Source organism: Melanotaenia boesemani, chromosome 17, assembly GCF_017639745.1.
Source record: "Melanotaenia boesemani isolate fMelBoe1 chromosome 17, fMelBoe1.pri, whole genome shotgun sequence".
NCBI classification, from domain to species: domain Eukaryota; kingdom Metazoa; phylum Chordata; class Actinopteri; order Atheriniformes; family Melanotaeniidae; genus Melanotaenia; species Melanotaenia boesemani.
The window spans coordinates 32,803,104-32,947,282 of record NC_055698.1 but is presented as its reverse complement, the minus strand read 5'-3'; the positions used below and the strand labels follow the sequence as shown (position 1 = coordinate 32,947,282).

Sequence of the window (144,179 nt, the reverse complement as noted above, 5' to 3'; positions counted from 1 at the left end):
ATATTCAGTGATGCTCCAGGACAGACTGACTCTCTGTGGGCCAAAGACTCGATTTAAACTGGCTTTTATAAATAAAAAAGAAACTGGATGAAAACCATATTCAGGTTTTGTCCCTCACTCAGAATCAGTTTTATTTCCTGTTGGAGACTCGACAGAAACATGGAGACAGCTCGTTGTCTTAGTGAAACGCTGCCTGATGAAAAGTTTATGATGTGAACAGATCCTCCGCACACAGAACATCTTCAGATATTTTTCCTCATTTAATCTCGGACTGTCTCAGAAACACCGGAGATCCACACAAGCTTCTAAAAATGTTTTACAAACCGAGTTTAAACTGATTTTTCTTGCTTCCAGTTATTTGTAGCTTTTACTGCTGGTGATGGTAAAATCTCCAGCTGGTTGTAGGTTTGTGTTTCTCTGCACGCGACACGTCCAAAAGTTGTTGTTTCACCATCAAAATGAGATCTTTTTGTAATGGATGGCCCGGAAATTCAGCCACACACACACACCCCTACACACACGAGTCAAGGTTTAAACAGAGGCTGGTTTACTATGAGGAATGAGAGGATGGTGGTTGGTAATCAGATCCTGGGAAGGCAGTCTGGTCATGTGGGATGGAAGCAGACTCCAGGACAGCCTTGTTCTGGGAACTGAAAACCGACTGTCTGAACATAAGTCCGATATCCAGATGCGAGGTTAAGAGACGCGCAGTGGTCATACGCAGAGAGGCAAAAGTCAGGATACTTATCCAAGGGGGCAGGCGGGAATCAGTGGTCATAGATCAGAGCAGGGCTCAGTGAAGAGCACCAGGACAGGGAGGTCCGTCATGGGCAAGGCAGGGGTAACCCTGGGACGTGGCTTGGTTGGTAAGAGTTTGGTTTGGTTTGTTTCTTGTTAATTATTTTCTGTTTAGTTTCATTTCCTCGTTTTGGTCTTTGTGTTCTTAGATAACTTGTTCTGGTTTAAGTATCTTTATTTGAAGACTTTAACCCTTTATGTCTTCATGTTTCTCTTCCTGCTTTGGTGTTAACCTGCTTTCTGTTTCCTGATTCCCACACTTATTAGCTGCGTCTGTTTTAAACCTGCTTGGTTTGTTTGGTCTTTGTCCATCCAGTCGTCACGGAGTCGATTCTTCTGTTGTTTGGAATTTTGGGGGTTAAGCTTTGGTTCTTGTTCTCAGCTGTCCAGCCTTTTAGTTTCATTAAAGCATCTTCCTTCAGCCTGGTCATCCCGCGTTTGGGTCCTTCCTCCTCGTGAGAGCAACTGCAGGCTTCGTGCTGTGGACCAAATGACGTGCAACACATTCTGTCGTTGGGCCGAATAAACTGATGGTGATGATTAATCACACACTGATATCACATGTTTGACTTTTTCCTCTCATAGAACAGTCAGTCTGCAGAAACCGAAATGCTTTCAGAGCCAATCCTCGCGCTGGGAGCTTTGTTTAGCAGAAGGCTGTGCAGCTGTTTATCCTGCAGCAGTTTTAAGGTTGAACTGGAGCGACGGCGCAGGTGTGCACGCCGTCACACTTGGCTTTGTCTGATGGAGGATTAAGAGCACATAAAGTTATGAAAGAGGGAACATCATGCAAAGGCGGTGGGAGCCATGCCACTGCCTGTCAGAGACCCCTCGTCTTCATTATTACACAACCAAACCGTCGTCCTCCTGTCGCTCCTGCACAGCACGTCCTGACGTACGTTAATACATCACACCAACGAAAATAGAGTCAGAAAACACGATTTCTGTCCTTCTACTTTTATGATTTTTATGTTGCATGCACCGGAAATCAGTCCCTTCACTCTGATCCACGTCTTTTATTCTTCCTGTGTAGTCTAGACTTTGATGCTCTGCTCCTTCAGCTGCAGAATGAGCCTGAAATCTTTGTTTAATGGACGTTTTCTGTGTAAGTGCAGGCTGCAGAGCCTCAGTGGACAGACTGCTATGTCTCCCCGTCCTCCCTGCAGCTCATGATCCTTCTTATATAACAGTCCCAGCACAGTAATTGAATCATCTGTGTTCTGTATGATATCATGAGCCAACAGCTCGGACATGATGTCTAATGCTAAGAGCTTATCAAAAGGCCCATGCCTTTAGAGAATCATCTTTTGTGTTGCATCTTTTTAAGCATCTTTCACGTTGTCATGGTTAAGTCAGTTCCTCCACTAGTGGGCAGTGCTGAGTTCAGGGTTCACTTTCGTTTAGCGGCGGTAATGCGTCGTTGTTTTCAACCGCCGAATCGTTATTTATAAGCTTGTGCATTTTCTACAGTTGTTGTCCTCGTCTTCATTCTTCTTCTGCTTTTTTGTTCCCTTCCTGATCCTCTTCTTCTCTGCTTTGTTTCTTTCTCTGGTCACATGTCAGTGATTCTGCTCAGCACTGCCCCCGTGGTTTCCGGTGGTGTTGCGCCGTCTTCTGCGTCAAGAAACGGATGAAAATGAACCAAATTAAGCGTGTGATCAACACAGAAAACTGTCTGTCCGTCTGCGTATCCGTTGTCTGCATCCAGCATAAATGGGCCTTAAGTCTTCCCGTAGGAACTGTTCCTTCCTAACACGGACCTGATAATCCCACACATGCTCATCCATACTGACAATGTGGTGGAGTGTTAGTACCTGGAGACTCAGAGGGTCATATGAAAACTAACTTGTCCGTTTAGGAGGGTTTAACTGATTTATCACATTCTGACCCACTAAAAAAACTCCATTAACCCTTAAAACTCCAGCAGATGAGAAAAGGTTTGGTCACTGTTGGTCTGTGTGTTATTTCTACAAAGTTCTGTTAGTAATAAATTCTGTTTTCTTCTTCTGGTCGGCCTTTATGCTGCTACATCTATTCATACATTCATTTTACATCATGAATGTAGAATGAACCAAACAGTGAACTGGTTTGGAGTTTTAAGGGTTAAACTGGATTTTACCTGCAACCAAACTCCACCTCCAGCATCCACAATGCAGCTTTTGTTCCAGAGTTTAGAGTCTGGTGTCAGATTTCTTCTGCTGATAAAAGCTTAACACTGGTCTCAAGTATCACATGATCAGCATCACATGACCTGAACATGTTGAGCTTAATCATGTTAATTCCCAAACTGACTCTTTACATCATTTTATTTCTTTGCTCTGATGGTTTTGTCACCAGACATGATGTTTACAATGAGTTGATTAATCAGCTGATAGAGCACAGATGTTCAGTTATTACCAGGAAATAAAAAGGTCAAACTCTGGAATTAGTTTTTTAGACAGATGACGGGAATTAAAGAATGAGATTTGATTTTAAACCTGAGTCCTGATGAGGTCAGGAAGGATGCGGAGCAGATGGACTGTCATCAGATAGGACCTGTACGCAGGCTGCGGATGCTGGAGCCGATCAGCTGATTCCGGAGCAGAGAAAACATGGAAATCTGACTCTGAACTTGTGTTGTTGTTGGCCAACAGAGGAGCAGGCTTCATGTGAAATGAGTGTGAAGTTGGAACAAGAACTGACTGATTCACTCTGGAGGGGCGATGCCCTGAGACATGACACGTCCTGCTGGGTGATGAAGAGGAGGACGGTTGGTAAGGATGCTTCTCAACCGTTCTACTTATGAAGACCCTAACCCTAACCCATGTTCCCTCAGCCGCAAGAATATCACTCCATAAATGTTGAAGTCACCTGAGACTCCCACGTCCACCTGCTGAATGCGGTCTCTGATAGTTCAAATTTACTACAGCAGTGGATTTTTATTTTAATAATTAGTTTTATTAGGATATCGAGGTTATGCCCTGGTTGACCCGCCGGGTTAATAACACCACTAACCAACCTCGCTCCCTCATCATTGCATCTTGAAGGATGAAGGATGGTTTGGATGCAGCAGGTCTTTCTCTTCAGTAGGTCATGTAATTAAAATGTGTGCAGACGTGTTCATAGAACCAGACTTCTGTCCAAGCTGCTTTAAATCTCCATTTAAATCTCCATCCATCCATTTTCTTCCACTTATCAGGGGTCAGGTTGCGGGGGCAGCTGCCTAAGCAGGGAAGCACAGACTTCCCTCTTCCCGGCCACATTCACCAGCTCATCCGGGGAATCCCGGGGTGTTCCCAAGCCAGTGGAGTTACGTAGTCCCTCCAGCGTGTTCTGGGTCTTCCCCGGGGTCTCCTCCTGATGGGACATGCCTGGAACACCTCACCAGGGAAGCACCCAGGAGGGGTGCTGAGCCACCTCATCTGGTTCTTCTGGATGTGGAGGAGCAGCAAAATCTAGAGCTGTGTGTCAAAAAAGTTTTATTTACCGGACGGAGGGTCCGGTAAAACTGGTTGAATGGTAGGAACGAGCAGGCAGACAAAAGATCTTTCGGCTCCTCTGGTTGATTTCCAGAGTGCTGTGGATGCAGGCGGGGCTCAGGACCTGGAGGTCAGGTAAGTCCAGCAGTGTTAAGGGATCCAGAGTATATCCCTAGGCTTCAACAGGGATTTCTGTAGGGACAACTCACATTAGGCCTGGCAACACGAAAAGACAAAATGCCCAAAATATCCTGGACCAGAGATATTGCACACTATGAGTAAAATAGACCAGGACTGTGGTAGATATACTGCATGTGTGATGAGTTGATGAGCAGCAGCTGATCCTTAGGAACCTGTCAGAGCAGAGGGAACTGCCACGCCCACACAACCAAGCACATGGGGGGAAAAGGGAAGAAACAGAAGGGCAGACAATGGAGTCTAGACACTCATGACTGTTCTACTCCTCCTGGATCACCGAGCCTCTCACCCTGTCTCTACACAGTGAGTACAGACACCCTCATTTTGTCCACTTGTATCCATGATCTGGTCTGTGCAGTCAGTACCCACAGCTGGTGACCATAGGTGAGGGTAGGAACGTAGATCCACCGGTAAATCCAGAGCTTCTCCTTTCAGCTCAGCTCCGTCTTCACCAGGACAGACCGATGCAGAGTCCACGTCACTGCAGATCCTGCACCGATCCTCCTGTAGGTCTCCTGCTCCATCCTTCCCTCACTCATGAACAAGACCCTAGGATACCTGAATTAAAGCTGAAGAAGGAGTCCTGTTGGGCTTTTTTGGTCTGTGGGACTCTGGAGGCAACTGATGGGTTATCTGTTTGATGGTTGTTGAGGCAAAAACTCAGGCATGGGAGGAGTTCAGAGAGGCCATGGCCAGCTTCGAGGAGATTCTGGTCCACCATCCAGCGGCTCAGGAGGGGGAAGCAATGCTCCACCAACACTGTGAAGATGGGGGGCGCATTGAGGGTCGGTGGAAGGAATACTTCAAAGACCTCCTCAATCCCATCAACATGTCTTCTGATTAAGAAGTAGAGTCTGGGGACCCAGGGTTGGGCTTTCTTATTTGTGAGGCTGAAGTCGCTGAGGTGGTTAAAAGCTTCATGGTGGCAGGGCTCTGGAGGTACACTGGATCCTCTGGATGCTGTAGGGCTGTCTTGGGCCACCTCTTCAAGAAGGGGGACTGGAGGGTGTGTTTCAACTACAGGGGGATCCCACTCCTCAGCGTCCCTGGTAAGGTCTGTTCAGGGGTGCTGGAGAGGGGGGTCCGTCAGGTAGTCGAACCTCAGATTAAGGAGGAGCAGTGTGGTTTTCGTCCAGGTTGTAGAACAGAGGGCCAGCTCTACGCCCTCTGCAGGGTCTCAGGTTGGACATGAAAATCTCATTGTGGGATTTTTTTAATAACCAAGTTATCACTTTAAAAATGTGGACAAACATGTTTCAGTTCACATCTTTGTTATTACTTTCTGTTTTTATTCATTCATTCTATTTATCTTCATTGCTGTCTGTCTGCACACCGTCCTTTAGGCTCTTGACTTTTTAAAGGCACTTACCTGCAAGGTAAGGCCAGCCTGCATGACAAGTTTAACTTAAAGATAGTGGTGACTGAGGTTGCAGGAGCCGGACCTTCTTCACGGAGAAGCTTGTACCCTCGAAGGGTGGTGAAGCAACATGAGAGCACTGATCCACAGAGTGGAGGTGTTCTCAGCCAGCTGATGTTCTCTCTGCTGGGAGATTATTACCAGCAAGCTGAATACTCACCGTTACTTCATCTGCATGCAGCCTGAATATCTGTAACCAGACAGACTGCATCCAGGATCAGTCTCTACTCAGGAAAATTATCCAGAGTAAGAAAACAAGCAGAAGCACCACATGGATCCTAGAATAAACACAGAAATTCTCCACACCTCCGCAGAGAGCTGTAGACTGATTACAGACCCAATGATGGGACAAGCAGCTCCATTTTGGACAAGCTGAAGGCGAGAGAGCGAAGCATGGTTCACCCTGAAGTATGGCGCGCTTCAGTAATCAGTAATGAAGTCGTTGATCTGTGGATCAAATTTAAGGTTGTTGTCTATTTTCACCTCTGAATTAGTGGCAATGGGTTTTAAATATGGAGTCAAAGTCCACATGGTGGGTGTCACAAAAGACCATTTGGGTGGAAAAATATGATTTCAGACTTTTTTTGATGAAAAAAAAAAAAAAACTCTACAGGTTCAGGACATCCATGTTCCAACCAAGACTGAACAGAGATGCTTTTTAGAGTGGAAAGCAGATTAGACAATCATCACCAAGCAGAAAAGGAGGGTCCAATCACAGACCCCTGAGGCACCCCACAGCCAAGAGTACTGCATGGTAGACAACGCAAAATTTCTCACAAAGATTTCTGTCTGCAGGGTAAGACCGAAAGCTCTCCAAGGCTGCACCTTTAACACCGACACAATGCCACGATCCACCGTGTCAAAGAAAGGACTGAAACACCACAATCAGTAGCTGAAGATATGTCATTAAAAAGCCTTAAAAGAGCAAATTCTGTGTTATGAAGATTTGTCCTCATAGATTCAGAATGCTTTGATTCCTCGGTGCCTGGATTTGTTTACAATTATATAAAAACAAAATAAGCAGTGAAAATAAAAGATGGGGAAAAATGTCCAGAGCACTCCCAAAGAAAACCTGAAGAGGAACCATTAGCATAGCTGTAAAATAAAACAGTGCACAAAATTACATGAATGACAAAAATTACAAAGTCGCTGTGGACGCTTGAAAATTCAGCTCCTTGGAAGCGTGAAAACCACGTTCCGCCTCCTCAGACTGTCCGGTCAGAGCAGAGGAGGTACGCAGCGATTTCCGCCTGATGTCTACAGGGCCGTTTGTCTCGTTCCATCAGGACCTTACTGAATGAACACGAACGAGCATGAGCAGGTGATCCAGAACAACAGCTGATCACTGACTAGCCTGCTGCGACTGTTTGATATATATCCAGACGTTTTGTTCTTACAACCATTCTATCATCCGTAGGAGGGAATTTAGGACCTTTTCTATAAATGATTGATGAACGAGAGGCAAGGAAACCTCCGGGAGTATCGGGTTGTAGTGATCAGACAGCATGCTGCTCTCTCTGTGCTTCAGGTTGCAGAAGTGAAACGGTTTGATGCTCCAGACGAACCGGTTAGCGTTAGACAGGAGGCTGCACATGGGCCTTCACCTGTTTACAGAACCGGGTGAAATGCTTCCCACGGGCCATCAACCGATTCAGTTACAAGGTCAAGGATGGAAGTGAAGTAAAAATAGCAGCAGCTTTATGTGAAGACAAGAAGTTGTGGGGTTAATCATAACACAGACGACATTATGCAACAGCTTTGCTGTGAAACATTTGCACAGGATTCTGGGTAGTTTGAAGCCGTGGGAAGTTGTGGGATGCATCCTGGTGAACCTGTTCTCAGACCAGTGTTTTTACTCTGAGATTCCTCAGATAAGGCGGCTGTTGCTCAGAACGAAGCCGAGTCTTCTGCCTGGCGATGTTTGTTGGGCCGCTGAAGGAGGAATTTTCCACTCCCCGTAGAGAACAGCTTTCCTCTGATCTTGTTTTATAGACTCAGGTGGAAGGGGGTCACTTCGGTGCGTGTGACAGGGTTCTGTCCAGACCATGTCCACAGATCTGCAAGAGGACATTAATCTGCAGTTTGAGGGTTTGTGTGCTTGACTGAGTGAACAGAGCTGGTTTTATTTAGGCCAAGATGGTGGACAGATTTAGATCAGCACAGCTGATTTGTGTCATTGTGTCCTGGTTCTGACACCAAGTTTTACATAATAATGCTGCTGAACAGAACCCAAGTTTTTTCTTCTCCGACGTCACCGCTTCGAGGGATTTCTGAAAGAAGTCAGGCCTAATTTAACTTTGCTCCACCCTCTCATTTAGGATGATCATTGTCTGTCGATGCCTGGTAAAAATAGCTGCGTGTCATCCGTTTGACGCAACGCCGCAGTCAATCATCTGCCGCGCCCAGCTGGCGTCCATGCCGCTGCACAGAGGAAGGCATGCAGGAGGAAGAAGATGCGTGTCATCGCTGCACAGCAGAGTCTCAGCTCACGTCTAATCCTCGACAAGGCCTGAAGAACAAATATCAGATGTCATGTTTGTGGGAAAAACGCTCCCACACAAACCTGACAGCTTGCTCTGGGGATGAGAATGACGAGTTCACATAAAACAGGTGGATTAGAGATGAAAAGAAACCAAACAGGAGGAGAAACTTTAACCATGAATCACAGAGAGCAAAAAAAGACGAGATGTTGTGATTTCCCCAGATCAGCTGGTTAAAGCAGAGATATTCAGCTACGTTTTCCATGGGCCTGTGGTGGATATTCGTGGGTCACCTCGAAGTGCTTCTGCACATTATCATCATTCTTCACGGAGCAGATGCAGACTGTCCCCAGCACACAGGGAACGTCCACAATTACAGTTATCCAGTTAAACCATCAAAACAAATTAGTTAACCATGTTATTCTTCATCTTATCTAGTTAATATTTTCCCTTTTTTATTTAAAAGCTCACACTGGTTGTTTTATTCCCAGTACTGAAAACACCTGGTCTACATAACTACTCTGCAGGTAATCTAACCTGACTGGATCTCGGCTTGTGGACTTCAGGTGATCTCAGGGACGTATTATTCTAAGCTGAATGCAGTTATTTACTGTGAGATTTATGGATTTCATAACCATATTTATTACTGAACATCTGAACCAAACAGGAAGCCTTCGTTTTAGGACGGCAGGAACTCCTGTTGTTTAAACATCAGCATGAAAACTCAAAGCAGCAGCAGACAGGAAATCACTTCCCCCAAAACCAGGGACAGAACTCCACATTTACTCCCTCTCATAGTACCTGATAGTACCTGATAGTACCCTATAGTACTTGATAGCAACCGATAGTACCCTATTGTACCTGGATAGTACCTGATAGTACCCTTTAGTACCTGATAGCACCAGATAGTACCCTATAGTACCTGGATAGTACCTGATAGTACCCTATAATACCTGGATAGCACCTGATAGTACCCTATAGTACCTGGATAGTATCTGATAATACCCTATAGTACCTGGATAGCAGCCGATAGTACCCTATAGTACCTGGATAGTACCAGATAGTACCCTATAGTACCTGGATAGTACCTGATAGTACCCTATAGTACCTGGATAGCACCTGATAGTACCGTATAGTACCTGATAGTACCCTATAGTACCTGGATAGTACCTGATAATACCCTATAGTACCTGGATAGCACCCGATAGTACCCTATAGTACCTGGATAGTACCGGATAATACCCTAAAGTACATGGATAGTACCTGATTGTACCCTATAGTACCTGGATAGTACCTGATAGTACCCTTTAGTACCTGGATAGTACCTGAAAGTACCCTATAGTACCTGAATAGTACCTGATAGTACCCTTTAGTACCTGGATAGTACCTGAAAGTACCCTATAGTACCTGAATAGCACCTGATAGTACCCTATTGTACCTGGATAGCACCCAATAGTACCCTATTGTACCTGGATAGTACCTGATAGTACCCTTTAGTACCTGATAGCACCAGATAGTACCCTATAGTACCTGGATAGTACCTGATAGTACCCTATAGTACCTGGATAGCACCTGATAGTACCCTATAGTACCTGGATAGTACCTGATAGTACCCTTTAGTACCTGGATAGTACCCGATAGTACCCTGTAGTACCTGGATAGTACCTGATAGTACCCTTTAGTACCTGGATAGTACCTGATAGTACCCTATAGTACCTGGATAGTACCTGATAGTACCTGGATAGTACCTGATAGTACCCTATAGTACCTGGATGGTACCAGATAGTGCCCTATAGTACCTGGATAGTACCTGGATAGTACCTGATAGTACCCTATAGTACCTGATAGCACCTGATAGTACCCTATAGTACCTGGATAGTACCTGATAATACCCTATAGTACCTGGATAGCAGCCGATAGTACCCTATAGTACCTGGATAGTACCGGAAAATACCCTATAGTACATGGATAGTACCTGATTGTACCCTATAGTACCTGGATAGTACCTGATAGTACCCTTTAGTACCTGGATAGTACCTGAAAGTACCCTATAGTACCTGAATAGCACCTGATAGTACCCTATAGTACCCTATAGTACCTGGATAGCACCCGATAGTACCCTATAGTACCCTATAGTACCTGGATAGTACCTGATAGTACCCTATAGTACCCGGATAGTACCTGATAGTACCTGGATAGTACCTGATAGTACCTGGATAGTACCTGAAAGTACCTGGATAGTACCTGATAGTACCTGGTAGTACCTGGTAGTACCTGAAAGTACCTGGATAGTACCTGAAAGTACCTGATAGTACTTGATAGTACCTGGATAGTACCTAGATACTACCTGAAAGTACCTGATAGTACCTGGATAGTACCCGGATAGAACCTGTCTGCATTGCCAGGGACTCGGAGCAACGTCTGTCCTCCTTTCCTGTTTATGTCGCCTCCTCTGCTTCTGTGTTGGTTGATTCTTGGATGTTTAAGGAGGTTTGTGGTCGCCACACACATCATTGTGTTGCTGTTTGTGGAGCTGAAATATCTCCGCTCATCACTGTTTATCGGACTGATCACGAGCAGCGTGAAATGCGCTGCTGTAACGCGAAAGAAGTAGTTCCTACCTATCCTTAAGTTTAGATATACAGATGTTGGTGTAGGAGTATTAGATATTTCAGTATTATACATCACTACTAACTATTCCTTCAGAAAAATACTTAGATCAAAGCCTGTTCTTACCCACTTACTACTTGTGTATTTTGACCGGCACAGCGGCCCAAGAGAAATGTGGCCCACCAGGAATCCTCCCAACCCTCCTGATTAGCCACTCCAGCATTGTGTGCATCCTGATCAAACCAGTTGTTAAATTTTCTGCTTTTCGCTGTCAACTTCTTCTTTTGTTCATGTTGGGTTTTCATAAGAAGCCGAAGTCTTTGACCTGCTGTCAACAGTGTAAACGGCAGTGTTACATAATGTGTCTCTAAATGTTGCCGAGTGGTGCGCGTACCGTTTACTTGCTGCTATTAAATTCTTAATTTACTACATACAAGTAGATGGATAGTCGCCAGCCCAAGTAGACTGATGGGCAGGTTTTGGTCTGTGGGCCACCAGTTGAACAGCCTTGTGTTAAAGCAACATTACATAACTTTCCAAACTTAAAACTCTGCGTTTCTGACTCATTTGGAAATACTTGGTTACTTGGAAATTCAAATGTTCAACCATAGAAAATAATGTAACCCAGTAAAGGGTAAAAAGTACATCCCTGGAGCTGTTGTTGCCCCGCAGCATGAGTGCTGAGAAACCACACTACACTACTTTTCACACCACATTACAGCAGCATTTCACTTTAAGGCAGAGCGTCACACGCTAGCAACTGGATATCAACACAGTGGCTGTTTCTGAACTTTTTTTATATATAGTATTATTGGAATTTTAATTTTGGGGGCTCCAGGAAGATTAAATAGGTAACTAATGGGACGAGTCGATGCCGTCGTCAGGCCTTGCAGCCACTTACTTAAAAATGTTGAACTATCTAGAGTCAGAAATCGTGTTGGTATCTGGTCTTTTTTCTTTTTATCTAATTAATTTAGTGATATAATCGAGGCTGTAATCGGACCCAGTCACTGGTCATGATGAACAGAAAACATCTTCTCTGAACAGAGACACAATATGTTTATTTACATCTGAAATCTTCCATCTTTTCCTACAGTCCAGTTAACCAAGCTGCTTCTGGTCTGGCTCCGTCTCTGGATGTGAAACCCTGCTCTCTGGTGTAAGCTGAGCACTTCATTTACCACATTCTGTCCCTCTGGAAGGAACCTGCCTCAGAGTATGTTGCTCCCAGCTGAACATAACTCTGTGAATCTGCAGAAAGTTGTTATTCCCTTCCGATAGCAGCTCTTCTTCCTCCACCTTGACCACAAGTAGAGATGCATGCTTCTTTTTCTTGTGGCTCCAAAAAAGATGCAGGTTCATTTAACCAGATCACTGATCAAAGACAGCAGCTGCTTTCTCTGTCTGATGCTCTGCAGCCTTTTAAGTTAAAGACTTAAAGAACAGCTCAGCTTGTACAGGTTCCTCTCTGCAGACCTTATATGGACTTCTGCACAGTGGAGCATCAGCGTGGTACCACAGCACGCAGCTCCATCCCGGTACCACAGCACGCAGCTCCATCCTGGTACCACAGCACGCAGCTCCATCCTGGTACCACAGCATGCAGCTCCATCCCGGTACCACAGCACGCAGCTCCATCCTGGTACCACAGCATGCAGCGCCATCCCGGTACCACAGCACGCAGCTCCATCCTGGTACCACAGCTCCATCCCGGTACCACAGCACGCAGCGCCATCCTGGTACCACAGCTCCATCCCGGTACCACAGCACGCAGCTCCATCCTGGTACCACAGCTCCATCCCGGTACCACAGCACGCAGCTCCATCCTGGTACCACAGCTCCATCCCGGTACCACAGCACGCAGCTCTATCCTGGTACCACAGCACGCAGCTCCATCCTGGTACCACAGCATGCAGCTCTATCCTGGTACCACAGCTCCATCCTGGTACCACAGCATGCAGCTCCATCCTGGTACCACAGCACGCAGCGCCATCCCGGTACCACAGCATGCAGCTCCATCCCGGTACCACAGCATGCAGCTCCATCCTGGTACCACAGCTCCATCCCGGTACCACAGCACGCAGCTCCATCCTGGTACCACAGCTCCATCCCGGTACCACAGCACGCAGCTCCATCCCGGTACCACAGCACGCAGCTCCATCCCGGTACCACAGCATGCGGCTCCATCCTGGTACCACAGCATGCAGCTCCATCCCGGTACCACAGCACGCGGCGCCATCCCGGTACCACAGCTCCATCCTGGTACCACAGCACGCAGCTCCATCCTGGTACCACAGCTCCATCCCGGTACCACAGCACGCAGCTCCATCCCGGTACCACAGCATGCGGCTCCATCCCGGTACCACAGCACGCAGCTCCATCCCGGTACCACAGCAAGCGGCGCCATCCCGGTACCACAGCTCCATCCTGGTACCACAGCACGCAGCTCCATCCTGGTACCACAGCACGCAGCTCCATCCCGGTACCACAGCACGCGGCGCCATCCCGGTACCACAGCTCCATCCTGGTACCACAGCACGCAGCTCCATCCTGGTACCACAGCACGCAGCTCCATCCTGGTACCACAGCACCATCCCGGTACCACAGCATGCAGCGCCATCCCGGTACCACAGCACGCAGCTCCATCCTGGTACCACAGCACGCAGCTCCATCCCGGTACCACAGCACGCAGCTCCATCCCGGTACCACAGCACGCAGCTCCATCCCGGTACCACAGCACGCAGCTCCATCCCGGTACCACAGCACGCAGCTCCATCCTGGTACCACAGCATGCAGCTCCATCCCGGTACCACAGCACGCAGCTCTATCCCAGTACCACAGCTCCATCCCGGTACCACAGCACGCGGCGCCATCCCGGTACCACAGCTCCATCCTGGTACCACAGCACGCAGCACACTGAAGTGTTGATGTGAGGAGAGAGAAAGAGAGATGATATTAGGTTCTCATGTAACTGGCCTACATCCAGCTCAGCTACTTCTGGGCACGCATCATGCAGCGGTTTAAACAGTGTGAGATAACAGTGTGTGCACGATGCCGTGCAGGCGCCTGAGGTGCACATGCAGCTTCAGAGTGTAAACATGATAAATTATTGCTGAGTCTGGGAGCGACAGGTTTACTGGGACACTGGATCAGATGGAAGAATCAGGGTAGCTTCATGACTGAGACCTCCGCAGACGTTCGACACAAGCATGATGAAGGCTTTGTAGTGGCTACACCTCCAAAAGCCTGAACATTTTTATTGTGCTGGTCAGGCTGGTTTCCTGCTCTGGCCAAACTGACTCTGCAGCTCAGTAGCAACCATTTCCTAAAGGTGCAGTACAGCTGAAGGCGATGGTCCAACAGGCTGCCGTGTTGGGCCGAATCTTTGCCAAGAGAAGCTTCATGGATGTAAAAGAAATGTGGTCTTACAGATATAATAATTCCCTTGATTCTTAAATATTATTCTTTATTTTTTTATTTGTTTATGCTGGATTACATATTAAAGACGCACTTTAGCAGATTTTCTCAGTTATGTTATTTTATATTTCTTGGGGGGTCTGTTGCTTTTTTAATTGTTTTTTAGGGGTATCTTTTTTTAAGTTTAATTTTTTAATTGTTTTGCTCTGAGAAATAAAAAAAAAATTTTACACCAAGGAAAACTGGCTCAGCTGCTTTACCTTGTAATTAGATGTAATTTCCTCTGCAGCGATGGCAGCTGTGCAGGCTGACTCACCACATCACTGACACTGTGGTGTTTCTGTTGCCGTGCATCTTGATTCAACTCTTCGCCTTGTTTTGGCCTGGTTTTAAGGCCATATGAAGACATGAGGACAGGCTGCAGCTCATCTTTTCCAGGCCATCCTGAGAAGATCATCTCCAGTGAAGCTTCTCAGGCATGAACTGAACTTCATGGCAACCTTTCACCTACTATCTGGAGAACAGAGCTGAATCATGGGAACCAGAGTCTGGTTGCTGGGGGCAGATCTGGACCGTCTCCCCTGCTTGTATTACAGAGTCATGTGATGGAGGTTGAGACACAGGGAAGGTATGCAGCTCATTCCTGACCTCACCCCTCCTTCTTTTCTCTACATCCCTCTATCTCATGGGAGTGTTGCTGTGTCGGCCACATGACTGGAATCAGGCTAATACATGACGAAGGAGTCTCTGTACATAATGGTGTCTTTATTTTACGCTCACCAAGTCTACAAGCTTTAATTTACTCCACTATTTTCCATGGAGATGCCAACAAACAAAACATGTGAAGCAAATAAGAGACTGTGCAGACGAGTTCAGATAAAACGTGGAATGGTTGTAGTTTCACGTGTTTCCATGGAGGTTTCTCACGCTAACCTTTAAATGCAGGGTGGCGTGCTGCTCAGCAAGAAGCGGGTTCAAGTTTTGACCTTTGAAAGAAGACTCCTGGAACTTCACATTATTCTGTTTTAAATAGATCAGGACAGACTGTACGTCTTACAGTTACAGAGGAATTTAAACGGCCCCCTGGGTGGGGTGGGTGGCTGTTCTCCAGCTTGGGTCCTCTACCTGAGGGTAGGAACATAGATCCACTGGTAAATCGAGAGCTTTGCCTTTTGGCTCAGCTTCTTCTTCACCACGACAGACCGATGCAGAGTCCACATTAATGTGGACATGCTGCACCGATCCACCTGTCGATCTCCCGCTCCATCCTTCCCTCACTCGTGAACAAGATCCCGAGATACGTGAACTCCTCCACTTGGGGCAGGACCCCATTGCAGACCCGGAGAGAGCACTCCACCCTTTTCCGGCTGAGGACCATGGTCTCGGACTTGGAGGTGCTGATTCTCATCCCAACCGCTTCACACTCGGCTGCGAATCGCTCCAGTGAGAGCTGAAGATCACGACTCAATGAAGCCAACAGAACCACATCATCCGCAAAGAGCAGAGACCCAATCCTGAGGCCACCAAACCGGATCCCCTCAAAACCTCGGCTGCGCCTAGAAATTCTGTCCATAAAGGTTATGAACAGAATCGGTGACAACGGGCAGCCTTGGTGGAGTCCAACCTGCACTGGAAACTAATCTGAATTACTGCCGACGATGTGGACCAAGCTCTGACACCAGTCGTACAGGGACCGGACAGCTTGTATTAAGGGGTCCGAAGGAAAATCCTGGTGGGAACACCTACAAATCAAGAGAAGTGGTGTTGGGCTGGGCTAAGTAGGTACTAGTGGAAAATGACCATACATAAAAAATAAACCCTTTGGTTTCTTTTGTTCCAGATCCTTGATGTCATTCCGCATCTTCACGGTCCTGGTTTCCAGTGGGCCTCACCTTTGTCTCTTTCTGAGTCTTTGTTTATTTTTCTTTCTAGTAATGTGAATGTTGTCATATGCAGGGTCTAGGTTTTCTTTTTTTAAAAAATCATCATTTCCAACAATCACCTGCCTTCTGCCTGATCATCCTGCATTTCGATCCTCTTCACCTTCATGCACCATGACACCAGACATGAGAAGCCGGGTACACCTTAGACAGGCTTTTCTCAGAAATCTGATTTTTTCTTCACGTTATCATTTCAATACGACCTCCATCACACATCAGCGTGAACTGTACACCAGTGGTGGGCAGATCAATCTAAACATTGATAATATTGATACCAACTCTGGTAAGATATTGATTGATACTAGTGTGATAACATCAGTACTTTAATATAAGTCTTAAAAGTTGTCAGAATCTTCATAAATAAGGAGGATAAGGTGGTTTTGGGGGGTTCAAAATCAGCTTTTCTCACTGAGATAAAACCATGTACTGATTTTTATGGTGTGAGTGATAACTTTGTTGTTCATGCATTTAAAATCAATGCATTAATTCCACAATAATCTCTTCACATTGACGGTATTGACGATACTATCCCTGTATTTACTTGGTATCAGATACCAAAGTATCACACACCCCTAAGCTGCATGTGCAGAGAAAGACATGACGCTCCACACAGCACGCTGTTTTTACGGAGGAAAATATGGATGCTACACATGTTAGCGTAATTTGAATAAAAACGATGATCTAACATTTCATTATTATTTTCAAAACGCTGGACTTAAAACATTTAAAAACACAAGACGTTTCGGCTTTCATCCACAAAGCTTCATCAGTTTTTTGATGCACCGCAAGTAGCACTGGCAATTTCAGACACAAAGCAGTCACATGACCTAGGACACATGACAGGTGTTAGCTTATTCTTAAAGTCAGATGAAATGCAACATGACTGTTCAGATTGAGGTCACATCGGATATCTATCTGATCCAGCACCACATGTGAAAGCGGCTGGGTCAGATTTGAAAAACTGGGATTTGTGTTGTTCAGACTGTAATGAAAAGATCCAATATGGGTCACATATGGACAAAAAAGCCAGATTTAAGCCCTTTTTTTCTTTTTTCTTTTTTTGCCTGCAGTGTGACCTGTAAGTAATGTTGAATAATTTCCATCCAACTCTTTTGGTGACTGGTAAAGCTAACTGCCCTGCTCTGACTTGATGAGCACCACTTTCTGGCTCCTACCTCTGTGAAAATATAGCACTGAAACAGCCCAAAAACAAACCTGAAGTGACCCATAATTAGTTTTCATAAACCTCACATTGCCTGTACTTTGGTTCATAAGCAGTTAGACTGTCTGTTCAGAGCTTTTCAAGAACATTAGCATCATAAGAAGCTAAAGCAGGAGTGCAAACATCAGAGCTGCTAAACATTAGCATGCTAAAATTAGCGTTAGGTCTCAGCTAGCGCAGCTGAAGGTTCGATTCTGTGATGCAGTTATAGATGTTTAGAGTTTATCTGTCATTTTTATTGCTGCAGACTTCATGTTAGTTTGGAGACAAATTATTATTTGATTAGTGGAAATGTCAGACAATTCTTTGCTACACTAATTCACACAACAGTTTAAAACAGAACTGGGTGAGAAACAACCCGACAGGTCCAGCATTGTTACTGCAGGGAGCAGATAAATTATGTTTTGTTTTATTAAAGCTCTCAAACTTCCATGAAAAGCATAAATGATCCAGCAGTTTAGTAATAGATGTAATCCTGTGTAAGAAAACATTCAAATGTAATTTGGATCATTTTGTGACTCAGAAACAATCAGAAAACTGGCATTAAGCAGCTGTAAGAAAGCGACCAATCAGACAGGTGCATAAAAATCTCTGTGAACACATTTATGGCTAATTTTATGCTTCATTTGTCAGGAAGAAAAATCATTGGCTGATATTCTGTCTGAACAGCCGGAGGCGGCTCAGATTAAACATCCTCTCTGGATTAACGCAGTCTCATTGCAGCCTTCTCTGAAATAATCCAAAAACAAAGAAATTCATTCATAAAAGCTGAAAGCACCGGCAACATCCTGTCCATCCCCAGCTGTGAGCAGGACGCTCAGATTCCCAGGCAGAGTGGATAAACAGTGCAGTGTGACTCCTGCATGAAGGGATTTAATCTGACTTGATGAATGAATGAACAGATGAATTGATGAAGAGGGGGTGGACTTGCCTGTGTGTGTGTGAGACCATGAGGCCGTCTCTGAATGATGCACAGCTTTATTATAGACAGACTTTTAGACTGGGTGGGCCTGGGGATGGTGTGCCGTGGGTCTGGGCTCTCCCGCTGTCTTCCTCCTCTCCTTACCCCCTAATACGGGTACAGCGCAGGGGAGGGGGTGAGTGTGGGGATATATGGGTGGAGGTTGGAGTAGGTGGGGGAGGGGGAGTATATGGTGCCCTGGTTCCTGGGGTGTGCGGCTGGAACATCGGGGTGGGTGCTGGCCCATGCCAGGTGGTTGTCTGGGGGATCCTCTAACTTTTGGGGGGCCCTCCTGGGGCCCTGGACCCTTCGCTCGGACCACCCTGGATGGCCGGTCCCTGGCAAAGCCAGAGGCTGCTGATCTTGGACCACTGGGGCCTGTGCCCTAAGACCACGAGGGCTCTCTTCTGCCACCCTCCGGGTGGGGCTGGAGTCGTCTTTGTGGTGGGGTGGCTTGGGTTGGTGCTCCAGGTCTGCTGCTGAGGGCCCGGGTCTCTGGCCCTGGTCTGCCTCTGACCTCCGTGGAGGCGTGGTCACATTTGCACGATCTCACTCACCACTCTTCATCACTGATCACTCCTCTTCCTCATGCTCTGCATGCTGACACAGTCACTGAGTTGTCCAGTGGGTTTTTATGTTCAGAGATCTTTTTTCTTTTTTTTTCTGTGAGTTAGTATCTGGTCACTGTTATGTCTTTTTGATTTGGTTATTATTTAAGAACTTTTAATTACTAGCAGCTCTGTTTTTCAGTAAAAGTTGTAGGAAATGTTCTGGTGTGTTCATGTACAGGTGTAACAGTTTGTTGTCTGGTGATGGTGTGGATTGAAGGGTCGTTGCTTCTGTCTGTGGTTTCTTTGTCTCTTCTTTCGTCTTTCTCCTTTCTTCTTTCCCTTTTTGTGTCTTTTTGCTATTTTACATCTTTTTCTGTCCCCTCCGGTCAGGTCCAGCAAGATTACATAGATTCCGTGATTTAAAGTAAATAAATAAATAAATAAATGAATCAGATTATCAAGAGGAGCCTTACCGATAGGCCTCCCCTTGGCAGAGCAAATTTGTTCAGCACGATACAGAAACCAGATTACCATTTTGCTGCTATGATGCTGGACAGGACAAGTTTTAAACAAAAAAAACTGAAATAAATTAGACAGAGAATGAATTGTGTTTGGTTGAAACTTTTATTTTACAGATTTCAAGTCCAAATAAATGATTTTTTCTGTCTTTACTGACCAACACACTCAAACCCTTAAAACTTCAAGTCATTTTCTGCTACTTTTAGTCCACCTGTTGGTGATAGAATTAAATGGATCAATAGATATAGCAGCATAAAGGCTATTGCACAATGTCTACTAAATAGTTTTTTGGACTCACAGTTTCAGGAGACAGACCTGCTCTAGCTAGGCTACATTAGCATTGTGTGGACTAGTAAGCGTCTTACCCCTCCTTTCCACCGGATGCGTGTGCACCACGTTACGGCTGCCCGCGGCCTTCGCTGCTCTTTGCAGCCGTTTTAGTCAACAGTTTGGTTTCCACCAGGTGCGGCGCGTCCCAGAAACACCACAGAAGCACCTTATCGCGGCTCTTCACTAAATTTATGTGCAGAGTATGTTTTTGACGGAGCACACACCCAGAACGCATCAAACTCAGCAGTTTATCCTGGAAGTGGATCCTGATCACAAGATTCTCCACTTCTCCCGTGATTTCGTGATCTCGCGGATCCAGCTGGGAGGACTGACTCGCAGGCGCTCCACACCTGGCACGCTCTCGGTGCGGATTGACGTGTTATGGAGGTCGGAGCAAAACCGTGGCGCAGCTGTAACATGGCGCACATGCACCTGGTGGAAATGAGGGGTTAGACAACGACTATCCACAGAGCAGAATGTTGGGAAAAGGTTCAGGAAGTCTGGAGAACTCCCAGAATGGACAGGACGAGGACAGAAACCACTGTTGGACGATCGGGATCTTCCAGTCTTCAGGCAGCTCTGCAGGAGAAACCACCATGAGACCTCGATCAATAAGACACATGGACTTAGGAGGACCAGGAGAACACAGTCCACCACCAGATCCAAAACCAGACCCTGGAACAAATCCTCACATATGGCTGCTTAGCAGTAAGGGTTGCCATGGTTACCTTGAGAATGGAGGAGCAGTCTGTTTTCAAATCAAAGCATATTTTAAGCCACCAACATGAAATTTTCCTAAACCTAACCAGACTGCGAATGAAAGCAGGAGGGTGTGGGATGTTGGACTGAATTCACCGCCCATGGTGGTGTCTGTGCCGCCTCTCTGGGTGGCGTTTTCCTCTGAGCTTTGTGTGAAAGTCTGACTGAACTCCGAATCTGTCCAACAGCTGGAGGAGCAGCAACACAAAGAAGCTGAAATCTGGGACTAAAGAACCAGATGTGGCGAAGTTTAGGAGATTAAATCATGAAGTGATGCTGCAGACAAGCAAAGCTCTGCTGTATGTAGGTTATCATTCACGCTGTCTGAGGGGTGTTTGCTGGGCCCCGACCTCCAGCCAGTGTTTTTATCTTGTGGTGTTCCCTGCAGAGACATAAGAAATGTTCCCACCAGCACTCGGGGCGGGTTGGACTTCGCCTCCTGCAGATCTGTCTTTGTCTTTGGCTCTGAGTCAAGTGTGTACGGCTAATTATAGCAGTTCAGCGTGGAGGGCGGCTGCAGACATCTGCTGTATGTGCTTTGGTTACTGTGGTTCTGGCAGCTCCTGCTGAACCAAGTTCACTCAGAGACAACAGCTTGTTTTTGTTCGAAGCTGTCAGCTGTTTTCTGCCTGTAACATGAGGTCACACAGAAAACTCATCCTCGCTGTCAGATGCCAAACATTTACATGTCTCTGTTTTCCACCATCAGTTTGTTTAGAATCACAAAAACGTTACAGATTTACTCCAGACTTATTTTACAATATCTTTCCTGTGTTTCTGGTCAGGAATGCTCCTCACTGTTTCCATGATCTTCTAGATTACATTAAAACACAAAAACATGAGCATGACACTGCAGACGCCCCTCGGCTGCTTAACCAGCACTGAAAACAATATTATAAATAATAAATCCACTTAATGAAGGAAAATTTGATTAATTTAGTTCTGGTGTCACAATATTTGCAAAGGAATAAAAGTTCTGTTTCCAATTTGCAGAATAAATATGTTTCCAGATTAAAATTAGTCTGAGAGAAAGAGGATCATCAACAACCTGGAGTTAAAATGTGTGAAACTGGAATAATTTGGGGGCTGAAGGGTTCAGTGCAGCCAGGAGAGGATCCTGTGGGATTGGTGCTGCAGATAACGGGCAGATCCCTGCAGCCTTGTCCTCTTTTTCTCAACGAGTGCTGTAATCAGTGAGCCACTGATGTGGAAACTTGCCAGAGGATCAGTGTCTCTGAGCGCAGGACTGTAATGGTCTCATTGATTAACTGCAGTCAGCTGATGAGACGGAGGTGGAAAATTCCACCTGCGTTTCCACTCAGGGGTTGGACATAAGACCTGGACTTCCACCACCCAGTCACACCAGCGATGACTGGAAATTTACCAGTCACAGCTCCATTATTACTTCAGTTAAATCTTTTATTTGCAGACGGACTCATTATTCAGAAGTTTACGACACATGTGCTCATTAACCATTAAAACGTCCAGATTTTTTAATATTGTTGATCCATCTGTTTTTCTTTAACTCAGCCTGTAGAAGCTGAAGCTTTTAATCCCAGTCACCATGCAGACATGATGTTTACCAGAGAGCCTCTGAATAAAACTACATTTAGTGGCTGGATTGTAAACCTCCTGGACGGGATAGAAATGCCTGGAAAACTTCCGTATATCATCTAAAGCAGGGCTTCCCAACCTGTTTTCCTTTGGGACCCCCTTCATGCAAACACTATAAAGCCATGGACCCCCTGCCCCACCCCGTGCTGAAACCATGCTGGTTTTAAAAGTAAGATTCTCACCATAAATAATGAATTCCGGCTGAATTAACAACATATAGCCTTACTTCTTTTCTTAAAATAGGAACAATGTGTGCACATTAATCACAATGGTGATTATTAGTCAAGGCTGGGGATCCCCTGTTCTCTTTGGGAGACCCCCTTGGGGGGGTCCCGGACCTTAGGTTGGGAACCACTGACCTAAAGGGGAACTATCCAAAACAGTTTACCCCACAGAGCTACACACCACTGCTTCTGGTGGTAGAAGATGACCTAGGGGAGATCTGCTGGAGTTTTAAGGGTTAATGACTCAATCAGTTCATTCTGTTAGTGTAGGTTCGAGTGGGAGGAAGGCCACAAGCTGTCAGGTCCAGAGATCCTGCGGCCATGGTTACGGCCTTCTAACCCCGGCTGCAGTCTCACATGGCAGGTCAGAGGTCAAGAACAGTGTAAACGTCAGTTAACAGGCTATCAGGACAGACTGAGATTAATCCTGACGCAGACACAGCAGCTCAGTCCACAGAGACCCTGACGCCCCCGCCGTCACGCCATCACCATGTTTGCTTTCCCGGTTCAGCAGCAAACATGAGCTAAATGAGCTGGTAAAGACGACACTCACGTGTGTGACTTCAGGCATGACTCGTGTCTCTGCAGCCGTCCATGAACCTTCACGGCGTCTCATGTTCGACCACAGAAGCCCCGGAGGCACATTTCTCTGAACATTTGGGTTTTTCTGGGATCTGGGGCAGATTTAGAGGAATTCCAGTCTGCTGTCAGAAAAGCAGGTTTCCAGACAGTCGGGGTGGTTCATTAGCTGCCCACCCCCCGAACCACCATCACATTAATGCTGCTGAGGCACCAGTTCTTCCACGAACAAAGATTCTGATGTTTGCTGCAAACACAACTTTCCATTTTCTTCATCTGACTCAGAGCACACTTCCAGGTGTGTTTCAGCTCGGAAACATCTAAAAGATGACGGACAGTGACCCAAGAGGCCTGGAAGCAGTGTGTGTTATTTCTACAAAGTTCTGTTAGTAATAAATTCTGTTTTCTTCTTCTGGTCGACCTTTATGCTGCTAAATCTATTCATACATTCATTTTACATCATTTTACCTCCCAGTCTGACAGCTGCTACACACTGGTTTATACTGGGATTAAAAGCTGTTACACACTGGTTTATACTGGGATTAAAAGCTGTTACAGACTGGTTTATACTGGGATTAAAAGCTGCTACACACTGGTTTATACTGGGATTAAAAGCTGTTACAGACTGGTTTATACTGGGATTAAAAGCTGTTACACACTGGTTTATACTGGGATTAAAAGCTGTTACAGACTGGTTTATACTGGGATTAAAAGCTGCTACACACTGGTTTATACTGGGATTAAAAGCTGTTACAGACTGGTTTATACTGGGATTAAAATCTGTTACACACTGGTTTATACTGGGATTAAAAGCTGCTACAGACTGGTTTATACTGGGATTAAAAGCTGCTACAGACTGGTTTATACTGGGATTAAAAGCTGCTACACACTGGTTTATACTGGGATTAAAAGCTGTTACAGACTGGTTTATACTGGGATTAAAAGCTGCTACACACTGGTTTATACTGGGATTAAAAGCTGCTACAGACTGGTTTATACTGGGATTAGAAGCTGTTACAGATTGGTTTATACTGGGATTAAAAGCTGCTACACACTGGTTTATACTGGTATTAAAAGCTGTTACAGACTGGTTTATACTGGGATTAAAAGCTGCTACAGACTGGTTTATACTGGGATTAAAAGCTGCTACAGACTGGTTTATACTGGGATTAAAAGCTGCTACAGACTGGTTTATACTGGGATTAAAAGCTGTTACAGACTGGTTTATACTGGGATTAAAAGCTGCTACAGACTGGTTTATACTGGGATTAAAAACTGTTACAGACTGGTTTATACTGGGATTAAAAGCTGTTACAGACTGGTTTATACTGGGATTAAAAGCTGCTACACACTGGTTTATACTGGTATTAAAAGCTGTTACAGACTGGTTTATACTGGGATTAAAAGCTGCTACACACTGGTTTATACTGGGATTAAAAGCTGCTACAGACTGGTTTATACTGGGATTAAAAGCTGTTACACACTGGTTTATACTGGGATTAAAAGCTGTTACACACTGGTTTATACTGGGATTAAAAGCTGTTACAGACTGGTTTATACTGGGATTAAAAGCTGCTACACACTGGTTTATACTGGGATTAAAAGCTGTTACAGACTGGTTTATACTGGGATTAAAAGCTGCTACAGACTGGTTTATACTGGGATTAAAAGCTGTTACACACTGGTTTATACTGGGATTAAAACCTGTTACAGACTGGTTTATACTGGGATTAAAAGCTGCTACACACTGGTTTATACTGGGATTAAAAGCTGCTACACACTGGTTTATATTGGGATTAAAAGCTGCTACAGACTGGTTTATACTGGGATTAAAAGCTGCTACAGACTGGTTTATACTGGGATTAAAAGCTGTTACACACTGGTTTATACTGGGATTAAAAGCTGTTACAGACTGGTTTATACTGGGATTAAAAGCTGCTACACACTGGTTTATACTGGGATTAAAAGCTGTTACAGACTGGTTTATACTGGGATTAAAAGCTGCGACACACTGGTTTATACTGGGATTAAAAGCTGCTACAGACTGGTTTATACTGGGATTAAAAGCTGCTACACACTGGTTTATACTGGGATTAAAAGCTGTTACAGACTGGTTTATACTGGGATTAAAAGCTGCTACACACTGGTTTATACTGGGATTAAAAGCTGCTACAGACTGGTTTATACTGGGATTAAAAGCTGCTACAGACTGGTTTATACTGGGATTGAAAGCAGCTACAGACTGGTTTATACTGGGATTAAAAGCTGCTACAGACTGGTTTATACTGGGATTAAAAGCAGCTACAGACTGGTTTATAATGGGATTAAAAGCTGCTACAGACTGGTTTATGATGGGATTAAAAGCTGCTACAGACTGGTTTATACTGGGATTAAAAGCTCCTACAGACTGGTCTGTACTGGGATTAAGTGCTGCTACAGACTGGTTTATACTGGGATCAAAAGCTGCTACAGACTGGTTTATACTGGGATGAAAAGCTGCTACAGACTGGTTTATACTGGGATCAAAAGCTGCTACAGACTGGTTTATACTGGGATTAAAAGCTGCTACAGACTGGTTTATACTGGGATTGAAAGCAGCTACAGACTGGTTTATACTGGGATTGAAAGCAGCTACAGACTGGTTTATACTGGGATTAAAAGCTGCTACAGACTGGTTTATACTGGGATTAAAAGCAGCTACAGACTGGTTTATAATGGGATTAAAAGCTGCTACAGACTGGTTTATGATGGGATTAAAAGCTGCTACAGACTGGTTTATACTGGGATTAAAAGCTCCTACAGACTGGTCTGTACTGGGATTAAGTGCTGCTACAGACTGGTTTATACTGGGATCAAAAGCTGCTACAGACTGGTTTATACTGGGATGAAAAGCTGCTACAGACTGGTTTATACTGGGATCAAAAGCTGCTACAGACTGGTTTATACTGGGATTAAAAGCTGCTACAGACTGGTTTATACTGGGATTAAAAGCAGCTACAGACTGGTTTATAATGGGATTAAAAGCTGCTACAGACTGGTTTATACTGGGATTAAAAGCTGCTACAGACTGGTTTATACTGGGATTAAAAGCTGTTACACACTGGTTTATACTGGGATTAAAAGCTGTTACAGACTGGTTTATACTGGGATTAAAAGCAGCTACAGACTGGTTTATACTGGGATTAAAAGCTGCTACAGACTGGTTTATACTGGGATTAAAAGCTGCTACACACTGGTTTATACTGGGATTAAAAGCTGTTACACACTGGTTTATACTGGGATTAAAAGCAGCTACAGACTGGTTTATACTGGCATTAAAAGCTGCTACAGACTGGTTTATACTGGGATTAAAAGCTGCTACAGACTGGTTTATACTGGGATTAAAAGCTGTTACAGACTGGTTTATACTGGGATTAAAAGCTGCTACAGACTGGTTTATACTGGGATTAAAAGCTGTTACACACTGGTTTATACTGGGATTAAAAGCAGCTACAGACTGGTTTATACTGGCATTAAAAGCTGCTACAGACTGGTTTATACTGGGATTAAAAGCTGCTACAGACTGGTTTATACTGGGATTAAAAGCTGTTACAGACTGGTTTATACTGGGATTAAAAGCTGCTACATACTGGTTTATACTGGGATTAAAAGCTGCTACAGACTGGTTGATACTGGGATTGAAAGCTGCTACAGACTGGTTTATACTGGGATTAAAAGCTCCTACAGACTGGTCTATACTGGGATTAAAAGCTGTTACAGACTGGTTTATACTGGGATTAAAAGCTGCTACAGACTGGTTTATAATGGGATTAAAAGCTGCTACAGACTGGTTTATACTGGGATTAAAAGCTGCTACAGACTGGTTTATACTGGGATTAAAAGCTGTTACAGACTGGTTTATACTGGGATTAAAAGCTGTTACAGACTGGTTTATACTGGGATTAAAAGCTGCTAAAGACTGGTTTATACTGGGATTAAAAGCTGCTACAGACTGGTTTATACTGGGATTAAAAGCTGTTACAGACTGGTTTATACTGGGATTGAAAGCTGCTACAGACTGGTTTATACTGGGATTAAAAGCTGCTACAGACTGGTTTATACTGGGATTGAAAGCAGCTACAGACTGGTTTATACTGGGATTAAAAGCTGCTACAGACTGGTTTATACTGGGATTAAAAGCAGCTACAGACTGGTTTATAATGGGATTAAAAGCTGCTACAGACTGGTTTATGATGGGATTAAAAGCTGCTACAGACTGGTTTATACTGGGATTAAAAGCTGTTACAGACTGGTTTATACTGGGATTAAAAGCAGCTACAGACTGGTTTATACTGGGATTAAAAGCTGTTACAGACTGGTTTATACTGGGATTAAAAGCTGCTACAGACTGGTTTATACTGGGATTAAAAGCTGCTACAGACTGGTTTATACTGGGATTAAAAGCTGCTACAGACTGGTTTATACTGGGATTAAAAGCTGCTACAGACTGGTTTATATTGGGATTAAAAGCTGTTACAGACTGGTTTATACTGGGATTAAAAGCTGTTACAGACTGGTTTATACTGGGATTAAAAGCTGCTACAGACTGGTTTATACTGGGATTAAAAGCTGTTACACACTGGTTTATACTGGGATTAAAAGCAGCTACAGACTGGTTTATACTGGCATTAAAAGCTGCTACAGACTGGTTTATACTGGGATTAAAAGCTGCTACAGACTGGTTTATACTGGGATTAAAAGCTGCTACAGACTGGTTTATACTGGGATTAAAAGCTGCTACAGACTGGTTTATACTGGGATTAAAAGCTGCTACACACTGGTTTATACTGGCATTAAAAGCTGTTACAGACTGGTTTATACTGGGATTAAAAGCTGCTACAGACTGGTTTATACTGGGATTAAAAGCTGCTACAGACTGGTTTATACTGGGATTAAAAGCTGCTACAGACTGGTTTATACTGGGATTAAAAGCTGCTACAGACTGGTTTATACTGGGATTAAAAGCTGTTACACACTGGTTTATACTGGGATTAAAAGCAGCTACAGACTGGTTTATACTGGCATTAAAAGCTGCTACAGACTGGTTTATACTGGGATTAAAAGCTGCTACAGACTGGTTTATACTGGGATTAAAAGCTGTTACAGACTGGTTTATACTGGGATTAAAAGCTGCTACAGACTGGTTTATACTGGCATTAAAAGCTGCTACAGACTGGTTTATACTGGGATTAAAAGCTGCTACAGACTGGTTTATACTGGGATTAAAAGCTGTTACAGACTGGTTTATACTGGGATTAAAAGCTGCTACAGACTGGTTTATACTGGGATTAAAAGCTGCTACAGACTGGTTTATACTGGGATTAAAAGCTGTTACACACTGGTTTATACTGGGATTAAAAGCAGCTACAGACTGGTTTATACTGGCATTAAAAGCTGCTACAGACTGGTTTATACTGGGATTAAAAGCTGCTACAGACTGGTTTATACTGGGATTAAAAGCTGTTACAGACTGGTTTATACTGGGATTAAAAGCTGCTACAGACTGGTTTATACTGGCATTAAAAGCTGCTACAGACTGGTTTATACTGGGATTAAAAGCTGCTACAGACTGGTTTATACTGGCATTAAAAGCTGCTACAGACTGGTTTATACTGGGATTAAAAGCTGCTACAGACTGGTTTATACTGGGATTAAAAGCTGCTACAGACTGGTTTATACTGGGATTGAAAGCTGCTACAGACTGGTTTATACTGGGATTAAAAGCTCCTACAGACTGGTCTATACTGGGATTAAAAGCTGTTACAGACTGGTTTATACTGGGATTAAAAGCTGCTACAGACTGGTTTATACTGGGATTAAAAGCTGCTACACACTGGTTTATACTGGGATTAAAAGCTGCTACAGGCTGGTTTATACTGGGATTAAAAGCTGCTACAGGCTGGTTTATACTGGGATTAAAAGCTGCTACAGACTGGTTTATACTGGGATTAAAAGCTGTTACAGACTGGTTTATACTGGGATTGAAAGCTGCTACAGACTGGTTTATACTGGGATTAAAAGCTGCTACAGACTGGTTTATACTGGGATTGAAAGCAGCTACAGACTGGTTTATACTGGGATTAAAAGCTGCTACACACTGGTTTATCCTGGGATTAAAAGCAGCTACAGACTGGTTTATAATGGGATTAAAAGCTGCTACAGACTGGTTTATACTGGGATTAAAAGCTGCTACAGACTGGTTTATACTGGGATTAAAAGCTGTTACAGACTGGTTTATACTGGGATTAAAAGCAGCTACAGACTGGTTTATACTGGGATTAAAAGCTGCTACAGACTGGTTTATACTGGGATTAAAAGCTGCTACAGACTGGTTTATACTGGGATTAAAAGCTGCTACACACTGGTTTATACTGGCATTAAAAGCTGTTACAGACTGGTTTATACTGGGATTAAAAGCTGCTACAGACTGGTTTATACTGGGATTAAAAGCTGTTACACACTGGTTTATACTGGGATTAAAAGCAGCTACAGACTGGTTTATACTGGCATTAAAAGCTGCTACAGACTGGTTTATACTGGGATTAAAAGCTGCTACAGACTGGTTTATACTGGGATTAAAAGCTGTTACAGACTGGTTTATACTGGGATTAAAAGCTGCTACAGACTGGTTTATACTGGGATTAAAAGCTGCTACAGACTGGTTTATACTGGGATTAAAAGCTGCTACAGACTGGTTTATACTGGGATTAAAAGCTGCTACAGACTGGTTTATATTGGGATTAAAAGCTGTTACAGACTGGTTTATACTGGGATTAAAAGCTGTTACAGACTGGTTTATACTGGGATTAAAAGCTGCTACAGACTGGTTTATACTGGGATTAAAAGCTGCTACAGACTGGTTTATACTGGGATTAAAAGCTGTTACACACTGGTTTATACTGGGATTAAAAGCTGCTACAGACTGGTTTATCCTGGGATTAAAAGCTGCTACAGACTGGTTTATACTGGGATTAAAAGCTGCTACAGACTGGTTTATACTGGGATTAAAAGCTGCTACAGACTGGTTTATCCTGGGATTAAAAGCTGCTACACACTGGTTTATCCTGGGATTAAAAGCTGCTACACACTGGTTTATACTGGGATTAAAAGCTGTTACAGACTGGTTTATACTGGGATTAAGTGCTGCTACAGACTGGTTTATACTGGGATCAAAAGCTGCTACAGACTGGTTTATACTGGGATGAAAAGCTGCTACAGACTGGTTTATACTGGGATTAAAGCTGCTACAGACTGGTTTATACTGGGATTAAAAGCTGCTACAGACTGGTTTATACTGGGATTAAAAGCTGCTACAGACTGGTTTATACTGGGATTAAAAGCTGTTACAGACTGGTTTATACTGGGATTAAAAGCTGCTACAGACTGGTTTATACTGGGATTAAAAGCTGCTACAGACTGGTTTATACTGGGATTAAAAGCTGCTACACACTGGTTTATACTGGGATTAAAAGCTGCTACAGGCTGGTTTATACTGGGATTAAAAGCTGCTACAGGCTGGTTTATACTGGGATTAAAAGCTGCTACAGACTGGTTTATACTGGGATTAAAAGCTGCTACAGACTGGTTTATACTGGGATTAAAAGCTGCTACAGACTGGTTTATACTGGGATTAAAAGCTGCTACAGACTGGTTTATACTGGGATTAAAAAGCTGCTACAGACTGGTTTATACTGGGATTAAAAGCTGCTACAGACTGGTTTATACTGGGATTAAAAGCTGCTACAGACTGGTTTATACTGGGATTAAAAGCTGCTACACACTGGTTTATACTGGGATTAAAAGCTGCTACAGGCTGGTTTATACTGGGATTAAAAGCTGCTACAGGCTGGTTTATACTGGGATTAAAAGCTGCTACAGACTGGTTTATACTGGGATTAAAAGCTGTTACAGACTGGTTTATACTGGGATTAAAAGCTGCTACAGACTGGTTTATACTGGGATTAAAAGCTGCTACAGACTGGTTTATACTGGGATTCTTTCATCACACCTGCCTGTCATGAACAGAAATGCTGCAGCAGCTTCAGGGTCATCTGCTGTGTGAGGTCTGCAATCTGTCTGAGCTCATGTTCAGAAAAATGTGTCATTTTTAGGTCAGAAGAGGAAAATAATCCCATGACGTGTCTCATGGACACAAATAAAGTGGTGGACTGTGGTGTCTCTCCGCACCTCTGTCCTGTGTAAATAGATTAAATCCATGTGAACCCATCAGCTGCTGTTAATTGATTTTCCTGTTGAAGATAAAACAAAAAATGTTTCAGCACCACGAAGATTGCGACAAAGCGGCCTCGGTTTGAACACCACCCACAGGTAGGCCCAGAACAGACGACCCATTATGATCTGCATGTTCTGTCCCAGACCGCCTGCCTCTGCGCTGACCTGTTGTCAGACTGCTCGTGCTCGGCCCCCCGCCTCCATCTGCCTCCTCACATCTACTTCACAATTACTGCCTGTCTGATGGAGTCAGATCACTGCAGAGGTCATGTGATCAGAAGAGGAGGGAAACTTCAGATGAAGACCTCTGGAGAGGATCTGGCTCCATTGTGGTTCACAGTAAAGAAAGAAAAGCTTTCATCACATCCAGAACTTCTGCTGCAGATGTGGACAGATGCTGCCGGTGTCTTTTTATCCATCACGTGTCCCAGTTAGTGAGACCCAAACACAGGAGGCCGAGACCGGATGAGGTCCAAAATCCAGTTCTATTAACAAGCCATGGTCAAGAAAAGGAAGGTAGACGTGCAAAGCAGACAGATGGCAAAGTAAATCCATGATCCGGTAGTCCAAACAACACACTCAGAACCACAAACCAGAACCAGAACCACATGTTCATTAAAAACCCACAAACAATAATGGATTAGATTTATACAGCGCTTTTCAAGGCACCCAAAGCGCTTTACATTGTGTGAATCCATTATTCATCCACTCCTCACTCATACCTGGTGATGGTAAGCTACGTGTGTAGCCACAGCTGCCCTGGAGCAGGCTGACGGAAACGTGGCTGCCAGTCTGCGCCTACGGCCTCTCCGACCATCACCGAACATTCATACACCAGCGATGCCAACACTGGAGGCAAGGAGGGTGCCCAAGGACACAACGACAGATGACTGCGGGAGTGAGAATCGAACCTCCGACTTTTCGATCATTGGACAACCTGCTCTACCGCCTGAGCCACTGCCGCCCAAACATTAAGAAGAAGCAGGTTGAAAGTTTAACTAAAAGTCCTCCAGCTGATGGAGGATTCAGGTGACCCTGCAGCTGTTTGTAGTCTCAGTCCAGTACATCAGTGGTTCCCAGCCTGCCCAGGGACCCCTTGGTTTTATGTTTTAGCTGCTTCTCATCATAAATGATTTATTCTGGTTGCCTCTTTTCCTTTAATAAAGCCAAAGTTAAGCTAATTACCAACATATAGCCTTAAAGTAGGAGCGAATCACTCCACCGTGGCGTTAAACACGTCTCATTCATGAAACGGAAAAGTGTTTTCAGCCTCCCAGAACTCTGCTTCCATGTGAAGAAAACACCCAAATGATTAAAGCTGAAGCAAATGAACCCCAGCTGGTCTCTGTGTGGACACGGCCTTCGTTTAAATCACACTGTCTCTGAACAGTGATCCTCGGGGACCCTGTGCTGTATGAGGGACCCCAGGTTGAGAACCAACCCTTGGTGGAACAGGACATTCTCGTGGATCTGCAGCAGCTGTGTGATGCTGTCATGTAACGTGGAGCAAAGATCTGAATCTGAACACCTCCTCCTCCTCAGCTGGATTGTTTTTCTATTTAATGATCAGAAACTTTCCTTTCTTCTCATGTCATGTGAAGTTCGTGTCAGGTGGAGGAACATGTGTTTTCCCATCAACTTGAACCGACCGTGGGAACAAGATGCACCAGAGAGAGGACCCGCTGTGACCTGCGGAGATTCCACAGATGTGTCAGCATCAGTCCGCTTCCCGACGCGGGACAGGACTCATGAATCCTGTTTGTCCCTCAAACTGAAGCTGGAACGAAAACAAGCAGCAGCCGCTGGGTGTGAATATCTGCTGTATCTGTGGAATTTACACACAGCAAATAAAACCTGACGCAACGTTTCCACCTTCACACGAGGGGAGAGAAATGTGTTGAAAGATGTTGGAGGAGGCGGTCATAAAAACACTCTTATCAGTAACGCTGTTGCTGTCTTCTGGGGAAAACCTTTATGTGCAACATGTTGACGTTTTTAAGGTCAGGAACAAAACATTTTGATCCACTTGTTCTGTTCACGTCGTGAGTGGGACGTTTGTGTGGTTGTGAAATCCAAACCCAGCAGGCAGAAGCTGCTGTGAGGCGTCCTGCAGACTCGGACTTATTTCAGACTCCAAACACACGCTGGCTGCATGTAATCAGTGCAGGATGTGGATTTCCTGGAACCAATGGGCAGATCTGATGCTGGGAGGTGAACCTGGGGATCAGCAGTATCTGCAGAGTCATGAGCCCTGGACACCGTGTCATGTGATAAGGCTATTAGGGAAGGATCTGGCCTCCTTAAATAACCCAGATTTAAAGCATCTGTGGCGCTGCTGAGGTAAAATAAAAGGAAAAGCTGGTTTTGTGGTGGAGGAGGGCACGAATGGTGCATGAATGAATGGCAGGGTGACACACAGGAGAGGGAGGAGGGAGGGAGGCGGAGGCCAAAGACCTGAGTCAGAGTCACGGAGAGAACATCCTGCCTTGGATTCTGTGCAGCGGTAAGACGCTGACTCACCGTTCACGGAGGAAAATCATGTCCTGGAAAAGTTCTTAGTGCATGATCCAGGTACTGAATGATTACCATGTACACAGATGAACTGGATGCACTCGGTTTTAGGGAGTAGGCGTTGTTCTGCAGGACTGAGGAGACGCTGATGGGTCCAGGTCCAGAAACCTGCTGGATGAACACACAAAAAACGAAGCTTTAAAGCTGCACCTGAATCAGTCAAAAGGAGGTCCAGATAGTCCAGACACCTTAGAGCAGGGATGCCCTGTTCTGCTCCAGTTCTGGTCCAACTGTGGCCTAGTTCCTGGCCTAGTTCTGGTCCAGCTCTGGCTTAGCTCTGGCCTAGTTCTGGCCTAGTTTTGGCCCAGTTCTGATCCAGTTGGAAAATTGGAAAGTCATGTTTTGTGTGGTTTGATGTTGTGAGTCTTTTCTCTTGAAGACCTGTCAGTAAACCAGGTTTGGGGACAATAAATAATGACTTGATTTACTAAAGAACTAGAAATTCCTGGAGTAGATGGACCTGCAAAGCCCAGACCTGCAGCTTCCTACCAGGCTTTGAGTCCTCTAGTTACTCCTTTCAGATCCAGTGGCATTAGGGACAAAGGTCATTTCCTTCCTGTGACTTTCAGAGGAGCTTTAAAGATTCTTTTACTGGAAAGAATAAGATGTAAATATATATATATCTTATTTTTGCTTTTTAGGGGTTAGGGTTAAGTATTTTGATTATTTACCTGATTTCTAGTTTATTTTGTTTCTGACTGATGGCGCTTCTTTGGGTCGGTGTTATATTGTGAGCTCGTTTGGAGAGAGACGAACACAAAGACTTTTTATTTAAAGCACTTTGATTTACAAATGAAAATTTCTGTATAAATAAGTTTGATTGATTCATTTCCAAACAAGTTGACTCCATCATTTTATAGAGCAAAAGATTCTCCACCAAACATTAAAGACAGCTGACAATCTTTTTATGAAGAAATCTTTATTTGTCCGTATAAATCTCAGGGAACAAGCGAGTCCTCTGCTGTTACACGAGAAGCAGTGGGCCGTTGTTCCAGTTCTGGGAGCAGTTCTGGGGATAACCCATTAAAATCCCTACAGTTCAGCCTTAAATGGGTTTTCATGGATAAAAGACTTATTGTGGAGCAGCTGTGTTACTGGACCACTTTTAGAGCCGCCTTGCTCATGTAACAGCATCATCATCTGCTGGAGGACAGCGCGGCTTCAGAGGTAAAACAGAAACGGTGTTTACTGAATCTACAGGTATGGCTGTAGTGTGGAATGGTGTACATCATTCACACCTCCAGATTTACAGCTTCTCTGTGGTACTGCGTAAAATATATATTTATTAGTCACGTCCCACCCACAGGACGTCTGGGGCCTTGCTCAGGACCCACAGCCAGCATGTGGACCGGGTTCCAGGTCCTCCAGACCCAAGCCCCTCTGGGCTCCCACTCCCACACCTGATTTATTCACATGTTTTTACTTCATGACTTCCAGGAGATGAAATGTGAATCCAGATGGAGCCTGGATGTTATAATATTCGGTTTTTCTCAGCAGAATCAGGACCGATTATGCAGGTTTAAAAGGTACAATCTGAAACCCCCTCCCCAACTCCAGATCCAAGCAGCTTGTTTCCCACCCTGCCTCCTCTATACGGTCAGAGAGCCTGATCGGTTCTTTACAGAAACGGGAGGATTGAAGTAAAACTATAATAAGTAAGAATGTCACTGCAGCTAATGGCCCAGTGGAGCTCAGGGGGAGGGTGGGGGTCATGATGCTGAATTTCACCTCATTTCAGCGGTAGGGGTCAGGTGAGGAGGATTATGTGCTCATTAAAGCCGGAGTCTGAATGAAAGCTGAGTTCTGTTCAAAGTGCAGCCTCATAAAGCCGCTCGGATCAGCGGCTGGTTTCATAAGAGAAGCAGCTGGACCCTGTTACTCCCTCAAGCCTGCAGCATCCACCTCTGGAGACATCAGGCGCGAAGTGGACACTTTACAGATCTTCACATCAGTACAAGTGTCTAATTATTAACGCATAATTAATCATTTATTCGTGAGTGTTTGACTCAGTCAAACTCAGATAAAATCAGGTTCAGCTGGAAATCGTTTCTCTGTGCGTTCAGTCGGGAACATATGACCAGATCTGATCATTTTAAAACGAATTACATCTGCAAACTATTAACTGTAGTAAGTGGGAAGACGGGCGTCAGCTGGAGCTGAGTGATGGGGGTCAGCTGACCGACACAAAGACATTCACATGCAGACCCCGTGCAGTCCGAGCTGCTTACATAACTCGCTTAAACCTTCTGTTTTATACGGAAGCAAATGCCACGGCCTCTTTGTTAACAACACTTTATTCTGCATAAATGGAGGGCATCTGGAATTAAAGTGCATCACTAATTCAGAGAAAAGGCTCTCCGGTTGGAGTGAGGCTATCCTCAGGGTGTCACCTTGAAAGAAATCAGTGGTGACGACATTCATTCTGTTGTCTGCCTGCCAAAAGGTTTCCAGGTAGATTACAGCGTAACTCTGGGTTAGTGATGCAGCGCTTTCAGTAAGAGGGCCAATCCTCTGACGTCCAAGTTTTAATTTGGTCGTCCAAACTCTCCCCAGAATCAGTTTAGCACTCATAAAGTCACTGATTCCTTTGTAGAGCGTATCTTCTTTATCTATTTAATGTTACTAAATGTAAAAGACTGTGTGGCTAAAATACTACAATCTGAGTCAGATCACCAAACAAATATGTAATGATCTGGAATAGTTAGGCTGGCTTTTCATTTTTCTAGGGACCCAAAATTCTGGACATACTGGTCTCAGCTTTCCAGACTTTGGCATCATTATTTTAACATTCTAAAATTAGGTGGTAACAAGTGATGTGACTTTACAGGTGCAGTTCACAACTGTGAACGTACGGTGGGCATCAGTGGCCAAAATGCTTCCAGGCATAAACATGTTTCATTTGTAAATGTATTAAACAGAGCCTGATGCCAGAGTGCAATTTTTTCATTCATAATATTTTTTTTAATCTTAGTTTTTCTTTTTTCTTTTTTTTTTATAAAGCATCTTAGATTAAATCATATCCACTCTTCCACTCTTTTTTTTCATCTTTTTGGGTTTTTGTTTCTGAATTTGTACATGTACACACACAAATACAAAAAACAGTATGAGAACAGATGTGTGTCAGACAGGTTCATGCAGCTGAACTCTGAGTCTGAAACAGGATTACTCAAAGTTTAAATTATGAGTTTGCTGTCCGCTGGAGACTTCACATACAGAAAGTCAGACATAAATCTTTTCTTAGTTATAATTTCAAACTGATCAGTGATGTTGAAACATCTTCAGGAAGCTCTGTTTGTATACAAACACACATTTAGTCCTGCAGAGCGGAGCAGCTAAACAGTCTGTGTTTGTAACAACACACATTCAGAAGGTCATCTGCATGCAGGCCGGGAGGTCAGCGTCAACGTGGGCGAACAAAGCTGGATTTCATCCTGGATGACTGTTGATGGTGCAGGCTGCTGCTGACAGGCCGCTGCTCCTCTATGACTCGCATTGTTGTGCAGAAAATCAGTGTGAGTCATTGAGCACGAGGAGGACGCTGCGGAGCTGCCAACTCCCACCAGCAACAGCTGTCCACTGGGATACAAAAACACTCCTGCACAGAAACAGTCCATGGTGGCTAAAACACTTTCTACTTGGAAATGGTAGTTTAAGTATTACACAGACAGGATATATATGTATATGGTATTATTTGACCTTTTCTTTAAAAAAAGATATGACTACATTATTCAACAGTTATGATTTGTTTTGTACACTCTTGGCCCTGTTTGTTTTAGTAGTCTAATGTCTCATTTCTAACCTCATATAAACCACAGTTCCTCATCAGACATCTCAAAGTTGTATTAAGTACTGTATAGAATAGAATAGAATAGAATAGAATAGCATAGCATAGAACAGAAGAGCTTTCATTGTCATTTCTCAGTTACCTGTACATGAGAAACAAAATTGCATTTCCCTGAAACAAATGTGCTGTGCAAATAGTAAAACAGAATAAAATAGTCACAAGTAAAAGATCTACAATACAATTAAAACATCAAATGGTAAAAAACAGTAAAATAAAAACTGTGTCACAGAGATGCCAACAGCTCTGTGTGCCCTCCTAAGTGTAAATGCGCCAGGTATTTAGTCGTGGGTGGTGGTGGTGGTAGGGGACGCAGTGAGTTAACAAGTCTCCTTGCTTGAGAAAATAAACCGTATCAAATTGTATTAAACTGTATTAAATTAAAATGAATTTAAATGTTAAATAATTTGACTGCACTTTTTTTTAATAAATTGACGTTTTATCAGTTATTATTAGGGACAGACGTATTTCTATTGAAAAATCCAGTCGCCATTTTTAATGTTTTACCGCCATCTACTGGCCCGGAAAACCCCTTGCATAAAGTGAAGTTACGTCACATCCGGGAGGAGTATTCATTTTTGTTGAGTTCGACGGAGAGTCATGGCTGTTTTTAACTTTAAAATCTGCTCCCATCCGACTTTATTTTTAGAAATGTTTAACTTCCGACGTCGTGAATGGTATTTTTAGCTGGTAAGTTGCGTGAAACTGTACGTTTTACGGGGTAAAATAGTTTTGACGATGTAAAGTAGAAGAAGCGAGTTTCCCCGCGTGTCTGCTGTCACAAACGGGAACATTATTTTCTGTTTCTTCATTTTCAGTGTTTATGGGATGAACACGTGCTGTCATCGGCCCGCACAGACCTGAAAAGATGTGACTGCAGAGCTCGTGAGAAGGTGCTCCATCAGGTGTGTTTCCCCGCTTTAATCCGCGTGTTCCTGATGGAGAGTTTCATGTAAGATGCGATGTGCAGACTTCCAGCGGGGCTGAACCTGCAGTGGTTCTGTTCCTTCCTGCTAAGTCTGCCACAGAAACGTGGGGCGGTTTGAGGCCCTGCTGTGGCCCTGACACGGCAGGGTTATAGGTAAACCTCCAACAAACCCAGGTGTGAGCTCCAGGTGTAACAGGTAACCTCTCCAATACAGCATGACAGCGGTGATGTGACAAAAAGCCTGATTTAAAAGTCACGTGATTGCTGGACTCAGTTGTGAAGTCACATTTGCTTTCATGTAAATCTGATAAATGACAGCGAGTATGAACCCGTTCCAGAGGAACCGGAAACTTCAGAACCTGCAGATTAAAGCCCTGCGAACTATTGATGTTACATGTTTTAGGCTCCACATGTTTAGATTTTTATAACATTTACTGAGTTTTTCTCTTTCTGAGCAGAAATGTGGTTTCACTGCCCAGAAACGCTGCAGTTGTGTTTACGTGTTGTTTCAACATAAAAGTCTGGAGGAAATCTTCCGGTTCTTTTTTCATTCATTTCTTCTTTTAACTTTTCCACATCTGGATTGCAGCTGCAGGGATGCAGGTCAGAGGAGTACCGGTGATGAAGCAGACGATGTCCTGGATCATCATGATCAGAGGTGAAATATTACAATTTATAAATGGATATAAATGTACTTTATTAATGCAGCAAGTGAAGTTTCATTGTCCCAGCAGCCATTAGAGGCGAAACCGATAACAGAACAAATATCAAATAGAATTTATAAACAAGTAAATGGCCTGAAATTCAATGCAGAAGTGCAGGAATCACACAAATATAATGAATTCCTGCAAACCCAGCTCGTATAACGTGTAACTCCCACATACAACTACAGCGAAGTGATGAATATGTGCAGTGAAGGGTTGCATCAGAGCTCAGAATGCGTGCGTGGCTTGAACATGGCGGTGGAGGCGCTTAACGTCAGGTGCTGGACAGAAAACAGGCGGCTTGTAGTTTGAAGAGCAAATGAACAAGTTTCTTAAAACTTTATAGCACAAACCCACCGAGCCCGTCTGACGCGATCCGGCATGACCGTGTGAGGTCATTAACTTATGGCCACGTGTTGGTTAAGCAGCAGTTATGTTACTGGGTTGTTGGTTCGGTTTTAATCCTGCCTCTGATTGAAGGATGCATGACCGTTTCAGATGAAATGAATTTCATCTTTTTACAATTTTTCTTATCTGGCTGAGTTCATGAAAGACGTGGAGCATCCTTCTAGAAACACCAAGCTACGCTAGCTGCATGAATGAACCGCCTGCCAGAGATGCCCCGAGCTAGTGCAGGCACACCAGGTGGAAGATGTGGACACAGCTGAGCTAAAAGTCCCGTTTCCCTTCATGATGGATGAATCTGTCGTTACTAACACCAGGTGACCTGCTAACGTGCAGCAATGCTAATCAGATGAAAACATAACAGTTCAGGAACTCTTAAAAACTATGAAATGTGAAGAAAAATGCAGAAAGGGAATGTTTGGTCTTCGCTCTGTAGCATCTCGGCGAATAAACGCTGGACTGTGTTAACATGAGATGAAATAATCTCACAGAAAAACAAAAACCTTTGGGTCACAGTTACTGTAGAGCAAAACGTGTCCACCAGGGGGCAGAAGACAAACCACAGGTGGGTTTCAAGAGTTTTTACCATAAAATGATGCGAACGGTTTCAGAAACTATCAGATATGATGCATACGACATATTTGGGTTAAACATGATTAGAAGGTGAACATACCAGTGTTGGTGCTGGAGAGGCTCAAACCAGCAGCCTAGCGGGTTGGTTTGCTGTTAATGTGACATTTGTGTTTGTTTCAGGGTTTATGAGGATCAGCCAGCAGCTCTGCAGTCACGTGGAAAACTGGGTAATTTTCCCGTCATCCCTTTCATGTGCATCACCTGCAGCCTTCCAGCGGGGCTGAACCTGCAGTGGTTCTGTTCCTTCCTGCCAAGTCTGCCACAGAAACGAGGGGCGGTTTGAGGCCCCGCTGTGGCCCTGACACGGCAGGGTTATAGGTAAACCTCCACCAAACCCAGGTCTGAGCTCCAGCTCGGTTTCTGAGGCGTCAGGCCACGTTCATGACGTCACCGTGTCTCTGCAGGACGAGCCCCCTGCAGCTTTCCGGAGGTGGGATCACCTGGAGCCGGATCGTCAGGGTCCAGGAGGAGAACCTGACGGGGGGACAAATTCAGCTTTTCTGCCTAATTTCTTTTATTTCTTCCCAGTTTGTTTGTAACTGGTTGGAGCTTTAGTTTTCTGTAAAGCAGCGACCGGTCGTAAATGTGACGTAGAGATAAAGCTGCCAGGGTCGGGGATCTTCCTCCTGCAGCTCCTCCTCCTCGTGTGGAAATAATTCTTCATGTTTTCCATCTGCAACGAAGGAATTTCAGGAATTTTAGTTTTTAAAAGGAGTTTTATTTTCATTAGACTTTTTCTGGAGGAATTAACGAAGCATCCGTTCTGTGACAAAATAAAAGCATTTCTAATGAAAACTGCTGCATTTTATTTTCCTTTTATGTTGGAAGATGATTGACGTTTTTATAGTAAAACTGGTGCATTGACTTTTTGATTTTCTACATTTCTATATGAATATATAAACATGCATAGTTCATGTATTTGTTGCTACTCATGTTTGTGTATTAAAATGTACAAACCTTAGAAATGTGGAGGACTTGATAGTTTTTACTTCAGTATTTAAACATGTTTTTTTCTTTTATTTTTTATCTGATTCACTGAATGAACCGCTTGTTGAAAACAGATAATTCTCATGCTCCTGCTGAGGAGCCGTGCACAGAAACGCTGCAGCGTGTTTATATTTTCTACGTTCAGTCGTTTGTTTCCTAGTTTAAAAGAGAAAAATGTTTTTCTGGGCCGGCACAGAGGAGGATGTTTGTCTACGTGTAGAATTACTACCTGGAGGTGAACTCTGGACCTTCTGTCAGTTTAAATCTGTGGTTCCCAAACTTGGGGGCTGGTCCCTCGGGGGGGGGGGCGAGGTTAGACATAACTGCTAGCAACACTTGAACAAACGGAGCTGCATGTCTCAGGATGTCGGCATCATGAAGCCAAGCGTCTCATCCTGAGCACGGAGGAAACTCCTCAGCTGTCCCATGACGCAGCATGGTCTCACCGGAAGCAGAGTTTCCAGGCTCACCGCCTCGCGCTGCAGCAGAGCTGATTCCGGTTTAACTGCAGTTAACGAAGCAGCAGCCAGGAAACTAAACTCGGTTTCAGTTCTTCCTACGTTTCTTTTGAGGCATCGGGGGGCTGGACAGAAGTGAGGTTGATGAAAAAAAGCCCCGCACTGGTTTAAGTAGAGCTAAAGGTTAAGTATTTAATAAAAATAAAAAAGTTTCAAGAGATTTTATTTTGTAAATTCTGGGGCGGACATGACGTCACTAGTTTCTGTTTCTCTGAACAACCTGAAGAAGACATAAAAAGTAAAGTTAGTAACCTGTGTGAGAGCGAGCGTGCGCGCGCAGCCTCGGCCTACCTGCACCTGCTACTAATTACTGTGGAGAAATCTTGGAGAAATCTTGACCGTCACCTGCACGCGCCGTTTTCTGACGGTTTTCAGGCGGAATTCTGAAACTTGGAGTTTCTTTCACTCTTTTCTTCCTACATGTTCCACTCGTTCCTACCTGAAGAGCCTCAACTCACCTGACGGCTGCGTTCACTTCCGGTGAGACGTTTAATGAAGCTCACAACGATGAAAGTTAAACTTTCCTCACCTTTATGGACGTTCTGAACATTTTATTAGTTTGTGGATTTAGTTTAATGGACGTTTATTGAGAAATTAACCCATAACCATCAAAGAGTTGAACAGAAAAGAGGCCGTGAAGAAAAATGGCTAAAAGCTGAGACAGAAGTTTCTGTAGATGATTAACGTGAGTTTATTTATGAACGTGATGATATAAATCTTCCACTGTAGAGACGCCTGGAGGAGTTAGCTTGACGTTAGCTTGACGTTAGCTTGTTTTCCTCTGGTTAGCCAGATTCGCGCCCCCTGGTGGTCGTTACTGGGAATGCACTCAATGTGGCAACAAACCGTTTACTCAAATTTAATTTCACAAAGCAAATAATTTAAAATCAGCAAATTAATCAGTTTTCTGCCGCTTTTTTTTTTTTTTTTTACCCCGTTTCTAATTTAACGTTTATTATACCTGTAACATAAATCAATATAAATAAGTTAAATGAGTATATATGTAAAATAAGCAAACATCTAAATGGATAAAATAAATTAATATGAAGTGTATTTAATTTAAATTTATTGAACATATGAATTTCATTGATATGTTTACAAATAAAATTGTTTGAAAATGATTAAATGTTAATATTAAAAAAAGAATTAGTCAATCTATTAGTGAAGTTTATATTTATAGTTCTATTTTCCAAGTTATTGATTTTATTATATTTGTAACCATGTCTATATCTGATCAGTTTTCTACTTTTTCATTATTTTCCCAAGAAAAAGATGAAAATAATTTGAAATATTTACATGTAAATATGGATAAAGATTTTCATCTTTTGGTGCATTTATATAAAATACAATATTTTTTCCAATATATTTTTTCCTTTCATTCCTGTTTTATTTGACCTGTTTCAGAGATATGTAAAAATGCAAGTTACCAGTTCCAGTCCAACCTCAGGCACAACAACATCAGCAGGAGATTAAAGTGCAAAATAACCAGAAAAATGTTCAGAAATATGATTGTTCCCAGACAAAGTTACACAAGTAAAAGCTGAAGCATGTTGTTCCAACAGATAAACACGTTTTAGGTTCAGCATCTCCCTTCAACAGGAACATTTTAATGATCATTTTACAGCTCATAGCTTGTGTTTATAAGTGAGAACCATCTGGTCTGAACCAGCAGCTTCTCTCAGATCAATTCTCCTTTTTTTTGTTTAATGTTGGTTTGCTTCAGAAAATAAAACAAAAGCACTGATCTGTTTTTCTGCTGACGGCTTCTGATCCTCAGATGGAATTCCAGGTGGAGGCGACAGTTCACGTGGCTCATTTCCGGGACGAGGCGGCGGCGTTGGCGCTCCTCAAGTCACATGGCTTCAAACTGAAGGATGTGGGCGGCGGTCAGGTGTGTGTCAAAGGTTGTTTTCAGCAGCTTCGAGCTGTGAAGGTCCGTTTGGAGCAGCTCGAGCAGACCGAGTCCACGCCACGTTCGTCCTCTCCTGGCCCAACCGTTTCCCCCGGAGCCATTTCCAGATACTACAGTAAAACCGGCGGCGGAGCCAGGACTCAGTCCAGAGTCCAGCCTGCTCCATCTTCACCCTCCTCCTCCTCATCCCAGCGGCGTCCAGCATCCTGGGACAGCGGAAGTGAGACGTTTGTTGTTGATCTGTATGTGTTCATGTATGCTCAATGGTACAGGAATGAAGCCCTGCAGGCCATCCAGGACCGCCACGAAGCCACAATGAGGATGCAGGAAGTTGGAGACAGCATCAGCATCACTTTGAAGGGGAAGTACTGCAAGATGGCCGCCAGGACTCTGCAGGGACTCCTTCATGATCTTAGCCAGTCCCTGCGCACACAGGAAGTCCTTCTGAGGGACGCACGCCAACACGGAGCACCGCTTTTAGCTAAACTCGGGAAAAACCCCACCGTCATGGGTCCGGTTCTGGTGTGTGAGACAGATGACAGACTCTACCTCGTGGGCCCGTCCAAACAGAGCTACGAGCTGAAGCAGAGGCTGCTGGGAAGGTCGGCCGACCAATCAGGACGCAAAGGAAGGAGCATGTCTCTGCCACCAGCCAACAGGAGGAGCCCAGGAAGAGGAGGAGCTGCAGGCGACTCCACATCTCCGGATGACAGACCACCGGGTGCTGCTGCTCCGGGTCAGGCCGGACCTCTGAGGAGCTTTTTCAAACCCAAACACGACGAGAAGAAGAGGAGCGGGTTGATGAAGAGAATGCAGACGTTCGTAATGAAAAGGTTCAGTCGAAGTTCAGTCCAAAAGAAATCAGATGGAAGGAAAATTGAAGGAAAACCACGTCACTGAATTCCTCTGATATTAAAGTTTATTTATACAAAACCTGGAAACTACGTTTGTCGTGTCAGAACTCTTTAATAAAGAATCAACAAGTCTGATTTAAATCCGGTCCAACCAGTCTGTTTCAGCCCCAGTTCCACCACTTCCACCATCACCAGTCCCAGGAGCGGTGGTGTGTATCTCTGTGGGGTAAATGTGATGGATATTTAACCCTTTAGATGATCTACAGAAGTTTTCCAGCACTTCTATCCCGTCCAGGAGGTTTACAATCCAGCCACTAAATGTAGTTTTATTCAGAGACTCTATCTGGTAAATCCACAATGATCCATGATAACAGCATTATTTATCACATTTCACCATAAAAACATCACCATCACTACTATGTTGCTAAGAGACCTCTATTTAGACCTGGACATGATGATGAAGCCACTTCCTGCCAGACTTTCCACCAATCAGAGAGCTTAGATTGACGGTAACGTCCAATCAGGAGCAGCCAAAGATCAACCAGTGAGCAGAAAGTTCTATGTGTGTGTGAAAAGAAGAAAAATAATGCTCCAGACTGGGAGCCGGTTCCACAGAGAGCATCTGAGAACTGAAGGTTCCAGAAACCACCAGTAAACCTGAAATCTGGAATTCTGAGGTCTTTTGGATCCGGTGGGTCCGGGTCACTGAGAGTTTTATATGTGAGGAGAATTTTTAGATTCGATTCTGGGTTTAACCGGAAGCTGAAGAAGAGAAGATAAAACTGGAGAAATATGACCTCAGGTGATGATCCTGCTGCAGCATTTTGGATCAGATGGAGACTTTTGAAATGAAAAACTTTATTACTCCCACAGAAGAATGTAAATGTACATCTGGCTGCATCAGTAAAGTTCTAAATGTAGGAAAAGACGTTTGATGTGTTAATAAATCTGTTAAATCGTCATGTGATGGAGACCTGGCACCAAATAAACACCAAATAAAAACCAAATAAACACTAAATAAACACCAAATAAAAACCAAATAAACACTAAATAAACACCAAATAAAAACCAAATAAACACCAAATAAAAACCAAATAAACACCAAATAAACACTAAATAAACACCAAATAAACACTAAATAAACACCAAATAAAAACCAAATAAACACCAAATAAAAACCAAATAAACACCAAATAAACACTAAAACACCAAATAAACACTAAATAAACACCAAATAAAAACCAAATAAACACTTAATAAACACCAAATAAAAACCAAATAAACACTAAATAAACACCAAATAAAAACTAAACACCAAATAAAAACCAAGTAAACACTAAATAAACACCAAATAAACACTAAATAAACAGCAAATAAACACTAAATAAACAGCAAATAAATACCAAATAAACAGCAAATAAATACCAAATAAACAGCAAATAAATACCAAATAAACACTAAATAAACACTAAATAAACACCAAATAAACACTAAATAAACACCAAATAAAAACCAAATAACCACCAAATGAACACTAAATAAACACCAAATAAACACTAAATAAACACCAAATAAAAACCAAATAAACACCAAATAAAAACCAAATAAACACTAAATAAACACCAAATAAAAACCAAATAAACACCAAATAAACACTAAAACACCAAATAAACACTAAATAAACACCAAATAAAAACCAAATAAACACTAAATAAACACCAAATAAAAACCAAATAAACACTAAATAAACACCAAATAAAAACCAAATAAACACCAAATAAGCACTAAATAAACACCAAATAAACACCAAATAAACACTAAACACCAAATAAAAACCAAGTAAACACTAAATAAACACCAAATAAACACTAAATAAACACCAAATAAACACTAAATAAACAGCAAATAAATACCAAATAAACAGCAAATAAATACCAAATAAACACCAAATAAACACTAAATAAACAGCAAATAAACACCAAATAAACACTAAATAAACACCAAATAAACACTAAATAAACAGCAAATAAATACCAAATAAACACTAAATAAACACTAAATAAACAGCAAATAAATACCAAATAAACACTAAATAAATACCAAATAAACACTAAATAAACACCAAATAAAAACCAAATAAGCACCAAATAAACACTAAATAAGCACCAAATAAACACTAAATAAACAGCAAATAAATACCAAATAAACACCAAATAAACACTAAATAAACAGCAAATAAATACCAAATAAACACCAAATAAACACTAAATAAAAGCCAAATAAATACCAAATAAACACTAAATAAATACCAAATAAACACTAAATAAACAGCAAATAAATACCAAATAAACACCAAATAAACAGCAAATAAATACCAAATAAACACCAAATAAACACCAAATAAATACCAAATAAACACTAAATAAATACCAAATAAACACTAAATAAACAGCAAATAAATACCAAATAAACACTAAATAAACACCAAATAAACACTAAATAAACAGCAAATAAATACCAAATAAACACTAAATAAACACTAAATAAATACCAAATAAACACTAAATAAACAGCAAATAAATACCAAATAAACACCAAATAAACACTAAATAAACACCAAATAAACACTAAATAAACAGCAAATAAATACCAAATAAACACTAAATAAATACCAAATAAACACTAAATAAACAGCAAATAAATACCAAATAAACACCAAATAAACACTAAATAAACACCAAATAAACAGCAAATAAACAGCAAATAAACACTAAATAAACACCAAGTAAACAGCAAATAAATACCAAATAAACACCAAATAAACAGCAAATAAATACCAAATAAACACCAAATAAACACTAAATAAACAGCAAATAAATACCAAATAAACACCAAATAAACACTAAATAAACAGCAAATAAATACCAAATAAACACCAAATAAACACTAAATAAACAGCAAATAAATACCAAATAAACACCAAATAAACACTAAATAAACAGCAAATAAATACCAAATAAACACCAAATAAACACTAAATAAACAGCAAATAAATACTAAATAAACACCAAATAAACAGCAAATAAACACTAAATAAACAGCAAATAAATACCAAATAAATACCAAATAAACAGCAAGTAAATACCAAATAAACACCAAATAAACACCAAATAAATACCAAATAAACACCAAATAAACACTAAATAAACACCAAATAAACAGCAAATAAACAGCAAATAAACACCATGTAAACAGCAAATAAATACCAAATAAACACCAAATAAACAGCAAATAAATACCAAATAAACACCAAATAAACACTAAATAAACAGCAAATAAATACCAAATAAACACCAAATAAACACTAAATAAACAGCAAATAAATACCAAATAAACACCAAATAAACACTAAATAAACAGCAAATAAATACCAAATAAACACCAAATAAACACTAAATAAACAGCAAATAAATACCAAATAAACACCAAATAAACACTAAATAAACAGCAAATAAATACTAAATAAACACCAAATAAACAGCAAATAAACCCTAAATAAACAGCAAATAAATACCAAATAAATACCAAATAAACAGCAAATAAATACCAAATAAACACCAAATAAACACCAAATAAATACCAAATAAACACTAAATAAACAGCAAATAAACACTAAATAAACACCAAATAAACACTAAATAAACACCAAATAAATACCAAATAAACAGCAAATAAATACCAAATAAACACCAAATAAACAGCAAATAAACACTAAATAAACAGCAAATAAACACTAAATAAACACTATCAGACCTCCTGCTTTCTGTGTGTCCTTCCTCATTCTTCATAACCAGGACTGGTCCAGATTCCCAGGGTCAGGGATCGTCTCTGATCCTCCTCGCTCCTCATCCTCTGCATGCTGGCACAGCGCCAAGGTGTCCAGTGGGTTTACACACTACGAAATGCTTTGGTTCAGGTGTGTGTTGTTGTTGTCATGGTTATTTATCTACTGGATCTTTGGCTTCTTTTCCTTTTTTCTCCTTTTCTCCTTCTCTCCATTCTTCTTTTTTCTGTCCCCTCCCGTCAGGTCCAGCAAGATTACATAAATTCCGTAATTCGAAATAAATCAATAAAATAAGATTAAGAGGAGCCTTTTACCTGTAAAGCTCCTCTTGGCAAAGCAGATTTCTTCAGCCCGACAGCAGCCAGACCATCATTCTGCCGCCACCGTGCTGCACAGGACAAGGTAAAAAACAAAGAAAAACCAGGTCCACCATGGATCTGGCCTGCAGGGTGAATTTGATAAATATGAAAATAAAAGATATTAAAAGTAACTAATACTCTAATAAAAGTAACTGTAATCTAATGATTCTAGGTGAGGTTTCATGTTTCCTCTTTAAATAGAAAACATTTCCAGGTCCGGAGGAGAACTTGTTCCATGTTTTCCATCTGTCTGACTTCAGCTTGTATGATGAGCTGAGTCAGTTCAGGGGCTCAGGGTTACTACACGCATGTGGAAATGTACACGTATGTAGATACCTGGACGCGGCGGCCATTTAATTCCAGATACCTGGAATCTAATTCCAGGTATCTGGAATTAAATGAGGGCGGACAGACGGATGGATGGATGAATAATGAAAAGAAAAAAATCCACCAACAGCATCGATGGAAGAGGAAACTGATGAGAGGGGTCATGAGGAGGAAGTTCTGATGATCTGAAGCCGGCTGACTGGATGTCGTCATGACGGTAAACCAGCTGAAGGCTCTGCATCAGGAAGGAGGTTCCCAGTTTAACGCGCTGCATTTCCAGTCAGACAGACACCAGTTGGAACAGAGCGGCTCTGATTACACTCGGGTTGTTTGAGAGGAGTTTCCTACAGCTTGGTGCTCAGTTCACCCAGATGGAACCAGTTTAAGCTCTATTTCTGGACCAGCTTGCTAGGGAGCCTTTAAGTCAACCTTCAGACTGAAAGTGAAATGAATAAACCTTTATAACATTAGTGGGTCACACTCTGAAAACATCCCCGTCCATTCAACTGGAAAACGCGGACATTTGGGAACTTGACTCAAGGATGTAGCTGCATCAGCGGAGAGATGAAGTCAAACTGCAGGAACTTGTTGAGGAGCATAAATTCGCTCTCTGCTTGGGTACATGCTGGCTTCTGAAGGTTTTACTGATGTGATTTAACATCTTCACTCCTTCAGTGAGACTGAAAGAGTTTCAAGGGTTGATATAATTCTTTAGAACAATGAAGGATTAATGAGGTTTTTACCTCCAGTTACAAACAGGAAAGATGAGGAAAGGTTGTTGTTCTTGGGTATAGTTTTGTTTTCTCTCTCTACATCTTAAACCTTAAAACTCCACCAGATCTCTAGCATCCTTGAGGTCCATCTCCTCCTCCACCAGGAGCAGTGGTGTGTCCACGTCACTGAATTCCTCTGATATTAAAGTTTATTTATACAAAACCTGGAAACTACGTTTGTCGTGTCAGAACTCTTTAATAAAGAATCAACAAGTCTGATTTAAATCCGGTCCAACCAGTCTGTTTCAGCCCCAGTTCTACCACTTCCACCATCACCAGTCCCAGCAGCGGTGGTGTGTGTCTCTGTGGGGTAAATGTGATGGATATTTAACCCTTTAGCTGATCTACAGAAGTTTTCCAGCATTTCTATCCCGTCCAGGAGGTTTACAATCCAGCCACTAAATGTAGTTTTATTCAGAGACTCTATCTGGTAAATCCACAATGATCCATGATAACAGCATTATTTATCCAAAAATGAAAATAAAAAGACTTTGTTTTAGGGGTTAAACCAAACACGCCTCCAACTAAAGGACAGAGATAGCTTCAATAATACAACTGAGGAATTAATCCAGTCGTGTGAGAAGGGATGAGATTCAGCAGAAAAGCTTTGCTGCATTTATGTTTCCTTACAGAAAACTTTCTTCCTGTAAAGAGGTACATTCTGCCATTTTCATGAAATATCTATGACACGTTTTGGTTTAAAAACCCACAGAGGTGCAGAATAGCAGCTTATTTTCAGCCATGTTTCTGTAGCTCTGTTCACTTTGTGTAAAATTACTGCCATCTAGTGGTAAGGCAGGGTAATTCACTGACCGGTTATTCAAGGTGCTTCACAGAAACAAACAAGCATAATTTAAAATTAAAAACAGAAAGGAAAAAGAAGATTAAATAAAAACTATTAAAACCTGATCAAGTTTAAAGATTATTTAAAGATTCCAGCTTAAAGAACCAGATCCAGATCTGGACGCTGATCTGAGGCTTTCTGGGAGTTTGTTCCAGATATGTGGAGCATAGAAGCTGAATGCAGCTTCTCCATGTCTGGTTCTGACTCTGGAACTGATAAGAACCTGGATCCAGATGACCTGAGGGTTCTGGTAGGTGAGAGAGGCCACCCAGTTCTCCAGTCGGGGGTAATATATTGTGGTCGACTGTATCAAATGCAGCACTGAGGTCCAGTAAGACTAAGACTGACATTTTTCCATCATCTGTATTCAAACAAATGAAGGTTCCTCTGAAGGTGAAATGTGAATGGATTTTTAAATTGTCTGACTCTTTTGTCATTAGCTTTCTTCCTGTAAACCAGTGGTTCCCAAACTTTTTTCTGTGGGGCCCCTTTTCATAGACAACAATGTCCAGCCTCACGACCACATGCACCCCGATGCTTACAAAGAAACACAGAAAGTAAAATGTGGCATGAAATAGTCTTTAGTTTACTGGCTGTTACTTGGTTAACTATAGTTAAAACTGCCAGTGGCAGAAGGAATCAGTCCCTGTTACAGTGTGAGAGGTTTAAACCAGGAAACTCCAAACTGAGTTGAACATTTGATGCTGTTTTTCTTTGTGTTTGTGCCCCCAAGTGACTTCATACTGTCAGATGCTGCTGTTTTGAGACATATCAAAGCATCGCACTGCGGTCTCTCTTCATCAGAGATCATCTGTTCTGGTCTGATGGGAGCAAGTTCCTTCATTACCTGGTCAGGTGCCGGCCAAGATATGCCTTATCATATTTTCTTATTTGTTTTTTGTTTGCTTTTAATTCATCATCATTTGCCCATCGGTGCAAAAACTAGAAGTTTTATTTAGCCTTGCTGTGCCCCCCTGTCATAACTCTGGGCCCGGCCCCCAGTTTGGGAACCACTGCTGCAAAATGAACTTTGTCATGGGTACATATTCTTACGCATGAACATGTAGTTCTAGCTCAGTTCTGATGGGAGAGACAGCCCAGTGGGTTTTGTTGCCAAAATATTGATATAAAGAGAAGGAAATGCTCGATCCCTTCTGGGAGATGAAGCCCATTTTCTACCCCCATCTTGGTAAGGTTAGCTGCTCACGTGTGGCATTATGTCAGATATGGGTTCCTGTTTCTGGGAAGTAAAGATACTGTAAATGAAAATGAAAACAATGTCTGAGAGTCTTAGAAAGTTGCGCCTTGATCAGCGACAGTTCAGAAACTGGAGCCTTGTGGCAGGAAGACCAACCGAGGAGGATGCAGAAGTGGTGTGTGTGAGCTTATAAAGATAGTCTCCAGCTATTTATACAGATATGTGTGTGTGTGTGTGTGTGTGTGCAGTCTGACTGACAGGATGACGTGTTGCAGCTTGTAGACCACAGCTCACCAGATCATGACACGCCTACAGCACACAGCCTGCACTACCGGGGCCCTGAAGTCAACCATACTTCTGTTTCTTCTTCTTCCCTGAGCTGCTTTCTGTTCCCCTCGTCTTGTCTTCTCTCTCTGTGTGTTTGTCGCATTCAGCCGGGGATGGCGGAACTGGAGGGCCTGGAGTTTGGGAAGTCGGACTTTGTGCTGCTCGATGAGGTGACGATGGAGCAGTTTATGGAGAATCTGAAGTTGAGGTAAGGCCTGAGGAGGAAGGGAGGAAATGAGGAAGGAAGCAGCTGGATGGCAGAGATGTCATAAACGCTTCGTTCTGTTTATACCGGATATCTGAAGAAAACTGTCTCTGGGCATTTAGCTGCTCAGCTATTAATTCAATTAACTGAGAAGAAAATGTTAAAGAGTAAATTGTGATGAATAACGGTCAAAACCTGAATCACTGTGATTGTAGAGTGTAGCGGCTCAGAGGGCGTAGAGATGAAACATGAAGGGAAAATAAACTAATACGCATGAGTCACCTCTACCTCTTTCCCGCTCAGCCTCAGATGTCAGACGTCAGCCTGTGGTTGATTTAATCATCACATGGAGCAATTAAAACACATGGCTGATGTCCAAGAAGCATCTGCTCTCACCAAACCTGTCCAGGTTAACATGTAAGAGTTAACTTTTCTGCTCTGTCAGGTGTTAACGCTACACCCGTCTGAGTCTCTTCCAGCCGCCTCAGGTCAGACTGAGAGAAAACACTCAGTATCTTCTGCTTGTGGAACAGTTTGATTCAAGCTGATTTAACGGAAATGAGACATTTGCAGCAGAAGGGACATCTCTAACACGGGTCACATCTGCCTGGAATCACACGGAACAGGATTTATACCTCACAGTTTGATCAGACTTGTCCGGTGGCAAATCATGCTCTAGGGCTGGAGTTAGTGCCTGGTTTAGAGGCTCAGTCTCACTAAACATCTGCTTTCTAACTGTTTCTGAAGGAAGAATACCTGCTAGCAACGTTACAGTCGCATCAAATCGACCATACTGAAGGATGGAGAGACTGCACTGTAAAATCAAACCTGTAGAATCTGAAGAGTCAGAGGTTCTTCACCTTTTTAACATCAGGGCCAGTTTAGTTTGGCTAGATTAGCTGTGGAACATCAGGTATTAACAGCTTAAAAAGACCAGGTTCAAGTCTTTGATGAATGGCTTTGACAACTTGGGGAAGAAACTGTTCAGGAGTTTCAGAGCTGAGTGTCCAGTATCTAGTAAAGCTAGAAAACACAGAAACATAAATTTAATATCATGGATGAACTACAGAAATAAACACATTTTCATCTTGGTGGTGATGCATGAAGCTCAGTGATGACATGCAAAGCAGGGAGCTGGAAGCTCCCATCACTTCTGCCCAAACACAGCTTCTCTTGTTCTTTTTTGTATTCGTTTATATATTTATTATGTTATTGCTGTATAAAGGGACAAGCACTCAACAGAAAGACACCCATTTAGCTCTACACTTTATTTAATCATTTGCCCAAAATACATAAATAAACGTTTTATGTAGACAATATAAATGTCATAAAATGGTCAATGATCAAATGGTCAGTGCAAAGTCGGTCTCTTCATCACACTGCAGTCGCCTTGAATGTTGACACGTTTGAATCTATCTACCATATAATGGGGCCATTTACACTTCCAACTAGAATGTTGCACTCAGTTATGAATCATATATTTATTATGATTCATGAAAGATAAGTTACATTTTGTACCATTTTTAATTACATTTTGCTGCGGAGTACTGAGAAGAAAGGGATGTCACCGTATGCCCTGTATGAAGTTCCATTTGCACCTGATTAATATATTGTATAATCACCAACAATCACTCAAAAAAGGGCATTTGTACACTAAAGGATGTCCAAACACAAGTCAGAAAAATATGGGGGTGTATAAAACTCACAAAAACCCTCCACCCTTCCTACCACCACTAGCTTAGCTGTGGAGCATATCAGTTTGGCTTGCTAATGGGTTAGTTTTAATGTCAACATTAGCTTTATTCCCAAAAAAGTAGATCATTTTTGCATAGAATTTTGAAATATTTGAGGTAATCATGTCAGCATTGATGACAGTAATCACCACAACAAGATGTCTAAACTGTTTAGCAAACGCACTTTTTTTTTTTTTTTAGATTGGAAGTCTAGGTAACCGCAATGATTGATGGGTAATCGTGCTGTTCAGCCTAATGGGAAGTGATGAACTGTTAAATGGTTCACAGTTCCTTTCGAACAGAATGTTTCTGCTCCCTGTGGTTTTTAATGTTGGCATGAAAAAAATCTTCCTTACATGGAACTACTGGGCATTCAGAACACATTTAGTTGTTTTTTTCTTTTATCTAATTGCTGTTTATTCTGGTTTCTTGTACTGTTTGGTTTGGCAGTAGATTCTGGTTCAGTTTAAAATGCTTCGTAATGTTAATGGAGTGGAAATATGACACTGAAAACGACAGTTTCACAGTTTCCTACTCCAAATAGAAAATAACTTGCTGGCTTGTGAAGCTAGCGGTTCTGAACAGTTCTAATTTTGGCTGCTTGCTTTCGCAATCTCGTTCTTTCGGTCACAGCTCCTGACAACATCTGGGTTGAGGAAGATAGATTGACTGGTAAATCGAGAGCTTTCTCTTTTGGTTCAGCTTCTTTTTCACCATGACAGACCGGCTGTGAATCGCTCCAGAGAGAGCTGAAGATCGCAACTTGATGAAGCCAACAGAACCACATCATCTGCAAAGAGCAGAGACCCAATCCTGAGGCCACCGAACTGGATCCCCTCAACACCTCTGCTCCACCTAGAAATTCTGTCCATAAAAGTTATGAACAGAATCAATGACAAAGGGCAGCCTTGGCGGAGTCCAACCCTCACCAGAAACAAATCTGATTTACTACCGGCGAAGTGGCCCAAGCTCTGGCACCGGTTGTACAGGGGCCGGACAGCTGTAGTTAGAGCACACCCTCCGGTCCCCCTTTTTGAAGAGGGGGACCACCACTCCAGCCTGCCAGTCCAGAGGAAATGTCCCCGATGTCCACATGACGCTCTAGAGACGTGCTAACCAAGACAGCCCTACAGCATCCAGAGCTTTAAGGAACTCAGGGCGGACCTCATCCCACCTAGGGCCCTGCCACCGAGGAGCTTTTTAACCACCTCAGCGACCTCAGCCCCAGAGATGGGACTCCTTCTTTAGCTTGACAGCATCCCTCACTGCTGGTGTCCACCAGTGAGTTCGGGGATTTCCACCATGACAGGCATCGACAACCATTCTGTCACAGCTCCAGCTGACCACCTCAACAATAGAGGCATGAACCGCAGCCCACTGGACTCAATGTCCCCCGCCTCGCCCGGGACATGGTTGGAGCTCTGCTGGAGAAGGGAGCTGAAACACTTTCTAGCAGGGGACTCTGCCGGAGTAACCTAGTGTCCTGGTACCAAGTGCACATGTGGACACTCTTATGTCTAAACAAGGTGTTTGTTATGGACAATCCATGATGAACACAGAAGTCCAGCAACAAAACACCACTCGGATTTAGATCAGGGAGGCCGTTCCTCCCAATCATGCTCCTCCAGGTCTCACTGTCACTGCCCACGTGAGCATTGAAAATGAGTAATTTAACATTTATTTTATTTTTATTTTTTATTTAACCTTTATATAACCAGGAAAAAAATCTCATGGAGATTAGGAACCTCTTTTGGACCGCTTTGTGAGGTGGTGTGGGGAGAACCACCTACTGCTGAACGTGGCGAAGACGAGAGAGATGGTGGTGGACTTTAGGAGGAACAAGCCTCTGCCCTCTCCTGTCTGCATCAATGGGACGGATGTGGACTCAGTGGACTCATACAAATATCTAGGCGTCACACTTAACAATAAGCTGGACTGGTCCACCAACACTGACGCCATCTACAAGAAGGGGCAGAGCCGGCTTTACTTCTTAAGGAGGCTCAGGTCCTTCCACGTCTGCAATAAGATGCTGCAGATGTTTTATCAGTCTGTTGTGGAGAGCGCCATCTTCTTTGCTGTAGTGTCCTGGGGTGCGGGCATCAAGGCAAAGGACGCCAACAGACTGAAGAAACTGATCAGAAAGGCAGAGTCTGCTGTCGGCTCTAAACTTGTCACCCTGGAGGAGGTGGTGGAGGAGAGAATGCTGGCAAAACTGCTGGCAATCAGGGACAACCCCTCCCACCCCCTCCATAACACACTGGACAAGCTAAAGAGCAGTTTTAGCAGCAGACTGATCCAACCCCGCTGCTCTAAGGAACGGTACAGGAGATCGTTCCTTCCTGCTGCAATAAGACTCCATAACTCATCTACCTCTGCCAAAGCCATGATCACACAACTGGACTAAGCCAACCACTGAACTTACTGCAACCTATAACTGTCGCTTGATATTATATATCATATTGATATTATATATCATATAATTATACAATATTTGTATCCTTTGCACATCCAACATTCTGTATCATCCTTGCACATCCTTTATTCACATAGTCATATTGACATATTAATATCTGATAGCTAGTTTCATTATTACTTCATCTTGCCACTGCACTTTATCTGCCAATCCACTCTGTATTCATATTTTATTTATTTCTAATTTTATTCCACTCTGGATTTCTATCTTTATTTTATTTCTACTTCTATTCCACTTTACTTATATTGTATATTTTACTTCTATTTTTTATTCATAGTTTATGCCACGTATGACACTGGACTACTGTAACAACGCAATTTCCCTTCGGGGATAAATAAAGTTGTCTATCTATCTATCTATCTATCTATCTATCTATCTATCTATCTATCTATCTATCTATCTATCTATCTATCTATCTATCTATCTATCTATCTATCTATCTATCTATCTATCTATCTATCTATCTATCTATCTATCTATCTATCTATCTATCTATCTATCTATCTATCTATCTATCTATCTATCTATCTATCTATCTATCTATCTATCTATCTATCTATCTATCTATCTATCTTTTACGAGGGAGTCCTGGTCCAAGATGGCAGCAGCAAATACAAAAACACAGTTAAAACAGAAAAGACAAGTAAAGAGAGAAAAGTTACATTTACAAGCTAATTATGAAAAAGAAGTGCACGTTAAAAAAGAACGTAAGCCAAGGCTTAGACAGGGCATTATATACACTATATGTCATGAAATTTTCTACATTATACCAGTTTTACTGGTGGATTCGGTCTCAAGAATTCTGTTGGGGTTTAAAAGCCCTCCATGTCTGTCTGCAACATGTTCCAAGCAGAAGGTGCAGAGTGATCAGAAGCCATTTTACCCCATTTCAGACCGAGCAAATGGAACAGAAAGCAGTAGCTGATCATGTGACTGGAGAGAGTACAAATCACCGCTTCTCTGAGCAATCAGGGTACATATGTATGTAGGCAGTAAACCAAGCAGTGACGGTGTAGCAGTGGCAGATCCTTCGGGTGGCCAGAGCAGGCCATCCAACCCAAGAGTAGAAATCACAGTGGTGTGTCGACATGTTCCAGTTTGTAATAATCCTCAGAGAGGCCGGATTAACAGTGTCAAGCCATTTCAAGACACTGGACAGATCATCCAGCACAAACAAGAAAGTTGCAGCAACAAGCTGCTTAAAAGACAAACAACTTATTTCTAAAGTAAAACCCAGTTTTATCTGCAGCTTCTTCACAAGATTTTCCATGTGTGGCTTGAATGGAAAGGAGTTATCAGATCAAATACTCAGGTATTCATGATAAAAGGGTTAGCTTGAAGCTGTTTTCTCCGATTCGTAGATGATGTTGATCAGTATTATTTATCTGATCGTCGTTGACGCTAACACACTGTTAGCTTTTAATGTAGATTTCACTTGCAGGTTACAATTATGCATCATTTGTATGAATTGTGTTTATCACCCTCCAAAAAGTTCCATCTCCAAATTCAGTATTTTATTGACATTTAAACCAATCTGCTTTAAGATAAATTTAGAAATATAAACCTTGTTTTACCTGGTCTCTGAGCTGAACAACCAAACCAGCCCAACTACCTGTGGACTCTGTACATGCATCAGAAATGTAAAAAATGTGCTAGATAACAGCCTATTAACCCCTGTGGTATGCCAGTTTTACCCCTTCCAGCTTCACTAACCCACAGCAACTTACACAAGCCTGTGACGCCCTTTGAACCGCAAGTTTCATTTCCTGCTTTCAGTGTTCAACAGTTGTCACTTCCCATCATCTCTGCGTGACATAAAGCTGCGATCTTTCTGAAACCTTTTTCTCAAATGAAATCTCACACTTTTGCAATAAATTCCCTTTTTTAATAACAGCAGCCGTGTGTGATTGTTGTTGTCTGGTTAGGTTCGAGAAGGGCCGGATCTACACCTACATCGGAGAGGTGGTCGTCTCCGTTAATCCTTACAGAGAGATGGACATTTATGGCAAAGATACCATTGATGCTTACCGCGGCCGGGAGCTGTATGAAAACCCTCCCCACCTCTATGCAGTGTCCGATGCCGCCTATAAGGCCATGAAGAGACGAGCTAAAGACACCTGCATCGTCATCTCAGGTCTGTTTCTGTACATTTACAATACAAACCCAACTCCCAAAAACTCTGTCTAAAATGCAAATAAAACAGAATCTCTTTTATCCCCAGTAGAAGATCAGAGACGTTTCACCATGTGATGGAAAATATGAGCTGATAGTGAATCTGATGCAGCAACACATCTGTAAAAAGTAGTTCCAGGGTGATGTTCAGCATGGTGTAAAAAGTAGTTCCAGGGTGGTGTTCAGCATGGTGTAAAAAGTAGTTCCAGGGTGATGTTCAGCATGGTGTAAAAAGTAGTTCCAGGGTGATGTTCAGCATGGTGTAAAAAGTAGATCCAGGATGATGTTCAGCATGGTGTAAAAAGTAGTTCCAGGGTGATGTTCGGCATGGTGTAAAAAGTAGTTCCAGGGTGATGTTCAGCATGTAAAAAGTAGTTCCAGGGTGATGTTCAGCATGGTGTAAAAAGTAGTTCCTGGATGATGTTCAGCATGGTGTAAAAAGTAGTTCCAGGGTGATGTTCGGCATGGTGTAAAAAGTAGTTCCAGGGTGATGTTCAGCATGTAAACAGTAGTTCCAGGGTGATGTTCAGCATGGTGTAAAAGTAGTTCCAGGGTGATGTTCAGCATGGTGTAAAAAGTAGTTCCAGGATGATGTTCAGCATGGTGTAAAAAGTAGTTCCAGGGTGATGTTCAGCACGGTGTAAAAAGTAGTTCCAGGGTGATGTTCAGCATGGTGTAAAAAGTAGTTCCAGGGTGATGTTCAGCACGGTGTAAAAAATAGTTCCAGGGTGGTGTTCAGCATGGTGTAAAAAGTAGTTCCAGGGTGATGTTCAGCATGGTGTAAAAAGTAGTTCCAGGATGATGTTCAGCACGGTGTAAAAAGTAGTTCCAGGGTGGTGTTCAGCATGGTGTAAAAAGTAGTTCCAGGATGATGTTCAGCATGGTGTAAAAAGTAGTTCCAGGGTGATGTTCAGCATGTAAAAAGTAGTTCCAGGGTGATGTTCAGCATGGTGTAAAAAGTAGTTCCAGGGTGGTGTTCGGCACGGTGTAAAAAGTAGTTCCAGGGTGATGTTCGGCATGGTGTAAAAAGTAGTTCCAGGGTGATGTTCAGCATGTAAAAAGTAGTTCCAGGGTGATGTTCAGCATGTAAAAAGTAGTTCCAGGGTGATGTTCAGCATGGTGTAAAAAGTAGTTCCAGGATGATGTTCAGCATGGTGTAAAAAGTAGTTCCAGGGTGATGTTCAGCATGGTGTAAAAAGTAGTTCCAGGGTGATGTTCAGCATGGTGTAAAAAGTAGTTCCAGGGTGATGTTCAGCATGGTGTAAAAAGTAGTTCCAGGGTGATGTTCGGCAAGGTGTAAAAAGTAGTTCCAGAGTGATGTTCAGCATGGTGTAAAAAGTAGTTCCAGGGTGATGTTCAGCATGGTGTAAAAAGTAGTTCCAGGGTGATGTTCAGCATGGTGTAAAAAGTAGTTCCAGGGTGGTGTTCAGCATGGTGTAAAAAGTAGTTCCAGGGTGGTGTTCAGCATGGTGTAGCATCTCTTCTTCTAACATGTCTGGAAACATCTGGGAAGTGAGGAGACCAGTTGCCGAAGTTTAAGGAGAGGAATGTCGTCCCATTCTGGTCTGATGCAGGATTCTAGCTGCTCTACAGTCCTGGACCTTGGTTGCTGGATTCCTGCTTCCATGATGCTCCAGATGTTGTGTATTGGTGAAAGGTCTGGACTGCAGGCAGGCCAGTTCAGCAGCCGGACTCTTCTCCTGTGAAGCCATGCTGCTGTGATGGATGCAGGATGTGGTTCAGGATCGTCTTGCTGAAATCTGCAAGGTCTTCCCTGAAAGAGACGTTGTCTGGATGGGAGCAGATGTTGCTCTAAAACCTCCATGTACTTTTCACCATTGACCTAATAAAAGATGACCTGATGAGATTCTGGTTTTATTTACATTTTACATGGAGAAGTCATTTTTCTGGATTTGGGGTTGTATCTTTATGCAGAACATCGGCGCTCTGCTCCTGTGAATGAATCAGAATGAATTCTGCATCCACTAGTAAACATCACCCGTCAGTCAGATGACTTTCTATCATCCTGTAAAATGATGAATGTTTTGTGTTGTAGGTGAAAGCGGTGCAGGAAAAACCGAAGCCAGTAAATACATCATGCAGTACATCGCAGCCATTACGAACCCCAGCCAGAGAGCAGAGGTGGAGAGGTGGGCTTTTTGTTCCCGAGCTGCGGGAAGGATTTAACATTGATCACCAGTCGTCTCCCTTTCTTCACCTTCCTCGTGACTGTTTCACCTTTTCATCATCAGTGTGAAGAACGTGCTGCTGAAGTCCAACTGTGTCCTGGAGGCCTTCGGGAACGCCAAGACCAACCGCAACGACAACTCCAGCCGCTTCGGCAAATACATGGACATCAACTTCAACTTCAACGGCGACCCGACCGGAGGTCACATCAACAACTACCTGCTGGAGAAGGTGAGCAGAGCCTTCATCTGAGATGCCTAGTGATGATGAGGAAGGTGTGAGGAATGCCAGTAAATAGAAGTGTTTTTGGAAGTGTTATCTCTGTTGTGAGACATGGAGCTTTGATTTATGTTGAGAGGCTGAAATAACCAAACTTTGGGTTAAATCCTCAAATTTAAACCCTCTGGTGACCTTAGTGGTCGTAAATGTCCAAACACAAAATCCGCTAGAAATTCATCAAACATCAACATTTTCTTGTGCTTTTTTTAAAAATAAATCCCTCAAACAAATCCAGACCTGCTCAAAACTACCAGACATTCATTTTTACGATTTCAGCCTATTTGAATATGCATTACTTATTAGAAAAAAAAACTGATTTATTTTTTCATATAATAAATATTAGAGGGATGGGTGTTTAGTGAGGTCGGCTCCGGTCCAGGTCTGTGGTTCAGGAGGTCATGGAGCTGGTGGAGTAGTGTAGTAGTTCATGCCTGTTCTGGGAATCTGGATTTATGCTACATTTCATTAATAAAACTGATGATTTGTTGACAGTTAGCTTTACTTTTTTTTGGAGGAGGCAGCTGCAGGAACGACCAGAGACCCGCTAGACCAGCCATGTTTGTGCATGACGTAGCAAAAGTAAAAAAAGAAAAAGAAAAGTGGGAAAAGTGTGTGTGTTAAAACACACATCCTCCACGGGGGCGACGCCCATGTGTTGTTCCATGTTCTTTTTACCCTCAGATTTGGATCAGACCTCCATGTCTGACCTAACGGAGAAATGATGGAAGTATTGAGCTTGTCACGGTGCACATGTGGTAAATGTGTTTATTATTTACATAATTAGATTTATTAGTGACCGTTGTTGTTTTTGACAGCTTTATAAATAACATCAACCAAATAAAAAAATGTAATAACTCATTGTTCCCCTTTTTTCACACAATTGTTTGAGAAAAATAAAGAGTGTAAATTAGCATAACAAAAGCAAAACCTGCTGTAGGTCTCATTCACATTCTTTGGCTTTTTGCAATGAAAATATCGATCTCATCATACTGGTATGGAATGATTCTGATACTGGCTGTGGTATTAATACTATTGATATTTGGATCGATCCGCCCAGCCCTGGTGTTAAAGAGTTAAAGGGAGCTTCAAGGAAAATTGGTTGGGAACCACCACAACAGAGCAGCTTTGGGATGTGGTGATGAAGACGACGACCCGGTACTAGAAGGTGGACCTGATGAAGACGACGACCCGGTACTAGAAGGTGGACCTGATGAAGACGACGACCCGGTACTAGAAGGCGGTCCTGATGAAGAGGAGGACCCGGTACTAGAAGGTGGACCTGATGAAGAGGACGACCCGGTACTAGAAGGCGGTCCTGATGAAGACGACGACCCGGTACTAGAAGGCGGTCCTGATGAAGAGGACGACCCGGTACTAGAAGGCGGTCCTGATGAAGAGGAGGACCCGGTACTAGAAGGTGGACCTGATGAAGAGGACGACCCGGTACTAGAAGGCGGTCCTGATGAAGAGGACGACCCGGTACTAGAAGGTGGACCCGATGAAGAGGACGACCCGGTACTAGAAGGTGGACCCGATGAAGAGGACGACCCGGTACTAGAAGGTGGACCCGATGAAGAGGACGACCCGGTACTAGAAGGCGGTCCTGATAACGTGGACAGTAATTGCAGCTTCTGCTTAACCTTTAGCTGCTTTTATATCCAATCCTGGCACCCTCAGCTTTCGCCAGTTAATCAGCTGCTTGGAGAATCTAGATAGTTACTTGGTAGATCTGCTCCTTTACCATCACAGATTGTGTCAGGAGGATGATGATGTCTGCGTTCTTATCATGATGTTTGCTGTTTAAGTCCAGGGTGGTCCAGCAGCAGGAAGGAGAGAGGAACTTCCACTCCTTCTACCAGGTAAGCTTCCTGCTCAGTGAACACTGAGGCTGGAAAAACTGGCTGGAAACCTGCAGAGCGGTGGTGAGCTGGTGTTTCCTGCGTTTCTCAGCTGCTTCGTGGAGGCTCAGAGGAGATGCTGGCGTCCTTCCACCTGCAGAAGGATCCTGCTCTGTATGTTTATACCAGAGAGGGAGCTGCAGCCACGGTAAGTTTGCCAGCTTTGTCTTTCAACCACGCTGTAAAAAATGTTCCCAAAAACTGCTGCAGAAAGATTACACATTAATATTTCTGACAGCTTCATTGCATTAAATCGTTTGACCAGCTTCAGTCCTGATCATAAACACTAAATTAACTTCAATATCTTAACTCTAAAGAGTCAAACCCGACCTTTTAGCTTAGCTTATAACTAATTCTTTTTCTTCATTTCTTTACTTTTAAACTAATCCATTTGACTTTTTTATTAAATTTTGTATTTATTTTATTCACTTTTTTTACTGATCTATTTTAACCAGCCGGGTAGTTTATATAAACTTTTTATTTATATTTTTATGCATTCGTTGCTATTGTTTTTAGATTGATTTGATCTTTGTTTTTATTTTTTATTTTTCCACTCCAGTGTTTCCGCATGGGGGTCCTCCACATCGGGAGCTATGCCTGCTCTAACTGCAGGGTCGTTGCCATGGTGACTGCCCCTGTCTGGGTAGTCGGGGTCCTGCATCGCTGCCCTGTGGTTGTGGTGTGGACTCGGTCTGCCCTGATTAGATGGTTCCCATGGTGACGACCTCACAAGTTGTGGGTGAGCTGGCTCTTGATGCAGATGGACCCCTGGGTCATTGTTTCCTCACCTGGTTCAGCGGTTCCACGACGTACGCACGTTTACGCTGTCGTTTCCTCTTAGTTAAAGACAGTTTGTTTTAGTGGTCGGGTGGTGGCCTTTTATTATGTAAAGCACTTTGTGATGCTGTTATGTGTTTTATAGATATAAGCCCACGAGTTTAAATGATTAAAATATAAAATATTTCCCAAAATCCCAAATACTGAGTGGAAACTGGATTTTTTAGAGGGAAATATTAGACCCTTGGATGTGCCAATAATTGACAGAATTACCTACAGGTAACCTTAAACCTGGCATCTTACCTGTTTATACTGTTTCAGCTGACCTGCTGTAGCAGGTTTTTATTATAAAGTGTGCTATAAATAAAATTTATTTTTGTTATTATCTTTAAAGAATGAGCCACCATTTACCTTCGGTGAAAACACAGTTTTTATGATGTTTTATCCCACTTTTCCTACATTAAATCTTTGGTCAACTTTAGTCCTGATCACATTAAATTTCCACATATTATGTTTACTCCTTTAAGGTTTATTTAAAGATTTAAGACCAGAAGACGATGTTAAAATAAAATAATAAACAAAGCGTTTTTCTGTTTTCCAGACTTCCAACAATGATCGAGTGAGCCACAAAGCGGTGATGAGCGCCCTGGAGGTCATCGGCTTCTCCGCCGAGGAGATCAGCTCAGTTTATCAGATCCTCGCCACCATCCTGCTTCTGGTACCTTTATTTTTATGTTCTGTAGAAAGAAATAGAAACTAGTAACTTTATATGATAGAATAGAATAGAATAGAATAGAATATCTTTATTTTCATTGTAACAAGTACAAGATTTAAGTGCCATCCAACCAGATACTTCACATATAAAACTAGTATAAAAGGTAGAAATAAAAGCAGTAAAAGCAGCACCAGCAGACACACTCGCGCATGCATCCTGTTGTGTGTTTAGTGTTGAGTGTGGTAACTGCAGCTGGATAAAAACTGGTTTTAGAATCTGTTCATCCCGGTTTTTATTGTTCTGCAACATCTACCTGGCGGCAACAGTTCAGTCAGAGAGGGTCCGGGGTGGTTGTCGGGGCTTTTGTCCGGGAGCTGTGAGGTTTTCTAGCGTTTGGAGGCAGCCGATGACCTTTTGAGCCGCTTTAATGACTCTGGAGCGCTTTACATATACATCACATTCACACACACACAGTCACACACTGACGGCAAAAGCTGCCATGCAAAGCGCTAACCACGACCTCAGGGACACCTCGACATGAACTCTCCAGGCCGGGATCAAACCGGCAACCCTTGGGCTGCAGGATTACCACTCTACCCACTGAGCCATGCCACAGATGCATGAAGATGCTCTCAGTGGAGCACCGATAGGAGGACACCAGCAGCCTATGACATCCGCTGTGTATCCGCTGGGCCTTTTTCAGCAGCTCGGAGGTGTTCATGCTCCAGGTCAGGTTCTCCTCAATGTGGACCCCAGGAAGCGGAGGTCCGCCACCCAGTGGCATTATGTCCTCTCTTTTCCTCCTGAAGTCAACAATGACCTCCTTGGTTTTGGAGGTGTGGAGCAGCAGGTTGTTGTTCCCACTCAGTCACTCCACCTGGTCCCTGTAGGCGGTCTGACAGCACACGGTGGGTGTGTGTGGACCCACTCTCACCCTCTGACCTGGACCAGACACAAAGCTCCTGGTCCACATGCAGGGTAACTTTATGTGTATAGCACATTAAGTTATACAAGACGATTCACAGTGCTTCACATAAAACATGAAAAGCATCACAGCAGCACAAATTAAATTAAAACAGAAAAGAAAGCTCAAATAAAACGGATAAAAAGCCAGAAATAAAGTTCTAGTGTGGGGAATTAACATCCGTTCTGATAAAAGGCAGCAAATAGAAAAGTTTTAACTCTAATGTAAAACTGCTGAGTCAGCAGACCTGCAGGTTTCTGGGAGTTTGTTCCACATGTGAGGAGCATAAAAGCTGAACGCTGCCTCTCCACGTTTAGTTCTGACTGGGAACAGAAAGTAGATCTGACCCTGATGACCTGAGGGATCTGGTTGGTCCACAACCAACCAGAAGATCCTGAATGGATTCTGGTCCTAAACCATTCAGGTCTTTGTAAACTAACAGCAGGAAGCCAGTGTAAAGATCTGAGGACTGGAGTTCTAGGACTGACTGGAGAAAAGTGTGTCCTGGTGTTCATGTCTCTGAGTGGACACAGGGACATATGTCCTCCCCTGGCATGGAAGCACTGACTGCCTGGTTTCCTGGATGTAGTCAGTAAAGAAAGAAGCAAACTCATTCCAGGCCCGGTTGGATAGAAGTTCTGGGTTACTGACCAGGAGGATCAGTTAGCCTGTTAACAGTAACGAACAAGGCTCGAGCTTTATTCCTGTTCTTAGCAATGATGTCAGAAAGAAAGATGGTCTGAATTTCTCAGCTCCAGGTTAGAAATCCTCAGTCTCTCTTTATAGATCTCATAGTGAACCTGCAGCTTTGTTTTCCACCACCTGCGTTCAGCTTTTCTGGTTTTCCAGCTCTTACCAGCGTGGCTTTTTTCCACGGAGCTCTCTTTTTTGGCAGCGTTTACTTCCACCTCGGTGGTAGCAATGACACCAATAATGATGTAATCTTACCACTGAAATGATCCACCAGCTCATCAGCTGAAGGTCGGGGGGGGGGGGCAGTAGAAACAGTTCAGTGGGATTTTCATCAATGTACCGTTTCTTGATAACCTCTGTTTGGGATTTTTTGTTGACAATATCACCATCACCACAAGCTGGGAAACATTCAGACCTTTAGAGACGACCAGATCCAGACAGGTAGCATGTGGGAGGCCCAGGTCCACCAGTTTGTCCACCAGTCTGTGGGGAAGGATGGAGTTAAACGCAGAGCTGTAGTCCACAAAAATCAGCTGCATGAGGGGCTGTTGCAACGGCGTCTTCCACGGATCTGTTCACCCTGTAAGCAGACTACGCTGACAGAGCGTAGATTATTGTTTATTATGTGGTTTAACTGTGCTTTTAGGGAAACATTCAGTTTGAGACTGACGGCGAGAGCGTTCGGATCGAAGGACTCGACGCCGTGAACCACATCTCCGAGCTGACGCTTACAGATCCGGACAGTGTCAGTAAGAGTCTGCTGTACCGGACGGTTGCCACCGGCGGCGGAGACGTCATCGAGAAGGGACACTCGGAGCAGGACGCCTGCTTCGGACGGGACGCCTTCGCTAAGGTTCCAGTGGGGGGGGGTCTACAGGGTGACCGGTTTGTGGAGTGAAATTAGTCTCATTATTTTTACAGAGGTCTAAAACTCTTTCAGTCCACGTTTCAGTCAACACTAAAATATCAGCAATTTGAATATGAACACAAACTGCACACGTTTAAATTTTGCATCATTATAGATTTTCCTGCTACTTTTATTGTCAGAGAAATAATCAGATTACTTTACATTAATTTTCTAAACAATAACTGTGTAAAACCACATAAATTCTCTCTATAGGTCTTTAAGTTTAATTTATTTTTATCTGTTGATGCCAGAATAATAGAACAAAAAAGTAAAGATAATTTCATCTAAACTCATCTACTGTGTGTGGAAGAAATAAATCCTAAAAGGTACAGGACCTCTACCTGGACTTGGGAAGTACAATCACTTCAATCGTATCATATGTCTCATTAAAAAGACATAAAACATAAAACAGAGACATCCGGACTGTCTTGTTTCTTGCAGCAGCACTTAAATGCAACACGAGTCTGTGCAACTAAAGACATGAAAGTCTCACAGGAAAAGTCCACATGCACATGCTAGCTGATCTGTGCGCTTCAGGCCATCTGTATGAACAGGAAGCTTATTTAACACTATATATATATATATATTTATATATATGTGTGTGTGTGTGTGTAATGTGTGTGTGTGTGGGTGTGTCTATGAGGTCGAAGGTAAAAATCTGAGCTAAATATGAATGCTTATAGTTTGTGTGTACAGTTATTTAGATGTTTAAATGCATATTTGCAATAAACCAAAGTTCTTTAAAATGGTTTTCCAGGTTTCAACTGTAATGAGACTAAATTCACTCCGTACATGTTTGTCATCGTCACTGCGACATGTTTGTTTATTTTGTTTGGATGCCTTCCCGTTAATCCCACCAGGCGCTCTACGAGCGGCTGTTTGGATGGATCGTGAGCCGCATCAACAGCATCATTGAAGTCAAAGACTACAACCCAGTGCTTCATGGGAAAAACACGGTGATCGGCGTGTTGGATATCTACGGTTTTGAGATATTTGACAACAACAGGTTTGTTTGTGTTTCAACATCTTATTGTTTTTCTCTGTAAACGTCCACACTCGTTGCTGCTGTTGCTCAACCATCTGCTGCTGTGTCGCCGGGCAGCTTTGAGCAGTTCTGCATCAACTACTGCAACGAGAAGCTGCAGCAGCTTTTCATCGAGCTGATCCTCCGTCAGGAACAAGGAGAGTACCAGAGAGAGGGCATCACCTGGCAACACGTGAGGAAAACACACACACACACACACACCTGGCAACACCTGAGGAAAACACACACACACACACACCTGGCAACACCTGAGGAAAACACACACACACACACACACACACCTGGCAACACCTGAGGAAAACACACACACACACACACCTGGCAACACCTGAGGAAAACACACACACACACACACCTGGCAACACCTGAGGAAAACACACACACACACACACACACACCTGGCAACACCTGAGGAAAACACACACACACACACACACACACCTGGCAACACCTGAGGAAAACACACACACACACACACCTGGCAACACCTGAGGAAAACACACACACACACACACACCAGGTCCAACCCTGGTCCTCAAGGCGAACTATCCTGCAGGTCGTCTCCCTGCTGCAGCTGATCCACATGAATGGCTCTTTAGCAGACCTGCGCAGAGCTTGTCAGAGAATAAGACCTGCAGGATAGTGGGCCTTGAGGACCAGGGTTGGGGACCTCTGCTCTACACCATGTCCTCTACGCTGCGTCTTCTACGCCATACTACCTTATTAACAGCTGTCATGGCAACACTCAGATGCTGTAACCGTGGTTTTCTTTACATGCAGATTGATTACTTCAACAACCAGATCATCGTGGATCTGGTGGAGCAGCAGCATAAAGGCATCATCTCCATCCTTGACGAGGCTTGTCTCACAGTTGGTAAAGTCACCGACACGGTCTGCCTGGACAGCATGGACTCCAAACTGGCTCAGCATCCTCACTACACCTCCCGCAAGGTGAGGACAGCTGCAGAAGCCAGCTGGTCCCAGCAGAGTCGGCTTTCTGCACAGAGCAGGACTTGATGATGATGATGATGATGATGAAACCGTGTGGGCAATAATTTGTGGAAGTTATTTTTGAACTTGTTAAAATAGTTTACATTTCCATTTGAGGATTATTATTTCTAATGTCTTTACTGGGAAGTCAGTTCCTACAGTTTGAAGCTTAACTTAAATAAAAGATGGGGGGTTGTCTTCATCTTTGAGCTCAGACTCAGAAGGAAGTGTTGATCTGATGTTGATTTGTCCTCCTCTGGCCTACTGTAACTCTGACTATCTTATTTTTAACCAGATGGCGACGCTCGTTTCCCTCTTCCTGGTGTAAAGATCTCAGAGTGATTGACTGTAAATTTCATGTGCATCAGATTGTAGATTGGACCTTAAACACACAAAAACCAAATCAGAGAAGAAACTGTTGAATACTTCAGATTCAGACACGTCATTATGATGTAATCTCACTTTGATTAATTTATTAACCCTTAGAACCTCCAGCAGATCTCCCCGAGGTCCATCTCTTCCATCACCAGGAGCGGTGGTGTGTAGCTCTGTGGGGTAAATGTGATGGATATTTAACCCTTTAGCTGATCTACAGAAGTTTTCCAGCATTTCTATCCCGTCCAGGAGGTTTACAATCCAGCCACTAAATGTAGTTTTATTCAGAGACTATCTGGTAAATCCACAATGATCCATGATAACAGCATTATTTATCACATTTCACCATAAAAACATCACCATCACTACTATGTTGCTAAGAGACCTCTATTTAGACCTGGACATGATGATGAAGCCACTTCCTGTCAGACTTTCCACCAATCAGAGAGCTTAGATTGACGGTAACGTCCAATCAGGAGCAGCCAAAGATCAACCTGTGAGCAGAAAGTTCTATGTGTGTGTGAAAAGAAGAATATGTGCTGGGATCAAAAGAAAGAAGAAAAGGAAGAACAAAAACCTTTGCAGTTTCAGATTTTAACCACCAGAGAGCAGCAGAGAGCTTCTCCTGGGCAGATATGATGGGAATCTTTATAAACAGCAGGACCTCTGAAAGATGAGCATCATCATCATCATCATCCTCTTTAAACTGGCGTCTTTAATCACTGGAAATATCTAAATGAATAAAATAATGGTTGTTTACTTTCAGAGCTCTTCTCATGTCTTCTCTTCATTTCAGCTCAGCCCCACTGACAAATCCATGGACTTCCAGAAACACTTCCGGATTCGCCACTACGCCGGAGACGTCACGTGAGTCACTCGCTTTTATTCCATCTGGAAGAATGACAGAAGTTCGATGTGTCAGACATATAATCTGAATATAGAGCTCAGCTTGTGGCAGCTGAATCAGTTTCTGACCCACCCACAGAACCGAAAATAACCGGGTTCACACCACAGACGTGTTCTCCTGAGCACGCAGCTTGTTGTATTAACCTTCAGCTACAAAGAAAATGTGTTTGAACAACATGCGTGTGTTTGTTTCTTACAATTATATTAACAAAAGTTAAACATCTGTTCAACCCTGACTTCAACAAGGAAGTGTTAAACCTGAAATATACCCATCCATCATCCATCCATCAACCATCCATTATCCATCCATCATCCATCCATCCATCATCATCCATCCATCATCCATCCATCCATCATCATCCATTCATCATCCATCCATTATCCATCCATCCATCCATCATCCATCCATCATCCATCCATCCATCATCATCCATTCATCATCCATCCATTATCCATCCATCCATCATCATCCATTCATCATCCATCCATTATCCATCCATCATCCATCCATCCATCATCCATCCATCCATCCATCCATCATCCATCCATCATCCATCCATTATCCATCCATCCATCCATCCATTCATCCATCCATCGAATATAATATTAATATAACTGAAACATTACAGGGTCATATTTCAGAGATTTGTTGTGTTGCTTTGCAAACTTGTGTAAATTCTTCATGTCTTAAAAGAAGATCTGATATTTTAGATTAATGCAGCTCCTTTTGTCGCTGTCTTTTAGGTTAGAAGTACATTTCTGTTCCCTTACGTACGTACATGGTAATGGTAAAAGGACAGCGCTTTTCCAGTCAGAGTGTTTTACACTACACGTCACATTCACACCCACATTCATACCCCGACAGACAGCTTCTGTGTGAATGATATGTTCCAGCAGGTCTGTCCGACCTGCGAACTCCACACTTCATTCATGTGAAAACAAATGAAATCAGATGATGCTGTGAAGGGAGGAGAATCTGCCTGTAAATACGTGGTATTTAACAGGATTAACGCTCACACATTTCCAAACATGCCATATCGCAACTTCCACGTCTGACAGTTGCTGCTGGATGGATCCCTCAGCTGCTGTTTCCAGATGATCCAGCAGTTTTTTCGTGAGGTTTACTGAGCTGATGTGCAAACGTACTTGACCAGAATTGCTCAAGATGTTTGGAGTACTGGAGCAGAAATGATTGGACAAATTAAATCATAAATCACATGTATGAGTGTAGAGCCTTCTTAGCTTTTAGCTCAGCTGCTGTCAGATGAGATGAAACCGTGTCCTGCTCCATCACTGCTCCGCTTCCTTAATGTGTTCACTGGATCTCAATGTGGCAACGACCAGATGAGGCCCGTCGCCAGCTCGTGCTCGCCGTGGCTGTGCTTCCCCAAGATCCCTGCAGCTCACGTGTACTGGCCTCAATCGGGTCAGGGGAAGGACATTAATGTGTCAAGGGGGCATGGAAGGAGGTTTGGAGGCAGCTGATGGGACAGTCGAGTCTCTGAGATTCAGATGTAATCGAGGAGAACTGCATCAAAATCTGAGACACACCAAAACACAAACTTAGAACTTTGGCTCCGTTTGCTTTTACCCCAAAATCATGAAAGAAAAATGTTTTATAAAGTCTGAAAAGACATGAAAAATGAAACCTCTGAGCCTTTTCATTACGTTCTATTATCATGACTAATCAGCCATTAAAAGTGATCAGATGCTTTCTGAAGGTTGTTTCATTTAGCTTCATGTTCTCCATGTTTGAACAGAGCTTCATATTAAAATATTACTCTGTGATATTTAATAGAAGAGCTTCAGCAGCGTGTTTCAGTAGCGTGTTTCAGTAACGCGTTTCAGTAGCGTGATTCAGTAACGCGTTTCAGTAGCCCTTTCAGTAGCGCGTTTCAGTAACGCATTTCAGTAGCCCTTTCAGTAGCGCGTTTGAGTAGCCCGTTTCAGTAGCGTGATTCAGTAACGCGTTTCAGTAACGCGTTTCAGTAACGCGTTTCAGTAACGCGTTTCAGTAGCCCGTTTCAGTAACGCGTTTCAGTAGCGCGTTTCAGTAACGCGTTTCAGTAGCGCGTTTCAGTAACGCGTTTCAGTAGCGCGTTTCAGTAGCGCGTTTCAGTAACGCGTTTCAGTAGCACATTTCAGTAGCGCGTTTCAGTAACGCGTTTCAGTAACGAGTTTCAGTAACGCGTTTCAGTAACGCGTTTCAGTAGTGCGTTTCAGTAGCGCGTTTCAGTTACGCTTTTCGGTAGCGCGTTTCAGTAGCGCGTTTCAGTAGCCCGTTTCAGTAACGCGTTTCAGTAACGAGTTTCAGTAACGCGTTTCAGTAACGCGTTTCAGTAGCGCGTTTCAGTAACGCGTTTCAGTAGCCCGTTTCAGTAGCGCGTTTCAGTAGCGCGTTTCAGTAACGCGTTTCAGTAACGAGTTTCAGTAGCGTGTTTCAGTAGCCCGTTTCAGTAGCGCGTTTCAGTAGCGAGTTTCAGTAGAGCGTTTCAGTAGCGCGTTTCAGTAACGCGTTTCAGTAGCGCGTTTCAGTAACGCGTTTCAGTAACGCGTTTCAGTAGCGCGTTTCAGTAGCGCGTTTCAGTAACGCGTTTCAGTAGCGCGTTTCAGTAGCGCGTTTCAGTAACGCGTTTCAGTAACGTGTTTCAGTAGTGCGTTTCAGTAGCGCGTTTCAGTTACGCTTTTCAGTAACGCGTTTCAGTAGCGCGTTTCAGTAACGCGTTTCAGTAGCCCGTTTCAGTAACGCGTTTCAGTAACGAGTTTCAGTAACGCGTTTCAGTAACGCGTTTCAGTAGCCCGTTTCAGTAACGCGTTTCAGTAGCGCGTTTCAGTAGCGCGTTTCAGTAACGCGTTTCAGTAGCGCGTTTCAGTAGCGCGTTTCAGTAACGCGTTTCAGTAGCGCGTTTCAGTAACGCGTTTCAGTAGCCCGTTTCAGTAGCGCGTTTCAGTAACGCGTTTCAGTAGCAAGTTTCAGTAGCGCGTTTCAGTAACGCGTTTCAGTAACGCGTTTCAGTAGCCCGTTTCAGTAGCGAGTTTCAGTAACGCGTTTCAGTAACGACTTTCAGTAGCCGTTTCAGTAACGAGTTTCAGTAGCGCGTTTCAGTAGCGCGTTTCAGTAACGCGTTTCAGTAGCGCGTTTCAGTAACGCGTTTCAATAACGTGTTTCAGTAGCCCGTTTCAGTAGGGCGTTTCAGTAGCACGTTTCAGTAGCGCGTTTCAGTAACGCGTTTCAGTAGTGCGTTTCAGTAGCGCGTTTCAGTTACGCTTTTCAGTAGCGCGTTTCAGTAACCCGTTTCAGTAGCGCGTTTCAGTAGCCCCTTTTAGTAACGCGTTTCAGTAGCCCGTTTCAGTAGCCCGTTTCAGTAGCGCGTTTCAGTAACGCGTTTCAGTAGCCCGTTTCAGTAGCGCGTTTCAGTAGCGCGTTTCAGTAGCGCGTTTCAGTAGCCCGTTTCAGTAGCGCGTTTCAGTAGCGCGTTTCAGTAACGCGTTTCAGTAACGAGTTTCAGTAGCGTGTTTCAGTAGCCCGTTTCAGTAGCGCGTTTCAGTAGCGAGTTTCAGTAGAGCGTTTCAGTAGCGCGTTTCAGTAACGCGTTTCAGTAGCGCGTTTCAGTAACGCGTTTCAGTAACGCGTTTCAGTAGCGCGTTTCAGTAGCGCGTTTCAGTAACGCGTTTCAGTAGCGCGTTTCAGTAGCGCGTTTCAGTAACGCGTTTCAGTAACGTGTTTCAGTAGTGCGTTTCAGTAGCGCGTTTCAGTTACGCTTTTCAGTAACGCGTTTCAGTAGCGCGTTTCAGTAACGCGTTTCAGTAGCCCGTTTCAGTAACGCGTTTCAGTAACGAGTTTCAGTAACGCGTTTCAGTAACGCGTTTCAGTAGCCCGTTTCAGTAACGCGTTTCAGTAGCGCGTTTCAGTAGCGCGTTTCAGTAACGCGTTTCAGTAGCGCGTTTCAGTAGCGCGTTTCAGTAACGCGTTTCAGTAGCGCGTTTCAGTAACGCGTTTCAGTAGCCCGTTTCAGTAGCGCGTTTCAGTAACGCGTTTCAGTAGCAAGTTTCAGTAGCGCGTTTCAGTAACGCGTTTCAGTAACGCGTTTCAGTAGCCCGTTTCAGTAGCGAGTTTCAGTAACGCGTTTCAGTAACGACTTTCAGTAGCCGTTTCAGTAACGAGTTTCAGTAGCGCGTTTCAGTAGCGCGTTTCAGTAACGCGTTTCAGTAGCGCGTTTCAGTAACGCGTTTCAATAACGTGTTTCAGTAGCCCGTTTCAGTAGGGCGTTTCAGTAGCACGTTTCAGTAGCGCGTTTCAGTAACGCGTTTCAGTAGTGCGTTTCAGTAGCGCGTTTCAGTTACGCTTTTCAGTAGCGCGTTTCAGTAGCGCGTTTCAGTAACCCGTTTCAGTAGCGCGTTTCAGTAGCCCCTTTTAGTAACGCGTTTCAGTAGCCCGTTTCAGTAGCCCGTTTCAGTAGCGCGTTTCAGTAACGCGTTTCAGTAGCCCGTTTCAGTAGCGCGTTTCAGTAGCGCGTTTCAGTAGCGCGTTTCAGTAGCCCGTTTCAGTAGCGCGTTTCAGTAGCCCGTTTCAGTAACGCATTTCAGTAGTGCGTTTCAGTAGCCCCTTTTAGTAACGCGTTTCAGTAGCCCGTTTCAGTAAGGCGTTTCAGTAGCGCGTTTCAGTAACGCGTTTCAGTAGCCCGTTTCAGTAGCCCGTTTCAGTAACGCGTTTCAGTAGCGCATTTCAGTAACGCGTTTCAGTAGTCCGTTTCAGTAGCGCGTTTCAGTAGCGCATTTCAGTAACGCGTTTCAGTAGCGCGTTTCAGTAGCGTGTTTCAGTAATGCTTTTAAGTAGCCTGTTTCAGTAACGCGTTTCAGTAACGAGTTTCAGTAACGCGTTTCAGTAGCGCGTTTCAGTAACGAGTTTCAGTAACGAGTTTCAGTAGCGCATTTCAGTAACGCGTTTCAGTAGCGCGTTTCAGTAACGCGTTTTAGTAACGCGTTTCAGTAGCCCGTTTCAGTAGTGCGTTTCAGTAGCTCGTTTCAGTAGCGCGTTTCAGTAACGCATTTCAGTAGTGCGTTTCAGTAACGCGTTTCAGTAACGCGTTTCAGTAGCCCCTTTTAGTAACGCGTTTCAGTAGCCCGTTTCAGTAAGGCGTTTCAGTAGCGCGTTTCAGTAACGCGTTTCAGTAGCCCGTTTCAGTAGCCCGTTTCAGTAACGCGTTTCAGTAGTGCATTTCAGTAGCGCGTTTCAGTTACGCTTTTCAGTAACACGTTTCAGTAGCGCGTTTCAGTAACGCGTTTCAGTAACGAGTTTCAGTAGCGCGTTTCAGTAGCGCATTTCAGTAGCGCATTTCAGTAACGAGTTTCAGTAACGCGTTTCAGTAGCCCGTTTCAGTAGTGCGTTTCAGTAGCTCGTTTCAGTAGCGCGTTTCAGTAGCGCGTTTCAGTTATGCTTTTCAGTAGCGCGTTTCAGTAGCGCGTTTCAGTAGCCCGTTTCAGTAGCGCGTTTCAGTAGCCCGTTTCAGTAGCGCGTTTCAGTAGCCCTTTTCAGTAACGCATTTCAGTAGTGCGTTTCAGTAACGCGTTTCAGTAGCCCCTTTTAGTAACGCGTTTCAGTAGCCCGTTTCAGTAAGGCGTTTCAGTAGCGCGTTTCAGTAACGCGTTTCAGTAGCCCGTTTCAGTAGCCCGTTTCAGTAGCCCGTTTCAGTAACGGGTTTCAGTAACCCGTTTCAGTAGCCCGTTTCAGTAATGAGTTTCAGTTACCCGTTTCAGTAACGCGTTTCAGTAGCCCGTTTCAGTAACGAGTTTCAGTAGTGCGTTTCAGTAGCGCGTTTCAGTTACGCTTTTCAGTAACACGTTTCAGTAGCGCGTTTCAGTAACGCGTTTCAGTAACGAGTTTCAGTAGCGCGTTTCAGTAGCGCATTTCAGTAGCGCGTTTCAGTAACGAGTTTCAGTAACGCGTTTCAGTAGCCCGTTTCAGTAGTGCGTTTCAGTAGCGCGTTTCAGTAGCGCGTTTCAGTAGCGCGTTTCAGTTATGCTTTTCAGTAGCGCGTTTCAGTAGCGCGTTTCAGTAGCCCGTTTCAGTAGCGCGTTTCAGTAGCCCGTTTCAGTAGCGCGTTTCAGTAGCCCGTTTCAGTAGCGCGTTTCAGTAGCCCTTTTCAGTAACGCATTTCAGTAGTGCGTTTCAGTAACGCGTTTCAGTAACCCGTTTCAGTAGCGCGTTTCAGTAGCCCCTTTTAGTAACGCGTTTCAGTAGCCCGTTTCAGTAAGGCGTTTCAGTAGCGCGTTTCAGTAACGCGTTTCAGTAACGCGTTTCAGTAGCCCGTTTCAGTAGCCCGTTTCAGTAACGCGTTTCAGTAACCCGTTTCAGGAGCGCGTTTCAGTAACACTTTTCAGTTGCATGTTTCAGTAGCGCGTTTCAGTAGCTCATTTCCTCACGTTTCCTCAAACAGGTTTTTGATGCATCTTTTAAAAAGAAAAATCCCAAATCAAAATGCTTAAAGGAATTAATAGTGCGAAGTTAGAATTTCAAAATAATAGTTATAAATAAAATAATAAAATACCAGCTGTTACACGTCCAGCAGGGTAAACACAATGAGGGCAGCCATGATAGGATGTTTTCTCTAAAAGTCGAGACATGGACAGCTTCGTGGACATCTGGACTGACAGCCTCAGACAGGTCCTGATGAAGGTTTCTCACTTATTCTGGTTTTCATGTTCGTCAGACACCAGAGCATCGATGTAAACCGATTTTACTCACTGAGAATCCACACTGGAAAATAAAACACTAATCAGGTTATAAGTTATCAAACGTTGGTAAATAAATCGCTTTTCTTCATCATCTTTAGGCTGCAGGGCCCCGTCTATGTGATCTGCTTGTTTTTTATTTCATTCATTAACTCTCGGCTCTTTAACCAGCATAACAAACATTACCTGCTGTGTCACGTTAAACTGGTCAAACGTGGATACGAAGAATTTAGTGTTGGACTGAAAACTTTTCACCCAGATTTACTGGGCTGTCGTTCTGATTAAATCCAGTTTCCCCTCCTGTTATATCAGGGGCCACCCAGCCCAGTAAAGGTGTTCTTCAGCCAAGAACTGTGCTCGTCCTTCCAGATTTCCTTCAGTAGTAAAGAAAATATCACAGTACTTTTTGTAGTGTGACCACATGCTGTTGTAAATGTAAAACTTTATTTAAAAAAATAAAAGAGCATTAAACATCTGCAGCTCATCCAGATGCTGCTGGAGTTTTAACCAGGACTAAGAGATCTGAACACATCACACCAGTTATAACATCTTTACACTGGTTTCCAGTTCGAACTGGTTTCCTGTCACAGAACAGATTTTAAACCCTTCTGATTGTTTACATCCCAGAATGGATAGTCCAGACCAGAGTCCAGACCAGGGTATCTGGAGTCCAGAGCCCAGACCAGGGTCCAGACCAGAGTCCAGACCAGGGTATCTGGAGTCCAGAGCCCAGACCAGGGTCCAGACCAGAGTCCAGACCAGGGTCCAGACCAGAATCCAGACCAGGGTCCAGACCAGGATCCACACCAGGGCTTAGACCAGAATCCAGACCAGGGTCCAGATCAGAATCCAGACCAGGGTCCAGATCAGAGTCCAGACCAGGGTCCAGACCAGAATCCAGACCAGGGTCCAGACCAGGATCCACACCAGGGCTTAGACCAGAATCCAGACCAGGGTCCAGATCAGAGTCCAGACCAGGGTCCAGACCAGAATCCAGACCAGAATCCAGACCAGGGTCCAGATCAGAGTCCAGACTAAAGATGGAGAAGCAGCATTTAGCTGTTCTGCTGCCAGTGGAGATGAAGCTTTCACCAAATGTAGACATTTTTAAATCCAGGTTAAAACATTTTTTTTCTCATGAAATCTTCACGGTAACTTTTAACTCATCTTGCTTTTAATCGTTTTAATGTAATTTATGATTTTATTGTGATTCTTGCTCTGTGTTGCTGCCTTTTATTATTTAAACTTTATTAAATAAACTGCTTTGCCTTAAGTTTTCTTAAAAACGTCTGTTCCGGCCTTCCAGTTAGAAGATTTATGTTTGCCGTCATGTCACACTGTTGTCCTGCCTTCATGCCGTTGATTGTGAGGGCTGTTTATTTGTGAACATGTCCGCTTGTACGCTGGTTTAGGAAGCACGGGACCGACTCGGATGAGCAGGAGAATGCTGCTGAGCAGTGGAAGCTCAGCTGGACCCAGCTGGACCTCCAGCTGAGCTTTTTGTCTGAAAACTGGACAGAAATCCAGCTGCTGTACATCTTGGACCCTGGCTGCTCTCATGTGGACATGGCGAGCTGGATAAGAGGACAGATGGCTGTCTGTCACTCTGCGTCCACGTCACCCGGCCTCGGCCCATCTCAGGGCCACGTCGGGTTCTCTCCAGCTGAGATGTCACCTCTAGCACCATCCGTCTCATCCTATCCCATCTGAGGCTAAATATACCCTCATCCTCGCCACCCGCGGCCCCTCCCTCTCCTCCGCTGTCACCAAACCACCACTATCACAAGCTTTGACCTACTTTACTCCCTCCTCCTCTTCCTTGTCTCTCTTTCTGCTTCCACTTTTCATGCCTCAGTGCTGCAGCCCTCACCTGACTCCGCTGTCCACACTTTTTATTCCCTGCAGCATTGCAGCCTGCACATGCAGCACTTTGAGGAAATAAAACTTCCTGCACCACTATATCTATCCTGTCCCGTTCACCTTGCACCAGCCTCAGCTTCTTATCTGAAGCTTGTTTGAGTATTTCTCAGCTTCCGTCTCTCTTCGCTGTGCTCCTCAGAATCTGGTCAGGTGATTTTAGGCGTCCCTGGGCCACATCTGTCAGGCCGTCGTCCTCCCGTGCGCCTGCAGATGTGACATGCAAGGACACGGCCATGCACAGAGCTGTGCACGTGACTTGCTGAGCATTTGTGCTTTTCTGTTTGTCAGAGAGGGAGGCTGAGGGCATGAATGTGAGTGGAAGGGAGGTGGTCACAGGTTTAATTATAAAGATTTTTACATCAGTGTTCTTAAAAATTCTCTTTAACATAGAAGATTAAATAATTATTTTTCAATGTTTTAAACTTAGTGTGAGTCTGTTGGAGAGCAGCTGTGTCAAAACATCCATCACTTAAAGCAAAGTTCTGACTTCCTGTATCTTCTGGGTTGTTGGGTTGGTCTGAGGATGGCTGAAATTTCTACTCATAGCCATCTCCAGGGTTTCCAGAGATGGTCTGAAGAAGAGAAAACATCCAGAGCAGCAGTTATCTGGACCAGGAAGCAGCAGAAGACACACCGGGTTCCTCCTGTCAGCTAAGAACAGGAAACTGAGGCTACAATTCACACACACTCACCAACACTGGACAATAGAAGATGGAGAAACGTTGCTGGTCTGATGAGTCTCCATTTCAGCTCCACATTCAGATGTTAGGCTCAGAATCTGCTGGAAACATCATGAAAACATGGATCCATCCTGCCTTGGATCAACGCTTCAGGCTGCTGCTGGTGTGATGGTGGGGGGAGATTTTCTTGGCCCACTTTGGGCCCCTTAGTACCAACGTGTCCTGGTTTAACCAGCACAGCCTACCTGAGTATTGTTGCTGACCATGTCCATCCCTTTATGACCACAGTGGAGCATCTTCTGATGCTACTTCCAGCAGGATAATGCACCATGTCACAAAGCTCAGATCATCTCCACCTGCTTTCTAGAACATGACGATGAGTTCACTGGACTCCAACGGCCTCCACAGCCACCAGATCTCAGTCCAGTAGAGCAGCTTTGGGATGTGGTGGAACGGGAGATTCTCATCATGGATGCAGCCGACAAACCTGCAGCAACTGTGTGATGCTGTCATGTCAATATGGAGAAAAACCTCTGAGGAAGGTTTCCACCACCTGCTTCATCTATCACACCAGGATTAACCCTTTTATGCCTCGCGACAAGCCTCTGCTGGTCTTTTTAAATTTAATTTCATTCTCTTTTATTGATTCATTTAAGGTTTAATATAAGATTTAATCATTTATTTTTTTCATTTACTTTTATTTATGTATTAAATAATATATATTATAATATTAATATGAATTCATATTTGTTATTAATAATTTATGTAATATTTAATTGTATTTGTTTGCTGGTTATTTTCTTACTGTATTTATTTTGTTTTTGTACGACTGTAAATAATTCAGGTGTTCAGGGGTGAAAGCGCTCCTGAAGATGACCGGATGTGTGCATGTGTGGATATTAATATATCCATATATAATATATCCATATACAAGAACACACATAGAAGTGTTTCCATCATGGGAGAGGAGGTGGAGGTGGTGGAGGAATACAAGTACCTTGGAGTTCAGCTGGACAACAGACTTGAGTGGAAAAGCAACACTGAGTACATTTACAAGAAAGGTCAGAGCAGACTCTACTTCTTAAGGAAGCTGAGATCTTTTAACGTCTGCACCAAAATGTTGCAAATGTTCTACAGGTCTGTTGTTGAAAGTGCAATCAGCTTTGCAGCAATCTGCTGGGGCAGCGGCATCAGAACCAGAGACTTGAAAAGAATTAACAAACTGATCAAGAAAGCCGGTTCTGTGCTTGGAGTAACTCTGGAGCCGCTGGAGTTGATCATCAAAAAAAGAATTCTGTACAAGCTGACGAAGATAATGGAAGATCCTTCACACCCCCTACACAACGCCGTGACGAAACAACAGAGTGTGTTCAGTGGGAGGCTTGTTCAAGTCCGATGCAAGACAGAGAGATACAGAAGATCCTTCCTTCCAGCAGCTATCAGGCTGAAGAACAAAGCCCTTAATTAATTAATGTGATTGTTTTACTAAAAAATTACTACTACTACAATATTGAATTTCCCTTTGGGATTAATAAAGTATTTTTCATTTCATTTCATTTCATTACAACTTAGAAAGTTATTCTAAGGAAGTCATCTGATGACTGATCTATCCTGAAGTTAAAGTTAAAGAATATTTTTCAGGCCTTCATTCAGACCGGAGATGGACGGTAAAAAGCTGCTGCTTGGTCCCCTCCGTTCTGTACATGGAGGCCACATCTTCAATTCCAATTCATGGGCTCATAATTTGTTTTGAAATTATCCTTTATAAAGGTAAAAAGAGCTTTGATTTCAGAAAAACCCAAATATGTCCATGAATGGCTGTTAGATAAATGAGATTATAGGTTTGGGTCTAACTGTCCTTTTCTTAGTAAATAAATAACGAGCTGACTTGGCTGAAAGCTGTGCTCGTCTTTACAGGTGGATCTCTTTTATTCTTATTTTGTCCGTCTGGTCAGTATTTCCTCTGTATGGTCATGTGACTGGTAAACAGCTGGACTTCTTTCGGTCAACACCAGCTGTTTATTTTCTTCAGTTTGCTGCAGTATTATGCAGAAATGTCATGTTCTTCACCTTTACTCAGTCGCATCTGGTCATTCTTCAGTTTAAGCCAATTAGAAACTGTATTTTTATCATAATTCTGTATAAAAAGCTGAACTTCTCTCTGGACTGTTTATGACCACATGTCAGCATCCAGACTGGACACCTTGTGTAAATGAGGAAAAAAGGGTGGAGGGGTTTGCTTCTTACACCACGCCGGGCGGCTCCTCCGCGGCCGGGCGACACCCCTGCGGTCGGGTGGCTCCCCCGCGGCCGGGCGGCTCCCCCGCGGCCGGGCGGCTCCCCTGCAGCTTCTGTAACCGAGCCTCGCAGTGCTCCATGACCTCCAGCTGATCCTGCATCCAAACTCACCGAGCAGTCTGTGTGAAAGGCAGACAGGGAATGATGGGAATGTTGTCTGCACACGAGCCGAGGAGAGAAATTCACCATGTTCCTGGTTTCAGAAGCAGTGAAACCATCGACTTTTGAGCTTCTCTTTCTTTGACATCCTTTTGGAGCTCTTCTCATCATTTTCCTTGTGCGTCTCTTGCAGATATTCCGTTGAAGGTTTTCTGGACAAAAACAAGGATCTGCTTTTCCAGGATTTCAAGCGTCTGATGTTCAACAGGTCCGAAGAACACGTCACTGACAGTTTTTCCAAAACCAGCATTCTGGGTTAAAAGTATAAATAGTTTGCTGGTCACTCTGCGTTAGCCTAGTTAACGCTCTGCTTTTTCCTGCGATAGTGCCAATCCAGTCCTGAAGGAGATGTGGCCAGATGGTCAGCTGAGCATCACGGAGGTCACCAAGAGACCTCAGACCGCCGCCACCCTCTTCAAGAACTCCATAGTGGCTTTGGTTGATAAACTGGCCTGTAAGGTCAGTATCAAGACTACTTCCTCTGAACTCAACTTCTGATCATTTAATTCCCACAAATCCAGTTTAAAAATGCTGCTGGCTGGACATCAGCAGGTTATAGATGTTTTCTAAAAATGCTTTAATTTGAGTCATTTTGGTCAGGAACAGTTATCATGAAATGATTATAAATTCACTTCATTCAAATTTCAGCTACTTTGTCTTCCATCAGCCAGTTTTCTAAAAGTTCCCTGAAAATCAAATTGCTCATTTCGTTCACATTTTACATTTTAAAATGTACGTCATGTCTTTAGGGGAAAAATGAAAAGGTAAGCCTGTGAGAGAAAAAGTGTTTAGTGAGATAATTCCATGTTCCAAGATTGTGATGATTCGGACGTCCACCATGATGAGTAGGAGGTAGCAGCCTATGGCAGCATAACTAAGGGATGGCTAGACCACCTCTAACTGTAAGACTCATTGGAAAGGACAGTTTGAAGCCTGACCTGCAGGTAGAGAGGGTGTCTGTACTTCAAGACTGCAGAACCAGAAGCTTCAGTTTCATAACACTTCGTAGAAATACAAATTATTATTATATAATCACACTAGTTCTGTTAGGTCCGCCTCCATGGATGGTACGGTTTGTTTAGAGCTTATTCACACCAAGCGCAGCCTCCGCCGGTAAAATGTGAAGCCTATGCAGAAGTACAAAAAATTGCAGTTCCCCCCTCATCCACTAGGGGCTCCAAAACAGAGCAAATCCCCAGAGACATAAAGAGAGGAAGTGATGAAGATCACATTAAGGATGTCTGGCTGCCTCCTGCTGCTTCTTCTACATAAATTCATTTCATTCACCAGCTAAATGAACTCTTTAATCCTAGAAAACCGTTTCATGTTTAATCAAGTTCAGATCAAACTGTTAGCTAGATGTTAGCGTGAAACTTCTCAAGTTGACCAAAAATGTCTATAAGTGCTCTGAAACTTTGTTTCTAAAAATAAAATATTCATTAAATGTTTTTATTAGCTAGTCTGCTAGTTTTTATTAGCGGAGTTGGACTGTTTTCTCTGTTCACTGTTTTATCTTTGTGTAAAACAAAAAAACAAACAAACAAAAAAAAATCTAAGATTTATAATTACAGAAAAGTGTAAAACAAAAAAACAAACATTTAGTTTAACCTAAGATGTTCCTTCCATCCTGCTACACGTCTAACAGACTTACTGTAGTTTTTAGGGTTTTTAAAACCCAGAAAAACTGCGACATGTTATTTAATTTTATTGTTTGCACTGTTTTTTATTGGAAAGCACTTTGGTCACCTTTCAGTAAAGCACTAAATAATTTGATTAACTGATGTTTCCTGTAAAATCTGGCAGTTCCAGCTTTGTGGAAACCAGGTTGGAACCATGGATCCCAATTAAATCACACAACAGCGATATAACAGCCAATTTTGTCTTTAAGGTGTTGTGTCTTCTTCTTTGACACTAACAGGCAGTTCACACCAAACCAGCTTCATCTGTAATTTTATTTTCTGATTCAAATGTTTGGTTCAGATTTTCTCCACATTCGGACAGAAACAGTCCAGCATCTGTGGGATCGTAACTCATCTACAGAGACGACAGCCTTCCAGCTTGAACGCGTCTCGGCTGCATGCTTCCTGCAGCAGCGTTGGTGGATTGCATCCTGTCTCGCTGTGGGGAGGTCGGGGGTGTGCTGGACAACAAAATGTGCTGCTCACCTGCTCTGGCTGACCGAAGGCCAGCATGTCCTGCACCTGAGCTCAGCCTCTTTTCAGTTAAAACTCAGACTTATTTATTTTTGCTTTTATTCTATAAAGACATTTATAAAATAGTGTATAATATTTTTAATATAAAGATTTATTATTATTATTATTTAGTTTATAATATAAATATATATTCTTTATATTATAAACATGAATAGATCATGTTTTTTATATTCTATAAAAATCAGTCCATTCATTTTCTGTATCGTCTGGTCCAGTTCAGATCGCGGGAAAGCTGGAGTCCATCCCAGCAATTATCAGGCGAGAGGCAGGTTCACCTGGGCAGGTACACCTGGGCAGGTCGCCAGTTCATCACAGGCCTATAAAAATGATACAATAATATCTATAAAATCTATATATCTATTCTGTAGAAATATACTTTTCTTTTCCCGTTCGTTAATGAGGCAAACTTGGTAATTATAATGTTCATATATATATATATATTAAATTATGTATTAGTTTTAGTGCTGGGCATGGTAACACGTTAATGCATTAATTAATTAGCACAGTTAATTATTTTACAGTGTCAGTTTTTTTTTTCTCTTTCAAACTTCTTGCTACTGGCTCTGAACCAAAGGAACTTCATGCAGAGGCTGCATCCAGGCCTCTTCCTCCATGTCTGGTCCTACTGCAGCAGCTTTATTAACATGAAGAGATGTTTTCTGTCTGGAATTTAAGAAAAGCTCCGTTCACTCTGCAACTCAATTCTGAGTTTTTTGACCATATGTGACTCATATTGGTATTTTTAAATGACAGTCTGAGCAGTGGCCGGTTTCATATGGAGTCCTAGATCGACTATGTTTCGATCTGTGAAGCTAAACAGTCAAGTTAAGAATGCAAAGTTAGAGAATTTATAGGCCAAACCAGGCGGCGCTTAGATCCTGTAGAACAGAAAGACAGAAAGTTTCTGGAAGTCTAAGGTCATTAACAATCTTTAAAAGGCCGTCTCGGTACCGGGGTTTGTCCTGGTTTTACTGAAAAACGGTGAGTTGGATACAGATCAATAATTATCAAGAATGTTTGGATCTAAATTCCTCTTCTTCAGAAGGGGCCTCATCACCACCGTTCAACAGGCAGATGGGAAGACGCCTGTCTGAAGGGAGTTTACCATGTCTAAAAGCTCAGGCTCAAAGAAACCATAAAATGTTTTAAAGTGATGTGGGAACTGGGTCTAAGAGACAGGCTGTTGGGTTTAGTTGGGAGAAAACTCGACCAAGCATCTTTGCATCAACCAGGACAAACTCCAGTGTTCCCTCGGGTAAAAACAAAGCTTCATGTATGTCAAAGTCAACATGTGGTTGGGATAAAAGCCTGGATTTATTAGCATTGATTTTACTTCTGAAGTGGTCTGTAAAGTCCGCTCTTGCAGCGTCTGATGCAGGCATGGAGGACGTGTTAAAATCTGAAACCCAGAGATTCCCAGATGTTCCTCTGGTCCTTTGGCATCTCCAGCTCCCGTCAGTCCCGAACCTCCAGTGAAAAATCCTGCACAATTAGTCGTATCTGAACTTCTCTTGATGCTTTATCCCAGAACTAAACGTCTTTAGTTGCCTGATCTCTGTTGAGGCCTCTGTAGTTGGTAAAACAGTCTCATCAGTCAATAAAATCCACTCCGGTTCAGGACTCTGACTAACCTCGTGTTTAATAGTTTGAGGTGTTGCACAAACTCTTTTTATATCTGTTAACCGTTAAAGGACAAAAAAATCCCATGTTCAATGAAGATAATTCTGTCTCTGATCCATTAATTCCAGAACAAAAGTTTCCCACATAAAAAGCCAACTGTGGGATAAATGGGATTCCTCCAGCTGTCTGGGATGTCATGGGACACGCTTCAGCTGAATGTCAGTATGCAAACTAATGCATGAGCCACTGGAAATGATTTAATGATGTGATCCTGCTCTGATCTGTGCTGCATATTTAATATTCTGCAAGAGATAATAACACATGTTTAAAGATGAGGCTCTTCACAGGCCTGCAGCCAAACAACGCTGCATGAAGTCGGCCAAGGAGCCGTCGTGTCTAACCTGCCTTATGCCTCACGGCTACATTCAACCTGCAGGTCTTAAAGCTCAAATCAGATTTTTTAAATGAAGGATGTCGCATAGCGCGTAGTGTTGACGTAGTGATGGATGCTTCATGTCTGTTTATCTGTGGAAGTTCGTGCTCACTCTGAACCAATAAAATCACTTCATGAATGAAAGGAGATGGAGAAAAAGGTGAGCACGGATGTTAACCATGGCTCCCACTTCTGCAGAGTCCTGCACGGTCTAGTTTCACCAACCTGCACCCGCCTGAACCCACTAGGATGATCACCAAACCCGACCCGTGGATGTCTTCCAGAGAAATCTGGACCATGGGGGACATAAAACCCAACCCGACCCTCACAGAAATGCTGTGGGTTGCCGAGTCGCTGCTGGTTGCCGAGTCACTGCGGGTTGCCGAGTTGCTGCAGGTTGCCAAGTCGCCACAGGTTGTCGAGTTGGCGTTGGTTGCCGAGTCGCTGCTGGTTGCCGAGTCACTGCGGGTTGCTGAGTTGCTGCAGGTTGGCAAGTCGCCACAGGTTGCCGAGTTGGCATTGGTTGCCGAGTTGCTGCTGGTTGCCGAGTCACTGCGGGTTGCTGAGTTGCTGCAGGTTGGCAAGTCGCCACAGGTTGCCGAGTTGGCGTTGCTTGCCGAGTCGCTGCTGGTTGCCGAGTCACTGCGGGTTGCTGAGTTGCTGGGTTGCTGAGTTGCTGCAGGTTGGCAAGTCGCCACAGGTTGCCGAGTTGCCATTGGTTGCCGAGTTGCTGCTGGTTGCCCAATTGCCACGGGTTGCCGAGTCGCCACGGGTTGCCATGGGTTGCCGAGTCACTGCGGGTTGCCGTGGGTTTTCGGTTTTCGTCTTGTTTTCGGGGTCTGATTCGGGCTTAAACGTGAACGGCTGTATGTTTTGTGTTGACATTGTTTACTGAATATTTATATTACTTGACGAGTTCTGCCAGCGTTTCTTTGATGAAAACAGGGCGCACTTCTGACAACTACTCCTGGTAGTTGACCAATCAGAGGCAACCTGCATCACGGGAAGGTGGGGCTTAGGGCGGAAGAGTCTCATTCTGCTTGTTTCTGGCAGAGGCTGATCTGACAGCCTACGGACAGGATCGATATAAAATGAATAAAGGGGTTTGTAAAAAATGCAGGATTAATTCCTGCACTCGGGACCACAATGATTTCCCAGAGCGCTTCTAGAGCGCCGCCTTCTGGTGATTCCTGGAATTTCAAGGACCAGAATGAAACTGGCCTTCAACTTCAGATCTTTATTGTTTTTGCTAGTTTAATTTCAGTTGTTTCCATTGCTGTGTCCTGTTTTTAGGAGCCGTACTACGTGCGATGCATAAAACCCAACGAGATGAAGTCGCCGGTGCTGTTTGACGACGCCCGCTGCCAGCACCAGGTGGCTTACCTGGGCCTTCTGGAGAACGTGATGGTCCGCAGGGCTGGCTTTGCCTACAGGCAGCCATACGCTCGCTTCCTGCAGCGGTAAGAGAATCAACATGTCTTACTTTCTGGGCCATAATCCCTGATTCTAACACTGATTGTTGTCCAGGTATAAAATGACGTGTGAATACACCTGGCCGAACCACCTGATGGACTCAGACAGGGATGCCGTGGAGGCCATCATCACGCAACACGGTTTCCAGGACGATGTGGCGTATGGTCATACCAAGCTGTTTGTACGAACGCCACGCTCTCTCTTCACCCTGGAGCAGGAACGAGCCGCCCTCATCCCCATCCTGGTGCTCTTCCTGCAGAAGGTCAGCCATCATCATCGTCACCGCAGTTTCTGTTGTGTGTTTGTTTCAATAACAATATTTTTTCTCCTGAAAGACTTGAGAGAACGATGAGATGAGAAAAGGTTTGGTCACTGTTGGTCTGTGTGTTATTTCTACAAAGTTCTGTTAGTAATAAATTCTGCTTTCTTCTTCTGGTCGACCTTTATGCTGCTAAATCTATTCATACATTCATTTTACATCATTTTACCTCCCAGTCTGACAGCTGCTACACACTGGTTTGTACTGGGATTAAAAGCTGTTACAGACTGGTTTATACTGGGATTAAAAGCTGCTACAGACTGGTTTATACTGGGATTAAAAGCTGCTACAGACTGGTTTATACTGGGATTAAAAGCTGCTACAGACTGGTTTATACTGGGATTAAAAGCTGCTACAGACTGGTTTATACTGGGATTAAAAGCTGCTACACACTGGTTTATACTGGGATTAAAAGCTGTTACACACTGGTTTATACTGGGATTAAAAGCTGCTACAGACTGGTTTATACTGGGATTAAAAGCTGTTACAGACTGGTTTATACTGGGATTAAAAGCTGCTACAGACTGGTTTATACTGGGATTAAAAGCTGTTACACACTGGTTTATACTGGGATTAAAAGCTGTTACAGACTGGTTTATACTGGGATTAAAAGCTGCTACACACTGGTTTATACTGGGATTAAAAGCTGCTACACACTGGTTTATACTGGGATTAAAAGCTGCTACAGACTGGTTTATACTGGGATTAAAAGCTGCTACAGACTGGTTTATACTGGGATTAAAAGCTGCTACAGACTGGTTTATACTGGGATTAAAAGCTGTTACAGACTGGTTTATACTGGGATTAAAAGCTGTTACAGACTGGTTTATACTGGGATTAAAAGCTGCTACACACTGGTTTATACTGGGATTAAAAGCTGCTACAGACTGGTTTATACTGGGATTAAAAGCTGCTACAGACTGGTTTATACTGGGATTAAAAGCTGCTACAGACTGGTTTATACTGGGATTAAAAGCTGTTACACACTGGTTTATACTGGGATTAAAAGCTGTTACAGACTGGTTTATACTGGGATTAAAAGCTGCTACACACTGGTTTATACTGGGATTAAAAGCTGCTACACACTGGTTTATACTGGGATTAAAAGCTGTTACACACTGGTTTATACTGGGATTAAAAGCTGCTACACACTGGTTTATACTGGTATTAAAAGCTGCTACAGACTGGTTTATACTGGGATTAAAAGCTGTTACAGACTGGTTTATAATGGGATTAAAAGCTGTTACAGACTGGTTTATACTGGGATTAAAAGCTGCTACAGACTGGTTTATACTGGGATTAAAAGCTGTTACAGACTGGTTTATACTGGGATTAAAAGCTGCTACAGACTGGTTTATACTGGGATTAAAAGCTGCTACAGACTGGTTTATACTGGGAGTAAAAGCTGCTACAGACTGGTTTATACTGGGATTAAAAGCTGCTACAGACTGGTTTATACTGGGATTAAAAGCTGCTATACACTGGTTTATACTGGGATTAAAAGCTGCTACAGACTGGTTTATACTGGGATTAAAAGCTGCTACAGACTGGTTTATACTGGGATTAAAAGCTGCTACAGACTGGTATATACTGGGATTAAAAGCTGCTACAGACTGGTTTATACTGGGATTAAAAGCTGCTACAGACTGGTATATACTGGGATTAAAAGCTGCTACAGACTGGTTTATACTGGGATTAAAAGATGCTACAGACTGGTTTATACTGGGATTAAAAGCTGCTACAGACTGGTTTATACTGGGATTAAAAGCTGCTACAGACTGGTTTATACTGGGATTAAAAGCTGCTACAGACTGGTTTATACTGGGATTAAAAGCTGCTACACACTGGTTTATACTGGGATTAAAAGCTGCTACAGACTGGTTTATACTGGGATTAAAAGATGCTACAGACTGGTTTATACTGGGATTAAAAGCTGCTACAGACTGGTTTATACTGGGATTAAAAGCTGCTACAGACTGGTTTATACTGGGATTAAAAGATGCTACAGACTGGTTTATACTGGGATTAAAAGCTGCTACAGACTGGTTTATACTGGGATTAAAAGCTGCTACAGACTGGTTTATACTGGGATTAAAAGCTGCTACAGACTGGTTTATACTGGGATTAAAAGCTGTTACAGACTGGTTTATACTGGGATTAAAAGTTGCTACAGACTGGTTTATACTGGGATTAAAAGCTGTTACAGACTGGTTTATACTGGGATTAAAAGTTGCTACAGACTGGTTTATACTGGGATTAAAAGCTGCTACACACTGGTTTATACTGGGATTAAAAGCTGCTACAGACTGGTTTATACTGGGATTAAAAGCTGCTACAGACTGGTTTATACTGGGATTAAAAGCTGCTACAGACTGGTTTATACTGGGATTAAAAGCTGCTACAGACTGGTTTATACTGGGATTAAAAGCTGCTACAGACTGGTTTATACTGGGATTAAAAGCTGCTACAGACTGGTTTATACTGGGAGTAAAAGCTGCTACAGACTGGTTTATACTGGGATTAAAAGCTGCTACAGACTGGTTTATACTGGGATTAAAAGCTGCTACAGACTGGTTTATACTGGGAGTAAAAGCTGCTACAGACTGGTTTATACTGGGATTAAAAGCTGCTACAGACTGGTTTATACTGGGATTAAAAGCTGCTACAGACTGGTTTATACTGGGATTAAAAGCTGCTACAGACTGGTTTATACTGGGATTAAAAGCTGCTACAGACTGGTTTATACTGGGATTAAAAGATGCTACAGACTGGTTTATACTGGGATTAAAAGATGCTACAGACTGGTTTATACTGGGATTGAAAGCTGTTACAGACTGGTTTATACTGGGATTAAAAGCTGCTACAGACTGGTTTATACTGGGATTAAAAGCTGTTACAGACTGGTTTGTACTGGGATTAAAAGCTGCTACAGACTGGTTTATACTGGGATAAAAAGCTGCTACACACTGGTTTATACTGGGATTAAAAGCTGCTACAGACTGGTTTATACTGGGATTAAAAGCTGTTACAGACTGGTTTATACTGGGATTAAAAGCTGTTACAGACTGGTTTATACTGGGATTAAAAGCTGCTACAGACTGGTTTATACTGGGATTAAAAGCTGCTACAGACTGGTTTATACTGGGATTAAAAGCTGTTACAGACTGGTTTATACTGGGATTAAAAGCTGTTACAGACTGGTTTATACTGGGATTAAAAGCTGTTACAGACTGGTTTATACTGGGATTAAAAGCTGTTACAGACTGGTTTATACTGGGATTAAAAGCTGTTACAGACTGGTTTATACTGGGATTAAAAGCTGCTACAGACTGGTTTATACTGGGATAAAAAGCTGCTACACACTGGTTTATACTGGGATTAAAAGCTGCTACAGACTGGTTTATACTGGGATTAAAAGCTGTTACGGACTGGTTTATACTGGGATTAAAAGCTGCTACAGACTGGTTTATACTGGGATTAAAAGCTGCTACAGACTGGTTTATACTGGGATTAAAAGCTGTTACGGACTGGTTTATACTGGGATTAAAAGCTGTTACAGACTGGTTTATACTGGGATTAAAAGCTGCTACAGACTGGTTTATACTGGGATAAAAAGCTGCTACACACTGGTTTATACTGGGATTAAAAGCTGCTACAGACTGGTTTATACTGGGATTAAAAGCTGTTACGGACTGGTTTATACTGGGATTAAAAGCTGCTACAGACTGGTTTATACTGGGATTAAAAGCTGCTACAGACTGGTTTATACTGGGATTGTAAAGCAATGACTGGCTCTGAGTTTTAGTGTTTAAGTGTGTTTTCAATAAGTTTGCTCTGATGTGATGTCTGGGTGAAGTGACACAGAGACCTAATTTACCGTTCACATCGTGCGTATCAGAGCAGGTTTCAGTTGGTCTTCGGTTCATGAATAATCGGCTCCTGGTTATGTCTGACTGGGATTCATCTGTCAGCTTGAATCTTAATTTCCTGTAACAATAATTGGGATAATTAATGAGATCCAGAGCGCAGTTACATTAAAGTCAATTACTTGCGTTGCTCAGTGAAAGTCCATTCCCTCCTCATTTACCCTGACCTACTTTGACGACTGCAGGGAAGTTCGGATCTCTAACTGGAGCAAAACTTTCTTCTCTGTGGGACTCAGGCGAGGCAGCCTTCTCTTCATTTATTCCTTTGATATTCAAAAAGTAAATAAAACATTTTTATACTTAACAATATTTGTAAGAAATAAAAGCTGGCGGTCAGCGTTGAAGGACCTGAAGTACCCTTGACCAGGATACTGACCCCCACGTGTTCCAGACATATGTTGGTTTGTGTAAAAGTTTCTGTGACGTGTGAACGGAGCATTTTCCCTCAGGTCTGGCGTGGCGCTCTGGCTCGTCTGCGGTGCCGGCGGATGCGAGCCATCTACGCCATCATGGGCTGCTACAAGCGCTACAAGGTGAAGGCCCACTTCTGGGAGGTGGAGCGGAGCTTCGCCAACGTGAGGACGATGGGCGACTACGGGAAGAGCGTGAAGTGGCCCACGCCGCCGGCGGCCCTGTCCCAGTTTCACAGCATCACAGTGATGCTGCATCGCAGGTCAGAAACATGAAGCCAGGCCCAGTTCCAGACCAGTAAACCCACTTCCAGCTGGGCCGCTGTGTGAAATCATGTTTATTCATCTGAGCCATCCTAGTTCCACCCGTGTGAAGTGTTGTTGCCTGTTGAGCAGAGCCTCCACTTTTAATTGTTGCAGCTGAATAACCGATCCAACTGATTTCAGCCACTGTATGAAATTATTGGTTGTTTTTGTAAATGTATTTTATTTCGTTCATGTTTGCTGCTGACGACTTCGCCAGGTCATCTTTGCAGGAGAGATCTTGATCTCAGTGGGATTTTAATCTGGTTAAATAAAGATTTAATAAGCTCAGTTTCCATTACAGTCTTTTGCTAATTAAAAAGAATATTTCTAAAATTTTGCGGTTTGCAGGTGTTTAGAGCATTAGCTGTTTTTCTGGTAAAATCTCCCGCGAGACTCCACTTTGAGGAGGAAGATTTCTAATTCTTTATAAAACTGCATTTCGCTGTTTGCTATCATTGATGGCAGTTATATTTTTTTCTTTAATTATTTGTAAAAAGATTTCGGTCTCCTCCTGCGTCTACTCACCGCGCCATCTTCACTTGAAACGAACTGCTCACTCGACCTCCTACGTCACGTCTGGGGATGTGTAAATGCGACAAAAGTGTTTCCATGACACTTTTGCGCTATACTTCTGTATCAACACGTCTGAAAACCCACCTCATGAGAGCGTAAAACCTTTTAGCGATATTTAAAGATTTCCATTTACAGTTTTTTATTCTGGTATTTAGGTTTTTGTGCAATTCTGGGGTTTAATGGAAACGAGCCTATAGATGTAAAATAATTAAAAATGAGGCCGCCGGGAGAGCAGCTGGGGGTTAAAGGCCACAGGAGGAGACAGAAATCTTTATACAAATAATTAAAGAAATAAATATAAGTCCCATCATTGATAGCAAACGACAGCGAAATGCAGAGTTTTACAAAGAATTAGAAATCTCCTTCCTCCTCAAAGACGAGTCTCACAAGACAAGATTTAACCGGAATAACAGCTAATTCGCTAAACACCGTTCAGTGGAAACACCTGCAAACTGCAATTACACTCGGTCAAAATTTTAGAAATATCGCTTTTATTTTGCAAAAAACTGTTCTACCTTCGTTCCAGTCACCACTCCCCCATAAAATGTAAATACAAACAGAATCTCATCAACATATTTTATTCCCAGTGGAGGATAAACATCACATCAGAGATGAAATGGAGACGTTTCACCATGTGATGAAAACATGAGCTGATGACTCAGAGCTCAGACTTTGAAGATCCTCCATCCACAGTGTAGAATATCATCAGAAGATTCAGAGAATCAGGAGGAATCTCTGTATGCATGTTCTGTTGGGAATCAAATATGGGTTTATGAGATTTGTATGTCATTGCATTCTGTTTTTATTTACATTTAAAACTGCATCCCAGATAGCAGACATCTTTGGGCCGAATCTGGGGCACTTCTGGCAGTTATGGCTCAGTTACGGCACTGGCAGGTGTTGTGTGGTCCAGAAGTGGACCAGATGTCAGTTGCCCACCTGGCTTGGATTATGGCAAGTCTCCTGTGGGCTACATGTGGTCCAGATGCAGTTGTTGGCCTGGTTAGTATTTTGTGGGCCAGAAGTGGTCCTAATACTGGAAGCCTTCCTTGTGGCAGTTTCCTTGTGGGCCACATGTGGTGGTCATGTGACTGCATCCTGGCAGCTACACTCACACTTAGTCAACGTCGTAAGTCATGGCCACAACTGGGCCAAGCATAAATTCATATTTAGGCCAAAATGTTTAGCCGTCTGGAATCCCAACTAACAGCGAACAGCCATTAAGTTCTCTAGCTAACTTAGTGGGCTTAGCTTAGATGTTTTTACTAAGCTAAGCTAATTGTTTCAGTTAAGGTCCATTTATGCTCGATGCAGACGGACGGACAGTTTCGTCCGTCGTCTGTGTCGGTTATGTGCATAATTTAGTCTGTTTTTAGGGAGCTTAGCTATGTGTTGCTAGATGCAGAAGTCGGCTGACATGTGACAAGCAACAGAAACAAACCAGAGAAGAAGAAGAGGACCAGGAAGGGAACAAAAAAGCAGAAGAATGAAGACGAGCACAACACCTGTAGAAATTGTGCGAGCTTTTGAAGAAAGACTGCATGCGAGTGTTTAGATCATGTTGGGTGTTTGGAAGTTTATAGCAACGCATTACTGCTGCTAAACGGTGTCTGAAACAGACGTCGGCTCGCAGGAGTGAACTCTGAACTCAGCACTGCCCCCTAATGGAGGAACTGACTTAATAACCATGGCAACGCACAACACGCATGGAAGTATGAGGAAGGCGACGTATGACGTTTGAAACGGGCATCACTATTTACGTACGTAAGGGAGCAGAAATGGGCCTTTAGCTGTTGGGCTAATGGCCTCTTAGCATTTTGTTCTACTGGTTAGGTTTTGGTTTCAGCTGTAGCTTCCTTTAACCGTACAGTTTACAAACCCTGTTTCCAGATAGTCCAGATTAATTATCTTCAGCTTCAGAGAGAATTTACACCTGTTAATATTTTATTTTTACGACCGTTGTAGAAACATTTTGTTCTCTCTGCAGCTGCTGTTCTGGATTGTTGGGATTTTATTTTCTACCCTTGCAGCTGTCTGACTCTGATCCTCGTCATCAGGTGGTGGGCCAGACAGATCGTGAAGAACATCCCTCCGTCTGATATGCTGGAGGTCCGGGCCAAGGTGGCGGCTCTGACGGCGCTGAATGGCGAGAGGAAGGACTGGGGAGTCGGCCGAGCCTGGGAGAGGGACTACCTGGCAAACGTGAGAACCACAAACACAGCAGATGAGTTCAGGCTCCTCCATCACACCTCACCTTGCTGCATACCCCCTTTCTCCTCATTCTGATGCTCAGTTTGAACTTCAGCAAGTCGTCTTCATCATGTCTACATGACTACATGCTGCCATGTGATTGGCTGGTTAACAGGAAGTTGAACAGGTGGGGCTGATAACCTGGACGGTGGCTGTAGAGACTGACTTTACTGACCTAAAAACAGACCTGATATACGACTAAAGAACTAACTAAAACATGTCAATAAAAAGTCTTCTTTCAGTTTTTTTCAGAATAAAAAACATTCTTTTAATGGAGAATGTAAACATAAAAAGAGTGAATGGAATGGAAGCTACAGGTTAATGATGCTGGGGAAGTTGGCGTCCTGGGAAAACAAGGCTTGTACTAAATCACAAAGCTCTTCATATTGTACCTTAATTTTACAATACGTCAAGTTACCGTGTAGGTGGCAGGAAATTAAAATACGAGAGTAAAATATGATGCAGAAAAGGACCGTTAGACTGATAAATGAAGGATATAGAAATCAATTCAAACAGCTTTATTTATCCTTGAAAGGCAGTTCAGTTTACGGTCTACCAGACAGGTAACGTAACATTCAGGCTGTCTGTCAGTAACCACGTACGGACAAAAGCAGCGAACACACGGGTTACCTTGGAGAATAAACAATAAAACAATAAATACCATGCCTGGCCATGTGTACTGGCTGCCAGCAGCAGCGTTTAGAAGCACGATGGCAGAAGGAATCTGTTTTCCTGGGGGAGGCGAGGTAACGCTGTCCCAAAGGCATTAAACAGAATTCGTGGTTTAGGACAATCTGTGTGGCCTTCTGGATGATTCTTTTACAGAGAGAGCTGAGGTCAGCCGTGTGGACAATAAACAGTTGGGAGACTGAAGCAACCCCGAAGGAAACGGTCACACAGATGAACTCTTATAAAAAGACAAACCTAACATTTCCTCATTTGATTCAGATTAAAACAGCGCAAATAATATTCACAGCAAGAAATGATTTACTTACATATAAAATAAGGACTGTTTTCACATTTAAGCGGGAAACTGAATTTAAACGTGTAGTAAAGGTAAAACTATTCCTCCTCTTCCTCCCAGTCCTTCCATCTGATCCTGGCTGGTTTTAAACGGGGGAAATCTGCTGGGTTCATTCCCGCCTCCGGCTGGATGTTTCACCAGAACCAGCCTGACAAAGCGAGGCTTGAATGAGCGGGGGTGTAAAGGATCCGTGTAAATCATGTGTTGTTATGATCGTACGTGTGCATGTGACACGCTTCAGGCTACGGGGCATGACCAGGAGAGGATGGTGCTGGTGAACACAGCCCGTCTTTAATGAGTCCCACAGTTGCCTCATTTAGCTGCTAATCTGAGGTTGTTTGGTGGCTTTAAAGACGCCTTCAGGGAGCGCAGGCGTGACCGAGTCCCGAGTCGCTCCACGGTTTTACTGACGGCCCGAGACTGGCCGGCCTCCTTCAGGGCTCCACGCTCATGTGATTGTGTTTAATTCCCAGCTGCCCACGAGTTAGAGCATGAGAAGCAGAAAGCCTGAATCACAACAGCACAGAAAACCCAACAAGCTGACCTCCTGATCTGAACCTGAGCTGATGATGGGATTTTTTTTTAAAATATTTTAAATGGTTTTTGATAAAATTTTATTTATATTTATTTCTTTAAAATGTTTTAAAAATATTTTACATGTTTTAAAAAGATTTGGCCTTAAAACATCTTCAATAAAGCTTTGGTTCTTTTAGACTTCTTGGTTTATTTTTGTATGAAAATAAAAGCTGCAATCGTTTAACTTCTTTTAGTGGTTAATGAAGAATTAGTCACTTAAAAATAAATTTAAATAAAGAACAAAACTAATATGTTTTGCTGATTCTTTTTCATAATTTATTCATGCAAATTTTCTTTCCTCAAATGTTTACTGTTTATTTATTTATTTTATTTATTGTTTTTGTTAATAAACCAGGGTACACATAAAGATTTTTCCCCTTCCCGCCCGGTTGTCTTACATCATAGATCCTGCGGTCTGAGGTGCGTTAAGAGTGAATTTGTCTAAACAATCGGCTCGGAAACAGGTTGCGATCATAATCCTCATAATAAGAAAATACTCATGTGTTTACCCACCTTAAAACTAGATTTGATGGATTTTCTGGTCCGAGTCTGCAGGCCTCTGTGTGAGTTAAGGGTTCTTTCTCTGGGTGGTTTCCATCCTGGTGGTCCAGGACGGCCTGTTCCATACTGGGACTGGTTCTCCTGCATGTTCAGACTGGGACTGGTTCTTCTGCATGTTCAGACTGGGACTGGTTCTCCTTCATGTTCAGACTGGGACTGGTTCTCCTTCATGTTCAGACTGGGACTGGTTCTCCTTCATGTTCAGACTGGGACTGGTTCTCCTTCATGTTCAGACTGGGACTGGTTCTCCTGCATGTTCAGACTGGGACTGGTTCTCCTTCATGTCCAGACTGGGACTGGTTCTCCTTCATGTTCAGACTGGGACTGGTTCTCCTTCATGTTTAGACTGGGACTGGTTCTCCTTCATGTTCAGACTGGGACTGGTTCTCCTTCATGTTTAGACTGGGACTGGTTCTCCTGCATGTTCAGACTGGGACTGGTTCTCCTTCATGTTCAGACTGGGACTGGTTCTCCTTCATGTTTAGACTGGGACTGGTTCTCCTGCATGTTCAGACTGGGACTGGTTCTCCTTCATGTCCAGACTGGGACTGGTTCTCCTTCATGTTCAGACTGGGACTGGTTCTCCTTCATGTTTAGACTGGGACTGGTTCTCCTTCATGTTCAGACTGGGACTGGTTCTCCTTCATGTTTAGACTGGGACTGGTTCTCCTGCATGTTCAGACTGGGACTGGTTCTCCTTCATGTTCAGACTGGGACTGGTTCTCCTTCATGTTCAGACTGGGACTGGTTCTCCTTCATGTTTAGACTGGGACTGGTTCTCCTGCATGTTCAGACTGGGACTGGTTCTCCTGCATGTTCAGACTGGGACTGGTTCTCCTGCATGTTCAGACTGGGACTGGTTCTCCTGCATGTTCAGACTGGGACTGGTTCTCCTTCATGTCCAGACTGGGACTGGTTCTCCTTCATGTCCAGACTGGGACTGGTTCTCCTTCATGTTCAGACTGGGACTGGTTCTCCTTCATGTTCAGACTGGGACTGGTTCTCCTTCATGTCCAGACTGGGACTGGTTCTCCTTCATGTCCAGACTGGGACTGGTTCTCCTTCATGTTCAGACTGGGACTGGTTCTCCTTCATGTTCAGACTGGGACTGGTTCTCCTTCATGTCCAGACTGGGACTGGTTCTCCTTCATGTTCAGACTGGGACTGGTTCTCCTTCATGTTTAGACTGGGACTGGTTCTCCTTCATGTTCAGACTGGGACTGGTTCTCCTTCATGTTTAGACTGGGACTGGTTCTCCTTCATGTTCAGACTGGGACTGGTTCTCCTGCATGTTCAGACTGGGACTGGTTCTCCTTCATGTTTAGACTGGGACTGGTTCTCCTTCATGTTCAGACTAGGACTGGTTCTCCTTCATGTTCAGACTGGGACTGGTTCTCCTTCATGTTCAGACTGGGACTGGTTCTCCTTCATGTTCAGACTGGGACTGGTTCTCCTGCATGTTCAGACTGGGACTGGTTCTCCTTCATGTTCAGACTGGGACTGGTTCTCCTGCATGTTCAGACTGGGACTGGTTCTCCTGCATGTTCAGACTGGGACTGGTTCTCCTTCATGTTCAGACTGGGACTGGTTCTCCTGCATGTTCAGACTGGGACTGGTTCTCCTGCATGTTCAGACTGGGACTGGTTCTCCTTCATGTTCAGACTGGGACTGGTTCTCCTTCATGTTCAGACTGGGACTGGTTCTCCTGCATGTTCAGACTGGGACTGGTTCTCCTTCATGTTCAGACTGGGACTGGTTCTCCTGCATGTTCAGACTGGGACTGGTTCTCCTGCATGTTCAGACTGGGACTGGTTCTTCTGCATGTTCAAGCAGAGTCCAGCAGAGATCAGGACCGTGTTGGATTTCATTTGTATCGAGCTGCTGGAAACTGCAGCTCCAGCTTAGATCTGCTGTTGTGGAGTTAATGCCATGAAAAGGCTTTATAAGGCAGCGAGAGGTCACACCGAGTGTTTGCTCTGGTGATGTGATGCAGCCTTAGTCGGCCTCCTTTCATTCCAGTCTTCCCGCCTGCAGGTTCGGGACTGCCCTCAGACCAGCTCCACCTTCATCCGGGCATCCAAGGATCTGAAGAACAGAGATGGCTACAGTCAGGTCGTCTTCTCGGGTTTCTGTAGGAAGGTACGGAATCTGAAATAAAACCCAGTGGAAGTGGAACAACTTGCTTTTTAGCCTCCAGGAGTTTCTTTCTTTTGTTGCTTCCTCTGGCTTTAGGATATTTTTCTGATTTGCTATGTTCCACATTCATCCCCCTCATATTTTCTCCCTTCTGTATCAACCCATCTTCCAAGATTTGCTGTTGAAACAGTAAAAGGAGGCCTGTTACAGGAAGATCAGAGGGCTGAGCATGAAGGTTTACCTCCTGCTCAACTCCCCGTGGGTTATATAGGCCACATCTCCTCGTCCCAGCCTGCAGAGAGGCTGAATTATGGCTTCAGTTTCAGCTTTTTAATATTTCAACATATAAAAGCTTTGATATCATAAATTAAAACCCTGATAGTCCTTTTCATATTTTATGTGTTGCATCTACAAAGAACAAATGCAGCCTATAACCCTAAAGACTCCACGAGCAGCACAAGAGGCTCGAAACAAAGTAGAACATGAACACTCATGTTAGTCCTCCTCTTCCTCATCTCTGTGGTCTTCCTCTCCTCTCACAGATGAACAGATTCAACAAGAGCTCAGACCGAGCCCTGCTGGTCACAGACAAGTACGTCTACAAGTTAGAGCCAAAAAAGGAGTACAAGGTTCTGAAGAGGCTTCCTCTGGACGCTGTAAGCACACACACACCATTACACACACGTTTAAAATCCTCCCAGATAAACGTATTAAACCTTTAAGAAGAACGACCAGGAGAAAAAACTATGACGTCTTCAAGGATTAACTTCTCTTTATTTTGTCTTTTTAACAACATAAACAAACATTCAATAATCCTTAAAACTCGCCTAGATCACCAGCGTCTCAGGAGCGGTGGTGTGTATCTCTGTGGGGTAAATGTGATGGATATTTTACCCTTTAGCTGATCTACAGAAGTTTTCCAGCATTTCTATCCCGTCCAGGAGGTTTACAATCCAGCCACTAAATGTAGTTTTATTCAGAGACTCTATCTGGTAAATCCACAATGATCCATGATGACAGCATTATTTATCACATTTCACCATAAAAACATCACCATCACTACTATGTTGCTAAGAGACCTCTATTTAGACCTGGACATGATGATGAAGCCACTTCCTGTCAGACTCTCCACCAATCAGAGAGCTTAGATTGACGGTAACGTCCAATAATGTCAAGACTTGAGAGGTCAGCACTCATCATCGTCATTGCAGTTTCTGTTGTGTGTTTGTTTCAATAACAATATTTTTTCTCCTGAAAGACTTGAGAGAACGATGAGATGAGAAAAGGTTTGGTCACTGTTGGTCTGTGTGTTATTTCTACAAAGTTCTGTTAGTAATAAATTCTGCTTTCTTCTTCTGGTCGACCTTTATGCTGCTAAATCTATTCATACATTCATTTTACATCATTTTACCTCCCAGTCTGACAGCTGCTACACACTGGTTTATACTGGGATTAAAAGCTGCTACACACTGGTTTATACTGGGATTAAAAGCTGCTACAGAATGGTTTATACTGGGATTAAAAGCTGCTACAGACTGGTTTATACTGGGATTAAAAGCTGTTACAGACTGGTTTATACTGGGATTAAAAGCTGCTACAGACTGGTTTATACTGGGATTAAAAGCTGCTACACACTGGTTTATACTGGGATTAAAAGCTGTTACACACTGGTTTATACTGGGATTAAAAGCTGCTACAGACTGGTTTATACTGGGATTAAAAGCTGTTACAGACTGGTTTATACTGGGATTAAAAGCTGCTACAGACTGGTTTATACTGGGATTAAAAGCTGTTACACACTGGTTTATACTGGGATTAAAAGCTGTTACAGACTGGTTTATACTGGGATTAAAAGCTGCTACACACTGGTTTATACTGGGATTAAAAGCTGCTACACACTGGTTTATACTGGGATTAAAAGCTGCTACAGACTGGTTTATACTGGGATTAAAAGCTGCTACAGACTGGTTTATACTGGGATTAAAAGCTGCTACAGACTGGTTTATACTGGGATTAAAAGCTGCTACACACTGGTTTATACTGGGATTAAAAGCTGCTACATACTGGTTTATACTGGGATTAAAAGCTGCTACAGACTGGTTTATACTGGGATTTAAAGCTGTTACAGACTGGTTTATACTGGGATTAAAAGCTGCTACAGACTGGTTTATACTGGGATTAAAAGCTGTTACAGACTGGTTTATACTGGGATTAAAAGCTGTTACACACTGGTTTATACTGGGATTAAAAGCTGCTACAGACTGGTTTATACTGGGATTAAAAGCTGCTTCAGACTGGTTTATACTGGGATTAAAAGCTGCTAAACACTGGTTTATACTGGGATTAAAAGCTGCTACACACTGGTTTATACTGGGATTAAAAGCTGTTACACACTGGTTTATACTGGAATTAAAAGCTGTTACACACTGGTTTATACTGGGATTAAAAGCTGCTACAGACTGGTTTATACTGGGATTAAAAGCTGCTACAGACTGGTTTATACTGGGATTAAAAGCTGCTACAGACTGGTTTATACTGGGATTAAAAGCTGCTACACACTGGTTTATACTGGGATTAAAAGCTGCTACACACTGGTTTATACTGGGATTAAAAGCTGCTACAGACTGGTTTATACTGGGATTAATAGCTGTTACACACTGGTTTATACTGGGATTAAAAGCTGCTACAGACTGGTTTATACTGGGATTAAAAGCTGCTACAGACTGGTTTATACTGGGATTAAAAGCTGCTACAGACTGGTTTATACTGGGATTAAAAGCTGCTACAGACTGGTTTATACTGGGATTAAAAGCTGTTACACACTGGTTTATACTGGGATTAAAAGCTGCTACAGACTGGTTTATACTGGGATCAAAAGCTGCTACAGACTGGTTTATACTGGGATTAAAAGCTGCTACAGACTGGTTTATACTGGGATTAAAAGCTGCTACAGACTGGTTTATTCTGGGATTAAAAGCTGCTACAGACTGGTTTATACTGGGATTAAAAACTGCTACAGACTGGTTTATACTGGGATTAAAAGCTGTTACACACTGGTTTATACTGGGATTAAAAGCTGCTACAGACTGGTTTATACTGGGATTAAAAGCTGCTACAGACTGGTTTATACTGGGATTAAAAGCCGCTACACACTGGTTTATACTGGGATCAAAAGCCGCTACAGACTGGTTTATACTGGGATCAAAAGCTGCTACAGACTGGTTTATACTGGGATTAAAAGCTGCTACAGACTGGTTTATACTGGGATTAAAAGCTGTTACAGACTGGTTTATACTGGGATTAAAAGCTGTTACAGACTGGTTTATACTGGGATTAAAAGCTGCTACAGACTGGTTTATACTGGGATTAAAAGCTGCTACAGACTGGTTTATACTGGGATTAAAAGCTGTTACAGACTGGTTTATACTGGGATTAAAAGCTGTTACAGACTGGTTTATACTGGGATTAAAAGCTGTTACAGACTGGTTTATACTGGGATTAAAAACTGCTACAGACTGGTTTATACTGGGATTAAAAGCTGCTACAGACTGGTTTATACTGGGATTAAAAGCTGCTACAGACTGGTTTATACTGGGATTAAAAGCTGTTACAGACTGGTTTATACTGGGATTAAAAATCTGTTACAGACTGGTTTATACTGGGATTAAAAGCTGCTACAGACTGGTTTATACTGGGATTAAAAGCTGCTACAGACTGGTTTATACTGGGATTAAAATCTGCTACACACTGGTTTATACTGGGATCAAAAGCTGCTACAGACTGGTTTATACTGGGATTAAAAGCTGCTACAGACTGGTTTATACTGGGATTAAAAGCTGTTACAGACTGTTTTATACTGGGATTAAAAGCTGTTACAGACTGTTTTATACTGGGATTAAAAGCTGTTACAGACTGGTTTATACTGGGATTAAAAGCTGTTACAGACTGGTTTATACTGGGATTAAAAGCTGCTACAGACTGGTTTATACTGGGATTAAAAGCTGCTACAGACTGGTTTTTACTGGGATTAAAAGCTGTTACAGACTGGTTTATACTGAGATTTTATAAAGAAGAAAACAGGTGGACTTTGACTAAAACCTAAAATTTGCTGTCAGAATTTGCTGTATGAGAGTATGAAAATGACTGAATGTGACTTTTTGCTTTGACTGGTCAACCAGACTGTAAAGGTGGCGTCTAAAATGTCTTTTCACTGTCTGTGACTTGTTGAACAGACTTGCTTCATTCAGTCTCTTCCTGTGTGAGAATTTTCTAAAAACAAATCATGAAATGTTTCCAGTTCTGCATTTACATGGAGCCCATCTCTGATATCAGCTTTTCAACTCATGACTTAACCTGGAGGTCCATGGATAGTTTCTCCCTGGATCTCATTGATGAGACCAGAATTTCCTCCCAAAGTTGTTGCTCTACCAATCAGTAAGCAAGCATCATGGGATGCAGCAGGATCATTTAGAACCAGATTTTATATATATACATACATATATATACATATATATATATATAAGAAAATCAAATTTCACTGGAGGTTTCAGTAAAAACCGGAAATAACTTTGTAAGACTTAATGACTCGGCACAGCTGGTCGTCCAGCTGAGATGGAAAGTTAACTACATGCTGCAGGGCTGAAAAGCATCATTATGCTGCTGCAGAGCGGCTAAAGATAGCTGCTGCCATTAAGCTCTGCTTCTCAGACCGAGTCACATCCAGGTCATAAACCGATTGTCCATGGACAAAAATCAGCTTGGTTTCCTGTTACCTGACTGATATTAACTGTCACACACAGAAAAAATGACAATGACGAACCAACCAGAGCACAGAGATGCTCTTTTAGTGTTAGTTTTTCTCATTTCCACTGGCACTCATACTTTTACAGAAGATTCAGGACAAAATCACAGAACAGAAGAGCTAGAGGTACACAACATCAGATGTGATCTTTACTACCTAAATGTACTAAGCATTCTCACTGTGTGCCACAACAACTCACTAAGTTTTGGAGGTTTATAAATGGAACACACACACACAATATATATATATATACTACAGACTGGTTTTATATATATATATATATATATATACTATATATATGCTATAAATACACTACCGTTCAAAAGTTTGGGGTCACTTCCCTATTGAATACCATGGCAAAGTAACTCCAAACTTTTGAACGGTAGTGTATATAAAAGCACAATAAATGTTGACACATCCTGCAGTCGGAGTGAGTTGGACTTAGACTTAAATTTATTAATCCCTTGGGATGACTCCTTGGGGATGCACTAAACTCTGGATTTAATTAAGTTAAATACTGTTCAGACATTTCTGCATGTCAATGGAAGTTTATGTGGAATAACAGCAGACAGCTGTTAACTGATGTTGTTTCAGCTGTTAGTGGCTGATGTTTCAGCTGTTAGCGACTGATGTTTTCAGCTGTTAGCTGCTGATGTTTTCAGCTATTAGCTGCTGATGTTTCAGCTGTTAGCGGCTGATGTTTCAGCTGTTACTGGCTGATGTTTCAGCTGTTAACGGCTGATGTTTCAGCTTTTAGCGGCTGATGTTTCAGCTGTTAACGGCTGATGTTTCAGCTGTTACTGACTGATGTTTCAGCTGTTAGCGGCTGATGTTTCAGCTGTTACTGACTGATGATTCAGCTGTTAGCGACTGATGTTTCAGCTGTTACTGACTGATGTTTCAGCTGTTAGCGGCTGATGTTTCAGCTGTTACTGACTGATGTTTCAGCTGTTAGCGGCTGATGTTTCAGCTGTTACTGACTGATGATTCAGCTGTTAGCGACTGATGTTTCAGCTGTTAGTGGCTGATGTTTCAGCTGTTAGCGACTGATGTTTCGGATATTAGCTGCTGATGTTTCAGCTGTTAGCTGCTGATGCTTCAGATGTTAGCGACTGATGTTTCAGCTGTTACTGACTGATGTTTCAGCTGTTAACGGCCGATGTTTCAGCTGTTACTGACTGATGTTTCAGCTGTTAGCGGCTGATGTTTCAGCTGTTACTGACTGATGTTTCAGCTGTTAACGGCTGATGTTTCAGCTGTTACTGACTGATGTTTCAGCTGTTAGCGGCTGATGTTTCAGCTGTTACTGACTGATGTTTCAGCTATTAGCGGCTGATGTTTCAGCTGTTAGCGACTGATGTTTCAGATATTAGCTGCTGATGTTTCAGCTGTTAGCTGCTGATGCTTCAGATGTTAGCGACTGATGTTTCAGCTGTTACTGACTGATGTTTCAGCTGTTAACGGCTGATGTTTCAGCTGTTACTGACTGATGTTTCAGCTGTTAGCGGCTGATGTTTCAGCTGTTACTGACTGATGATTCAGCTGTTAGCGACTGATGTTTCAGCTATTAGCTGCTGATGTTTCAGCTGTTACTGACTGATGATTCAGCTGTTAGCGACTGATGTTTCAGCTATTAGCTGCTGATGTTTCAGCTATTAGCGGCTGATGTTTCAGCTGTTAGCGACTGATGTTTCGGATATTAGCTGCTGATGTTTCAGCTGTTACTGACTGATGATTCAGCTGTTAGCGACTGATGTTTCAGCTATTAGCTGCTGATGTTTCAGCTGTTAGCGGCTGATGTTTCAGCTGTTAGCGGCAGATGTTTCAGATGTTAACAACTGATGTTTCAGCTGTTAGCTGCTGATGCTTCAGATGTTAGCGGCTGATGTTAGAAAAAGTCGTGAATTCCATTTTCTCAGCATCAAAATGCTGCAGATGTTGAGGAACTTGAGGAATGTGCATAATGAATGCCGAAGGAGTCAGAAGAAAATATTTTCAAGATCTGACAGTATTGTTTTAACTCAGCAAATAAATACATTAATGTCCAGAATGTGTTTTGGTGAAAACACATTAAAACAATACTGCATTCTCTGTATTCCTTTTGTGTGAATGTTAGCACTTTGAGCTTTTCCATTTTGTTTGCTAGCTGTCTCACCTTTCCAATCAGAACATTTAGAATATAATCTTTGATTTTCCTCCTCTTTTCTCTCTGCCTTGTTCCTGCCCTGCATCCTTCAGCTAATGTGTGAATTGATTAATTTCACCCATTAATCTGGTTTTGGAAAGTTTAACCGTTGCCATGGGTACTAATAACAGATCATAAAAAGAGTCCAATAGTTGAGGAGACAACTTTTGACCACCACAGCTTATTTCAAAACTAGCTTGATGGTGGATTGTCCTAAGAAAAAATTAAGAAGTCAACTATTCCTAAATATAAACACAATATGATCTGCCCTCCTGCCAGCTGGCAGCACAACAGTGCCGATCGGTTGAAAAAAACTAGCTTGTATCCCATTTAGTTTCTATTTTCTGACATTAATTCTCTCACAAACAGGAGCAGTGTATGTTAATGAAATGAGTAATGATTTCCTGATGATTAAAAGTTCGTACCACCTTACATAAGAGCAGGAAACACACCTGCTCGTCAGGTGTTTTGGAAACACGGCGGATGGTTGAACACTGCTGAATAAGCTGGGCAGTGTTCCCTCCACTGAAGGGACAGGTCGTCCCAGAGTTTGGCCTTGCCGATGCCGGGACATACTGCTCAGTGTCGTAGACGTGGGATTAACCTGGGTGAGCTGGGGGCTGTAAGAGGCTTAGTCCACCCTGCCTCCCATTCCCTCTGAGAGCTCCGACACACCTCACTTTCTGTCTGTCAGATACTCTGACGGCTCGACGGGTCGTTTCTCGTCCCGACTCCTTCTCTGCTGCTTTCATTTCCTTCCCACCTCCTTCAGTGGCTGTAAATGGGCACATTACTGTATCTGGGTCACAGCTCATGGCTTTCTCTTCGCTTCACCTCCACACGTGAGCCGCCGGCTGCATTTCTGCCTGGAGTAATCCTGCCCACTTCCTTCATGCCATGATTTTTGATCCAGGATATAGTGTGCTATTAAATTCACAGGTATTATATGTTGATGTGATAATCCACTACACTTTCATTTCCACGGCTGTAATCTGTGTCAGTGAATGTCACCGGTCACTCAGCCTGTGGGCAGCGTGGGGGCACTTCCACGGTCATAAAGTACTCCATCACATTTAGAAATGCTTTTTCCTCTCATCATAAAGACTGACAGTAAAGTCTCTTCTTATTTATCAGATGCTTTAAGAAGAAGGAAACAGCAAGAGTTTTAGAATTAGAACTCAGGATTAAATCATTGGAGGAGGCTTACCGCATTTCCCCCGAAGAGCACACAATGAATAATATAAGGAAAACTAAATTGCAGCTTAAAGAAATTATAGATAAAAAAACACAGTTTTTAGTGCAAAGACTTCGCTTGGAGAACTTTGAACACACTAACAAATCTGGAAAGTTTTTAGCAAATCAACTAAAAACAAACAAGGAGAAAACAACAATCTCCTCTGTTAAAGATCAAGACGGAAACATCAGCCATGACCCAGACAAGATAAATGACACGTTTAGAAGCTTCTATAAAACATTATATGAATCACAGATTAATCCAACAGATGAACATATTGAACAATTTTTAAACAACATTAATCTACCAAAACTAAAAAATGAAAATAAAATAAATTTAGATGCACCTATTACTGTAGATGAACTCCACGAAGCTCTCCAACATATGCCCAACAATAAAGCCCCGGGTCCAGATGGTTACTCAGCAGAATTTTACAAGGAATTCTGGACAACGTTAGCTCCTACATTTTATAATATGTTGTTAGAAATACAGGAAAAACAAAAAATACCGCAAAATATGAACTTAGCTAATATAACACTATTGCTAAAACCAGGCAAAGACCCCACACTTCCATCCAGTTACCGTCCCATATCCTTAATAAATGTAGACCTGAAAATAATTAGTAAAGCTCTTGCCAGAAGGATAGAAAAAATAACCCCTCTTATAATACATCCGGACCAGACAGGTTTTATAAAAGGTCGACATTCATCTACTAACACACGTAGACTAATTAACCTCATTGATTACTCTACTTTACATAATCTAGAATCCACAATCATTTCTCTAGATGCAGAAAAAGCCTTCGACAGGGTAAACTGGAAGTTTCTATTTGCAACACTAGACAAATTTGGGTTTGGACCTTCTTTCATAGAGTGGATTAAAATATTATATAATAACCCAAATGCATGTGTGAAAACCAACGATCAAACTTCTCCAAGCTTCCGCTTACAGAGAGGCACCAGACAGGGCTGTCCACTCTCCCCCTCACTTTTTGCCATTTTCATAGAGCCGTTAGCAGCTGCTATTAGACAAAATATAGAAATTAAAGGAATCCAGGGCAAAAATATAGAACATAAAATAAGTCTTTATGCAGATGATGTATTACTCTTCCTTCAGAACTCACAAACATCACTCTCTCAGACAATCACGGTTATTAATAAGTTCTCATCAATATCTGATTATTCTATTAACTGGTCTAAGACTACAGCCATGTCCATCAACTGTGACCTACAAAACATCCCTAATATCAAAATACAGACAGGAAACATTAGATATTTAGGTATAAATATTTCCCCCAGATTATCAGATTTAACAAAATTAAACTATGTTCAGCTACTAAAAACAATAGAAGATGATCTCTTACGGTGGAGGCGCTTACCCATCTCAATAATGGGGAGAGTTGCCACCATTAAGATGATGATCCTACCTAAAGTTAATTATTTATTTTCAATGATACCCACTAAACCCTCCACCAGTTGGTTTAAATCTCTGGACTCTTTCATATCCAAGTTTCTTTGGAAAAACAAGCCGTCACGTATCAGTCTTAAAACCTTACAGCAGACTAAAGATAGAGGAGGACTGGACCTACCAAACTTTAATAACTACTTTATAGCTAACAGGCTGCAGTACATCTCCAAGTGGCTCAAACCCAGTTATCTGGATGAGCCGTGGCTAGATGTGGAGCAGGCTTTGTGTGAGGACTTAGTCATCTCTGACCTGCCGTTCATCAGCTCAACCATTAAACCATATAAGTGCTTTAAAAGCCTTAACATCCGTTTTTCCTTAATGGCTTGGTGGGAATTCTGTAAGATAACCAGATCTTCCCTCTTTCCATGTAGACTTACACCCATCTGGAACAACCCTGACATCCTGCAGAACAAAAAGATGATAAACTTCACTCAATGGAAGACTAAAGGAATACAACAGTTAGGACAGATAATAGAAAATGGAAACTTTGTATCTTTCAACACAATTGTCTCACAGTATGGAATCAACAGCAATAAATTCTTAGAGTACCACCAACTAAAATCAATTATATGTAAGAAGTATACCCCTGTACAGTTAGACTTGCAGCTTCCTGTCAGAATAGCAGAATTCCTGAATCATAATACTCCAAAATTATTATCAAAAATATATAGATTACTTGCAAAGCTAGAAGACAGGATATCTCTCCCGACTTCAAAATGGGAAGATGATTTATCTAATAACTTTGATCAGAAAAGATGGTCACAAATATGTTTAAAACACGTTTAAAATGACTCAGAATTCAAATATACAACTAATACAATTCAAAATTCTCCATAGAACTCATTATACAGGACACAGGATGTTCAGGATGGGCCTTTCACCATCAGATATCTGCCCACACTGCTCTGAGAACACCTCTGATAGCTACATCCATGCGCTGTGGTCCTGCACACCTGTCCAAAGGTTCTGGATTAAGGTGTGTGAAGATCTCTCAAAATGGTTTAAAAACTAGTTTTCCTGCAAACCCCACACTTTGCCTACTGGGCGACCTGGGTGACACCAACATAGGAATACACTCCATAAACTTGGTCCTCGCAGTCTTATGCATCGCAAAGAAAACTATTCTTGTGAACTGGAAAGATAAGAATAATTTGTCTATCCAGCAGTTTAGAAATCTCCTGTTAGATCACATCAGCATTGAGACAATGTCTGCCTCCTCCAGGAACCAGTCAGATGACTTTCATTCCCTCTGGTCCCCTGTGACTGGCTACATCACTTAATGTAGGTGGAGGATTGCGGCTTCGCTGGGATGGGGGCGGATGTGGGTGGGGGGTCCCTGGTGGCTTCAGGTCTCCGGTTGTCTCCTGGGTGGGGATCTAGGCTGCTCCGCTGCTGGGTCGGCTGGGGGTTCCGGTCTGGGCGGGCGGCATTGGGTGGGCCCCGGGGTGGGGCTGCCTCGTGGCGGTGGGGGGTGGCTGCCGGGGTGCCTGGGTCGGTGTCCGTCGGCCCCTGGCCGGGTGGCCGGTCGGGCCCGGGGTGGGCCGGGTGGGGGCCCCGGGCTCTGGGGCGTCGGGTCTCCCCCCGCTCCTGGGGGTGGGGGGTCTGCCGCTGCTGGGGGGGGCTGGGCCCGTCCGGATGTGCCGTGCCGGGGGTTGGTCCGTGCCCTGGTGCTTGGTCGCAGCCCCGGAACCTGGGTGGGGGTGTGTTTGTGTGTGGGTGTGTGTGTGTGTGTGTGTCTGTGGGTATGCTGGTGTGTGGGTGGGTGTAGAGGGACGTGTGTGCCGTATGTGTGTGTGGGTGTGTATGAAGGTCTGGGTGTGTGCGTGTATGTGTGTGTGTGAGTAGTGTGCGGGTGTGTGTGTGGAGGTCTATGTGGGATGTGGGTGTGTGTGAAGGTATGTATATATGAGTGTGTGCACGTGGAGGTCGAGGTGTGTGTGGAGGAGTGAAGGAGTGGGTGGAGGCGTGAGTATGTATGGAGGTGCTTGTGTGTATATGCAGGTATGTATGTGAGTGTGTGTGTAGTGGTGTATGTGTATGGAGGGGTATGAGAGTGTGTGTGTATGTGGGCACCGGTGTGTGTGTTTATAGGTATGTGCGTGACGTGTGTGTGTGGAGGTATGTGCACGTATTGAGGTGTTGGTATATAGAGGTGTGTGAGAGTGTGTGTGAGTGGCTGGGGAGAAAAAAAAAAAAAAAAAGGGAGTGTGTGCGTTTGCAGGGGGTTAGGACGTGTCCTCTGGGGGGCGCCCTGGCTGGGTGTTGGGGGCGGGGGCCTGGGGTTCCCTTCCTTCGCCTCGCCCCCCTCCCACTCAGAAAGAGGAAAGTGGCCCCTTGGGCTGGTGGCTGGCCCCTGGGGGGGTTCGTGGCGTGCCTGGGTTGGGGTGCCTGCTCTGGGCCTGTGACGCCCTTCGGGGCCGGCGGGGGACGGGGGCGCCCTAAGCCACTGGCGGGTCGTCTTCCAGGGGGGAGGCTTACCCCCCTCTGGACCTACATCTCCTGACCCCTCCCCTCCCCACTCTTCACTACATACACAGGTAGGGCCGTGGGGGGTGTGCTTGTTGCGCTGGGCGGGGCAGGGGGGGTCATCATAGTGGCCCCGTTGCTTCGCCGAGCGGCAGCATGCCTCCCAGCTTTTAATTCCACTTAGTCACTGAGCACAAATAACATTTGCAACATACAAACACGTTTTGGGGGGTGGAACATGCGAGGTCAGGTGGGTGGGACTGCTCAGGTGGCCCCACCCCCTCCTCAATGCAGTTACTGCCCCCCAATTTTAACCCTCTTTTTTTAATTGCAAACAGCACATAATATATTCCCTCACTAGTGGGGGAGGGAGGGGCGATGGGGTCTTCAAGCGCCCCTGTCTCCATGGATGGCCCGGGGGCGGGGCGGGCCGGGTGGCCTGTCGCGTTGGCCCGGGGCGTGGGCGGGCTGTCCCGGGGGGTTTGGCTGCTGGCCCTGGGGGGAAGGTGCTGTTTTGGGGGTGGGGAGTGGGGGACTGGGGCGGGGTGGGGGGGGGTGGGGGCCTGGCTCGTGTCTCCTCGCCTCCTGGCTGGGGCTGTCCCCCCGCGGCGTGGGGTGGCGGGAGGATGGTGGTGGGGGGATGGTGTTTGTTTGTGTGTGTGTGTGTATGTGGGGGGGGGGGGAGAGTGGTGTGTGTGTGGGGGGATGGGTGGTGGAGGGATGGTGTGTGTGTGTGGGAGGGTGGGGTGTGTGGAGGTGGATGTGTGGTGTGTGGGAGGGGGGGTGGTGTGGGTGTGGGAGGATGAATGGTGGAGGGATGATGTATGTGGGGGAGGATGGGGTATGTGTGGGAGAATGTATGGTGCAGGGAGGGGGAGTGTGTGGGAGGATGGATGGTGGAAGAATGGTGTGTGTGCAGGAGGATGGATGGTGTATGGGAGGGAGGATGGTGTGTGTGTGGGGAGTGGTGTATGTTTGGGAGAGTGGGTGATGGAGGGGTGGTGTGTGTGTGTGTGGGAGGATGGGGTACGTGAAGGTGGATGTTTGGTGTAGGAGAGGGAGGACGGTGTATGTGTAGGAGAATGATGTATGTGTGGGAGGATGGGTAGTGGAAGGATGGTGTGTGTGTGTGTGTGTGGGAGGTGTGAAGGTGGAGGATGGTGTATGTGTGGGAGGATGAGTGGTGGAGGGATGATGTGTGTGTGGGAGGATGGGGTAGGTGTGGGAGAGTGTATGGTGGAAGGATGGTGAGTGTGTGGGAGGATGGATGGTGGAAGGATGGTGTGTGTGTGGAAGGATGGATGGTGGAAGGATGGTGTGTGTGTGTGGGAGGACAGAGTATGTAAGGGTTGGATGGTGTATGTGTGGGAGGATGAATGGAGGAGTGGAAGGAGAGTGTGTGTGTTTGTGTGTGTTGGTCTGGGGGGGGGGCAGGACTGGTTCTCGGGGTGTGCGGCTGGGCGCTGGGGTGTGGGGCTGGCCTCTGGCGGTGGCCGTCTGGGCGGGCCGGGTCCCCCCGGGTGGCGTGCTGGCCCTTGGCCTGTGGGGGTGGGGGGTGTCCCTGCGCTCCTGGGCCCGGGCCCTCTGCCCCGTCTGTCCCGGGCGGCCGGTGCCCGGGGGGGTCGGGGACTGCTGGCCTCGGCCTGCCGGGGCCGGTGCCCTGTGTCCGCGGGGCGGCTCCTGCTGGGGTCTCCTGCTGCTGCCTTCCTGGGCGGGCGAGTGGTCGTCTCTGTGGACCGGTCGGGATCTGTAGCCTACGGGGGGGCTGGTGGCCTGGGTCTCGGGACCGCTGGCCTGACTCTGGCCTCTGTTCAAGTGAGGTGGCATCTGCATGATCACTCTGCATGGTCACTCCTTCCTGAACGTCTCCACACAGTCTTTGCGTCGCCATGTGGCCGAGTTCTCCAGCATATCCACACAGGTTTCTCTGCGCGTGTTCTTGAATACAGCAGTTTCACTTATATCTATTATCATATTTTTTTTTCTTTTTTTTTTTTTATTTCTGTTCTTATTATTATTATTACTCTTACTCTTATTATTATTACTACTACTATTATTATTATTACTATTATTGTGATTATTATTATTGTTACTATTATCAACTAGTTGTGTAATGACCTACTGGCCAGGATGATCTTAGCTATATATGTTGCAAGTAGTATGGATTACATGGTTTTCTGTATAATGTTTTAAGTCCCCACCCGCACTCCCCACACCCTTTCTGTCCCTCTCTCTCCCCTCCCTCTTCTCTCTACTTTCTTTTCTATCTCTCTCTCTCTCTGTCCCCTCCGGTCGAGTCCAGCATTAAGAGTCTGATTTAATAAAGTTTTTCATGTCATCAAGAGGGACTTTATACATGTAGTATAAATCCCTGCTTGATAGAGTAAAATTGCCCAGCACCAGACAGCAGCCAGACAATCATTCTGTTTGCAACGATGCTGGACAAGACAAGTTAAAAAAAAAAAAAAAAAAAAAAAAAAAAAAAAGAAATGCTTTTTCCTCTCATCATAAAGACTGACAGTAAAATCTCTTCTTATTTATCAGATGCTTTAATAAACTCCAGTAACAAGCTGATGAAAACATGGAAAGTCTTGAAGTCTAGGACTTCCTGGTGTGTTGGGATTAACCCTTTGTGGGGTCTATGGCACGTCCAAACCGCATATCTGATATAAGATGACATAGCAGCCAGTCACGTAAAGTCTCCCCTCCAACCTCTGTCTCCAGCTCAGACTTCAAACTATAAACCAGTTTATGATGATAAACCAGTAAAACCAGAGTTATGATCTAAATGTACATCATACTATGTGTATCACCTTCCTGTTTGGTGCTGGATGAAACGGTAAAAAACTACGACAGAAAATGCTCGTTCGCAAGAAAAAAAGCCTAACACGCACAAGCAAACGAACACCTTCTCTCCTATTGGTGGAAAAATGCACCACGTCAACAAATCAGAAAGTTATTTGACAACATGACACATTTGGTTGCTGAGAATACGTGAAAGAGATCAAAATCATCAAAAGCAGATTGAAGTGCTGCCTCCTGGTGGACAGGAGGACTAACACACCCTGGACATGTCCAGCCTGTCATGTCCTCTCTGTCTTCTCGTGGACAGGAACTGGTTTCTGGACTGGAACAGACCATCTTCTGCTGAGACATTTGCTGCATTTGAATGTAAATAGTTGTTTTTAACTTTCTTTTTTGGCTAAATTTGTACATAAGATTTTAAAATCAACTATTTATATTTGCATTCTAAGTTATAAAATGATTTGTTAAACATACTGTTTCACTCTATGATGGCCAGATCAGGGCTGTCAAAGATACGACCCGGGGGCCAGCACCAGCCTGCCAGAGGGTTGCAGAATGTGATTTAGGGCATTCCTGACCACCACAGCACCATTTGTTCTCAGCTAGCCCTGGAGCTTGATCATCTCACACTCTGTAATTACAGTGACATCTGAGCGTTTCTACTGAATGCGTGTTTGAAAAACAAAAAGCAGCAGATATTTGAAGTTTACCAGTTTAATTAGTGCAACATATGCAATCTTCCCTTATAAAATACCTTCAAACCGTTGCTGATTTGTCCTTGGCTTCTTATGTTTGCTAACTTCGGACCACAGAGCGCGTCGTGGTGCAAAAACCTTTTCATAGAGACTGTAGCCTGCAACAGGAACGGATTAAACCAGCATTATTTGCCTTGCAACCATCAGGAAACCTGTATATAACTGAGTTTTTGTGTGTTCTATTAGTTTTATCTAAATTATTCAGTGAAATATTAGATTTTTTTCTATTAAATAAAGATATTGTGACATATATTGTGACACTTGGGGGCCCCTGATGGAGTGGGGACCCCAAGCAGCGGTTTAGTTCGCTAATGTCCAGGTACGGCTCTGCAGACGGAAGCATTTAACAGGTTAAAAATGCTTTACTGTAACATGTTGTAGACTCTTTATTAACAAACCAAACCAGACTTAACACTTTTAGATTTCTTTTTAGTTTCTATAAGATTTTTTTTTTATTAAATTTAAGGTGATTTAAGGTAAAATTTTAAGATTTAAAGTAACATTTTTACAGATTTTGCTTGTTTATCTAAGTTATGTGCACCTTAACTAAAAACTGTATTTGGAGTGTTGGCGTATAAACAGCTGCAGAGCTGATGGTGATGTTTCCTCTCCACAGTTTACCGGCGTAAGCGTGACTAGCGGGGTTGACCAGATGGTGGCGCTCCACACATCCTCCCAGGATGACGTCCTCATGTGTCTGCAGCGAGGCCAGCTGTGTCCCAACCAGGACCGGGTGGGTGAGCTGGTGGGAGCGTTGGTGGACCACTTCACACGGTCAGTTACCGCTGGCGAGCTTCATGTCGTTGTTTTCTGTTGGCTCTGACGCTCCTCTAAACGGCCAACTCCTCAGTTCAGGAAAAAATAGTTTGATTCTGAACGCGGAAATCAGATCTCACGTAGCGAACATGTGACTGGTCACATGATCGTTCTGATTCTGGAGAACAAAGATGGCCGACACTGACACCAAAGTTCTGCAGACGCCTCTCGTTGTTCCTCTGCTTCAGTTTGAGTTTCCGCTTTGTGTATTACAGCCCACAGCGCCACCTGCTGGCCAAACTACACACAGTTTATTCACTTTAAACTAACTGATGAGGATTTTGTAGGACAAGACATTTTAAAAATTTGCTTCGCATTTGCTTGGTAGTTTGATAAAAATGAGGTTACTTACGGCTCAGAGTAAAAACCTTCGGCCCTGTGAGTAAAACAGATATTGAAATACAAAAAGATTTCGTTTGTAACCAAAGCAGTACGACACCTGTTTGATCCACCAGGATTCTAGCTGCTCTACAGTCCTGGACCTTGGTTGCTGGATTTCTGCTTCCATCATGCTCCAGATGTTGTGTATTGGTGGAAGGTCTGGACTGCAGGCAGGCCAGTTCAGCTGCTGGACTCTTCCCCTGTGAAGCCATGCTGCTGTGATGGATGCAGGATGTGGTTCAGCATCGTCTTGCTGAAATCTGCAAGGCCTTCCCTGAAAGAGACGTTGTCTGGATGGAGCAGATGTTGCTCTAAAGCCTCCATGTACTTTTCAGCATTGATGGAGCTTCACAGATGTGGAAGCTGCCCACGCCATAGGCACTAATGCAGCCCCATCCCATCAGAGATGCAGCTTTTCACCTGTCCACTGATAACAAGCTGGATGCTCCCTCTCCTCTTTAGTCTGCAGGACACGCCGTCCATGCTTTCCACAAACTAGTTCACATCTTCATCCAGGTTTCCACTTTGCCTCAGACCATTTTAAATGAGCTTTGGACCAGAGAAGACGGAAGAAGCTGGTTCTGGATCCTGTTCATATCTGGCTTCTTCTCTGCATGATGGAGCTTTAACCTGCATTCGTGGGTTTCATGGTGAATTGTGTTCACAGACAGTGGTTTCTGGAAGTCTTCCTGAGTCCATGCAGTGGTTTCCAGTAGAGAATCATGTCTGCTTTTAATGCAGAACATCACCAGCATCCAGCCTTGTCCCATGCACACAGAGATTCCTCCTGATTCTCTGAATCTTCTGATGATGTTCTACACTGTAGATGGAGGATCTTCAAAGTTTGAGGAACATTTTTCTGAAATTGTTCCAGTTTTAGATCCAGTTTGTCTCAGATTGGTGAACCTCTGTCCATCTTTCCATCTGAGAGACTCTGCCTCTCTGAAATGCTCCTTTTATACCAGTCATGTTACTGACCTGTTGTCAGGTAACCTGGTTAGTTGTCTAATGCTCCTCCAGGTCTTTCTGGTTTGTACCAGGTACGTTTCCAGCCTTTTGTTGCGCCTGTTCCGGCTTTTTCCATCAGATTCACCTCTTCATCAGCTCATATTTTCATTACATGGTGAAATATTTTTATCTTCTACTGGGAATAACAGATGAGTTGATGAGGTTTGTATTGTACATTTTACACAGCAACCCAACGTTTTTCTACTCATGGTTATAAATTCAGTGTTCAGGAGCTTGTTTCTCATATGGATGATTAATTTGCTGTATGTGACAGTATCAGTTAGTTTTTCATTAATTAGCTGATTTTACTTGTTAAGAAGCCTGAAGAGAGAAGAAATGAATCAGCTGCTAAAATGAAAACCTGCAGCTTCTCAGCATCACATGAATAAACAAGCAGCTGAAACTAAGTCTGCAAACGCAGATTCATAATTACGTCAATCGTATTTTTGGCATGTATCAGTGTCATGTAGTGAATAACTGGTGTGAAACAAATCGGTCACGGGGCCATTCATCTCATCGCTGCTGACAAACTTCCACCCGGCAGCAGCTTGCAGGAGTTCACACATGGCACGCTGCTTTGCCTGTGTGTGTGCAGTGTGTGTGTAAAGCAGGTTGGCTCATTTTTCATTAGGAGAACGTCAGTTTAAAGGTTCATCTTTGATTTTTCTGATCTTTGGTGGATAAATTGATGGATTAACATGATTATTGACAGATAAATAAACATAAGCTGAAAATGAGATTAGTCTTATAATATTACTCAGTTTCTATCATTACTGGGAATAATGTTATGGAATTTAGCTAAAACATGTTCTGTTAATGGCAGTTTAAAAAACATTCACACCCAGTGTCATGTGACCAAGGCACATCACGTGGGGGTCGGGCAGGTTAGCGACGTGGGTGGGTGTGTCTGCTCCTCACCGCCCTGGTTGACCTGAAGAAGCCGTCTGGATGAAAGGAGAAACGAAGACGTCCAGCTGTCATTACTAACGCATCAACAGCTTCCCCAACGTCCCTTCATGAGTCCCATCATGATCGGTCATGTTGTGATCAGTCACAGCAAATTGTTAGCAACCGTCTCTGTATATGATGTTTGGATTTTTGAGTAGGAATTATGTCCCTCCAGGGCCACCACAGTGTCTGCTTTTTTGGGATTGTTTTTGGGGAACGTTATGACTGTGGAGCCGCTGTTGAACGGACCTGGTGAACCTGGTGTCCTGTCTAACAAACGTAGACTCTCAGGGAAAATAACTACAGATTCATTGCTAACTAAGCTGGCTTGCTCATGTGGTTGGTGCCTTGACAACAAATTAGTAAACACAAAATATATTTGTCATTGGAAGATTTTTCCAGAACACACGCTATTTATCAAACAGTAGAAAGCTGAAGATGAGCCAAAAAAAAAAATCATGAAAACAAAAACTGTAGTTTCAGAGGAGAAACCTGAGCAGTGAAAACAAACTTTAAAGAAGTAAATGGAGTCCCTGAACTCAGCATCATACGGTGTGGAAAGCATCAAACGGAGACGACAGTTCAGAAAGTTAGAGACACGACTCTTACTGCAAAGAGCATCATGGGCAGACCGTGATGCAGGAAAAGCAGTAAAATGACATAAAAACTACTATTTTTTCCCGGTTGCTTGTTTTTTGCGGCTCTAGAATGTTTATTTGTTCATAAGCGAAGCAGAAGGGTGAGCTAGGCGAGCCCAGAAAGCTCGGTTACCATGCTGTAACTCATCTCTACATCACAGTAAGATCAAATAATAATTACCCATACACATGCACTTAGCCAGCACGTGGTCACAAGTTAGTAGTTAGTTAGTTAGTTAGTTAGTTAGTTAGCTAGTTAGCTACTACTTCATGTTTTTTCCTGTCAGTGTCACCGTACGCTCGGTAGTAAATAATGAATGTTTCTATTATTGGGCCGTATAATGATGAAAAAGTCAAAATAGTTCAAATAAATTTCTATAAAATGAATTTTTTTTTTTTTTGACAACGCGGAGGTCCAGCTGGTAAACATGGAGGGATTCATGGGCGTGTCCTCACCCCACATGTTGTTGTGAGCATGTGCAGAAAGCATCGATCTGGATGGGGAGCATGAAACGTTAGAACAGTGGTTACCAACCTAGGGTCTGGGACCCACCAGGGGCGTCTCTCAAGGAGCACATGGGGCCCCGAGGCCTTGACAATTTAAAGCCATTGTGATTAATGTCCACACATTGTCTCTATTTTAAGAATAAAAATAAGGCTATGTGTTGTTAATTCAGCCAGAATCAATTATTTATGGTGAGAATCTTACTTTTGAAAACATGAAACCAGCATGGTTTCAGCAAAGTGGAGGGGGGGGGTCCATGGCTTTTTAGTATTTGCATGAAGAAGGTCCCAAAGGAAAACAGGTTGGGAACCTCTGCGTTAGAACACCAGCAGGTGGCGGCCTCACCAACCTGTTGTCTCAGCGAGCTGATCCCAGATCCCCGTGAGGATTTTAGGAGTGTCAGACTTGGTTTTGAGGGGGGCAGGGTCGGGGTTTCTGCAGCAGCTGCTCTGATCCAGGTTTGGTGGGCGTCTCAGAGGACAGTCGACCTTCGGGAGTCAGTTTCAGCTCTCCGCCTGTTATTGTGCTACCATCTGTGGTGAATGGAGGGGTCACGACCTCTGAGAGGAGACCCGGGAAACAAAGTCAGGGCTGAGCGAGTGAGCATGTGCGGGATGAGGAGGAGGAAGGAGGAGGAGGAGGAGGAGGAGGAGGAGGAGGAGGATGACCCCACACAAACTCACTCCTTTGTGTTTCCTTCTGTCAGGAAGTAAAGATGTCAGACTCTGGGAGTCACGTGCACGTCATTCCAGTTTGTTGTGGGGGGGCTGGATCATACTTCAGAGTCACAGCTAACACTAGCTTTTACAAAAAAAACTAGGTCAGTGAAGGCAACACAAGGGAAACTGAGTTCAAAGCTGCTCGGTGTTGTCGGGGACGACGGTGAAGACGAGCTGTCTGGTTGGATGTCATGATGTCCCTGTCTCTTGTTCCCATGGCGGAGCTCGTTCCTCCTCCCGTCACCTGGCTCCGATATGGGAACGGGTGTGTGTGTCGGCATGTTTACTGGGAGGGTAAAGTGTGCTTTGGGGGGTGGGACCATCTGCTGGGACAGCTGGGGGACTGTAAGGGGACTAAAAGCAGGATTTAAGGTATGATCTGCTCCGCCTTAAAAGATTGAAGAGATTTCTTTACCTAATAGGCAGTTTGGGCTTTTTATGAACTTAATGATCAGATCAGAATGAAACACACGTCTGTGCTGTGATCTGCTGCTTTTCTGAGGACGCTGCTGTATAACGAGCACATCTCATAGTTCACAAACCGCTGAGCAGATGCTGGATTTCTCTCAGTAATGGAGGACTTACGGATCTTTTTCTTTAAAAAACTGACATATTTTTGGACCATCAGACTACGATCATTTCCGGTAAAATAAATAAAAAATTAAAACTTATGATTTAATTAAGATCTTTCTGAGGAGTTTGACTGTTTCCAAACTTCAGAAACAGCTCCATGACCGTGAGCCTGAACCCGAGCAGATCAGGGTCCGAAGGACCAGAGACACTTTTAATTTAACGGTACGTTTCCTGAGTCATCGATGTTGATTGTCCAGTTCTACCGGTCAACTGATCTCATTACAGCACAATGAAGTACGAGAGATGAAACATCCATGTTGTGTTTCACATAAAATGAAGTAGTTTGATCAGATCCAGCTATGATGAAACACCCGAACATAAAAAACTAATATTTCCTCCTCCATGGCAGCAGTTCAGCATCTTCACCTGTGATTGATTGATATTCACAAAGAGGAAAAATAAAATAAACATATATGAATAAAATCTAAGACGGAGTCTGCAAGGAAAGATGATCAAAAAAAGATGCATTACGTAACTTTCTGACCTAAAACTCTGGACTCATCGCACGCTAGCAAGGATAAAAACACACTAGCCGTTCTGAACGCGCAGCGCTGCTGATTCAGCAAAGAAACCCAAAAAGACACCAGAGGAAGAGAGAAAGAGACAGAAGAAGAGATAACACAAGAGTCCAGACTGCTTTTACCGGCTGAGAGCTCTCACCGTGCAGGCAGGTTGAACATGATGCTGCATTAGCTGTTGATTGAGAAAATCTGCTAGCCGGGGACTCTGTTCCTTTGGTGGGGAATTTAAACATTTTTCTCTGGTTTACTGTGGACAAAATCACTTCAACAACATCACGCAGTTACAACATCTGATCACTAGGAGGCGATATTCCCCGAGACCACCGCTGACCATGGAGAAAGAAGAAGAAAACCTGGTTCATTGTAGGTCCGGACAGAAAATGTCCTAGTAAACAACGAAGCAACAATAAATTTCTGCAGTCTGGTTTCTGGTTTTACTTTGGTGTTCAGGCCTGAGCGGCTTTTCGCCAGAATGGGTGGAGTATGAAGAGCAGGAGAGGCAGCCAGCATGTTGATCTACAACACAGTGGGACCAGCGTTCGCTGCTTCGGTCCGGAGCAGAGTGTGAATGTGCTTTAACATGGCTCTAAGCAGACCGGGCTATCTGTGGAAGTGGACCAGAGTTCATATTAAGCCGACCAAACGGCACCAAAGTGAATGCGTTCTGAGTCTGTGGAGCCCCAGAACGACCCCCCAAGGACGTGGCTGTCTAGACCCATGTTCCTTAACCTTTTCGCAGCATTGTGGCCGCAGAGCTTCGATCAGGCCACGTTTCAACACACCTGATTCAAACGAGTCAATGAGCGGAACTTTGTAGCCTGTTGGATCCGTTTGATTTAAACCAGTCTAACCAGTGCAGAGCGTTTTGGGTTGGAAACACAACGCTGCATCATTAGCGCCTGATTTTTCACGTCTTTAATCAAAGAAACTCTTGAACTTATGAAACTTTTTAAAAGAAAATTTTTCTTTAAAACGAAGCCGACGTTCATGCTGGAACATAAAACCAGAGTTTAGTTTTCCACCAAACATCTAAACCTGGTCAACCTTCTTCCAGAAGGAAGTCCGACTCGTGATCATCTTCTTGCTTTTTAGGTTTCTTGTTTTCCTCTCTCTTGTACTTCTTCCTCCTTCCAGACCTTCCTCTTCCTCTCCTGCATCTTCTCTCTGCTTAGCAGTTCCTTCTATAAATATGCAGAGACCTGGAACTTGGTTGCATTAATAGCAGTCTTCTGGGTCGCCCCTCCCCTTCCAGAGCTCGAAGAGAAAAGTGTGATTTCATTAACCCTAAAGCAGAAGGTGGGTCATGTGATGCAGCCGTAAGGTTGGAGGAGACATCAGGACTTTCTGGTGTCGAGGACTTGTTGACTTTGTTGTTTGACCTCGACAGTTTGTCAAGTGTGAGAGAAACCAGCCTTCTTCTTTCTAAATTCACTTTTTAGGTCGTGGAAGGCGTCATCTTCATCCTGAAATAGCCTCCGTTGCTGTTTCTCTCCCTGAGCGTCTGTCCTCAATGTCTTCGTCCTGCTGTTGGCAGCGTCTCCTCCTCAGCTCGCTTCAGTCTTTTTCCTTCTAGTTTCACAGCTTGTTTATCCAGACTGGATTAAACTCAGGTGGATGTATATCGTCTGTATTTACTCTGACCTATTTCCCCGAGGGTCTTGTGCTTCGATGTGTTTCTCATTTAGCCACAAATTCCAGCCTGAATGTCTGGTTATCACAGCTGCTCACATGGACCCGTTGTCATCAACATGTGACCCGATATAATGTCTGATATTGTTCCCAAATGTTTCTTTAACCACATCAGACTCAGTCGTCACCCAGATATGGATGACATGTAGGTCAGAAATCCGTCTTTCAGCAGTGGCGTCTAATAAACCACAGAGAAAAATACACGAAAACAGCCTCATCGGGTTCATTTCTGTCTGTTTAGGATCTTATTCATTTATAAACCTCATTTCCATGAAAAATATGGGACATTTTCTAAGATGCAGCACAAACTTTAATCTGTAATGTTTTCATTACTTTAGTCTAGAAAGAAAATTATTTTCAGCTTCTTCTCTAAACATAATATTTACAGATAAACGCAGAAGCTGCAGCAACAAGAAAAGTTCTAGAAAAGATTCTATAATATCCAGTAACATGGTTCTGGAAGCTTCTCCAACCAGCAGATTAACTGGTGGCAGGTGAGGGTGCCAGGATTGGGTATAAAAACAGCACCACCAAAGGTTTAGTCTTTCCAGCAAGGATGGGTCGTGGCTCAACACTTTGGTCCAAACTTCATCAGAGAATCCTCAACAAAACTTCTCAAACAGATTCTAAAGAACTTTGGTCTCTCAGCGTCCACAGAGCAGAATGTTGGGAAAAGGGAGTCTGGAAAATCTGGACAAGGACAGAAACAGTCATGAAACCAGGACTGATACAGATACATGGGCTCAGGAGGATTCAGGAGAAGCAGGAGAAGATTAAACTGCTTGGGGTGAACACCAGAAATGCTGCAGCGATGGAGCAGGTGTGACGTCTTTTTAAACTGTTGGGTTGTTAAATGTCAGAATATCTCAGATCCCCTTGAGCACGCTCAGAAGCTCGACCTCTGACCTCTCTGTGGTGGCACAAATGTGGCCCCAAACCAACGCAGAGTAAAAACATAAGCTTTTTTCTTTCTTCTCCCTGTTTGGAGACAACTGGACCGTCATGATGCATTCACTGACAGCCACCTGTGCATCGATGACCTCTGATTTGAATAAAAAGTTCCTGCTGCCTCAGAATCAGATCGCTTTACCTTCATCTCACCAACACGTCTTCAGAATGAATCAGAGTTGAGTTTGTGCATCACACCAAGATTCACGCTGTTTCAGACTGCTGGCTTTGCAGCTCATATTTTCTCCCTTTATAGAAATCGATCTACAAGCGTCCGCTCCGCTCTTGTTGCATGTTGTGAGTCATTTTTTTCCCAGAATGCCCCTTGGGAGACTCAGGATGCAAAGTGCAGCTGGTTGAGCAGGCCCGCTGTGGCTGATGACGCTGACGGTGATTATAACAGACAAACTCATCGATGATGGGCGCCGTGCTGCCTGAGTGAGCCCTGTGGGATGGTGTGCTCTCCACCCGTCCACCTCACAACAGATGCTGCTGTTGCCCTGGTGATGGTTGCCAGGCAGCCAGAAGCAATAATTGAGATGAAGGTGCACAGATTGTCACAATGATGGGTTGGACAAAAGACAGCAGTTGAGACAGAAACAGGAGGAGGACGTCCGACGTCTGCTCGGCAGCACCACCTTCCTCCTGAAGCGTCGCAGGTTTCCCTGCTCGTCGTTTAACCGACACAGATTAGAACCCAGTGTTAGAGTTCAAGATGTCTTTCCATCAACTCGTCGCCGGGTCAAATAAAAAATAAACCGTGAAGCTGTCTGAGGTTCCTCTGCAGTGAAATTTCTGTGGCAGCATCAGCTGTAGGAGTCGGTCCAGACTGTTAGGACTTGATCCCATCATGGCAGGGACAGAGGAGGAATGTTAGCTACTAAGACGTTGTTTTGAATCCTGGATGGTAACCCAGCTAGCATAAACCTTATCAACGCACCAGCTAACAAACTGAACCCATTTTTTATCAAAGATTTTAACCCTTCTGCCCTCCTCGGGCCTTTTCTGTCCATTTTCCTCAACTTTATTTTAAATTTGGTGATCATTTTGGCTGAGATGCAACTAGGGCCTGAGTTTCTGCAATAACTCTTTTATTTTTGTCCAGTTTTTAATCCAGCGTGTTTTTCTCTATCTTTTATACTCTGTTGATGCATTTTGAGCCTTGTGGTGACAAAAAACTGCTGTAGTTGAACCTGGATTCCACCAAATTCTTTTCTTTTCTTTTTTCCATAGCTCTGTAATATAACTGGTAAAAATACCAGAATTTCCTGCATCTGCCTACCAGAGTAAAACTTCTGAATTTGGTGGAATCCAGTAAAAATGTCAAAATATACTTACATGAGTTGATGGTTGTTTTGTGAATAAAGAGGCAGATTATTTTCTTCTCTCTGCTCCATTTTATTCAAACTTGAAGATTTTATGTTGAAGTTAAATAATAGTTTTATGGAATGAAATCAAAAAGAAGTGATGGAGGCTGGAGCTGGTTCGTCAGCTTCGGATGGAAGCTGCTGAAAACGACTGAAGGTGTGAAGCTGTTTCCAGTGTTTTCTGCAGGATGTGTGTGTTGTGCTGCTTCAGGGTGTGTTTCAGGTCTGGTCGGGTTTGTTTGTTACCTGACAGATAAAAACTCTCATTTCCTGTTCAGTGAACTGTTACTGAAGCTAAAGATGTCGGAGCAGGTAGCGACTCTGCCAGCTGAGGGAATCGGTGTGTGACACAGCCGTCACCTGCTGGTTCGCTCAGCCCAGCTGGTCCACGCAGACTGGAAAAACTTCGTGTCTTTAAAAATCCTCATTGTGATCCGCAGCTACAGTAGCATCACACCTCAGATATAATTACCCAGAATTCTCCATGACGGAGGCATAAATTCATATCAGACCACAGAGGAGAGTCCAAGTTCTCCTCCAGGAGTTCTGTCTGCAGCGCCATAAATGACCTGAGCTGAAACCAGAGGAAGAGCCGCAGAGTTCATGGTGGAAAGCATGTCCGCTGAGAAACACGGAGGTAACGGAGAGTTACCTCATCAGGTTGCATCTCATCCCCGGATGAGCTGAACATCACACGTTTATCTGTTCATGAAGAGAAAACTTCCTGGTGTTGGAATCACCTGATCTTTGTATTTTAATGTGATTTGTATACATCCTCATCCAGTTCTCATTTACTGTAACATCTCCATGACGACAGTGATGAAGCTGCAGTGAGTTATAGAAACAGGTTCAAACAGAAACATGAATCCAGAACCAGTGTTGGTCCAGTTCTAAGGATCTAAAATGAATATTTTTGTTCTTCATTCCAGACTGGACCCTCTGAGAGAAGCTTTCTGTCATTTCTCTAAATATTCTTCAGGAACTGTTTCCAGCTACCAGCTGTTTGGTAAATCAAAATAAGTGAGCTGAGGACCTTAATTATGGTCACAGTCTTTATTCAATAATTACTTTATATGAGGTAATGAGCAGTTCCAACGTGCTCCTTCTGTCTTTCAGAAGTCAGATTTCATTATGATTATGTAAGTGGAGATTGTGTAAGAAGAAGAGGCGAACAAGAGGCGGCTTGTCAGGAAATGTGGAGTCGGGTCATCTGAAGCGTTCGGACGGGCAGCAGCTGTTGTTCCTCTGGCCACTTTAACGTGTTAGAAGCAATCGTTCTGACCTCATTTACTCACTAACGTGTCTTCAGTGGGAGGAAATCTTCCTGTTTTCAAGGTTCAGCAAAGTCAGAGGAGCTCACATGAAGCAGGAATCTGCTTCCTTTCATCCGCCTACCATGGGCTTTCTGTCCGGTCTGACCAATCTCATACACTTTGTTTTTAAAATGTGCTTAATAAATAAAGTCCTGCACATCAAAAATCAGCACTTGATTAAATAAATAAATAAAAACAATAACAAGCGTGTTTCTGTTTAGCTCCACCAGCTCTTATTGAAACAACAAGTGAAAAGATCAAATAAATAAAAAGGACCAGACAACGAATCGAGCTCCTCTGGAGAAGGTCACCGGGTTTCTTCCAGGACAGCTGGTTCAGGGCAGGGACCGAGCCAGCTGAGGAAAACCGTGGCGAAGGCCACACCTGTTGGAGCAACGAGTCTGGGATTCTGACTCGGACAGAAGCTCAGGTCTGAGTTTTACAGGACAGAATAAAAATCCTCTGGTCCTCATCCGGTCTGAAAGTTAGATTCAGGAACATCGTGAGTCATTATTCACTGAACAAAGCTAAAAGTCAGTGTTAAAAAGTAAAAAAAAGCCAAGGAGGAAAGACATCAGCTATGCATTAGTCTAGGAAGGTTATCAGGTCGTTTCCAAACTGCAGACAGAAAGATTCCCCAGTGGAAAACATTCAGGATACCTGCTGCTGGGGAGGGCAGGAGCTAGCTTAGGTATTATTCATATCTTCATGGACAGTTATTAATGTTCAATTAAATTATGAATGAAAAACCTTCATCTAATTTTTATCATTCTTGAGATTTGTGTAAGTCACTCTGGAGGTGATTTCCACTCATAATCTTGTGAGTAATAAAGTAAAACATTAAAGACAGAAATCTTCCCAGGACTTGGATTTCCCAGCAAGTTCCATCCAGGATCAGAACCCCAGATCTCTCTCTCAGACTCTCCAGGTCTCAGTTAGCATGTTAAGGCAAGTTTATTCATATGACACATTTCATGTACAAGACGATTCAAAGTGCTTTAGATAAAACATTAAAAGCATCACAGCAGGAAGCAAAACCAACTGTATTAAAAGCCAACTTTAAAAGAAATAAAAGAAAATAAAAACAAAGAAAAAGCTCAAATAAAATAGATAAAAAGCCAGAAATAAAGTTCTAGTGTGGGGAATTAACAGCTGTTCTGATAAAAGGCAACAAATAGAAAAGTTTTAACTCTGATGTAAAACTGCTGAGTCAGCAGACCTGCAGGTTTCTGGGAGTTTGTTCCACATTTGAGGAGCATAAAAGCTGAACGCTGCCTCTCCACGTTTAGTTCTGACTCTGGGAACAGAAAGTAGACCTGACCCTGATGACCTGAGGGATCTGGTTGATCCACAACCAACCAGAAGATTCTGTATGGATTCTGGTCCTAAACCATTCAGGTCTTTGTAAACTAACAGCAAGAAGCCAGTGTAAAGATCTGAGGACTGGAGTTCTAGGATCTACTTTCCTGGTCTTAGTGAGGACTGGAGTTCTAGGATCTACTTTCCTGGTCTTAGTGAGGACTGGAGTTCTAGGATCTACTTTCCTGGTCTTAGTGAGGACTGGAGTTCTAGGATCCACTTTCCTGCTCTTAGTGAAGACTGGAGTTCTAGGATATACATTCCTGGTCTTAGTGAGGACTGGAGTTCTAGGATCCACTTTCCTGGTCTTAGTGAGGACTGGGGTTCTAGGATCTACTTTCCTGGTCTTAGTGAGGACTGGAGTTCTAGGATCCACTTTCCTGGTCTTAGTGAGGACTGGAATTCTAGGATATACATTCCTGGTCTTAGTGAGGACTGGAGTTCTAGGATCTACTTTCATGGTCTTAGTGAGGACTGGAGTTCTAGGATCTACTTTCGTGGTCTTAGTGAGGACTGGAGTTCTAGGATCTACTTTCATGGTCTTAGTGAGGACTGGAGTTCTAGGATCTACTTTCATGGTCTTAGTGAGGACTGGAGTTCTAGGATCTACTTTCCTGGTCTTAGTGAGGACTGGAATTCTAGAATATACATTCCTGGTCTTAGTGAGGACTGGAGTTCTAGGATCTACTTTCCTGGTCTTAGTGAGGACTGGAGTTCTAGGATCTACTTTCCTGGTCTTAATGAGGATTGGAGTTCTAGGATCCACTTTCCTGGTCTTAGTGAGGACTGGAGTTCTAGGATCTACTTTCCTGGTCTTAGTGAGGACTGGAGTTCTAGGATCTACTTTCCTGGTCTTAGCGAGGACTGGAGTTCTAGGATCTACTTTCCTGGTCTTAATGAGGATTGGAGTTCTAGGATCCACTTTCCTGGTCTTAGTGAGGACTGGAGTTCTAGGATCCACTTTCCTGGTCTTAGTGAGGACTGGAGTTCTAGGATCTACTTTCCTGGTCTTAACGAGGACTGGAGTTCTAGGATCTACTTTTCTGGTCTTAGTGAGGACTGGAGTTCTAGGATCTACTTTCCTGGTCTTAGTGAGGACTGGAGTTCTAGGATCCACTTTCCTGGTCTTAGTGAGGACTGGAGTTCTAGGATCTACTTTCCTGGTCTTAACGAGGACTGGAGTTCTAGGATCTACTTTTCTGGTCTTAGTGAGGACTGGAGTTCTAGGATCTACTTTCCTGAGGACTGGAGCAGCAGCGTTCTGGACTAACTGCAGATGTCTGATGGACTTTTTAGGGAGACCTGTGAGGACAGCATTACAGTAGTCCAGTCTACTAAAGATAAATGTGACCAGTTTTTCTAAATCCTGCTGAGTCATCATGTTCTTTAAATGAAAACAGGCCGACTTCACAGCTGTCTTAATATAACTGCTAAAATCCAGGTCTGAGTCCAGGACTACTCCCAGCTCTGATTCCAGGACTACTGCCAGGTCTGAGTCCAGGACTACTCCCAGGTCTCAGTCCAGGACTACTTCCAGGTCTCAGTCCTGGACTACTCCCAGGTCTGAGTCCAGGACTGCTCCCAGGTCTGAGTTCAGGACTGCTCCCAGGTCTCAGTCCAGGACTACTCCCAGGTCTGAGTCCAGGACTACTCCCAGCTCTGATTCCGGGACTACTGCCAGGTCTGAGTCCAGGGCTACTCCCAGGTCTCAGTCCAGGACTACTTCCAGGTCTGAGTCCAGGACTACTCCCAGGTCTGAGTCCAGGACTGCTCCCAGGTCTGAGTCCAGGACTGCTCCCAGGTCTGAGTTCAGGACTGCTCCCAGGTCTCAGTCCAGGACTACTCCCAGGTCTGAGTCCAGGACTACTCCCAGGTTTCTGGCTTGGTTGGTAGTTTTGAACTTTGCTGTTTGAAGCTGAGAACCAGAGATGCCAGTAACGCGTTACAAAGTAACGCATTACAGTAATCTGACTACATATTTTAACAAAATATAATCTAACGCGTTAGGATGTCCTACAATGTAATCAAATTACCGTTACTCTTCATATTCGTCCTGCGTTACTTCGGCACTCCCCACTCCTTTCACATATGATTTGAAATCAAGCGCCGTGGACGAAAGTGTATTTATCTAACTCAACACACCTTCTCATTAACGGTGGTACAGAAATTTTATGTACTCGTAAGCATGCAGTTACCTTTCTTCGCTGAAACTTGACCTTTTTTAAATCGACAAACACAAATCATTCACTGCACATGACTTTAGAAAAAAATATGATATAGAAACTTATTACCCTGGTGCATGATGGGAGGTCCGCCTCTCCACTTCCCTCATCAGAACCTATTCCAAACCGAATTGATTTTTTTTTTTAATTAGTCCGTTACTATTTCATTATTTTCTCATGTGTAAACGTAAAACATAATGCAGATTTGTCTTATGCTTTTTTTTTTTTTGTTTGTTTGTTTTTTTTTCCCCCGTAATTTTCAAAACTTGCAAGCTGCCTCTGGAACTGAGGTGGACGTTAAAGTCCGGTTATCGCGAGAACGTGACATGAACTCATGTATTTACTTATGTTGATGGTCACAAGCTCAACAATGGAACAAGAAGAAAAAGGTGCGTTTTCACATTGGAAATTCCGCCATTACTTTCAATTTATTTCATCTAAAGAGATGGACTACCTAAGGTCAGGGCATGAACTTCAGGTTCTGGATGTGTTTCCTACCATAAAGAAAATATTCCTGAAGTATAACACTCCACCTCCATCTAGTGCTCCTGTCGAGCGACTTTTTAGTCTCGGAGGTTTGGTGCTCACTCCTAAAAGGAACAGATTATCTGACAAGAGATTTGAGAAGCTTCTCTTACTGAGATATAACCACAGGTTCACTTCTCCCTCTTTTCCATAAACATAGGATGAAGGCCACATCACTCATAGCCACGTTTGGTGTTAAGCTGGTGTTAGATGTTATGTAAAACCAATTGCTGCTTTAATGCTGTGACCATAACGAGAGATGTTGCTTTATTTTATTGTTATTCATTTGAATTAATGTATATGATGGTAGGGAAGAAGCACTGAATGATTTACAAAGTTAATAACAGACTGACTATGTTCATAGAAGGTGAAAAACAATTAAAAGTTACAAGTTGCAAAACATTGTAAAGTCACCATTCGTAACTAATGCACTTTCAGTAAAGTATATACGAAAAAAAATCGATTGTCATTTTTTTGTTTGGGGGGTTTTAACTAATAAAGTAACTAGTAATCTAACTTAGTTACTTCTAAACCTTAGTAATCAGTAAAGTAACTAGATTACTTTTTAAAGAAGTAATCAGTAATCAGTGGTCAGATTACTTTTTCAAGTAATCTGTGGCATCACTGCTGAGAACTGACTTTTAATTTTTCTTCCTTTGGCTCCAAAAACTGTTATTTCAGTTTAGTCTTCATTTAACTGAATGAAGTTCTGGCCCATCCGATCTTTAACCTGATCCATGCAGGTGATCAGAGTCTGGATCGGACTGTAGTCTCCTGGTGAGATGGTTATGTAGATGTGTGTGTCATCAGCATAACTGGTAACATGTTTAGTTGTTTCCATAATGTGAGCGAGTGGCAGCATGTAGATGTTGAACAGCAGTGGCTCCAGGATGGAGCCTTGGGGAACTCCACAGGTTAATTTGGTTCACTCAGATTTATAGTTACCTATAGACACAAAGTAGTCCCTGTCTTTTAAATAGGACTCAAACCAGTTAGACCAGCCGGTCTAGTGGGGTGTTCTGGTCGACCATGTCAAATGCAGCACTGAGACCCAGCAGTACCAGGACTGAAATACTCGGACTGATCGGATCAGAATATTCTGATCGGGACGTTTAAGGACCAATATTAATTTTCAGGCTGTAAATTCCATCCATCTATTTTCTATACCGGTTTGTCGAATTCAGGTCGCAGAGAGACTGTAGTCCAGTCCAGCTGCTACCAGGTGGGAGGTGGGGTACACCTGGACAGGTCACTGGTCTGTTGCAGGACTAACACAGAGAGCTCTAAATTCCTTTATTCACATCCGGATCAGCTGGAGCTGATGGAGCAGCTACTCTTCCTGTTTCCACATTTAACAGACAAAATAGTACAAAATACAAAGAAAACCTACAGAACACATAACATGACCATTAAACATGCATGCAGTGGTCTGTTGTCACTTACAAATAGTTTGCATCTCTTTATTGACACCAGCATGACACTCGATGATAAATGTTGACAGCTGATTGTTAGCTTGGTGTAGAAGGCCGCTATGAGGCAAAGAGATGTAGAGTTTTTGTCAGTAAAGATCCTCATGTGCACGTTAACAGAAGGATGTTTGTGTCTTCCAGCATCAGAAAAGGTCCACTGCCTGTCAAGGTTTGCCCCTCAGCCTTGCAGCTCCACATGCGAGGCAAACCCAAGAGCGTTGGCGTGGAAACCAAGCCAGGCCAGACCATGGCGGACTTCAAGAAGAGCCGAGACGGTTTCATCCTCCTGGTTCCTGCTAACTAACGTTCCATCTGCGACCCGTGGACATCAGAAAACGTCTTGAGACGGGATTCGCTTTGGGAAGCTGCAGCTTTTTCTCACCAGCCATCTGTTTGTCATCTTTTTCCTGCAGGTTTAAAACTTTTAACCCACAGCAGAGTCTGCTTCCTCAGTCCTGATTCCTGAGTCCTGAGAAACTTTAAAGGATCTGATGGTGACATGAGAAAACATCTCAGTTTATGCTTCTTTTTCTAGATATTTTAAAGTATTTCTAAAGTTCAAACTAAATTAATACACTTTTTATTTAGAGAAATTGTACATTTAAGTAGAAAAATACCAGAAAACATTTCAGCTGTTTTTGTTGGTCTGAACCTGCAGCCTGCAGGCCACTTCAACCACGTCAGAGATGACTAAAGAAGGAAATTAAACTAAAATAAATTATTCGAGGTTTACATGCTCAAGTTGTCTGTGTGTTCATTTCTTGCTGATGGTTTTCCAGCCGGCTGCAGACCTGGACGCCCTGCAGGCTCAGAGTCGGCTGCAGCTCAGAAACAGAAAACATGACTGGAGGAGTTTCAGTGTCACGTGACTGGACCATTTCCTGTCTGAATACACGCCGCTTACAGTGGAAATGTGGGTGTGGACGGGTGTCCACCCAGCAGGAAACAACCAGACAGTGGATCCAAACTGTCTTATGAGCAGCATAAACCCATCAGAGGAAGCTGGACTTTGACGCAGGAACTGCTTCCTGTCTCGTCCCTCCGGTGTCGTCTGCAGCCAATCAGGCGCCTGATAAGCGGGAGCTGCACGTTCAGCCTGGCAGGATGTAGAAGGATGTAGACGTCCACAGCTCGGTTTATTTTTCTCCACCGAGCAGTCATTCTCATTCACTTTTGTTTGTTTTGTCTACTCATATTTTTTCTGAGGTTTTCTTCTCCATCAAGAAACTTCCTGAACATTTCCATATAAATATAAAAGAAAACTCTTCCCTCACCCACCCTCCCATCTCCCCTGGGTGGCTGTTCATCTCCAGCTCGGGTCCTCTACCAGAGTCCTGGGAGTTTGAGGGTCCTCCAGTATCCTAGCTGTTCCTAGAACTGCTCTCTAGGATGGAGGTGTCTGATAGTTCTCCAGGTATCTGTTGGAGCCTTCCAGGCTTTCTCCAGCTCTTCCTTGAGTGGGGATGTTACATCCATCACTACGGCTTTCTTTTGCTGCTTATCAATGATCACAATGTCCAGTTGGTTGGCCACCAGCATGTAGTTGGTCTTTATCCGAAAGTCCCGCAGGATCTTAGGCCTCTCATCCTCCACCACCTTGGAAGGTGTTTCTCAGTGTGAACTAGAGGTCTCCAGTCCATGTTCAGCAGATATTTCTGGACACGATGCCGGCTACTTGGTTATGTCGTTCCATGTCTATATTAGTTTAGTTGCTCTTATTCCATCCATCCATCCATCCATCCATCCATCCATCCATCCATCCATCCATCCATCCATCCATCCATCCATCCATCCAGTTATGGGGGCAGCTTCCTAAGCAGGGCAGCCCAGAATTTCCTCTCCTTGGCCACATTTGCCAAGGAGATCAAGGATCAGATGCCCGTGTTTTTTCTGGATGTGGAGGAGCAGCAGTTCTACACTCATCTCCTCCTGGATCACAGAGGGAGAGTCGTCCTGCAGAGGAAACTCATTTCAGCTGCTTGTATTCATGATCTGGTTCTTTCGGTCAGTACCCACAGCTGGTGACCATACGGGAGGGAAGGAACGTTGATCCACCCATAAATTCAGAGCTTCTCCTTTCAGCTCAGCTCCGTCTTCACCAGGACAGACCGATGCAGAGTCCACGTCACTGCAGATGCTGCACCGATCATCCTGTAGGTCTCCCGCTCCATCCTTCCCTCACTCCTGAACACGACCCCGACATACTGGAACTTCTTCACTTGGGGCAGGATCTCATTCCTCTCCAGGTTGGGAATGAAGTCCAACACAATAAGAACAATTAAAAGAAATAAGACAAAATAAATGAAGTCTTCCTGAGGTTAAAAGCCAAAAACGGATGAGCTTTTTATTTCCAGGAAGCTGAAAACTTTTATCTGATTTCTAATCCTACTGATCAGGTTTCAGTGACTTTAGAGCCGATCCCACACCTGAACCTGTTTACATCTCACCCTCCTGTTTTATATCACACTAATCCAATTTCTATTTGTAGACTTCTGAAAACCAGGTTAGGAGTTTATCCAAGAAAGCAGGACGTAAATACTCCTGATGGTAACCAGGATAATGCTGAATGTCTCTGCTTTGAACTGTTTACGCCTCTTGGTCTTCAGCTTATGAAGCTCAGCAGCCGTGTGCTAGTTATGGTGTGGTAACATCCATCCTCTCCAGCCTCCTGCTCTCCTCTTTTACCCCACCAACAGTTTCTGTTTTGTGATAAATCTGATTTGATTGTTAAATCTAATTTACAGTTTGAGTGGTTACGTCTGTGTCCGCTGCAGATGGAAACTCCATCAACTGACCGACATCCGTCAACCGAAATGTCATGAACAACCTGATGTCTGAAGTCCAGGATTCTGTGTTAATCTGTTGTATCTCCTCTGCACAGCTCCCCCAGTTACAGCCCCTGCAATCTGATGAATCACTGGCTGGTGTTAGCCTGTCATGTTCAATCAGAAAACAGATTACCGCCGATATGTTGCATTTATTTGACTGTAATCCTTTAACCAGTGAACGCTTTGGTTTATCAGTTAAATGTGAGCACAGTCTTTGAAGGTGTGTCTTAGCAGTTAATCCTCAGATCAAACGAAGACATTATGCATCACAACACCAGACACAAGATTTATTTTTCTTTTTTCCCCATTGTTTCATCCTAACATTCACAGCTGCTGCTGACTTGTTTTACTTCCACATAATTCTTTCTATTTTCCTTCCTGACAGCTCCAACCTCCTACCCATGAATAAAAAGCACGCCTCAGAGACAAACAACATGTTATGTGCAGCTCTGCAATGCTGATCAAGTCTAACAGTGCTTCTTTTAGACCAAAATGAAGTTTCTTGGATTCTTGCCACAGTTGTGTACACACAGGATTCCTCTACGTCTAATCTAATCTATCAGGACTGGTGATTGTTGATGCAATCACTTAAAGCGCCACACAATTCCATTACAAAAAGGCTGGCACCTGGTCCGTCTCTCTGTGGAGATTAGCAGCCCTGCAGGGAGGATTTGGTAATGAGTTGGAGAGGATTTACCAGTGGGAATATAATATGTGTCCCAGAGCTGCTGTGTTTTTCCCCCTAAATCCTCTCAGTGCAGAAGGGCCACCGGTTTGGTGAGTGCTGCAGGTTTTCCAGCATCCTGCCGTCGTCGGCCTGAGGGAAGGTCACATGCTGGAGATTACAGCAACATGAGGGGAGATTGGTTTTTACTTTGGTTAGCTCTGAGCCAACATGCCAGCAGCCTGAATGCTTACTAATCAGGAAATGTTTGAGCCAAGTTTAACTTGCAGCACGTGAAAACACTTTTTCCTTATTTTACAAGCTACACGATTTGCTGCTACATGAAATCAGGGCGTTCAGAATGTCTGATACTACTGATGGAGCTCTGTTTAACTACATTTACATGATGAAATGAGAATAAATTAAATTTCTGTTTGATAACAGCAGTGTGGTGCGCAGTCTCATGACCATGCACTAACACTTACATTTAGTTATGATGTTCCCACAAAATACAAACATGTAGCTCCTGATCTTCACTTTAATAACAGCCTGGATTCCAAGCTGGATTTTTTTTACCAGTTTGTTTTAGAGGGAGGTTAAATATTATTCGCACCACATTTGTCTTTGCAGATCTACTGCATCAGCCAGAAGCTAAGCAAAAAGCACCTGCTAGCATTTATGCTACACCTGACACATTAACACCTCACAGTGGATCATTTTTAAGTGAGTTTTTTTATTTTTCTACCCTCACATAAGAACACAGAAATGTGATTTGGTTAACTTATAAAAACCTACTGAAGACTTGTATATTCTTTTTCTTTAGCCAGTAAGCTAGTTAGCTTAACATGCTAGCGATGGTAGCCAAAGTTAGGCGGGACAAACATGAAGTTGACTGAAGGTGTTTCATTAACCCTCTTACAGTGATTAACACCCCCTTAAATAACTGCAGAAGGGTTTTATAAATATAAAATTTACTTTAAAGCTGTAATAAAGGTGGAGCTGGCTTGAAAACAAGGCCTGAGGAAATATGGGAAAGAAGGGTGACAGCAGGCGTTCAGGTCCGGGTTGAATCCCAAGAGACCAATAAAACACAGCGACTGCCGGCTGAGGCTTTGCAGACATGAAGACACAGTGGAAGTGAAACAGGAGGCAGAGTGTTGATGGTTTGTGTCCTCAGTCGACAGCATAAAGCTAGAACAGCGAAGGCCTCTGCAGCGATATACCTCCCCATCTCCTCTCATCTCATTTTCTTATCGACGCTCCCAGCTGGCCTCACCTTTCTCACCCTCCCATGTGCCCCCATCATGGCCACTGACCCCAGCTCTGTCCAGCACCATATGGCTTTTACCCTCCTGCCCTCCGACTCGGGCATTGTGGACAGATTATAAATAGTATTTAAATAATCAGTTTTCAATACAATCAGACCGTGAGACCAGACAATAAAACGGTGCTTCGTCAAGTCTCCAGTCTTAGTTTAATGGAGCTGGACATCTGTTTCAGGATGAACGCTGAATATCAATAAAAACCAATTACAGTATCTGACCAGTCAGAATATGACATGCTTTGAAAACTGAATTACAGATTTTACTGTAGCTGAAACAGATTTTATATGTTTCTCAAGACTGGAGACAACCCACTCGGTTTATCAGTACCAGCTCCTCTTAGTTTGCTTGTTTTTTTTCCTTCTTCTGCTCTTTGGAGGCTTTGCTGTGAGCTGAAGAGCCAGAACCTGCAGCTTACCCAAGAAAAAGAGCAAAACCGTGACTCCAAGAAGGTGGAGACCTCATGCACCTGCATTTCAGGATGGACTTATGGGTCAGAACAGACAGGGGAGTCGTGACTTAAAGGTCTTGATCCAGTCAGCTGCAGTGATCCAGGCTCAGGTGGTAGAACAGGTCGTCCATTGACTGGAAGGTTGGTGGTTCAAATCCCACTCCCCAAGTCGTGTGTTGTGTCAGGACACCCTGAATGTTTTGGTGGTTGGAGAGGCTGTTGGTGTGGATGAATCCATCACCAAGTATGAGTGGATGAATATCGGATCCAATGTAAACGCTCTGAGTGCCGCCAAGCCCCAAAGCACAATAATAATCAAATCCATTAATATCAATATAGATTCAGTATCGGAGTCAGAGTCAGTCCAGTTCTGAGGATCTTAAAGTCAATATCTTTTATTCTTCATCCCAGATCGAACCCTCCTAGAGAAGCTCTGTCATTTCTTTCAGTAGACTTCATGAATAGTTCTCAAGGATCCTTGAAGGACTTTCCAAAGCTTTTTGGGTGTTTCTGCCTTTTGTTCAGTTCTCTGTCCAGATGATCCCACACTACTTCGGTAACGCTGAGGTCTGGGTTCTGGGGAGGATCCATCCCTCCATCAGACCTGTTTCCACTGATCTTTAGTCCAGTTCTTGTGTCATGTGACCTACCTCAACCTTTTCTCCCTGTTTCCCTTCCTCATGGCTTCTTGACAGCCACGTTTCCATGGAGACGATTTCTGATGATAGATGGATCAGCTGAAGGTCCAGATACATCTCTCAGGATGGATGGACGGACAGTCGGATCAAGAGTGGATGGATGGATGGATGGATAAATAGATGGATGGATGAAGAGTGGATGGATGAAGAGTGGATGGATGGATGGATGGATGGATAGATGGATGGATGAAGAGTGGATGGATGGATGGATGGATGGATGGATAGATGGATGGATGAAGAGTGGATGGATGAAGAGTGGATGGATGGATGGATGGATGGATAGATGGATGGATGAAGAGTGGATGGATGGATGGATGGATGGATAGATGGATGGATGAAGAGTGGATGGATGGATGGATTGATGAAGAGTGGATGGATGGATGGATGGATGGATGGATGGATGGATGGATGGATGGATGGATGGATTGATGAAGAGTGGATGGATGGATTGATGAAGAGTGGATGGATGGATGGATTGATGAAGAGTGGATGGATGGATGGATAGATGAAGAGTGGATGGATGGATGGATAGATGAAGAGTGGATGGATGGACAGATGGATGGATGGATGGATGGATGGATGGATGGATGGATGGAGAGTGGATGGATGGATGAGTGAGGGAGGAATGATTGCGGAAGGGGAAGAAGGACGAGTGAGTGGGAAGATAATGAAGATAGATGGATTGATGGATGAAGGAGGGAAGAATGGCTTGAACCGATAACTGGATGATGGGAAGAGAGAACCTGGACAGAAAGGGTCAGAGCAGGTCTATCTTCTGAGGAGACGGTGGTCTTTTGGAGTGAAGGGGGCCTCCTGAGGACCTTCTCTGTGGTGGCATCAGCCATCCTGTACGGTGAGGTCTGCTAGAGCAGCAGCATCACAGGGAGGGAGCGGAAGATGTCAGGATCGGGGTTTGGACCCAAGGAAGAGAGCACACGGTTGAGATGCAGTGAGTATTTTATTCTAAATTGGTGATGAGCGGTCGGAAGGATTCCAGTGCGGATCGAGGATGAGGAGCAGGCTGGCAGACAAGGCAGAGAGGGGGCAGACAGGATTTACACAAGTTGTTTCCAGGACAGAGAGCTTGGGAGAGAATCACAGCAGGTCAGAACACAGGCAAGATAACTATGATTTAGATATGTGCCGAGCCGGTTACCACTAGTAGTGGTACGATCCAGCGAAGACTAGAGATGATCCTGGAGTCTTTATACAGATGACTGATGAGCCCGATTCACCTCAGCTGCGCAACCTTAATCAGTGGATCCGCCTCTCAGCCACACAAGGAAAGAGGCGGAGGAAGCACCAACATGTGTAGGCCCATGACACAAGAAGCTGGACTAAGTCCTCAGGAAGATCAGCTCTGTCCTGGGCTGGTCTCTGGACTCAGTGTAGGAGGTAGGTGACCTCCATGCTGGACCATGAGTCCCCCCCCCGATCCATCCTCGCTGTGGGGAGGAGAGATACTGCTGTCATGGTTCTGGACTTTTGTGTTCATGTTTTTGGGTTTCTGGTTATGTTTAGTTAGTTTTTTCCCTTGTGTGCTGTGGTTTTCTGTTCCTGCCTCGTTAGTTCACCTGGTCTGATTAGTCATCCACTTCACCTGTGTCTTGTTACTCCCTCAGTGTATAAGTACCCCTGGTTTTCTGTTGTTCCCTGTCGGATCCTCATCATTCACCCTTCACGTTTGCCTGTTCCCTCTGGTTTAAGTATTCTGTTTTGTCCTGTTTTGGATCCTGGAAATAAACCTTCTTGTACCTGCATCGATTCTGCCTCCTGTCTACCTGCAATTGGGTCCTCACCTCTTCCGACGCCCAACTGCAGGTCTTTCCTCCTGCTGCTGTCACACTTTACAATGAACACATGAAACTGTCTTTACATGTTTATACACGTTTATGTACATGTTTATATCCTGTACATACTCACCCTGCAGACTGCACATGTCATTATTTATTGTGTGTGTTTCTTTCTGATATCACCTGTGCTGTTGCAACAAAGCAGATTTCCCCAGTCAGGGACTGATAAAGGTTTCTTCTTCTTTTTATTATGAATGAATGAATGAATGAATGAGGCAGTGAAGGAGGAAAGGATGGAAGAAGGGAAATAATTTATATATAATATGGGAATTTAAATATCTACCTTACATCTACTGCTTCATGTGTGAATCCAATTATTGATCTGAAGATGGTTAAAGGACCTTCTGAACAGATCTGGTAGAACTAAACCAGCGTGTATGAAGCATATAAATCTGTAAACTTCTCATTTAAACCTCCTGACTGCTGCTGGGGCAGCATCACCTGTGGCCGGAGCAGATGGGGCTGATGCTCAGACACGCTCAGATGGAGCCCTGAGAGGACGCCAGCGGGCCATCTGCAGCTGCATGTTGAGCTGTTTTATGTCCCCCGTGAATTTACTGCCCGCCTGCAGGCAGAGGAACCGTCACATGCTCTGGGTGAAGAAACGTCTGCTTCACAATTCAGCTCAACACTTTATTAGATAATCAAAAAAATAATCAACATCATCTTGAAAAAGGAAACAAAAACATGAAAAATGTGGTTTTCTTCAAGTTTTCCTCTTTAACTGTATTTTCACTTTTACGCACACCTGAGCAGCTTCATGAAAGTCACCCGAGGCGCTGTGCTGCTTCACGGGATGGAGGGCGGTAACCATGGAAACGGGTGTGGATTTATCTCTGCTAACACCAGTCCAGGCGAGGTGAATGTGAAGCTGTGAGACCTGAAGTTGTTGCATCAGAGGCGGAGCTACGAGCCACAATGGCTTCGTGTCTCCAGCAGCTGGTGCGGTGATGAGCAGCTTCTGGGGGCCTCTGTCTCCCAGGAGGCAGTGAGTTCTGGTTGCAGCTACACAACAGGCTGAAACATCCACGTGACACTTAGCGAGGTTAAAAGAAACGATGTCGCGTTATAATTCTCTCACAGTTCCCACAAATTCACAAGCTGGGAGGATCAGAGCTGCGTCTCTGTCGTTCCTAGACATGAAAATAAACCTGCAGTGGCACAGCAGGAAGCATAGGTCGAGGGTTTACTCGCTTTTTAATCTGCTTGCGCTTAATATATACAAGTAAATGAAAGTGGTGTGTTATAAAGATGCACATTTAAATATGTGTCTTCCATGGATATTAAGTTAAACACAACTATTCCATTGTTTACTCCTGCTTTTCTGAACCTGCTAGCATGCTGTGGCTACAGATGAACCACCTGTTGCAGTTTTCTGAAGGAGTTTCTGCCAGGTATGAGGACGTAACAAAGAACTTGTAACTTGCAGAGAATCTTGAATATGAAGACCTCCCAGCACCACCTGTAGTCCATGGTTATCTTTCACTTCTTTCTGTTTAGTTTCCATTACGTTTCTACTGTAAATAGCAGCAAGATGTTTTTATAGATATATGATTACGGTGGATTGTTCGTGAAACTATGGGTAAATATTTGTGGTTTATCAACTGTTATAGGCTTTGGCTGCTGTACAGGGGTGGTCAACCTGTGGTTCTGGAGCAGCAAGTGGGTCTCTGGGCCTTCCACAGCGGCTTTTTTAAACATCATTTTCCACAAATATCTGCATCACATAGAAGAAAGTGTCTATCATCTTTTTGCAAAGGTTTTATCTAAAATTATAAGTTGTCATTTTTCATAAAGTCTGGTAACATCTGCGTCTCTAAACGAGTTTTATTTAGCTGGCTGAGGGAAAACTGGCTCTTTGGATTGGAAAGGCTGCAGACCCCTGTCGTAGTGCAACTGGTCTGGTATTTTCTAGTTTTACATGGCATTCCTAGTTGGTGCAATGGGAACATCAAAGAATTTTCTGGATCATACTACATGCTAGGAATGAATGTACTACCTAGTACACTGTTTGCTACCCGGTTTTTCTTCTCAGAACTAAGCAAAAGCGCATGCTTTGCAGGTGGCTAGTTAGCAGTTAGCATAAAGAGACTTGCAACTGTAAAACGGTGGCTGACTGGAATGGATTTTCCTTGTCTGGCCAGTAGTTTTACCACGTTAGCATCTCAGCTGACCATCTACTAACTCGTCCAGTGCTTGGATTTCAAGCATGTCAAAGCTAACTGGATTAGCTGCTGACTTAAGAACTGGCTGTGTTGTTAGCATAATTGTTTTAATTTTTTGTTTGTTTCTGTGGGTTTACGCTGGGGGGCAGATTAGAGAACTCAGACCGGATTGCTGAATTTGAAGGGTGGAAAAACAATAAACATGGTGACAATAAAGCATTAGCATTTGGCTAATTTGGAGATCAGGTTAAAGTATTCCCTACACCACCCCCTACTGGTTATTTTCATATTACAGCTTTTGAACCCACAGTGCTACTTTCTGAGGATGTGCACAAACAAACACACAATACGCGAGGCAGCGTAAAAGCGAGTATATCCTCGGCCTTGCAAACATCGACAGCGTGTTTCCTACTGAGGATCGTTCCAGTTTTAATTTACCAAAGAAATAAAACATCTCATACTGAAAATCAGACAAAACAGAGGGTAAAAAACCAAACCTGACTAAACTAGCTGGCCGGCATGCAGACCAGAGCAACACTATTACACCGTTTTCTTTTTTTCATTAACAGTTGTTGTTGCACACCCACATATTTACATCATCAGAGGAAGGTGTGTCATTACGACATCACACCAGCAGCAGCATCGTCATCATCATCATCCTTTAATAACACAACTCACAGAGCTGTGAGGACTTAATCAGAGCTGATGCCTTCATCTTTCTTCTTGTCAACAAATCCCATGAAAACTTGCTTTTCTTCCCCTGAGCTCTTCATGTTTCTGAAACTTTCTGACCAGTTCTTGACCTGTTTTCTAAAAACAGCTTCGTGCACGGCGCTTGTTGACAGGAAGAAAAATAACATCAAACTTGTCTTTTAAATCTTTAGTCACACAAAAACCAAAGTGGGTCCCGACCACTAAATGTCACCTTTAACTTTGTTAAATATCTGGAACCAGCCACTTTATACGTAACACGAGTCATTAGTTATCCTCGGACGAAGCAGGCATCATGTGTCTGCTCGCCGCTGTCAGACAGCAGAGCTCTGAGCCGAGAGCTTTGATTGGATGAGCAGGATTAGCGCTCCAGCTGAGATGAGAGTTAATTGGCTTGGAAGTTGCTCTGCTC

General features: G+C 43.5%; 2 protein-coding genes, 1 long non-coding RNA gene and 2 other non-coding genes across 10 annotated transcripts; all 5 read left to right on the top strand.

The window, feature by feature from the left end:
• The first annotated feature begins 38,312 nt into the window (after window positions 1-38,312).
• On the top strand, window positions 38,313-41,395 carry LOC121656801. 3 transcript variants are annotated; one of them, XR_006013471.1, is made up of 4 exons: window positions 38,313-38,450; window positions 38,579-38,665; window positions 39,278-39,346; window positions 40,551-41,395. It is a non-coding gene; the product is annotated as an uncharacterized LOC121656801 (long non-coding RNA). The 3 variants fall into 3 exon arrangements; XR_006013472.1 differs by having other exon boundaries at window positions 38,332-38,467; XR_006013470.1 differs by having other exon boundaries at window positions 38,332-38,481.
• On the top strand, window positions 38,725-38,858 carry LOC121628386. Its single transcript, XR_006008159.1, has one exon. It is a non-coding gene; the product is annotated as a small nucleolar RNA SNORA9 (small nucleolar RNA).
• On the top strand, window positions 40,632-40,765 carry LOC121628387. The gene has a single exon (XR_006008160.1). It is a non-coding gene; the product is annotated as a small nucleolar RNA SNORA9 (small nucleolar RNA).
• A 754-nt stretch (window positions 41,396-42,149) lies between the features above and the next one.
• LOC121656800 lies at window positions 42,150-50,322 on the top strand. 3 transcript variants are annotated; one of them, XR_006013469.1, is made up of 3 exons: window positions 42,150-42,415; window positions 43,713-44,841; window positions 50,229-50,294. XR_006013469.1 is itself a non-coding variant. In XM_042011951.1 (3 exons), exon 2 carries the CDS (start codon window positions 43,713-43,715, stop codon window positions 44,745-44,747), a length of 1,035 nt encoding a protein of 344 aa, XP_041867885.1. In that variant the 5' UTR covers window positions 42,150-42,415; the 3' UTR covers window positions 44,748-44,765; window positions 50,153-50,322. The 3 variants fall into 3 exon arrangements, 2 of the variants coding, with proteins under 2 accessions (XP_041867885.1, XP_041867884.1); XM_042011951.1 differs by having other exon boundaries at window positions 43,713-44,765; window positions 50,153-50,322; XM_042011950.1 differs by lacking the exon at window positions 50,229-50,294 and having other exon boundaries at window positions 43,713-45,024.
• Window positions 50,323-52,281: 1,959 nt separating this feature from the next.
• myo1g (myosin IG) lies at window positions 52,282-133,806 on the top strand. 2 transcript variants are annotated; one of them, XM_042011948.1, is made up of 22 exons: window positions 52,282-52,581; window positions 58,710-58,918; window positions 61,013-61,106; window positions 61,209-61,374; window positions 63,228-63,281; window positions 63,373-63,468; window positions 64,699-64,815; window positions 67,116-67,322; window positions 68,237-68,382; window positions 68,479-68,593; window positions 69,202-69,372; window positions 70,583-70,653; window positions 82,615-82,689; window positions 82,808-82,940; window positions 88,041-88,207; window positions 88,275-88,482; window positions 92,915-93,138; window positions 95,812-95,956; window positions 100,200-100,304; window positions 100,844-100,957; window positions 116,631-116,747; window positions 133,217-133,806. In XM_042011948.1, the coding sequence occupies exons 1-22, from the start codon at window positions 52,487-52,489 to the stop codon at window positions 133,373-133,375; spliced, it is 2,988 nt and encodes a 995-aa protein (XP_041867882.1). In that variant the 5' UTR covers window positions 52,282-52,486; the 3' UTR covers window positions 133,376-133,806. The 2 variants fall into 2 exon arrangements, with proteins under 2 accessions (XP_041867882.1, XP_041867881.1); XM_042011947.1 differs by having other exon boundaries at window positions 52,283-52,581; window positions 116,631-116,788.
• The last annotated feature ends 10,373 nt before the right edge of the window (window positions 133,807-144,179 follow it).

Bases quoted from the DNA above. Each gene is read 5' to 3' on its own strand.
- LOC121656800 (XM_042011951.1), top strand. From the start codon at position 43,713: ATGGAATTCCAGGTGGAGGCGACAGTTCACGTGGCTCATTTCCGGGAC.
- myo1g (XM_042011947.1), top strand. From the start codon at position 52,487: ATGGCGGAACTGGAGGGCCTGGAGTTTGGGAAGTCGGACTTTGTGCTG. The intron at 69,373-70,582 runs GTGAGGACAGCT...TCTTCATTTCAG, and splicing joins CTCACTACACCTCCCGCAAG to CTCAGCCCCACTGACAAATC. The intron at 82,690-82,807 runs GTCCGAAGAACA...TTCCTGCGATAG, and splicing joins AAGCGTCTGATGTTCAACAG to TGCCAATCCAGTCCTGAAGG.